At 39.6% G+C, this 144,179-nt stretch overlaps 4 protein-coding genes and 1 long non-coding RNA gene across 15 annotated transcripts in view; 3 read left to right on the top strand and 2 right to left on the bottom strand.

The window, feature by feature from the left end:
• Positions 1-4,935, bottom strand: part of LOC126062818 (uncharacterized) — a 7,821-nt gene extending 2,886 nt beyond the window's left edge. Inside the window, exon 1 of the long non-coding RNA XR_007514148.1 lies at positions 4,805-4,935. This is a non-coding gene — a long non-coding RNA (uncharacterized LOC126062818). The remainder of the gene's footprint in view (positions 1-4,804) is intronic.
• Positions 4,936-5,045: 110 nt separating this feature from the next.
• On the top strand, positions 5,046-12,703 carry LOC126062817 (nucleoside diphosphate kinase A). Its single transcript, XM_049860735.1, has 5 exons — positions 5,046-5,189; positions 6,549-6,678; positions 9,325-9,426; positions 10,458-10,570; positions 11,247-12,703. The coding sequence occupies exons 2-5, from the start codon at positions 6,553-6,555 to the stop codon at positions 11,362-11,364; spliced, it is 459 nt and encodes a 152-aa protein (XP_049716692.1). The 5' UTR covers positions 5,046-5,189; positions 6,549-6,552; the 3' UTR covers positions 11,365-12,703.
• A 3,084-nt stretch (positions 12,704-15,787) lies between these two features.
• Positions 15,788-20,887, top strand: LOC126062816 (nucleoside diphosphate kinase B). The gene is made up of 5 exons (XM_049860734.1): positions 15,788-15,896; positions 16,324-16,453; positions 17,930-18,031; positions 19,521-19,633; positions 20,626-20,887. Exons 2-5 carry the CDS (start codon positions 16,328-16,330, stop codon positions 20,741-20,743), a joined length of 459 nt encoding a protein of 152 aa, XP_049716691.1. The 5' UTR covers positions 15,788-15,896; positions 16,324-16,327; the 3' UTR covers positions 20,744-20,887.
• Positions 20,888-24,284: 3,397 nt separating this feature from the next.
• On the bottom strand, positions 24,285-100,447 carry MBTD1 (mbt domain containing 1). Of its 11 annotated transcripts, none has more exons than XM_049860723.1 (18): positions 100,017-100,447; positions 99,074-99,137; positions 74,878-75,079; positions 71,575-71,714; positions 70,153-70,267; positions 69,025-69,110; positions 58,886-59,003; positions 44,901-45,035; positions 44,399-44,487; positions 43,932-44,166; positions 43,261-43,316; positions 42,827-42,931; positions 38,519-38,666; positions 37,658-37,740; positions 37,021-37,255; positions 36,275-36,352; positions 32,514-32,705; positions 24,286-27,491 (listed from the first exon to the last, which is right to left on the bottom strand). In XM_049860723.1, the coding sequence occupies exons 3-18, from the start codon at positions 75,029-75,031 to the stop codon at positions 27,373-27,375; spliced, it is 2,088 nt and encodes a 695-aa protein (XP_049716680.1). In that variant the 5' UTR covers positions 75,032-75,079; positions 99,074-99,137; positions 100,017-100,447; the 3' UTR covers positions 24,286-27,372. The 11 variants fall into 11 exon arrangements, with proteins under 11 accessions (XP_049716684.1, XP_049716680.1, XP_049716678.1 ...); XM_049860721.1 differs by lacking the exon at positions 100,017-100,447 and adding an exon at positions 99,733-100,001; XM_049860722.1 differs by lacking the exon at positions 99,074-99,137.
• Positions 100,448-100,484: 37 nt separating this feature from the next.
• Positions 100,485-142,108, top strand: UTP18 (UTP18 small subunit processome component). The gene is made up of 14 exons (XM_049860731.1): positions 100,485-100,823; positions 102,462-102,574; positions 104,640-104,738; positions 105,937-106,004; positions 109,800-109,888; positions 111,574-111,699; positions 111,798-111,972; positions 119,367-119,467; positions 119,689-119,779; positions 122,931-123,054; positions 132,784-132,958; positions 139,039-139,181; positions 140,516-140,554; positions 141,958-142,108. Exons 1-13 carry the CDS (start codon positions 100,485-100,487, stop codon positions 140,538-140,540), a joined length of 1,668 nt encoding a protein of 555 aa, XP_049716688.1. The 3' UTR covers positions 140,541-140,554; positions 141,958-142,108.
• Positions 142,109-144,179: the final 2,071 nt, after the last annotated feature.

Genomic DNA, 144,179 nt, shown 5'->3' with positions numbered 1-144,179 from the left:
CCTTGTGTGTAGTAAAGCAGAATACACATGGTTAAAAGCCCAGCCCAGGCTCAGGAGCCCAACAGTTTGGCTTTAAATCCTCAATGATCTTCCAAGTTCTAGAATTCTAAAATGTTGCTGATAAGTCACTACCCTATCCCCAAAGCGTCAATGGTTTACCAGTTAACTACAGCCTAAGGTTTTTGGGAAGGTCTAAATGTGGCATCAGGATTGAAGGAAGACTAACAACCTTCGATATGCAGATGACACAACCTTGCTTGCTGAAAGTGAACAGGACTTAAAGCAGTACTGATGAAGATCAAAGACTTCAGTATGGATTGCACCTCAATATAAAACAAAAATTTTCACAACTGGACCAATAAACAACATCTGATAAATGGAGAAAATACTGAAGGTGTCAAGGATTTCATTTTACTTGGATCCACAGTCAATTCCCATGGAAGCAGCGGTCAAGAAAGTAAATGAAGCACTGGAGAAATCCCAAGTGTATGCCCCTAGACACCCTTTTAACTTAGTACTGAAGTCACTCCTGAGGTTCACCCTTTAGCCAAAGATTAGACAGGCCCATAATACAAACAATAATATGTGTAGCTCAACCATGTATACGAGGCTAAATGGGCACACCAGCCAAGGGTCAAGGATGAGAAGGCAGGAAGGAGCAGGAAAGCTGGACACATGGAAATGGGGAACTCAAGGTCAAGAAGGAGTGTTGACACACTGTGGAGTTGGCAACCAATGTCACAAAACAATGTATTTATTAATTGTTTAATGAGAAACTAATTTGCTCTGTAAACCTTTACCTAAAGCACACACAAACACACAAAATAATTAAAAAAAAAAAAAGAAATCAAATGACATACATATTGCATTGGGCAAATCTCCTGCAAATGATCTCTTTAAAGTGTTAAAAAGCAAAGATTTCACTTTGAGGACTAAGGCATACCTAACTCAAGCCAGGGTATTTTCAATCGCCTCAAATGCATGCAAAAGCTCTACAATAAATTAGGAAAACCAAGGAAGAACTGATGCCTTTGAATCACGGTGTTGGCAAAGAATACTGAATATACATACCATGGACAGCCAGAAAAATGAACAAATCTGTCTTGGAAGGACAGTCAGAATATTCCTTAGAAGTGAGGATGGAGAGGCTACGTCTCATGTGCTTTGGACATGTTATCAGGAGGGACAAGTCCCTGGAGAAGGACATCATGCTTGGTAAAGTAGGGGGTCAGCAAAAAAAAGGAAAACCCTTAACGAGATAAATTGACACAGCAGCTGCAACAACGGGCTCAAACATAGCAATGATTGTGAGGGTGGTGCTTTACCAGGCACCTTTCCTTCTGTTACACATAGGGTTGATAAGAGTCGAAACCAACTTGACAGCACCTAAAACAACAAAGTCTAAACTTCCCAGGCCGGCATTCAAGGCTTGTCAGTAATCTGATGACCTTATCCCCTCTGTTCCATAAGATTCTGTTGGGAGTGTCTAATTAGTTTCTCAGAAATTTACTACTTTTTCCTGGTTGCATCCTTTGTTTTTGACTAGTTCCCTGATCCCCCAATACCTACAGCCTTATCTACTAACTACCCTCTTTCTGTGTATCCAAATCCTACCTCTATAAAATCTTTCCCTACCCCATCAAGACAGCCCAGTGGTTGCTCTTTCTCTTGCCACAATGTTTGATACTGTTAATGCAGTTCACTAAACATTACTCCTATTATTATTTTGAGCTGTGAATACACTGAATTAGCAGGTATATTTAGCAGGGAATGGATGGGGGGCCAGAGGAAAGGAATGATCTGATGATGCCTGAGGTAGTGAATTCCCATTCCTGAGGGTTTCAAGGCTGGATGATCACTTGCCAGGGTTTTGGAGACAGGATTAGTTCCTATGCCTATTAAGATTTCTTCTAGCTTTGAACTCCACAAAGACAGTTTCATAATTTGCTTTGCAGAAACATTTACCTTGGGAAGCCTGGGGGGTTATTCGTTGAGAAAGAAGGGTGAGAGTGGATTCATGTAATTACCATGGTTCCTAGAAGAGATGTGACCTGTTTTCTACTCCCCAACTCCCTTCCCTAGTGTCTGCCTGGGCAAGATCATCCCCACTTAGTAACGCTTAAATCATCAGTTTAAAAGCACCTAGTTTTAGGATAAGGAGCCTTGGTGATTAAGTGCTTGGCTGCCAACTGAAAAGTTGCCAGTTCTAACCTACCAGCCGCTCTGCGGGAGAAAGATGCTGCAGTCTGCTTCCATTAAGATTACAGCCTTGGAAACCCTATAGGACAGTTCTACTCTGTTCTGTAGGGTCACTATGAGTTGGAATCAACTGGAAGGCAACGGGTTTGGTTTTGGTTTTAGGATATAGCTTTACAGAGTTTACCAATCAGCCACATGAGAATCATGAGGGAACTTATTAGAAATGCAAATTCTTAGGCTCCATCTCAGACTTACTAAATCAGAATACGCATTTTAACAAATTCCCAAGTGATTTGTTTGTATACAGAAGTTTGAGAAGCACTAGTATAGTGGACTCCAACCACTGGGAAAATGCTTTGTCAATAACTCTATTGAACTGACATTTAATGCACCCTCTCAAGAAAAAAAGAAAACTAGGAGTCATCATCTATTTTTCCTTCTCTCACACCCCATATCCTCTCCATCAGCAAGCCTGTTGATTCTGCCGTAAATATATATCCTGTAACTAACCACTTGTCTTCATCTCCTTTGTCACCACCTATTGCAAACCACCATCATCTCTCCCTTGGACTACTACTGTACTCTTAACGTGTTTCAATTCCACTTAAAAAATTTTATTTTTAATTTAAAAATAACTATAAATTTACAAGAAGTTACAAGAAAAACAAATAAAAACCTAGGGAAATCCATGTATACTTTCCCTAGTTTTCCCCATAGCAACATCTTCCCTCACTACAGTACAATATCAAAACCAGGAACCTGATATCGCTACAATCCATAGAACTTAACTCAGATCTCTCATTTCACATGCACTCATTCATGTGCATGTGTGTATAGTTCTATGCAACTTCATCACACGTGTAGATTTATGTAGCTGCCACCACAATCAAGAAAAAGAACTGTTCCATTACCACAAGACTTCCTCCTGTTACCCCTTTACAGCCACAATTATCCCCTTCCTCCTACCCCTGACTCCTGCCAATCATCAATCTGTTCTCCATCTCTATAATTTTGTTATTTCAAGAATGTTATATAAATGGAATGATATCATATATAATATTTTGATACTGGCTTTTTTCACTCAGCATAATTCCCTTGAGATCCAACCAAGTTCATGTATCAATAGTTTGTTCTTTTTTTACTGTGGAGTAGTATTCCATGGTACGGATGTACTACAGTTTGTTCAGTCATTTACTGAAGGACATTTGGGTTATTTCTAGTTTTTGGCCATTACAAATAAAGCTTCTGTGAACATTTTGTACAGGCTTTTGTGTGACTAGAACCTAAACTTGGATTTCGCTAGGATAAATGCCCAAGAGTTCAATTGCTGGATTGTATGGTAAGTGCATGTTTAGTTCTACAAGAAACTGCCAAACTGTTTCCCAGAGTGGCTGTGCCATTTTGCATTCCCACCAGAAATGTATGAGTGATCTAGTTTCTCTGCATCCTTAACAGTATTTGGTATTGTCACTATATTTTTAGCTATTATGGAAGGTATTTAATTGTGGTTTAATTTGTACTTCTCTAATAGTTAATGAAAGGAGCCCAGGTGGTGCAACACTTCAGCGCTTGACTGCTAACCAAAAGGAAAGGTTGGCTGGAACCCACTAGCTGCTTCATAGGAAAAAAGACATGGCAATCTGCTCCTGTAAAGATTACAGCCTAGGAAACTCTAGGGCGCGGTCATACTCTATTACATATGGCACTGACTCCAGGGCACAACAATAGTTAATTACATTGAATATCTTTTCTTTTGATTATTTGCCATCTGTACATACTCTTCAGTGAAAAGTCTGTCCTTGTCTTTTGCCCATTTTCTACTTGGATTTTTAAAACATTGTTGAGTTTTGAAAATTCTTTGTATTTTCTAGATACAGGGCCTTTATCAGCTATGTGGTTTGCAGATGTTTTCTCCTCCATCAGTGCTTGTCTTTTCATCCTCTTCATAGGTGTTTACAGAGCAAAAGTTTTTAATTTTCATGAGCTGCAAATTTTCCCTTTTATGCACTGTGAGTTTGGTGCCAAATCTAACAACTCTTTGCCTTGCCCTAGATCCTTTAAGATTTTTTTTTACTGTTTTTAAAAAATGTTTTATAGTTTACATTTTCCATTTAAATCTATGATCCACTTTGAGTGAATTTTTGTGTATGGTGTGAGGTTTAGGTCGTGGTTTTTTTTTTCGCCTATAGTTCGCCAATTGTTTCAGCACCCTTTGCCAAGAAGACTCCTGATTTCAATTTTGTTCCCAGTTCCGTTCTTTCCCCATACAGCAGTCAGAATGAATTTTTAAAAAGTATGTCAGATGACATCAGCCCCATAGGGTTTCCAAGGAGAGCCTAGTGGATTCGAACTGTTGACCTTTCCGTTAGCAGCCTTAGCTCTTAACCACGCCACGAAGATTTCCTTTGTCTTCACAGCACTTATATAATACCACATTTATTACATATTAATTAATTTGCCTATTGTTTTTCCCTGCTCTCAATCCCACCAGAAGCTCCAAGAGAGTTTACTGCTACATCCACAGTGCCCAGAATAGCGCCTGGTACATAGCACACGGTCCACTAAAACCCACTGTCGTCAAAAAATAACTTATTGCATGACTGACCTAAAGAAGGAACGACTACATGTTAACATGTCTGTCAGGTGCCCCTTCAGTCTTCATGCAAGGTCTCGGCGCCCCCTCTCGGGGAAACCAATTTGCTTGCGAACGAAGGAAGCGAGTCACAGAACCGGAAAAAAAAAACGGACTCACGCTACCGGAAGAGCAGGAAACTAATGCCGGAAGTTAAACACCGGAAGGCTGCTCCCTAGAATGCCATCCTACCCCCAAAAGGAAGCGTGGCCGAGTGGTGTTCTGCAAAACGGGCTCTTCGGCATCCCATTTGGACAGAAACGTTCCGCGCGCGTCCGTGCAGGGAACCACGTGGGGCAGGGGCGCGTTTCCGGTGCCGGCGGCAGCTGCCAGAATTGAAGTCCAAGCAGCTGGAGGGGTAAGAAGGGCATGGAGTCCTGGAAGGAAAGGAAGAGGAGTGGGGTCGGGGGTGAAGAGTTCCACTTTGAGAGGCAGGGAAGGGGCTCGGATGGGAGGAAAGGGCCATGGAGCGTCTGTCGACAGCTGCAAACCTGCCGGCGCACGTCCCACGGCACGTGGACTCGCCTTTGTCCGTGGCTGCTCTTCCTACCCCGTCTCGAGGGCAGGGATTATGAACTGTTTATTTCTGCCGAATACAGTGGCTGGTACATTGTTGGTGCTTAGCAAGTCTTTGTGGAATGAATGATAGGTATATGTGCTGCGGGTGGGAGGGAAGGAACACTTATAGGGGCTATTTTTGGTTCTTTAGCCCCATTTTCTCGTGGAGAGTCCATGCTTGTCCCGAGCTTCAATCTGGATTTTCCACCCAGTCCCTAGCACATTATCTCTTGGAGGGAGGAGACATTTTCTTTGCTCATATTGAGTGCTAGCCTTTGTGGTTAGGTGCTGGGGACAGATACGGAGTAATTCAGTTCTGTATGCAGGTCACAGACCATTGGTGAGACAGACACAAGCGGAAAATTTAGACACCGTGTTAAGGTGCTATAATAGGTTAAATAAATTATAAGAAGATAGAGCTAAGAGCTAGGAATTGGTGCTACTATCCACACCAGGAATTGTCTTCCAAGATGAGGGGCTTCCTCCTCCTTTCTCACTGTGTTGAGACAGGGCAGGTCATGGGTCCAATTTCTTCTGTGAAGGGAAGGTCTGTAATAGATCGTTTTTAAGCTTCCTTCCAGCATGATGATCTGTGGATTTACAGTCCCATATCAGATACTACTATTAGCTGTAGTTCTGTAGTCAGAATATTCACTCCATCTTAGAGTGTAGCATAATTGCATAAAGTTGAGGCTGGGAATTCTGGATTCTGGCCCCAGCTTGTACTCTGCACTTGTTTGCCCACCTATAAAATGAAGGGTTTTAATGAAGCAGTCTCTAAAACCTCTTCCAGTTCTAATACCATGACTGTGGCCTTAAGTCAAGCTTTATTTCATATTGCCCTGTACCAGATGGCATTTTCATATTATCATTGTTCCCCATCTGGATTACTGAGAAAGATAGTGTCTAATTTTTACATCCCTTACCTTAGTTTGCCACACTATTAAATGGCATAGAAATAGCCACCCTTGTTTTTGGACTTGTCTCCATTCTGGGATATTAATTCATAGATGAGGGGTGGGGGGAATTGAAATTTTACTGGAGACTTGGAGCTGACATGACGGGCTTAAACCAGCTTTATGGGTAATCAGCTTGAGAAGGATAATGATGTAGGTAGGATATTCAGTGCCGATGCACTCATCCACCTGCCAATCTCCAGGGCCATGGCCAACAGTGAGCGCACCTTCATCGCCATCAAGCCTGATGGGGTCCAGCGGGGCCTCGTGGGAGACATCATCAAACGTTTTGAACAGAAAGGATTCCGCCTTGTTGCTTTGAAATTCATGCAGGTAAGTTGACTCCACTCTTCCTATCTCAATTCCTTGGTAGTACAGGGGAACATTGTAGGTTAAGTTCTCTGTTTCTCTCCTCCTCTCCTTTTTAGGCTTCTCTGTGGTAATGTGGGCACAAATGTCCAGAAACCTGGAAACTCCTCAGTGGCCCAGCATTGTGACCCAGTCTGGGAATGAACCATGTTATTTGGGGCTTTAGAAAATAGTCTCTCCTTTCCTTTAGCAATGCAGACTTCCACCTATTACTGCAGCACTGTAATTTCTGAGTCATTGCTGGGCACGTCTGAGCTACTGGCCTCAAGCGTCCTCAGCAGATAATTTTAGAGAACATTTTTTTTTTCATCCTCCGAGGCAGGTTGTTTTTCAGCAAGGAAATATGTCCACTAAGGAAATATTTCCACCATCAATTACCACCCACTTAGTGTCTAGCATATATTAGGCACCACTGAAGTGTGTGGGGGGGAACTGGTTTTGCCCCTGGGGAGGCTCTCCTGAAACAGCATGACGCCTACAGAGCAACATTTTAATACATGCAAAGGATTAATCGATCAAGAACCCTTCTTCAGACAAATCTAAGAGGTGAGAATTCAAATTCCCAATGCAAATAAATTAGAGGACAGTCGTTTTTCCATTAAAGGTGTCAACTTTGGCATCTCCTAGTGCATTTTAAATTTAGTTTAATTTGCAATTTAGTTCCTGTGTAATGTTTTAGAAAAACTGCTTTCATATAAAGAGATTGAGATGGAAGTTAGTGCTGAGCGGGGAGCATGACAGGATTATTAGAGCCAGGTGTTGGACAAAGAATGCTTTCCAAAGGCTTTGCATATTAGGTTTTAAAGGTAAAATGAAACGAAAGTATTGTTGACCAGGCATTTTACTCTGTAGGGGGCACTGCCAGAGGCATTCTCACAAATGCCTTCACACCTATCTCTCTTGACAACCCCGAGAGGTGGGTTTTCCTATTCTTCTCATTTTTAGGGAAACCCTGGTGGCGTAGTGGTTAGGAGCTATGGCTGCTAACCAGAGGTCGGCAGTTTGAATCCACCAGGCACTCCTTGGAAACCCTATGGGGCATTTCTACTCTGTCCTTTAGACTCGATGGCATTGGGTTTGGTTTTTGATTTTCTGGTTGTCAATGATGAGGAATCTGAGGCTTGGTGAAGTTAAGTCATGTGCCTGATAGCATATTGTCAGGAATGCAGCTGGGGTTTTAGCCTAGGTCCTTCTGACCTCTAAGTGCATACATCTTTTCCTTTATACTGAGTTTCCTATTAAGGACATGGATTTGGTGAAAAATGACAGGAGGGAGAGGAGGGATAGCTGCCATGAATCAAAGGAGTTATTTAAACCTGATGTGGAGGAGGGAGGCAAGGGAGAACTTGAGCCCCCCCCCGATTTTGTCCTCCCCTCCTTCAAAAAAAAAAAAAAAGCAACCCCCCCCCCCACCAATCCTATGACTACTTTGCAGACTAAAAATAGTTGGAACCAACTAATAGAACTAAAAGGTTATTCTGGAAAGGGAAGGTGAAGTCTGTGGTGTTAGGAGACTGCCACTATAAGAGGTGAAGGGACAGGGTAAAGGGTAGATTGCTACCATGGAGTGGTCACATGGCCGTATAAGTTTACTTTGGCAAGGGATGGTCAACCAGGGCCTGAGCTGTAGGATGTCCTGGATAGACTTTTTAGCAGCAAAGCTCCACGTTTTTGTGTATCACTGAAGTGTGCGGTATGCCTCATACAATGCAGTTCCACAAAACTGGAAAAACTAAGGGGCCTGCCAGGCCCTTAACAAGAGCGTGTGTAGTGGCAAAGAGAGAATGCAGCCAAGTTGAGCTGGAATTGCTAAGCAGATGGTCTCTTCTCTAGCTAACTTGAATCGTTCCCATGTACCTGCCTTGCAGTAAGAGAGACTCTGATTCACTCTTCAGCAAAATTATTTATTGCTAGATGTTCTGCACTTTTGGGTGGCTTGCAGGTACCTGTGGGAATCACTTAGTCACTACACTGGTCTTTATTCTCTAAATAAATGTGAAACATTCCTGCCAAGTGGCCTGGTTTAGTTTACTACCTATCGAATGCCAGGACTACCTTCCTCTAACATTTTAATCAGGGTTTGTTCTGGGAATGCAAATTTATTGTATTAGTTTCCCTATATGTAAAATGAGGAGCCCTGGTGGCACAGTGGTTAAAGCACTCAGCTTCTAACCAAAAGATCGGTGGTTCAAATCCACCAACACTCTAGGGGAGAAGGATGTGGCAGTCTGCTTCCATAAAGATTTACAGCCTTGGAAACCCTATGGGGCAGTCCTGCTTTGTCCTATAGCGTCGCTCAGAGTGGGAAGGGATTCAACAACAGCGGTTTTTATATGTAAAAGAAGATGGCCAAGTTCAGTCCTAAGATTCTATGGCTTTATTTTGATCAGTCAAGGCCAGATGGGGGAAAATTGGTACAAAACTAAAGAAGCACTTTTAGTCTCTGCCACTGCTTCCCATGGTCACGTGGTGGATGAATTGGGTTCTAACAGAATCAGTGAGGTGTGCACTCCCGTTTTTAAGAGCAGGGTGAGTGAGTGAGCATTATCTAGAGTGCTGGTTCTATAGTAGTTTTGGGACCCAATTCTTATTCTCTACCCTGTGGAATAGGCTTCTGAAGACCTTCTCAAGGAACACTACATTGACCTGAAGGACCGTCCATTCTATGCCGGTCTGGTGAAATACATGCATTCAGGGCCAGTGGTTGCCATGGTGAGTGTGCATGTGGGATGCAGATGGGAATGACTGAGTTGGGAGTGGAGAACGTGATTTCTGCTTCTGATGCAAGATCCTCATTGATGCATAGGAATCAGGGGCTGGGAGCATTAGATAGGATATGAGGTGGGCTCTCTGACCCACCAAAGACAAGGTCCATTTGCTTCCTGAACTAAAGACCCAGGGCTGAGAGAAATCAGGAGAGGCCTGCTTGACTGTAAGCTCCTGGAGGGCAGGAAGATTGCCTCCTGTTTATTGTAGTAATTCTTCCCCAAGTATGTACTGGTTGTCGACTTTGAGCCAGGCTCTCTTCTTGACACTTGCGATACAGTCACAAATGAGACAAAATAGCTATCTGCTTTCATTGCCTACACTTCTTGGTTGGGGGAGGGCGACGGGTAGTGATGAGCAGTCAGTAAATAAATTAAAAAGGTTTTATATCAGCTAATGATTAGTAATATACACAGATTTGAAATGGGATGATGTGATAGCAAGTGACCACTTTAGATTGGGCTGTTAAGGAAGGCTCTCTAAGGAGGAGATTTTGAAGCCAAGATCTGAATGACAGGGAGGAACCAGTCACAGTGAGGAGCATTCCTGACCAACAGAACAGCTTGTGCAAAGACCCTGAGGTAGGGATGAGCTTTGCTTTTTAAAATACAGAAGGTCAGAACGGCTGAGGCCTGGTGAATGAGAGAAGGTAGGAAGAGATGAGTTCAGAGGTGTGGGTAGGGGCCGGAGCAGAGTCATGTATCCTAGGTGTGCTGAGAAGCTATGGGAGGTTTTACGCTTGACATTTTAAAACAGCTACTCTGGCTGCCATGTCAAGAATGGGCTGTAGAAGGGCAAGAGTGAAGGCACGGAGATCAGTATTCCCAGTGCTGGAACAAGTAAGTCCTCCATCAAATATTCGTTCAGTGAATGAATGCCATCTTAAGCAGGCTTTTTCTTTTTCTGAATTAGTAGTTGCCAGGTTTTCTGCTGAGACTGATTTTCTTCCTTGACCATATCTTCTTTTGTCCTTGGAGGTCTGGGAGGGTCTGAATGTGGTAAAGACAGGCCGAGTGATGCTTGGGGAGACCAACCCTGCTGATTCCAAGCCTGGGACCATCCGTGGGGACTTTTGCATTCAAGTTGGCAGGTGAGATTTGGTGCTTATTACCCTTTTTGAAGATCCAGGTTAGCTGCCAGAACAATTTGGGTTTCTGAGGCTGGGGATGGACATGAGATAATATGCAGGAGGATTTTTTTATGAGAGTTCATTGTTCTCCTCGCAGTAAGTCAGTGTTTGGCTTTGAGGGCTCCCTGCCCTTGGTCATCAACATCACTGTGGCTGTGCCTCTGTTGAGAGTGGAGAACCTGGTACAGTGCACTTTGCTGGCCAGAGTCCTTCCTGAAGGCTCTTACTACCTGTATCAGTGATGCTGGGTTGGGAAGGGCCTTCTTCATCCTTACATTAACGGCAGCCCTGGGCTTTTTTGCCATTGTCTAATGTACATGGGGAGTCTCTGGGTAGTACAAATGGTTAAGCACTTGGCTGCGGACTGAAAGGTTGGAGGTTCTTGCCCACTCAGAGGTGCCTCGGAAGAAAGGCTTGGCGATCTCCTGAAAAATCAGCCATTGAAAACCGTACGGAGCACAGTTCTACTCTGACACACATGGGGTCACCATGAGTCAGTTGACTTCGACTCGATGGCAACTGTTTTGTTTCTTAAATGTACATGGAGCTTTGACTTTTTCTGCTGGCAACTGGAGGGAAGTTTCTGTGCAGTTTTATCTTTGTGCGTTTGATAATGTGGCCATCTTTCCCCATCCAGGAACATTATCCATGGCAGTGATTCTGTGGAGAGTGCAGAGAAGGAGATTGGCTTGTGGTTTCAGCCTGAAGAACTGGTAGATTACAAGAGCTGTGCCCAGGACTGGATCTATGAGTGACGTAAAGGCAGACCGCGGCGCTTTTCCCACTCCACTTCCCCTCTCTTCCACAGGCAGGGGACCAGGCTGTGGAATAAGATAGCTATTTCCGGGGACTTAGTATCTGGAGGAAAACTCTTGAAGCTGTGAGTGCTCCTTGTACAGTGTTATGTGCTGCTATCAAATTAAAATGTATCATCCCAATTTGTTGATTCACCGAGTTGGTGGTTTTATATTGCTGTATTGCTTTGTATTATTATCATTTTTTCATTTTCATGTACTCTGTATAACCTGAAGTAATAGTGCAAATAATACATAAATTATTTATAACAGCCTGAGGGATACATACAGTGTTGCATGTTTTGTACCCCCTTCCTCCCCCCACCCCAGTCCCATCCACTCTTGGCACTGAGCCAGTCAACAGGCATCTATCCATGATGTGCTAGGTTGCCAAGACTGTACTCGGTGCAGAGAATTCTTTAGAAATAAAAAAATTTCTGTTCTCAAGAAGCTCTCAGGGACTTAAGTGGATGGGGAAGTGTGAGAAGTTGTAACTACTCTAAAAATCAGAAAAGCTATGTGGACTGTAGGCCTGGGTCCTTGGGATGTCCTCAAAAGAAGCAGAAGAAATCCTGTAAGTAGCTTTGATTTCTTAAAGTATTGATTTGGCTGCTTTAACAGACATAAGATGGGAATTTACTTCTCTTTTATTTAAAAGTCCAAGCTGGTAGGTGGGGACGGGGGTGGGAGTGGTAAGGCTCTGATTCTTGAGGTTGTCCAGGGACCCAGGTTCCTTCTTACCAGTCCAAGATGGATTACCACTCAATGGCCACCATCCAGCAAGTTGGGAAGGGAAATGGAAGGGGCATTTTCCTTTTAAGGGTACAACCCGGAATTTACTACCTTTATTTCCCCTCACATCCTACTGGTCAGAATGTGGTCACATGGTTGTACCCAGCTACAAAAAAAAAAAAAAGAGAAACTGGAAAATTTAGCTGGCAGCCATGTGCTCAGAAGGGAGAATGACTAGATATTGGGGCATAGCTATGTATCTTTGCCACAAGCTTTGGCAGGTTTTCCTTCTTGGTATTTTCCGTTTACCTGGCTTTGGAGCTGGGTAGAGGCAATAGGGGAACCGTGGTGGAGCAGTAGTTAAGCCCTTGGCTACTAATCGAAAGGTCAGTGGTTCAAACCCACCAGCCACTCTACACGAGAAAGATGTGGCAGTCTGCTTCCATAGAGATTACAGCCTTGGAAGCCCTGTGGGGCAGTTCTACTCTGTCTTATAGGGGTGCTATGAGTCAGAATCTAGAAGGCAATGGGTTCGGGTTTATTTTTGGTTTGGAGGCAATAGAGGGGTAGGGACTTTTCAGGAGGGGAGAGTTGGGATGGGGCTACCTTTTCTTTAGGGGCAGCTAAAGACTAGATACATTTTCTGTTTTCATACAAAGTTTGGCTTGTTTGTTTTGTAGGGTAAGATGAGAGTACCAGGATTCGCAAGGAGTGAATATGTGTGTAATGAAATAGGAGGGTTATATCTACCCTAGTTAATTTAAGGTCAGCCTTTCTAGGAAGGTGTGTTGTGATGGATCACTTTTGTATGATCTTTCTTGCCATGGTCTTGTGACTCCTGCTGGATGACTGGGTGGAACTATGCAGGTTAGGTGCTTGTGGCCCACCAAGGGCATTGGACCGCTTGCTAATAATGCAAGTAAAGTGCATGGTACCCTTGTGGGGGTGGGACCATGCAAATAAGGTGTATGGAACCCTAAGGAGGGGATTGGTCAGCTTTGACATTCTGCTAGGCTTCAAATGAGCCATCCCAGAGGCAGAAGGGGGGGAACCTCACTACCACCCACCAAGAAGAGACAAGAATGGAGTGCCTCCTTTGTACCCAGGGTCCCTGTGCTGAGACTATCTTAAACCCAGGAGACAGCTCTAACATTGGAGATGGCACGAGATGGCAGGAAGCAGTGTTACAGAAGTGGAAGCAGCAGAACCAGGAGACCAGTATGAGATAGTGCAGTGCGCTTCCTGGCCCACAGAGTAGGGCAGTTACAGTGTGTGTGCTGACCCACGAAGTGAGAGAGCTGAGTGCCTTTGGGCAGGAGGCTTTCTGGTAGAGTGGAATGCCTCTAGGCACTTGTTGGCAGAGCTAGGCTTGTCAACCTATAGAGCTAGACAGTTGAGCACCTTCTGGCCAAGGTTTACTCGTTGAGTGGGATGCCTGTAGGCACTTATTGGTGGAGCTAAAGAGCTTTGGAATACATGCCTGAGCAGAGCAGAGGCAAGGCTGAGGGGCCAAGGGGCTGAAGGGCCAATGGCCAGAGAGAGGCCTGCCTGTGGGCACAGCTGAGAAGAGGCTGTCCTGATCGATGAACTGTATTCTGTGTCATCCCTAATACTGAATTGTAACCTGTTACTTCCCTAATAAACCCCATAATTGTGAGTATCATCTGTGAGTTCTGTGTGGCCATTGCAACGAATTTCTGAACCTAGCAGAGAAGTAGAGAGTGCTGTGGGAGGGATAGCTGGTGTCAGAACTGGTAAAAAGGTTGGAGAGAGGAGTTATGTCTGCCCTATACCTTGAGCTGTTGATTCTCCTTCCCCCTTGTGAAGTTAGAAGAGGTCAGATACCTCCACCACGCCATGTTTACAGAAGGAACGGAGAGGTGAAAGGCAGGAGCTGGTACTGACTGTACCAGTGAGTAGGTATAAGTGACCTGACCAAGGAGCGTGCGCAGCCCCCTAGAGAAATCTCGTGAAGTTCCCAGCCCCTTTCCCACAGCCGACATTTGATAACTCAGAAAAGGAACCCAGATGAGAGTCTGCTTCAGATGGAGGCCAAAGGAAACACTGGGTGTCCATGCCCCAGAATGAGGGTGAATGATAGTCATTTTCAATGCACTGTTGCTAAATACCCCCGCAGCTAGAATTCTGGAAAGCCAATAGGTGTCATAGAGGCCTGGGTTCTCACCTCATGAGTTACTGGTTACCAGGGCAGTGCTAGGAACGCAAGGATGATTACATGTGGTGATTCCCGTGGCTAGCTCACACTGCTGAGGGGAAGACAGACACGGTGCCTCTCAGAGCAGGAAATAAGGCTGTACAGGTGTTAGAGCTGGGTAAGCTGAGGGAAGAATTTGTTGACTCCGCCAGGGAAGCCAGGCAAGTCTTTACAGAGGATGCCACACCTGAACCGCTGTTGTTGTGTGCTACTGAGTTGATTCCAACTCATAGTGACCCTGTATGACACAGTAGAACTTTCCCATAGAGTTTCCTAGGCTGTAATCTTTACAGGAGCAGATTGCCAGGTCTTTTTGTCCACTCAGCCTCTGAAGGAAACCCTGGTTAAGTGCTATGGCTGCTAACAAAAAGGTCAGCAGTTCAAATCCACCAGGCGCTCCTTGGAAATCATAAGGGGCAGTTCTACTCTGTCCTATAGTGTCACTATAAGTTGGAATCAACTTGACAGCAACGGGTTTTTGGGTTTGAGCCCCTGGGTGGGTTCAAACTGCCAACCCTTTGGTTAGTAGCTTAGCTCACTTAACCATTGAGCCACTAGGGCTCCTTACACTAGAACTACTTGGCCCTAAAGTTGGCTAGGGGGTTGCCAAGCAGAAAGGAGGTGGGAATTGTCTGCAAAAATATAGCAGACCTGATTCCTAGGAGAGACTCTAGGTGCACTTGACAAGGGTAAGTGTGTCTTAGGTTGACCTGGATAACCTGACCACGTAATCATGCTGGGTGGGCCAGTCGTTGTCATCTCAGGGCGGGAATGGAGTGGCTAAGTTGGGGCTGGAAAAGTAGGTGGGGAGACAGGCAGGGAGGGTACAGAGCTTACCGTGAAGACCACGAGGAATGGGATCTGGTAGGCCACGGAAGTCATCAAAGCAGGGGAGAGCCAGGATCAGGTGGGCCTTGGAAGGACAGGTCAGGCCGTTGGGAAACTGCCCATTAATTTGGATGAGTTAAGTTGAGGGCTTGAATCCGGGCTCAAGCAGAGGGGATGGAAAAGGAAGGCTGGAATTCAGACGTAGGTAGGTTAACGTTTTTGTGGGTGGGAGGAGGGGGACCGAGAGTCAAGCTTTACTCTGGGTGCCCGAGTGGATGGGGGAAAGAGATGGTATTGACTGAGTTAAAGAAGTCAAGACCAGGAGCAGGTTTTCCTGTGTGTGTGTGTGTGTGTGTGTGTGTGTGTGTGTGTGTGTGTGTGTGTCTTGGGGACATGTGGGGATGACGGAGGTGCTGAAAAGATGAGAAGTTGGACTTGGGATGTGGGACACCCAGGTGGAAAACAAATCACTTCCTGCCTCTGGATCCCTCACCAGCGAACCGAAGGAACGGGACTGGAAAGTCGCAGAACGTGGGCAATGTCCTCCGACAGCATCCGGCCCCCGCGGGCTGGGTGGCGGGGCCCTCGGGGTGTGGCCGCCCTCCGCCCCGCCCCGCGCCCCTCCTCCGAGGACTGTTCCCGGGTCCGGTGGTCTCTCCAGGTCTCCGCTCCGCACCGCAAGCAGCGCACCCGCCGCCTGCTCCCCTCCAGCTTCCCGGTAAGGCGGGTGGGGGCGCTTTCTCCTTGCGTCCTCCTCCCGGCGCCCTGGCCCTCTTGTGCCGCGACGGGTGGACCCCGTCTGCTGGTGCCCTCCGTTGCCGGCCCCTGCGCCGTGTCGGAGCCGGGTTTCCCCGCCCGGCTCTGCGCTCCGCCGGGACCCCTGCCACGTCCCCTCCGCGCCTCTCGGGATCTGCGCAGGGGCGGCGGCCTCCAGGCCGGGCCGGGCGGAAGCGGCCGGGAGCCACGTGTCCCCCGGCGGCTGGCGGAGGGGCCCGCGCTCCCGGCCGGCGCGAGGTGGGCTAAGCGAGCCGGGCGGGTGGGCGTCCACTTGGGTTCCCCGGCGCGGAACCCGGAACTCGGACCGGGACCGGGCGCGGTCTGTGCCTCGCCGCCTTCGGGCCCTGACCCGACCTCTGCGCTCGCAGGACCATGGCCAACAGTGAGCGCACCTTCATCGCCATTAAGCCGGACGGAGTGCAGCGTGGCCTCGTGGGCGACATCATCAAGCGCTTTGAGCAGAAGGGATTCCGTCTCGTGGCCATGAAGTTCGTTCAGGTAACGAGTCCCCTCCCCCACTCAGTAGCTGTGTCCCGGGTGTCTTATCCTCTCGGCGGCGTTTGTGCGCGAGTCCTTATCGAGCCGGGGTTCCCTTTGCTAATTTGGCCCCTGCGGGAATTCCTTCACCCCGGGGCCCTCTGGGGCGGGGCTGCCTTTTCCAAGGCCCAGTCTCTGGCCAGATGGCAGACGCCCTTGGGAAGGTTAAGAAGTAACGTGACTCCTGCTTCTGGAGCCTGGCTTCCTTGCGGGTGCGTGCAAGCGTGGGCCCGCCACCCTGCCTGTCCCTCGCAGGTGGAAGCAGGGAGTGAAGAAAGCCTGAGCCCCAGACTCCCTTCCCCTGGCCCGTGGGTCACACATGCACGGGGTTGTGTCTTGGAATCCTTTTGTGCTTTAGGCTGAAACTTCCAGATAACTGAAGTTTTAGGTAGGACCTCCTCTGCCCTTTGGCATAGGGTACTAAAGTATATTTTCCAGATTAAATTTGGGGCACAGATATGTACCCTACACTCAAGGGTTATGGATCTAAGTACTGATATTTTAACCAGGCTTATCAGCACAGGACAAAGTACTCAGTTAACATCTGAAAATGTTTGTTTAAAAGGGCATTGCAAGTAGACCAGAGAAGTTTGATATGAGTTAAGACAGAGGTCCCAGGCTGGGGAAAATTGCACTGCCTCAAGCAGCTTGCTTGGCACGCCCGGTAGCTTTACATTAAAATCCTGGTTCCCCTCTCCTTAACAGTTGCCCCCAAACTAGAGGAAATTGGTGGAAACCAGTTTAGGTGCAATGTTGACATCCAGGATAACCTTTCAGATCTCATACATAGTAACTTCCCCTCCTCTGGGTGGAATTTAACTAGCATTTTCTGAACACTTCATGCATGAAGTTATATGCAAATCCCATTGTGCCTTCATAGTATGACTGAGTGTTCCTGATATAACTTGTATGAGCTTCTACTTGTAAACCCTTTAAAAGTAACCTTCCCCCTCACCCCTTTTGAGCAGCCTTGGTGGCAGCAGCCCTGCTTCTTGTGCGGTGAATTAAAGGCACCTGTCCACTCTCCCACCTTGATCTCTCCTTTATCGGGTGACTGGGATGAGTCACACCGACCGAGCAGAACCTGGGGTTTCCGCCTGGCAACATTGACCTCTCTGGTGTATTTCCTTTCTGTACTTCAATGACAGCCAATGTTTAACTTCTGAATCCATCTAGATCCTCAAAGCACCTATTTTTTAGGATTATAAAATCCGTAAGGTCACTCACTTTATGAGGATGTCTTTATGGTCTGCTAAAATAGCACCCGTTTAATGTTTGGGTGGGATTTTTTAATATGAATATGAACTAAAAATACATCACTAGACTTTTAGAGCACCTTTTTTAACATGTTAGTGGGGGGTTCTGAGGATGGGAGGAGGAGCAATATTTGAGCCTTTTTGGCTTATTTCCTAATTGGTACTTCCTCTTCAATGCCAGGCCTCCGAGGAACACTTGAAGCAGCATTACATTGATCTGAAAGACCGCCCATTCTTCCCTGGGTTGGTGAAGTACATGAACTCAGGACCAGTTGTGGCCATGGTGAGTGCCTGTGGGGTATGAGCAGGAACCAAGGTATATAAGGACTGATAATGTAACTGGCTTGACTCAATGCCTGCTTGTTCTGTTCTCTTTTTAGACTTCTTTCCTACTTACTCCAAATTCCTTATTTTATAATTGGAGCTTCTTAGGGTTAGTTACGAGTTGGAATTGACTCAATGGCAACAGGTTTGGCTTTAGTTAAGGATCCCTGGTGCCACAGTGGTTAAAGTGCTTGGCTGCTAACCAAAAGGTCTTGATTTGAACCCACTAGCCACTCCACAGGAGAAGGATGTGGCAGTCTGCTTCCTTAAAGATTTACAGCCTTGGTTGGAAACCCAACAGGGCAGTTCTCTATCCTATAGGGTTGACTTGATAGCCGCGGGTTTGGTTTGGGTTTGAAGTTAGTTAACAGAGCAACTAGGAGCTTGGGAGAAGAAGGGAAACCAGACTTTAGCAAAATAAGCTAAGGATACTTGAAGTTGGAATTGACTCAACAGCAACTAACAACAAGGTCCTTAGTATCTCTCTTGGGTTGAAGAATATTGTATATACCATGGACTACCAAAAGAACAAATAAATCTTCTTGGAAGAAGTACAACCAGAATGCTCCTTAGAAGCAAGGATGGTGAGACTGTGTCTCACATACTTTGGACATGTTATCAGGAAGGATCAGTCCTTGGAGAAGGACATCATGCATGGTAAAGTAGAGGGTCCGCGAAAAAAAGGAAGACCCTCAACAAGACGGACTGACACAGGGGCTGCAACAGTGGGCTCAGGCATATCAACGACTGTGAGGACTGCACTGGATCAGGCAGTGTTTTGTTCTCTTGTGCATGGGGTTGCTATGAGTAGCAGCCGGCTTGATGGCACCTAATAACAACAACAAAAAAAGTGCTAACTTGCTTCAGTTTTTTGCCTACCCAAAAACAAATTGCCTCAGCTGTTTGACAGGCAGTTTAGACTAACATTTTCTGGATTAAATAAGTATTTTTAAAAGTATTTTCTCATGAAAAATTCATACTATATATAACACAGGAAGCAAAAGTTGTCTGTAGTCCTGTTTTTTTCTTCTTGTGGCCCTCGTGTCCAATTGGAAGCAAAAGTACTGGAATGTACTTTCCCCTTTCTCTGACCAGACCAGTCTGACAAGTCTTCTGGGAAGCCCTTCCCACTGATGCTATTCCAGTCAGATCACTTTTCTACTCCATCACTATTTGTTCTCAGTGTTTGTGGCTGCATAAGGATTCTTTAGTCTTACTTATGTCCATCTCTGCTATACTGGGAAATCTCTAAGTTGGGTAGACTTTTTTCCCTGTATCCTAGCAATACACTCTCAATAGAGCTTATTATATAAGCCTCTACTGTCTACTGTGGTCGATAATCATGTCACTGATTGATCTAATTGATGTGATGTTGGTTAGGAGTAAATGTTCGTCCCTAGTGGTCCTGGATGGCAGATCTGATGGAATTCCTTTTCTCTACTGTCAAGGTCTGGGAGGGGCTGAATGTGGTGAAGACAGGTCGAGTGATGCTTGGGGAGACCAATCCAGCTGATTCTAAGCCAGGCACCATTCGTGGGGACTTCTGTATTCAAGTTGGCAGGTGAGTCCTGGTTGGGGGAGTTGGATCACTTTTTCTCCAAGGCATTTAAATGTAGGTATAAAAGCAAACATTTTTGGCACATCCCAATTTTAGAAAAATTTGTAATTAGGCCTTAATTATCATTGGATAAAGGCTTTCTCAAATAGCTACTTCCCTAGGCTACTTAAAATTTTAACCAAGACACTGCACGAGATTGCTGCATGTGGTGGATCCTATGTGGCACAGTACAAAGTGTTGGGTGCGGGGGAAAGGAAGGTTTCTAGCCTGGGCTCTGCCCTTGTTGGCTCTGTGGATGTGTCACTTAACCTCTTGGTTCCTCCATCTATACAAAAAGGATAATGGCCTGGCTAACTGGCACAGCAGTTAGGCATTCGGGTGCTGACAAAATGGTCAGGCAGCTGTAGTCCACCAGGCGCTCTTTGGAAGCTCTATGGGGCAGTTCTGCTCTGTTCTGTAGGAACGCTATGAGTTGGAATCGACTCGATGGCATTGGGTTTGGTGTTTGGTTAACTTTACAGTTACGAGACTCAGATGGAATAAAGTGTGAAAAGCACTTAAAGAGATTGTCATTAATAGGGATCTACTTCCTGGTTGGGCTGTGTCAGTGTTGTATGGAAATCCAGTAGAAATGACCATTGATAATGAATATATCACATCTGGTTAGGACTTTAGGCTGGGGTTAGGTTTAGCTATTCCTGCATTCTCCAAAACTTGAGAAGGAATGTTCTGTGGCACCAGCAGTCCTGGGGTACAACTGCTGTTTTGAGGGGAAAACTGGAAGCACAATTAAGTTGAACCAGGGTGTTTTTAAATCAAGCACTTAGTTTTATAGTTGCTTTGCTTTTAAGGAGAAATATTTTGGGGGTAATTGGTCTGCTGCTTCAAGTGGCAGTTTGGGTGAAAAGGTCTGCAATGTCTGTCCTTTGTTTTATCCATGAAACATATGTTTATACTTTAAAACATGGCTAACCAGTAATTGTTTTCTTTCTTAGGAACATCGTTCATGGCAGTGATTCAGTAAAAAGTGCTGAGAAAGAAATCAATTTGTGGTTTAAGCCTGATGAATTGATTGACTACAAATCTTGTGCCCACGACTGGGTCTATGAATAAGAGGTGGACAAAGCAGCAGTCTCCTCCCCTTTGGCACTGCTTTATGTGCCCCTACACATAGCTCTGCATTCCACAGACTTGGAAGCAATAGCATTGAGGATTTTTTTCTAAAGTACATTTCCCAATAAAGACTTTGGAAATTGGGCACCATCTCCTGTGCTTACTTGATACTAAGCTTAAAGAGGAGGCTTGGCTCTCTGGCTATTAAGTAGTACTATCTATAGCTAATTAATCCTGTTTATCATGGAAGAATGGAGCCCTGGTGGTGCAGTGGTTAAGCACTTGGCTGCTAACCAAAAGGTCCACAGTTCAAACCTGCTAGCCTCTCTGTGGGAAAAAGATGTGGCATTTCTGCTCTGTCTGGGTAGCTATGAGTTGGAATCGACTTGCCGTCACTGGGTTTGGTTTTTTTGGTATTGTGGGAGACTGATCTGATGGTATTGTCAGTGCCTTCGTACACTTCAAGGCTCTGAGGGAAAGCAAGCAGAGACGGCTGGAGAGGACCAGGGGGGTGCTGGTTGTTTATGGAAACTAGTAAGGAAGTAACTGCTTCAGCTGATGCAGAAACATTTATTTCTATAGGAAGGATCTGCTGACACTTAGTAGTATGAAAGACATAATCAAGTGGTCCAGATTTACATCTATTTTGACTGCAAATCGGGCAATTATGAGGAAATGGAAGGCTAAAGACATCTGTAAAATGGGGATAACACCTACCATTATAATGTAGGATGAAATGAAATAATATACATAGTTAACCTAGTGCCTGGCCCACACCTGGTGGTCTAATATTCCTGTATTCCCACCCCTTTCTTACTCTTCACTTGGATGAGACATTATGCCTGTTTCCTGGGTTAACAAGCTGTGAGTTTTTATTCCCTGCTTTTATGGTTAATTTTGTTGGGTTGGCAGTTATAAAATGCCAAATAGCACCTATCCATACGAATAGATAATATATACCAGTCATCTGCAGTCTGGCTTAAAAATTACGGAAGTACGTTAATGTACAAGTAGTTTTGTTAGACTGCTGAAGGCTAAATTTCACTCCCAGATGAAAGACTCGGAACTGAATTTTTCATGTATATTCCAATACTAAATACAGTGACACAAGAAGTAATTCACAGCTTACTACAAAAAACATGTCAGGATTTTAGTTTCAGGTCAACAATTGCCCAAAAATTTAACATTTCTAAATTATTTTTCAATTTCAAATTTATGTATGTCTTTGAGCACTGCGTGCTTTTCACACAGGTAAGCAGAAATGAAGTTTGAATGGTAGGTTCTCACGATCTGTGGTTTTAACGTGCTGCCCCAATATCTTATCCACACTGATTGAGGTCCTTGGTTTAGAAGCAGCACAGTGAAGTCAGGTTTAGTCTGTCAGGGCTGTTCAAAGAATTCAGGAGGTTGGCCTAATATCCCCACTTTACAAACTGAGCCAAGTGACATAGTAACTAGCAAGTGAAGAAACCTGGTTCCGGCCTGAGCAGCTGTGCTCTTTTCCTTTATATACGGTTTTCCAAGTGACACAAGAAAGTCCTGAGCTTGGAGGGTAAGCAAAGTCAAAGCTGAAACTGACAGCTGAGAGGAAGGCCTTAGATATTAGAATTTGGTGGGGCGGAATAAGAAGGGAGACTACAGTGAGATTAAAAGTACTTGCTCCTGGAGTAAGGTTGGGTTTAGGACCTAATCCTACAGAGCTAGGTGTGTAGAAGGGGGCAATTCATTCAGAACCCTTTATATGCTTTTCAATAAAATTTAATGCATTTACATAATTGTCTGTTCACAACGTGGGCAAGCCCTATTTTGGCCTGCTCTTTGAGCTTGGAATTCCTAACAGGCCAAAAAGGGTACCCAAACTTCAGTAAAAGACTAAAAAGTAACTGTTGTCTCACAAGGCTTGAAAAACAATACAGTGCTAAGAGTTGTTTTGGGGAAAATCTGTTAATCTCAAAACATATTCTGGGCGTAAAGCATAGCAGGAAACCAGTTTCCCAAGAGGCATGTAGTAGTTTAAAGAAATAAACATGTATCAAAGCTCATGGGATATTAAATGAGAGCCAATCTGGGAATTACTACTAGAGCAATTATGGAGTCCTGGTGGTGTAATGGTTAAGGTGTTTGGCTGCTAACTGAAAGGTCTGCAGTTCAAACCCACCAGCTGCTCCGTGGGAGAAAGATGTGGCAGCCTGCTTTCGTAAAGATTTATAGCCTTGGAAACCCTATGGGACGGTTCTACTCTCTCAGCCAGAACTGACTCAAATGCAGTGGGTTTGGGTTCTTTGGAGTTGAAATTGACTTGACCACAATGAATTTTTTTTGGGGGGGGGGTTTTAGCAATTGTTCAGCCATTTAAGGCAGAAAGCAGAGTAGAAACTAGTTTCTACCTTTGTTTTACTTGAAATTTGTTATATTTTTCTAAAGTGTGAAATTTATAACCCCTGGAGAGACCCAGGAAACCCTGGTGGCCTAGTGGTTAAGTGCTACAGCTGCTAACCAAAAGGCTGGCAGTTCAAATCCATCAGGCGCTCCTTGGAAACTACAGGGCAGTTCTACTCCGTCTTGTAGTGTCGCTATGAGTCGGAATCGACTTGATGGCAATGGGTTTGGTTTTTTTTTTGGTTTCGAGAGACCCAATCCACCTATTATTTAACATGCCTAAAATTCTCTACAAACCGCTTTTGTAGTAAAAGGTTAATAATTTTACAAATAATCAGTTGTTGGTAAAGGAAGGGTTCTTTACATTCACTTTTAATGTAGATTAAGAGCTAGCTGGGATAATTTACTCCTGTGAACCTTGTCTGCTGTTGAGGTTAATGGAGTCAAAAAGTCTCTTTAAAAATAAACACGCTAACCCTGAAATCGACTTGATGGCACTGGTAACTCTGAAACATGCTGTAGCTAAGGGGATTTAATTCCCCTATAAATGGTCCACATTCACCTCTGCTGCTGTTGTCACCTTTTCCCTCTGGCCCCACCTTTCTGTGAAATCCCAGTTCAAATGCAACCTCGTCACCATACCTGACTCATGGCGACCCCCTACATCAGAGTAAAACTGTATTCCCTAGGGTTTTCAATGGCTGTTTTTCACTAGTAGATCACCAAGGAGCCCTGTTGGTGTAATGGTTAAAAGCTGAGGCTGCTAACGAAAAGCTTGGTAGTTTGAATCCACCAGCTGCTTCTTGGAAACCCTATGGGGCAGTTCTACCAACCTTTCTTCCAAGGTGTCTGGGGTTGGACTTGAACCTCCAAGTCTTTGGTTAGAAGCTGAGTTAACTGTTTGCACTGCCCTGGGACTCCATTTGTCTACACGTCTACCCATATTCTTTTCCTCCGTTGCCAGTCAGAAGTGAATTCTTCAACTGCTAGACTATAGCACTTGTGTGCTTGCTTCACCTGATCAGAGCACACTGACGGAGTTGTGATTTCACTTGCACAGGGGCCTCTGACTGCTTATAGGAGGCACTCAGGATTTTGAATACCACTCCCCCCCGCAAAAAAAATTAAAGAATCGCTCAAATAAGTTACAACTTAACTTTGACATTTTATTTTGTGTAAAAAAGGGCAAATTTAGTGAATTATTTTCATCTTGTACACAAAGTTATAATATTAATGCTTTTCACATCCATGCTGAAAATTTGCAATTTGGTAAAAATGAAAGGAACATAAACTTCTCTGAAGGAATTTTTCACGCCATTATATACACTTCATGAGAAAGTTTCAAACGCTTTCTCAATGATCACAAGTTACCAAGAAAATAAAAGATTAATTTTGTACAGATATTGATCTATATATCAAATACATACAGAAATGATGTAAAAACCTTACGCAGTTTTACTTTGACCTCTGTCCTCAAGAGATTTGCTCAGGGACAGATGCTTTTCTTTTGTATAAATGACTGTGGCTTTATTTAAAATATGAAAATTAAAGGAAGAAACCCAGTTTAATCACAGTATTTTTAAAATCCCTCCCCAATATTAAAGAATCATTACCAAATATATAGCACCATAATACAAATATTGACGGAAGAGGGTATTCACATCACGCAAAATTAATAATAATAAAAACAAACAAACACTGAAAACCCGTGTTAGTATCCGTAGAATAAGAAGTTGATAACAGCTTTAGCTTTCCTCATACACAGCAAGGAAAAGGTTAAAGAGTTTAAACTACCAAAAGTCCCCAAATAATTCTAACAAGAAAAAAATAAAAACAAACCCAAGGTCAGCAGTACAGTTTGAACTGTAAAAGAGAATGGGGGCTAATGAGTTATACGATTTGAGTTATGGCTAAGACATAAACCTCCTCTACATTAACTTATTTTCTGCTTGTCAGCAGAAGGAGTTAGAGTCTGAACAATGACGAGGGCTTCAGACTGTGTTTAGACTGTAGAAAGTCCTTACCAACTTTTAACTGTTGGTCATGGGATCAAGACAAGAAATACTTCATGAGTAGGAAATTCTAAAACACTCAGAGCCTGGTTTTGCTGTAGAAGTGGAAGCTTATATAACCTGGCTACAAATGAGCATTTCACAGAACTAAATCACCAGGACTGACTGGCTCCAAATCATATCCCTCTTGATTTATTCAGTTCCCCCTAGAGCCCCTAGCCCCAAGGTGTTGGTAGGGTTCACCACACAACTGGCCTCTTGTGCCCGTATCATGGAACCACAGTCCTAGGTTTAATTTGCTAAGCCTGAGAATAAAGATTGTTGTAACCCTTGCTTTGGAAGTCTTATCTAGGCTTTAAATTTATGGGAAGAGTCCTAAAAGTTAAAGATTTGGGAAGCGTGACGATGTCACATTTACAGTAGGTCCCTCTCAGCAATGTTTAATATCCAGTAATTTAATGCTGAATTCACATATATTTGACACGCGAATCAACTTGCGTTGATATGATCTGCATTTATGCCCCCAAAGAGTCAGTATTAAGAAATGTTGACATGCAATTCCATACATTCTTACACTATAAAGTAACAAATTTTACTTCCAGTAGCAACTACAAAACCTTATGTTATTAACCCCTCTTGCATAGAATGAGGTAAACCTGTGTGTATTACCAATGCTATTATACCCAAAAGTAGAGCAATATTTTAGAAAATAAATTGCTGGTTTTTAATTTCTATGCATTTTAAAATTCAAACAAAAATCTTACCTAAAATCGTCTCCTGGGGCTTTCCATTAACTTTTTTTTTTTTTTTTAAAGCATTCCAAAGACTGAAGGACTGTAGAGGTTAATCATTTTGATTAATTTCTAATTAGCCCTACCTATATTCCAGAGGAGATGGTCAGTATTACCACTCTGAAGAGGCCAGGCTAAGACCCAGAAGCACTTCTAGAACAGATGCAATTAATTCCTGAGAGTTTAGTTTTATGAACCTCACTGGTAAACGCTAGAGCTCTCTTATTCAGTCACAGCTCAGTAGAAAGTCAGCAGATGCAGAGAGCAAACCTTTTCCTCAATTTACCCTTTCTGTATCCTTTTTTTTAAGGAAGCGATATGAATTTTAAAATAGGGAATGTTTAAAATGGTCCAAATCAGTTATTTTTTTAAAATTAATTCTGAGTACAGTTAAGACACAGTTTCTACTATATATATGGACTTTTAAGAAAATTAAGAAATTCTTTTTCAAATTAGTTTTTTTAATAAGTCCAGGATAGTTAAAGCAGAGCTGGAATGATTTTGCAATTTAAATTTATTTTGGCCTTAACTTTTGATTCTCCTGGTAATATAGAACATCTGTTTTGGGGTGTGGTTTTACCAAGTATTGTCTCACAGATTGAGAGAAATGGTGGAGAACTGAACAGAATCCCTTTTGGGGAATATATTTCAGTAAGAAAAATAAAATAAACTTAGGACAATATTGCATTTTCTCCAACCACTCAACATGTAGACTGAGATCCTGTATATCTTATCAACCATTCCAGTTTAACACTTTAGTGTTAGGATAATTTTAATCATTTTTTTTTTTAAATTAAGAGAGAACATATAAAAGTATCCAGAGTTCTTCCAGTTCCATATAGAACTCCAAATAATCTTTCACAGAATGAAAAACATTTCTGTACAAACATTTAAAATGGGCTGCAATAAAATGCTAACAAGCAGAATTAATTTCCCCTTCCATGATCTATGTGGTGGTGAACCCGCCATGTGGGGTTCAGTTGCATATTTCTGCAGCAAAGGGAGCTGGAGATGTGACTGGCCTAACTTCTAATATCCCAAAATCTCCCAACAGGTACCAAAAAGGTTCATTTGTAATGACAGCTCGTTTGCATTTACAACTATATCCTTCTTAAATCACTTCCTTCAATCCTGCTACCTAAACTTTAATCTTACCAAAAAGTTAGAATTTCAGTTCTTGTTAACAATGCACATAAATCCAAACTTGGAAAATATTACAAAATTCTTTCAAAAGCTTCAAATACAACACAAAAATTGTCCATCTTTATAAATTGAAAAATTTTCCCCCAGACTAAAATAGTTTGCCCACCCACCTGAAAAATCTGGAACTGAAAATCTTCTGTTTAGCAAAATGTCCCAGTAGAATAGCTCCGCTGTACAGCTGGGTTGACTAGAAATCAGTCCTGTGTAAAATGCTTCCCCTCCCGCCCTCCGTTTCTGAGCTGCCTCATGGCTCTTGTTTGATGTAGAAGTTGGCAGAGCCATTGCTTTCCTGATCAGATGCTCCTTGGAGGAAATTATAATCCTCTCCATCTAGCAACTCCTCCTTCAGCTGCAGTGTGGTCACTGTATGGAAGAGAGAGAAAGACACAGAATGTCATTAAGCCTTTCTGGAATATTCAGAGTGCCTTTTATCTTCAGGTTCCACCAGCTTTATAATTAGTAAGACTTCTTTAAGTCTTAATGAGCCTTAAGAATAACAATATTAAGTCTTAATAAGACTTCATTAACTCTTAAAATTAGACCTCTGAAATATAAGCAATCAATTGATTTTAGTCTTCAAAGGGTACCAGCAGTTAATTAAGGAATATTCTAAAAAAGAAACAATGCTGCCTATTATTCACTGGACATTTTCAAAATAACAGAGCTTACTAATGTGACTATATTAATTAGAATTTTTCTGATTATGTATTCACTTTTCTGTCAATGTCTGGTATAAACAATGACACATTTCTTATGTGGTCCTGAACAATATTTAATAAGCAGCAATAAATATGACTTTAATATAATCTATTATTCCCAAGAAGTACCTTTATTAAAAAGATTCCTTGCATAAAAAAATATGATGTGAGTACTCCTATACTTAAAACTAAAAAAGAAAAAAAAGCTGAGTAATCATTTTCATTAAAAAGAATTTGCTGATACCAGCAATATCAGATTGGTGCAGAACTCTAACATTACCAATGGTATCCACTTAGTAGTAATACTGCCTGAGTTCTTATTCGATGACTTTTTTTTTAATTGTACTTTAGATGAAGGTTTACAGAACTAGCTTCTCATTAAACAGTACACATTTTGTTCTATGACACTGGTTAACAACCCCACGACATGTCAACACTCTCCCTTCTTGACCTTGGGTTCCCTATTAACAGCTTTCCCGTATCCTGCCTTCTAGTCCTTGCGCTTTGGCTGGTGTGCCCCTTTAAGTCTTGTTTTATGGGCCTGTCTAATCTTTGGTTGAAGGGTGAACCTCAGGAGTGACTTCATCACTGAGCTCAAAGGGTGGCCTGGGGCTGTATTCTTGGGGTTTCTCCAGTCTCTGTCAGGCCAGTAAGCCTGGTCTTTTTTTGTGAGTTAGTATTTTGTTCTATATTTTTCTCCAGCTCTACTGGGGACCCTCTATTGTGATCCCTGTCAGAGGTGGTAGCTGGGCACCATCTAGTTGTTTTGGACTCAGATTGGTGGAGGGCATGCTAGTTGTGGTCCATTATGATGACTTGCTTTTTAATGAAAACAAACAGCACAGGCAATCCTCAATTTACGAACAGGTCAGGTCTTATATTTATTTATTTCTATGGAAAACTATTTTCAGGTTCCAATTTTAAGTGGGTTTAGGCTTCTGGATAGCCACAGAAGTCTACTCAATCTACAATGTAGCTGTACGCTAGTCAGAATTTTCAGTGAGAGCAGGGCTCTTATGGTACATGGGCAAGGATGAAGAGAAGAGAAAGAGGAATTTCATCTGCCTTTTCATGGTACCAAGGCTGGTCCTAGGCAAAAATTTCAGGCCAAGGTTAACTATGAAGTTTTCCTATTGCCTTTTATAAACCCGTCTTTACTTGTTACTGTTCCTCAACACGATTACCCAGTAGTTTAAGATTGTCCTAACTCATTTTCCTGAAGCCTACTTTCTCTCACACAGCTCCTCCCTCAGAAAATTACTTCTCCACTTTTCTAATTAAAGTGCTCATTCCCTCTTCTGTGCAGCAGAGCTCAGCTGGGTGTTAAGGACCAGCCTCAATAACTACTGATCACTCAGATTAAAAAAAAAAAAAATTACTGTTCAATCAAAATTTAACGGTAAAATTTTAGATAATTTAAAAAACAGGTGAGCTAATCTTGTGTGCTAACAGTTACTGCAATCTATTCCCACGGCAAGCAATGTGAACGAACTTTCTATTCCAGTTTCTTCAGCACGCACAGGTCACTAACTGTGCTCCCCTACGCCTTTGCCTGTACCCCATGGTTCTTTTTATATTTGAGTAAAACATTTTGAAATGAGACATTTCATATAAAAATCTGAAAACTAGGGAGGAGCTAGGAACATGAGACTAGAAATCTTGAGTGGCTAGGATTAGCCTGAGATCTCCACCTACTCCAGTGGCTCACCACACCTACAATGTGTGAGTCACACTCATGCTGGTGGCCTGACTCACGGAGGGAACTGTCTGGTCCCTGCAGGTAATCTGGCTCCAAATAAAAGTTCTAAGTTTTTTTTTCTTCCATTATGGATCCTTTTAGTACAACTAGGGTGAGCGAAAGCATAAAGATGGAATGTAAATTGGGACCTGCTCATACTCGGAAAAAAAAAAAATCAATTTATGAGAATTAGAACTCAAAGAGTATTTAGATGAGTCGTAAGCCAATCAAGTTTTTCATGAAGCAGTAACTCAGCTGTGTCATCATGTGGAACAATATCAAAACGGCTGTATTTTTAACATCTAACAGTACAGTCACAGAAAAATACTTCATGTCTTTGTTTTATTTATAAAAAATTAGTTTTAAAAATAATGGTCCTTGGCATCTTATTTACTAATTTAAAATATAATCTTTAGAGAGGTACCAATGTTTTATTTTACTTTGGTTAGTTGTGAAAAATTTAATACCAAAGACTGAAAAGTGAATACATTTCCCTACAGTAAAAATAGCAAAATAACCCCCAAATCAGACTGCTCAAACTAAAGCCAACAAAGCTGTGCAGTTCTTCCTTTCTTTACAAACCTATTTAATATAAAACTTCTTTTATGGAGAACAATAAAATGTATGACACTTATCCTTCAAATCTAATGAACATGCATTAATAAAGTGTTCAGGACATTGTAAAGATGCCATGAAAATAAACACAAGAAAAAGAAAACAAAACACAAGTTTCATTAAAGGTGCAGTACCCACAATAAAAGGTTGATTAAAACAATATCTTGTTATATGATGATCAGATGGCTAAATGAATGAGAAAAGAATTACCGTGCTTCAAGATCTGAACATGTTCCATTCAAATTTTTTTTTTTTTTTTAATTCAAATATAAGCTGAGATTCTAAAGCACACTCTGAAGCTACATCCATTTACTACTAACAACAAATCTCTGGATTATGCTTCTACTCATATTGAAATATGGAAGTGATGTGCTTAAAATAAAGTCACTCAAGATACAGGTGAAACATTCACTCAGATGAGGAATGTGTTCAATGTGAATTTTCATGGAACCTACAACAAGACCTGTTTGGTATCTGCACACTAACAATCTCTCTTTTCCAAGCCTAATTCTCAACGAATGATAGATGAGGTAGAGTAGGTTCTGTGGCTGAATGTCACCTATACAAATATATTTTTTTAGCTCTCCTTTTGAAAGGGAGTCACTTTGTTGACTCTAATCACTAGCATTTCAGGAAATAAATCAACCAAAATCATTTCCCCAGCTAGAATGCCCATAAATAATAAACTCTCTCAACGACTAAGCAAACTGTAGCTTCCGGATAGCTAAGGTAGCAATGTAGTCTCTATGTAGTTTCCCCAAAATAAGATCACACCCAAGTCCTACAAATGCACCCCTAGCTCCAAAGACACCACAGGCACTGAAGGAAGAAGGAAATCACTTAGGAGATCACATGGTTTCCATTCAGTACATTTACTCTAAGTTCTTGGGTTCTGTTAATCCCAGAAGCCAACTTTTGTTTCCCACCAATCTGTAACCTCTCACAAAATGTAACACACATCTCCAAAATCAGTTTAATGCTTAAAGAAAACACACCCAAAATCCAATAAAAATTCAAATACATTCAGGGCTCACAATACCCACAGTTAATTACTTAGGTAAAAGACGACTATTTCATAAACAACAAGTGCAAAAAGACAAAAAGTTAAAGCAAATATACTAATAAGAAATGAAACTTGAATGCTCTTTAGACAGACTTTGAAGGTTTCTCTGTTAAAGAGCAGATAACATTGGATTTTCAGTCCTAATATGTTCTTCATACGAAGCAGGTATCATAATTTTCTCTAGATGAAAGGATGTTAAGAGTGATCTTCAGAAAAACAGGATGGAAGGATGAAGACGACCTAATACACCATTAGGGAGGTAGAAGCTAAATAACATACCCTAAAATGGCAAAAAGAAAAAAAAAAAAAGGCTAATGATAACTTCAGGTGCAAAAATATTAGCAAACAGAGGGATGAGAAGAAAAGACAACTAGGTACTAAGTCCCATGTAGGCTTTCAACACACAAAAGACATTTTAAATAATGCTGATTATACAAACCATTTAGTTTAAAAGTAGTATTTACGATATGGCAGAACATATGCCAAGGCAGATACAACTTTGGCTTTAACGCTATCAGCTCTCAAGTCTCAATTTCATTACACTCAAGTGAAACCTTTCTGACGGAGCCTACGATAACACCACATTCGTTCTTAGCAATTACAAAGGACGATCACAAGTGTCTTTAAATCTACTATCTTGGCCTAACCAATTAAGCTTAAATTAAATGTTATTTACCTGATTAGCCTCTGTACATATATAAACATGTAATTATGAAATTACCAAAATTATAAAGGTATCCATATTTCCAAGTCCATGTTATTCAACTAAGATATCAGTAAATGTTACTACCAGAACCAAACCTACAGTGGAACTCAAAACACATCCTTTCCAAGGGGACATGATGGGATGCTGTGAACCTTTGTCAAACAAAGCCTCATCTTTGGATCTCATCCATCAGATCAGTCCCTAGTGACACACTTCTCTCCTAGGTCAAGTAACACAGTGGAATTCTATGATGCAGAATGTTCAATCATTTTAATGAAACCAAGGAATATTCCCTTCAAGTGGTTGCACAATTCCATAAACTGAAACTGTAGCTCTATCTTAACTTGAAGCTCAGATGTGGTTTTATATAAAACCAAAAGTCCTTCCCTGATGATTCATCTAGTGAAGTGACTATCAAGGACTAGTGAAAATGAATTTTTTAGTCGAAAGAAAAGAAAAATTTAATGAGTCAGCATCTGTCATGCCAGACCATGCTTCGTCTCCCACCACCCTGCCCAGCACTTACACCCTCTGAAGTACCTGAGGTGCTGATGTGACTAGTTACCTGTTTTGAGGCTGGGAATGAACTCCCGGCTAGTGCTGGGAGGTGGGAAGGCCTCCGGGGCCGTCTGTGCTGGAAGGGTTCGATATGGAGGAGGAGTCAACTCTTCGTCACCAGAGAAGCTCCTCCGCACCCCACCTGTCATGGGCAGGCTCGACAAACTGACAGGCTTCTTCCCAACTGGCATCTTCCTTTCTAAATATCAAGTCAGACTAAAGTAAGCTTTTACTTACATGTGTGGTAAGAAAAGTGCATTATATAACTAGGAAAGGCTGTGTTGCACAGGACACTATGAAAAGAGAACCAACTATGCAGGGTTTGTATTTCTGAAAACAAAAAAGTGTGTGTGCGAGGGGTGTGTGTGGTGATGGGGGAGATTATCTTCACTCTCTGAGAGTCTGGTAATCCTGGTCCTGGCTCTCAAACAATTTAAAACAAAACAAAGCAAAATGAACTACAGAGAACATTTAGTGTAGAAAACAGCTGGCTAATTTCCTTCAAGAAAAACCTGCAGACTCAGCTTGAGGGGTGAAGAACCCAATGGAAGGGAGAGTCTCAAAACCCTACTTTTAGGGTAGCATCTCACTGCCCACATAAGCCCAAACAATCAGCCTTCAAGGAAAAATCAAAGCTCGATAGTTTAAGTGTATTATCTGGGTAGCAGGGTTTTACTGATACTAACGTGCTCCCCTAACTTTTGGTTTATAATCTACTGTTTCAGAAAACGCTGTACTTTTATGCAAATAATATGCACGTTATGCTTTTTGCCAACCATTCTATGCCAAGAACTGTTTTATTATACGTGTGGGTGCGTTATGTACATGGGTGTGCTATTTGAGAAAAAAGGTACAATTCTTAGTCTGAAAAGCACTTCCAAAACTTAAAGCGTGTTGCCTACAAATTCTTAAAAAGCAATCTGATTTCTTTTGAAACAGAAGTCTCACACTCTTGGTTACAGGATCATAAGCAAACATAAGGAAGCCTTCAACGCTTTCACCACCAACAAAAAAATATTCCGCACTTTGCCACAATCATATCCAAATATTCGACAACCTAGCATGTCGCATTTATCGGGTTGAAAGCTGAAGGATACTTACATATCTTTGTGAGTATAAACTGTCTGTTCCTTCCAGAGGACACAATGACCCAAGCAAGACCAATCACAAATTAATGCTTCGTATAATCAGGACTAAAGATCAATCTAATCAGACAGCATCCCTCTGTAAAATGATCTGGAAACTACTCTTTTTAAGTAAACCTCAACTCTCAACCACCAAACCCAAGCCCAAACCACGTGCAGCAACCGCGCAGGCCTTCCTACCGTGCTTTGCAAAGAGATCTCTAATGTTCTACTACTCACAGTAGCCTCCGAAAACAATACGGAAAAGTATGTCACTAATCAGTGCTGATTTTCCTGCTCTAAAATTATTACACCTTGAGAAAGAGAGGCTTTCGAGATTGGATAGATGCTGTGTAGGCAACAGTCTGTGTGATCCTTTTGGCAGAACATTACTCTTGTTCTCAAAGTCACTACTTAACAGCCACCCCTTGATAGCATGAACGCAGCTTGTTAGGAACACAATGAAATCAACCAAGAGTCTATTTCTGTAAAAAATGAACTCCACCAAAGGACATAACGATGGATGATTTTAAGTACAAAAAGACCAAAGAGCTACGAGATGAAACAAAGAGCCAGAATATAGTAATATGCAGGCAAACTTAAAAGCAAAATGTTTTGTGACCCATCTTCTATTGATATAAATCTGCTTGCACTGGATGACTTAGGTTTCTGGACCCCACGTTCTTTCTCATTTTGATAATTAAAGTTTTGTGGGAAATATTTCTAATAAGCTCTGTGCTGAGTAATATAAAAATTAAAAGGAGCAGAGAACACCCTTACAATGAAGACTGCATTTTCTTAATACAGCACAATTCCTTATCCTCAATTCCAAAATTCAACATGTTTTTTCACAGAACGTTTGTAATAAAACCTGACCTTATTTGGTGATACTATTTATAATCTTTATTTGACCTATTTAACCTAAGTTTTTATACACATTTTGCTTCAGAAAATGCCCCAGAGTCTGCAAGGGGTGTTACATAACATATGCTATACGCACTGTATCATTTTTCTAAAATTCAAAAACTTCTGAATTCTAAAACACATCTGGCCCTAGGGGTTTTAAATGAGGGATTGTGGATCTGTAGTTCTTTTCCTTTCTGCGTTCAAAACACAATTTAAAGGCATTAGAGATGATGTCATAGTTAAAGAATATGCTCAAGTCATTTTTCCAGCTAATCCAGAGATCTGGTGATGATAAATATCACTAAAAACTGGAGTACTTGATATTGCCACTTCATTAGTTATATTCTTCTTCATATATCCCTAGCCCGTTAGTTCAAAACCATTAAACCCATAAACCAAAGACAAACCCTGAGAGAGTCCAACTGAAGGAGGCATGCGAACTGTGTACACAACACCAAAAATTAGTTCTAAAAAGTATACCTCATACAACCACTGAGGAGTATTAAAAAAAAAAAAAAAGAAGCATTCTTAATTCTATGTCTTAGAAAGATAATTCTGAAATCTCAAGTCTTGTCCAACACAAAGCAAAAGGGTAAGTTGAAGCAGCCTGTGTTATTCAACCTTATAGGAAGCTTTGAGATCATATTTGCTATGTCAGTCCATTGACATAGCCATTTGAATTCTTCCTCAAAATTCCAGGTAAATGAGGTAAGCATTCTGAATCTGCCTGGTCTGGCAAAGCTCTCTAAAGTTCTTTTAGGTCAATGTCAGACCTGGCAAGCACCTAGTGGGCAAAGTAATTGTGGGACTCTGGGAGGCTTACGCCTGTAACATAAAAGATAAGGCAAGAGAGAGGCCTCTAGGTTATCACTGCTGTGAGGTTGACTTGGATTTTATGTTTGTGAGGAAATTTGTTTTTCGATGCATCATACCATAATCAGAAAGATGTGAATAAGATACAATTGTTTCTCTTGCTGCTTTAGTCTCTTGGTTGTTAACGGGACAGATCAGCACTTAATTGGACACATGGCAAGTCAGGTGGAAATAACTATTTCAGTTTTAATCCTCAAATGTGCTTTTTACTTTTAAAAATATCGTTTAAAATAAATAACCTTATCTCAGAATGAAATATTCCATGACAAGTTTCATGAAGAGAAAAACCTGTGGCTTTCTAAGGTGGAGAAAAAAAGTTTTAAAAGAATGAAATACAGCTATAAATGTATTTAATATTACTTTGGCTATTAATGCCGACAATCATTTATTATAAAGTAAAATATAGAAAGGAGATTCAGAAAATTTTGCCTAAGTCTGTTAGCCATCAACCTGGGTTTCTTACAAGTACCATTCTAGCAAGATTTGGTTTATAGAAAGGGTAGGTTTATCAGGCTCCAAGTCTTTTGTAAACATTAAACATCTGTTTTCAATAAAAAGGAAAACAAAAACAAAAAACAGATTAACCTTTGGTAGGTTTATGTATCTTTTTAAGAATCATTTATAGGCTCTATCCTTTACCATGTAGGTTCTAAAAACCATGGTAATCATTTTTCCTGTCAATGAAAATATAGGTGTTTCTCATCATTGAAAAGGTTTGCCTTTTATGGCATACTGCACCTTTAAGCGTAATACATAATGCACAGTCATCACGTCTAACAAGGGCTATCATTTTCTGTGCAAGGATACCACGGCCCCAATTAATTAACAACTAGGAAATGTATATGAACATCAAGTGGTGACCCACTTTTCTTATGTCCTTTGTATTGCTGGGACTTAGCCTTTTTCTTCTGTTTTGATGAACCTGATTGGCTTTCTCTTGATGCTGCAAAATAAAAGGAAAAATTGGCACCAGATCATTGTTTACAACTCTAGATACAACTTAGATGAACTGTCTTTACCAAGACCGTTATGCTTATAAAGGTTATGTGACGCTTTGAAAATAAGGGTGCTCTTTCCTGTAAAACTACGAACCTCAACATCAGACAAATTCCATTATTTGCACAAGCATTATATACCAATAAAATTTTTGCCTGTAATTTTAAGTTCACGAAATAGTAAGACTAGTTAAATCTGGTGAGTGCTCTTAATATTGTGTTTCTATAGTCATTATGGAAACCCTGGTGGCGTAGTGGTTAGGAGCTACAGCTACTAACCAAAAGGTCAGCAGTTCAAATCCACCAGGCGCTCATTGGGAACTCTATGGGGCAGTTCTACTCTGTCCTATAGGGTTGCTATGAGTCGGAATTGACTCGATGGCAGTGGGTTTTTGGTTTTGGGATAGTCATTACGTAACTGACTATTGAGTTCAGTCTGCCATGGTACACACGGTCTAATACTTTGATGTTGTTGTTGAGTCTTAATCTTACCTGGCAACCAATTGGACATAGGTATATTCTTGTCCTGTGAGCTCACAAGATGACTTATGTGGGATAGTCCTCTGCAGAATTGCTGATTTTTACAAAAGGATACCTTTTCTGTATACCAACTTACACTGTGATGCTGGAGGTTGTAGTTGATATCCAGTTAACTGACACCACCCTACAGGATACAGGTCAGGGGACTCACAGTCCACCCACTGATCATACTCTTCTTCCCATCCATCAAAATGTATCCTCAAGAGACGGTGAATAATTCGAGTTACTGTGGCTACACATATTAAACGTGGCTCCATGAGATCTACTGCTTCTAATTTCATTCCTACACGAAATCCGTGATTTGGAACATCCTGACATGGAGAAGCAAAAACATTAACACTAGTGAAAAGAAGAATGCACAACTCCACTTATCGTTACAGAAAGCAAAAATCGAAGCAACGTAGCCAAATATTTTAAACCAAAAATCTCAAATAATTCTTTAACTACTGAAATATATTATGAGGGCTGAAGCATTTAAGAACTAAGTAGGAATGTATTATTTCTATTTACTCAGGCTGAAAATGAAACCTAGTTGGGAAACAAGCTTCAATTCTTAAGGAAACATTTATATTATTTTATTGGTATATGTTTTGTTTGTATTCAGTTCTGCTAAAAAATTCTAATATAAAACAGGGACCTTTTGCTCAACGATAATTTGCATTTATGAGTTATGAAAAAATACACCTAATTATTATGCTGCCATTTAAATTTACCTTATTAAATAGTTTTACTGGTGCTGCAATGGAGCCAGTTTCCCTGAGGTAGTCAAACCATTTGAAAGGAAGTTTTGTGTAACCTGAAAAATACAACTGTTTTAAGTAGCAGTTCGCTCAAAATTAGCATAATATGAAAAAGATAAAAGGTGACTCGATGCACACTGCAATCTCAGATTTTAGGTTACATCATAAATTTCTAACTCATGTTCTAATACCGCTGAGTGCAATCATCTTCGCATGTAATAAGGATTTCTTTCCCTTTCTAGGCAGACGCTGTAATGCCAAGGTGACTCTCTTTTTGGGGTGATATTTTTCTTGCCTTGCAAGAAAGAAAACAAGATGAGCCAATGCTCTTTTTATAGGCTTCTTTTAACTTTTCTCCCTCTTTTCTTTAGAGAAAAAACCCAAGTCTCAGATACTAAAATTTGAAAACAGTCACTGGTTAAGCCATGAAGCCAGTGACTGTTTTCAAATTTTAGTATCTGAGACTTGGGTTTTTTCTCTAAAGAAAGTAAGCTAAATAAGCTATACCTTTCCTTTAAAAAGCCACATGGTAATCTAAGGACAGAAACTTTCTTACCCTCGAAGGCTAAAGTATCTTATTTAAAAAAGGAGTTTATGTATGCAATAATCCGCTGAGCCTATATCACTGTCTCAATAGGGTTTAGAGTAATACCAATTCATACTATATTATATTCATATTATAAAATATACAGACGGTGAGGAAAAATTCTACACTAATGCAATTTACTATCACTAGCTAGAATACAGTGCTTTATGCTTTTAGAGCACCCCACAGCTCCTGTATGTGTGTGTTAAATGTTGTAAACAGATACAATACTAGAAAAAATGAAGTACCTCTGGGTGGAGTAAGTTCAATCATGTTAATTTCACAGAACCCGACAGGGAAAATAGAAGGAGAGGTTGCATGGTAACAGAACCAGTCAGATCCGTCTGCTGCTTCTGAGCCATCAATCCCAATCATTAGGAATCCGTCAGCCAGCACCTTTTAAATTAAGAGAATCCCAAGTATTTGAAATTAGATACCACTAATTATAAAAATGATCCTTTAAACTAAATGGCATTCTAGAAAAGAAAATCTATTACATAAAGGTCTCTTACAGGTTTTTTTAAAAAAAAAAAGCTCTATCAACTGTATTGGATTAAGTTAAACTAACTGAAAGTACAATGAAGAATCTCTGCAAATGCTAGTATGTACCAGGAATAAAAGCAGGATTTCAGAGGTCTGGGAAAAACAGCTCCTTAGCTAATGGCTAAAGCTGTCTGCTGCTGTGAACTCATGAAAATGAGCTGGTTGCTTTTCCACAATTTAGTCTCAGCTAGATTATAAATCCTACTCACTAATGCCTTTACTCTTCTGTTGCTAATTTCTCATAGTCAACAGGAACTTTTCCAAGCTTCTCCAATGTCTTCAAGCTTCCACCTTTACCTCTCTTAGCTGCAGATAACTATGCTCCTCTATGACGCAGACTAAGGCTGGCCCATGTAAGCGTCCTCAGAAAACATTCTCAGAAGCAACCATCTTCTTTTCCAAGAGAAGCCCTCCATCCTGTCCTGTTACCACTGGGACCTTTTCCACAAACACCATCTCTTATGTCTCCCAAGTTTCCACCATGTCAAAAATACTTATAGAATATTTTACTTTGAAACATTTTCAAGCTTAGAGAAAAGATAGAAGAATAGACTCCTGTATATGCTTGACCCACAGACTCAACTGTTCTGCTAACTGTTCTAGTAATACCTTTTATAGCTAAGGATCCAATCCGGGCCACACACTGTACCCATTTGTTTCTCTGGCCTGATTTACCAGTTCAGTTCCTCAGTCCTTCACTTATATGACCTTGGTATCTTTGAAGATTTTAAGTCAGTCATTTTGTAGAACGTCCCTCAATCTGGGCTGATCCAATGTTTGCTCACGATTAGACCCAGGTTATAAATTTATAAATTTTGGCTGGAATATCACAAATGTTGAGTTCTTTTCATCGCATCCTGTTTACAGAGGAGAAACCTGGTAGACTACCATTCTAACCAAGTTACCATCACTAGTCATGGGAAAAGTTATCCTGTACCTCCAAAAGGATGCAACTTTGTAATTAATACACATTTTGTGAGGAGATCTATTCCCCACCCTACTTTCACACACCAGTTATAGCACTGACTGACGTTTCTGGCTTCAACAAATTATTACTATCACGGTTGCCAAATGATTTTTGAATGCTGTCATTCTACTGCAGGGAAGAGCTTTCTCTTCTTTTCGTTTATTTACATCACTATAGACTTATGAGTTCCTGTTTTGTTCAAAAAGTTACAATCATATTTAGCCAGGGGGAGCCCCTTTCAACCTGGCTCCTATTCCCTTTTGACTTGGCCTCATAACTGTTCAGGCACTTCCTTACTTTTTGGTAAAACAAGTCATGGGGGAAGCTGGAACTGAAAGACTGTGATACACAACAGGGCCACCCTATGCCAATGAGCGACCAGGAGACCAGTCAAGAAAGTAACAGGGAGAACTGGCCCAGACACAGAAAGGAGTAGAGATGCATCCTGAGAGATGGAGAGAACAACACTGTTTTGGTGCTTTTCTAGTTCTCCTCCCTTTGTCCCTGGATGCCTGTGAGGTTGCCCATTGTAGCCCTACAGTAACTTCTCAAGTGAATTTCTGTTCTTTTAAGCAAAAAGGCCTTGATTAGCACACCCAGTGCAACTGTTTGATGTGTACTGTATGTCAGCTACTCATTATTTCCTAGTGGCACAGCTTCCCCCTGCATGTCTGTGGGGTCCAGTTTTTCCTGTCCTGCACAATACAGTTTTCAAGTGCCTTCTATAAAGAAAATGCTTCTATAAAGCTTTCCCTGATTCCTCTGAAGATCTGATCTCTGTTTTCCTTTAAATTCCAACAGTACTTTGTTTGGACCTCCTCTTAGGTCACAGTTTATCTTGTATTAAACTTATTTTGTACATTTTACTTTGTTCTAAACACTGTGAACTCTTTAGAGTCTGTTGTGAGCTAAACTGTGTTCTCCAAAAGATATGTTCAAATTCTAACCCCTGGAACCTGTGAAATGTGACCTAATTGGCAACAGTTATCTTTGCAGGTGTAATCAAGTTAAGACAAGGTCATACTGGATTAGAGTGGGCCCTAATCCAGTAACTCGTACCTTTATAAAGGACAAGGAGATTTGAAAACAGAGACACTGACACAAACACAGAGGGAAGAAGGCCAGGTGACAACGAAGGCACAGACTGGAGTGGTGCAGCTACAAGCCAAGGAACACCAAGGATTGCTGGCAACTATCAGACGGTAGGAAAAGGCAAGGAAGAATTCCTCCCTAGAGTCTTTAGAGGGAGTGCAGCCCTGCTGATACTTTGATTTTGGACTTCTAGCTTCTAGAACTATGAGGTAATAAATTTGTTGTTTTAAGCCATTTTTGGCTGTTTATTACAGCAGCCCTAGGAAACGAATACAGAGTTCAAACCAAATCTAGCATAAAAAGCTCAGAAACTTGAAAATTCTACTCACTGGGCACTTCACTTTCATTGCCTGGAACAACGCATGGTATAACGGAATGGATTTCTAAACCTGCCTGATTGTCGAAATCACCTAGAGTACTTGAAAATTTTTTTGTTTAAATACAAATATCTGGAGGCAATATATTTCTTGTGATTCTGATTGAACTGGTAGGTCTGGAGTGGATCATGGGAATCTGGGCTGACCAGGTAGTTCTAAGGTAAAGACGGGAAGAACAATGGTTTGGGGCTAGCCTTACCTAGCTGCGTGACCTTGAACACAGGTGCTTGCTAAGTGGTAGCCATTAGAACTGTTTTTAATTCTTTGGCTTATGGTTTTACACTGTGTTGAAATATAAATTGCACTTTAAAGTCACACTTTTATGTAAGCAGATTCTTCATTAGTGATTCTTAACCACGGCTGCACATAACAATTACCCGAAGGACCTTAAAAAATGCCAGTACTAAGACCCAAACCCAGGCTGATTAAATCAGAATTGAGGGGAGAAGGATCTTGGGCACCTGAATGTTTTTTAAAGTTCCCCAGGGGATTCTGATGCCTGCTGAAAACTGAGGACCACTGCTCTAGATATTTTTTTAATTGTGGTTTAGGTGAAAGTTTACAGGTCAAGTTAGTATCTCAAAAATTTATACACATGCTGTTTTGTGACATTCCTTGCAATCCCCACAATGTGACAGTACACTCCCCCTTCCCACCCTGGGTTCCCTGTGTCCATTAGACCAGTTCCTGTCCCTTTCTGCCTTCTCATCCTGCTTTCAGACAGGAGCTGCCCATTTGGTTTCGTATACATGATTGAACTAAGAAGCACATTCCTTATGTGTATTATTTGTTTTACAGTCCAGTTTAATCCTTGCATAAGAGTGGGCTTTGGGAACGGACTCAGTTCTGAGTTAATACAGCACCCAGGGGCCACAGTCTCTGTCAGACCGTTAAGTCTGGTCTATTTACATGAATTTGAATTCTGTTCTACATTTCTCCTGCTTTGTCTGGGACTCTCTGTTATGTTCCCTGTCAGGGTGGTCAATGGTGGTAGCTGGGCACAGTCTAGTTCTTCTGGTCTCAGGCTGGTAGAGTCTCTGGTTCATTTGGTCTTTTAGTCCTCTGGGCTAGTATTTTCCTTGTATCTGTGGTTTTCTTCATTCTCCTCTGCTCTGAGTGGGATGAGACCAACAAATGTATCTCATATGGCCACTCGCAAGCTTTTAAGACCCCAGACGCTACTCACCAAAGTGGGATGTAGAACATTTCCTTTATAAACTATGTTATGCCAATTGACCTAGATGTCCCTCAAAACTATGGTCTTTCAGACTGTTCCAAGTATTTTCAGAAGAACAGTCAGACAAGAGAGAAAAGAAAAAAAAAAAAAAAAAGAAATGGATGCTTACAAGAGGAAGAAAATTGCATAAAAGGCAACAACAGGAAACTCAAAAGATAAATCTGACTTGCTGCAATTCTGTGTTGGACTAGCTTTGGCCAGGAAGTACCTTCTCCGCAGTGAGGATTCAGATACACAGGCACTTTATGTCACGCTGAATTTGTTAGGGGTCCCCTTCTTCCATGGTCTTAAACCCAGTTCCTACGACTACACTTTTACATTTAAAAATGTATTCTCTTACCTTTCTAATGGTCGCAACACATATTGTAGAAAGATTTAATGGGTCTATAGCTTCCAATTTCATTCCTTCCTTGAACCATTCCCCACTCTGGTCTACTTCTTTTACCTAAAGAATTATATGAAAGCAAATCTGTTATGCTGCCTCTTTAATAACATTATTATTACCAATTTGAAAACGTTTACCATGTGAAAATGCCAAATGCCTTCTCCTACCTAGCGTTATAACTCAAACTTCCCTTAAGAACAGGCAGAATATAGGCAAATAAGCAGAATTTAAGGAAAATTATAATCAGTAGTTGTGACACCTATGGATTACAAGATCTTAATCCTTTTAAGTGAACATGTAACTGTGATTTCCATAATTCAGAAAGAGAGAGTCCACAACACTCTTTCAAACCTAATTTACAAATGAGGGTTCTTACAAAAACTTCTTACCTTAGCAAATAAATGTGGCGGTGTATCAGAATGTCCATCCTGTTTCTTTGTAATATCTACAAGGAAAAGTTACATACTGATCTGTCAGCATTTCTGAGAGGACCAAAAACCACGTTTTTTTGAAGGTTTCAAACCCACAAGGTATTTAATGCCCTAAAAAACATGGCAAAAACACATGGCTTCTACATTTATGGTGATAATATTCTTTCATAGTCTTTCTCTCTTCAGAGCACATGTGCATATGCTATTAAATACATTCAGCCAATTAGAATGCTGGTGATTCCGTAGTCAGGGAATTACCTTAGAAGCATGTTCTAATGTGTTTAGTATCAAGTCTAAACACACTTAATCTTGCTATTTGAATTAAAATTGAATGGAAAGGAAAAGGTTATCTTTAGATCTTTTGCACTGGCCACACAAGGAAAGAGTAAGGAAACAATTGTAGTTGTGACCAAAAGTGCACTACTTTTTAATCACAAGCAAGTGAAAGGAATAAATAGATTTAGTTAGGACACTAACATTCTGGCGTGAACCTTCACTAATTAAGGTAGAAGTAGCCCAGAAAACTAGGATGCCATTTATGATCTATGCCATTCTTAGATAAAAATAACCAAGTAGCATAATTCAAGTTCATGATATTTTCAATAGGGATTTTTGTGTAAGGTGCTTACCAGATCTTTTGAATCGATGGCCTATACTTCGAGACCAACCAATATGATGGATTAATGGGCTGTGCATGTGGCACCAGAAATCATCTGTCCTATCTTCACTCTCTTCATACACTAGTCTTAATCTTCCTCCAATTACACTTTCCACCACTGCTACTCGTGTTCGACATAAATGCCTCTTGTCAACCACTTCTACTCTCATGCAAGGTTTGAAAGGATACTGCATACTCTCAGAAACCTTGAAACAAAAGCAGACAAAAACTGTTTGCAATTCATGACAAAGTCTACAAATAATTTTAATACTGCACTATTAAAAATATTGAGTGCCCTTAATATTTAACACAGATTGACTAGTTCACTGAATTAAAAAAATTCCTTAAAAACTCTTTTAAGTTACTCCTATTTTTGGATCTCTCACTGGACAGTTCTTGTATTTCTCGCAGAAGTCCTTTCTAAGATCCCATCTTTACCTTCTGTGAGAAATCAGGCGGAAGGGTTTTGGCACCAGTAAGTCGTTTCACTAGAAAAGCTTTCCAGTTCGTATACTTGTGTTGAATAGCTAAAACAAAAGAAATACCCAGTTACACTTTAGCAAAAAGTAAAATTGCTTCAAAAATTATTTATTAAAAAACTGTGCCAAATTTCCCTGCAATTCACAGTATTAAGGTTCTGAACAAGAGTAACAAAAATACAGAAAACAAGTATAACTTACTTGAAATAAAAAATTACTATTTTAACTTCTGTATTACTTTTAACGTTGTTACGTGTGAATTAACAGGAGTCCTGGTGGCACAGTGGTTAAGTATTTGGCTGTTCACCAAAAGGTAGGCAGTAAGAATCTACTGGCTGCTCCTTGGAAACCCTATGGAGCAGTTCTACTTTGTCCTATAGGGTTGCTATAAGTCGCAATCAACTCAGTGGCAACGGGTTTATGCGTGAATTAAAGAACAACAACAGTACTAAGTTACGTACTTCTAGGAGGGACGAGAGGTTTTCCACTGGCTGCACACCAACCAACTGGATGGATATCAGAACCACATATATTGCACCAGAAGTCCAGACCAGAGTCATTTTCAAATCCTTCATATCTTAAAAGGGCATTGTAACCTGAAACCAACAAACAACACTTACAAATTGATCAATACAGAAAAAGAAAACTTAAAATAATTAAAACAGGATAACTTCTGGCAGCAGCTATCAAACTTCAGTTTGCATCTGCACTGAGAATTAGCCACCAAATTTGTTAAAAGATTGCTGGGCCCCACCTCCAGAGTTTCCGATTTAGCAGATCTGGGGTGGGGCCTAAGAGCTAGCATTTCTAACAAGTCCCCAGGTGATCTGATGCTGCTGGTCCATGGACCAAACTTTGAGAACCACTAGTTTATTGTACGATGCCATTAGTTTAACTGTTTCCAGAGCATTGCTTCTTCCTTTGAATATACTGCAATTTTTCCCACAATTTCCTAAATTCTAGAAAAAAATTCTTAGTGAAAACATTGGTGAGTAAGTTCTACTAGAATGTGCAGTTTTGAAAATAAAGGTTGTGGCAACTCTGTAAAACCTTGCCAAGTTGCAGAAATCCAGTTACAGTATATTTCAAAAAAACTGCTTTATCAACAGATTAGATTTTTAGATGAAGTATCTGTCAGTTTGTCATACTGTGGTAGCTTTGTCCAACTGACTAGATGACCAAGTATCTGTCAGTCTGTCATAATGTGGTGGCTTTCATGTTGCTGTGATGCTGAAAGCTATGCCACCGGCATTTCGAATACCAGCAGGGTCACCCATGGTGGACAGGTTTCAGTGCAGCTTCCAGACTAAGACAGACTGGGAAGAAGGACCTGCTGATCAACTTATAAAAAAACTGGCCAGTGAAAACCTTATGGATAGTGGTAGAACACTGTCTGACACAGTGCTGGAAGATGAGCCCCTCAGGGTGGGAAAAAAAAAAAAGGTGGAAGGCACTCAAAATATGACTAAAACTTGCCTCGTGTAGAGCTGACCTAAATGATACGGATAGACTATAGCTTTCGGGACCTTCATTTGCTGGTGTAGCACAACTCAAAATGGGAAGAAACAGCTGCAAATATCTATAATAATTGGAACGTGGACTGTATGAGGTATAAATCTGGAAAAACTGGAAGCTGTGAAAAATGAAATGGAACACTTGAGGATTGAAATCCTAGGTACCAGTGAGCTGAAATGGACTGGTACTGACCATTTTGAATGGGACAATTATATGGTCTAATATGCCGGAATTGACAAATTCTAGAGGAACAGTGTCATATTCATCATCAAAAAGAACATTTCAAGATCTATCCTCAAATACAACGCTGTCAGTGATAGGATAATATCCATATGTCTACAAGGAAGACCAGTTAATACAAGTATTATTCAAATTTACACATCAACCACTGAGGCCAAAAGATGAAGAAACTGAAGATTTTTTAAATCAATTTCTGCAGTCTGAAATTCATCAAACATCCAATCAAAATGCACTGATAATTAGTGGTGACTGGAACGCAGAGGTTGGAAACGAAGAGGGATTGGCAGTTAGAAAATACGGCCTTGGTGACAGAAATGATGCAAGAGATTGTATCACAGAATTTTGCAAGACCAACAACTTATTCACTGGGAGTATCTTTTCTCAACAAAATGAATGGTGACTATACATGTGGACCTCACTGCATGGAATACACAGGAGTTAAAGTGACTGTATCTGTGCAAAGAGATGATGCAGCTCAAAATCATCAGGAAGAACAAAGCCAGGGCAGACTGTGGAACAGACCATCAACTGCTCACGTGCAAGTTCAAGTTGAAGCTGAAGAAAATTAGAACAAGTCCAGGAGAGCCAAGAATGACCCAGAGTATATTCTACCTGAATTTAGAGACAATCTCAAGAAAAGATTTGACGCACTTAATGCTCAAGACCAAAGACTAGATGAGTTGTGGATGGTATCGAGGAAATCATACATAAAGAAAGCAAAAAGTCATTAAAAAGACAGAAAAGAAAAAAAAGACCAAAATGGATGTCAGAACAGATTCAAACTTGCTGTTGAATGGACAGTAGCTAACGTGAATGGAAGAAACGATGAGATAAAAAGCTGAGCAGAAGATTTTATAAGGCGGCTCAAGAAGACAAAGTATTATAATGAAATGTGCAAAGACTTCGAGTTAGAAAACCAAATGGGAAGAACAAGCGCCCATCATTTCTCGAGCTGAAAGAACTGAAGAAAAAATTCAAGCCTCAAGTTACAACACTGAAGGAGTCTAGGGGCAAAAAATTGAATGAACCAGGAAGCATCAAGATAAGATGGAAGGAATACACAGTCACTGTACCAAAAAGAACTGGATGACGTTTAACCGTTTCAGGAGGTAGCATATGATCAAGAATTGATGGTATTGAAGGAAGAAGTTCAAGCTGCACTAAAGACACCAGTGAGAACTCCAGGAACTGAGGGAATACCAATTGAGATGTTTCAAAATGAACAGATGCAACGCTGGAAGTGTCTATTCATCTGTGCCAAGACATATGGAAGAGAGCTGCCTGGCCAACTGACTGGAAGCGATCCATATACGTGCCAATTCAAAGAAAAGTGATTCAACAGAATGCAGAAATTATTGAGTAGTATCGTTAATATCATATGCAAGTAAAATTTTGTTGAAGATAATTTAAAAATGGTTGCAGCAGTATATCAACAAGGAACTGCCCAAAGATTCCACCCAGAAATTTGTAAAAACAAAACTTACAAGAAATATGAAAGGAAGTCCTTTGATTAGAGAACCAACAATAACAGACAACAACTGGAGTCTAGGACACAGGAGAGCACCACCCAGATACCAACCTAGGTAAAGAACTCTCAATAATAAAACAAAGTTAAAGACTTGCAACAGGGAAAAAGAGAAGTCAGTCTGTAAATGATGACAACCTCAAAACAATGAAAGGGGGAATAAGCAGTGTAGGTATAGAACTTTAAAATGAAGAGGACGTCAAGGCAGTATCAAGTAATAAAAGACTGGTTCAAACTTAGGAAGATAAGGGTAAATTTCAAGGTAACCACAAAGAAAGCTAACAAACCTACGTGTCACAATAAAAAGAAAAAAAAAAGTCTCAGTAAACACAAAATCTGTAAATAACGAAAGAAAAGAAAATCTACAAACAAAAGGAACTCAGCGCAGGAAAGCAAGAGGAACAAAGAAAATGTCAGCACCACATACACATGAAACACAACAATATGACAGCAATAAAGTCATACCTATCGATAATCACACGGAATGTAAATGGCTTAAATGCACGTTTAAGGAGAGAGTGGCAAAATGGATAAAAAAGTACCACCCATCAATATGCTATCTACAAGAGACACATCTTAGACACAAAGACATAAATACATTAAAAATCAAAGGACAGAAAAAAAAAATACTATCAAGCAGAAAATATCCAAAAAAAGGGCAGGAGTGGCAATACCAATCTCAGATAAAATAGACTTTAAGACAAAATCAACCATGAAAGATAAGGAATGACATCACATAATGGTTAATGGGGATAACCCACCAAGAAGACATAACCTTAACAAATATCTACACACCAAATGCTGCAAAATACGTAAAACAAACTCTAGCAGCCATGAAAAAAGAAACAGCTCCACCACACAGGTATACATGGTACACACTGTGGGTTTGGGTCCAGACCACTGTAAAAAAGCAAATACTGCAATAAATAGTGTCAGGCAATTTTTTTTTGGTTTCCCAGTGCATATAAAAGTTGTGTTTATACTATACTGTCGTCTATTAAGAAACCCTGGTGGTGGAGTGTTTAATAGCTATGACTGCTAACCAAAACGCTGGCAGTTTGAATCCACCAGGTACTCCTTGGAAACCCTATGGGGGCAGTTCTACTCTCTTATAGGGCTGCTATGAGTTGGAATCGGCTGGAAGGTAATGAGTTTGGTTTTTTTGTTTGGTAGTCTATTAAGTGTGCAATACCACTATGTCTTAAAAAAAAAAGTTTACACCTTAATTTAATTTAAAAATACTTTATTGCTAAAAAATGCCAACCATCATCTGAGCCTTCAGCAAGTAGTCATCTTTTTTCTGGTGAAGAGTCTTGCTTTGATGTTGATGGCTGATGACTGACTGGGAGGTAGGTGCTGAAGGTTGCAGTAGCTGCAGCAATTTCTTAAGATAATGACGAAGTTTGCTGCATCGACTGACTCTCCTTTCACGAAAGATTTCTCTGTAGCATGTGATGTTGTTTGATAGCATTTTACCCACAGAACTTTTAAAACTGGAGTCAATTCTCTCAAACCCTGCTGCTACTTTATCAACCAAGTTTATGTAAATTCTAAATCCACTGTTGTCATTTCAACAATGTTCACAGCATTTTCAACAGGAGTAGATTTCAACAGCAGATTCCATCTCAAGAAACCACTCTTTGCTCATCCCTAAGAAGCAACTCCTCATCCATGAAAGTTTTATCGTAAGACCGCAGCAATTCAGTCCCATCTTCAGGTTCCACGTTTAATTCTAGCTACCTTCCTATTTCCACCACATCCGCAGTTACTTTCTCCACTGAAGTCCTGAATTCCTCGAAGTCATCCATGAGGGTTGGAATCAACTTCTTCCAAACTTCTGCTAATGTTGATATTTTGACCTCCCCCATGTTCTTAACGGCATCTAGAATGGTGAATCCTTTCCAGAAGGTTTTCAGTTGAGCACTGGCTTCAACTTCAAGTCACCAGATGCATGAGCCCCCAACAAGAGAGTCAGCCCGTCCTTTGAAGCCCGGCACTGACATCCCCTCTCTAGCTATGAAAGTCTTCTTTCGATACGAGGCTGTTCCGTTGCCATTGAACATCTGCTGTTTAGTGCAGCCACCCTCATCAGTTACCGTAGCCGGGTCTTCTGGTTAACCTGCTGCGACTCGACATCAGCACCTGCTGCTTCACCAAGTTTTATGTTACGGAGACAGCCTCTTTCCTTAAACTTCACGAACCAACTTCTGCTAGCTTCAAACTTTTGCAGGTTCCTCAACTCTTTCAGTCTTCAAAGAATTGAAGAGAGTCAGGGCCTCGCTCTTGATTTAGGCTTTGGCTTAAGGAAACGTTGTGGCTGGTCTGACCTTCCATCCAGACCACTAAAACTTTCTCCATACCAGCAATAAGGCTGTTTTGCTTTCTTATCATTCATGTGTTCACTGGAGTAGCACTTTTAATTTCCTTCAAGAACTTTTCCTTTGAATTTACAACTTGGCTAACTATTTGGCACAAGAAGCCTAGCTTTTGTCCTGTCTTGGCTTTTGATGTGTCTTCCTCACTAAGCTTAATCATTTCCAGCTTTTGATTTAAAGTGAGAGGTATGCAACTCTTCCTTTCACTTGAAAACTTTGAGGCCACTGTAGGGTTATTAATTGGCCTAATTTCAATATCGTCATGTCTCAGGAAAAAGCGATGCCTGAGAAGAGGGAGAAAGAAAGAGGAATGGCTGATTGGTGGAGCAGTCAGAACACACACATTTATTAAGTTTGCCTCTTACACAGGTGCTGTTCATGGAGCCCCAAAACAATTACAACAGTAAAACCAAAGATTACTGATCATAGGTCATCATAACAGATATGATAATAATGAAAAAGTTTGAGATATTGTGAGAATTACCAAAATGTAACACAGAGGCATGAAGTGAGCACATGCTGTTGGGAAAATGTTGCTGACAGACTTGCTTGCTACAGGCTTGCTACAATTTGTGAAGAACGCAATTATCTGCAAAGCACAATAAAACGAGGTATGGCTGTTATACTAGGAGACTTCAACACACCACTCTTGGGAACAGAACACCTAGAAAGAACTCAAGATACAGAAGATCTAAAGGCCAAAATCAACCAACTTGGCCTCAAAGGAATATACAGAACACTCCACCCAACAGCATCAAAGTATACATTCTTTTTCAATGACATGGAATATTCTTTATTCTTCAGAATAGACCATGAAGCAACCCTCAATAAAATCCAAAACATCGAAATAATACAGAACATTCTGACCACAGCGCCATAAAAGTAGAAATCAGTAACAGGAAAAAAATCAAATTCATAGAAACTGAGTAATACCTTGCATAAAAACAAACAGGTAATAGAAGAAATCAAAGAGGGAATAAAAAAATTCCTAGGATCAAATGAGAATGAAAACACATCATACCAAAACCTCTGGGACATAGCAAAGGCAGTGCTCAGAGGTCAATTTATAGCAATGATGGCTCCCATCAAAAAAGAAAAATGGGCCAAAATTAAAACATTAGCTCTCCAACTTGAACAAATAGAAAGAGAACAGCAAAAGATACCCACAGCCACTAGAAGATGGAAATAATAAAAATCAGAACAGAAATAAAGAAATAGAAACAAACAAACAAAAAAAAACCCTATAAATCTGCTGCTGTCTTGTCGATTCTGACTCATAGTGACCCTACAGGACACAGCAGAACTGCCCCATAGGGTTTCCAAAGAGTACCTGGTGCATTTGAACTATCTTTTGGTTAGTAGCCGCAGCTCTTAACCACTACGCCACCGGGGTTTCCAAATGAAATAGAGAATACAAAAACAATACAAAGATTCAACAAGACCAAAAGTTGGTTTTTGAAAGGATTAACAAAATCGACAAACCACTGGCCAAACTGACAAAAGAAAAACAGGAGAGGAAGCAAATAATACAAATAAGAAATGAGATGGGGGACATTACAACAGACCAAGCAAAATAAAAGGATCATAACGGAATACTATGAAAAACTATGCTCCAACAAATTTGCGAACCTAGAGGAAATGGACAAATTTCTAGACATATACTACCTACCCTAAACTAACACAAGCTGAGATAGAAAAATCTGAACAGGCCAATAACAAGAGAAGAAATGGAACAGGTAATAAAAAAAACTCCCAACAAAAAAGCCCTGGCCTGATGACTTCACTGGAGAATTCCACCAAATATTCAAAGAGCTCATACAAGTACTATGCAAACTATTGTGGAGCACAGAGAAGGAAGGAATACTTCCGAATTCATTCTATGAAATCTGCATAACCCTGATACCAAAGCCAGGTAAAAGACACAACGATAAAAGAAAGCTACATACCAACATCCCTCATGAATATAGGTGCAAAAATTCTCAGCAAAATTCTAGCCAGTAGAATTCAGCATCATTTCAAAAAAAGAAAACACTATGGCCCAACCAAGTGGGATTCATACCAGGCAAGCAAGAACAGTTCAACATTAGAAAATCAATCAACATAATCCACCATATAAATAGAACAAAAGAATCACATGATCATCTTAATTGATGCAGAAAAGTCATCTGATAAAGTCCAACACCGGTTCCTGATAAAAATTCTTGACAAAATAGGAATAGAAGAGAAATTCCTCAATATAATAAAGGACATATAAAAAACCAATAGCTAACATCATTCTCGAGAGAAGCTGAAAGCATTCCTCCTGAGAATGGAAATAAGGCAATTATGCCCTTTATTAGCACTCCTATTTAACATGTGTAGAAAGTACTAGTTTTTTTTTTAGAGCAACAAGGCAAGAAAAAGAAAGAAAGGGAATCCAAATTGAGAAGGGAGAAGTAAAACTATCTCTGTTTGTAGAAGATATGATTCTATACACAGAGGACGCCAAAGATTCCACAAGGCAACTACTGGAACTGATAGAAAGATTCAGCAGACTAGCAAGATACAAGATCAACACAGAAAAATCAGTTGGATTCCTTTACACCAACAAAGAGAACTTTGAAATGGAAATCAGGAAAACAATACCATTTATAATAGCTCATAAAAAGATAAGAATAAATTTAACCAGGAATGTAAAAGACCTATACAGAGAAAACTACAAAACAATATTGCAAGAAATCAAGAGACCTACATAAATGGAAAAACATACCATGTTTATGGATAGGAAGACTCAACACTGAAAATGTAAATCCTACTGAAAGCAATCCACAGATATAACACGATCCGGATCCAAACACCAACAACATTCTTTAACAATATCGAAAAACTAATTACCAACTTTATATGGAAAGGAAAGAGGCCCCAGATAAGCAAAGCATTATTCAAGAAAGAGAACAATGTAGGAAGCCTCACACAACCTGATCTCAGGACCTAGTATACATCCATGGTAGTCAAAACAGCTTGGTACTGGTACAATGATAGACACACAGACCAACGGAATAGAATCCAGAATCCAGATACAAATCTATCTACCTATGATCAGCTGATCTTTGTTTACAAAGGACTAAAGTCCATTAAATGAGGAAAAGACAGTCTTTTTTAATAAATGGTGCTGACAAAATTGGATGTTATCTGTAAAAAAAATGAAACAGGACCCATACCTCAAACCATATACAAAAACTAACTCAAAATGGATCAAAGACCTAAATATAAAATCTAGAAGGATAGAGATTATGGAAGAAAAACAGGAGTAACACTAGAGGCCCTAATGCATGACATAAAGAGAATTCAAACCATAACTAACAATGCACAAACACCAGAAAATAAACTAGATAAGCAGGAGCTCCTAAAAAAGTAAACACTTATGCTCATTAAAAGACTTCACTAAGAGTAAAAAGAGAACCTACAGACTGGGAAAAAATTTCTGGCTATGACATATCTGGCAAGGATCTAATCTCTAAAATCTATAGAATACTTTGACACCTCAACAACAAAAAGGCAAATAACCCAATCATAAAACGGGCAAAGGATATGAATAGACACTTCACCAAAGAAGACACTCAGGCGGCTAACAGGCACATGAGGAAATGCTCATGATCATTAGCCATTAGAGAAATGCAAATTAAAACTATAATGAGACACCATCTCACTCTGACATTGCTGGCATGAATCAAAACAAAAAAAACCCCCAGAAATTAACAGATGTCAGAGAGGTTGTGGACAGGCTGGAACTCTTATGCACTGCTGGTAAGAATGTAAAATGGTCTAAGTACTATGGAAAATGATATTGTGCTTCCTAAAAAAGCTAGAAATAGAAATACCATATGATCCAGCAATCCACTCGTAGGAATATCTCCTAGAGAAATGAGCCATTACAAGAACAGACATATGCACACCCATGTTCACTGCAGCATCGTTCACAATAGAAAAAAGACAGAAACAACCTAAGTGCCCAGCAACAGATGAATGGATAAATGAATTATGGCACCTACACACAATGGAATACTACGCCATGATAAAAAACACGATGAACTACAAAAACATCTCATAATATGGATCAATCTCGAACGCTTTATGCTCAGTGAAATAGGTCAATTACCAAAGGACAAATATTGCATGAGACTACTATTATAAAAACCCAAGGAAAGGTTTACACACAGAAAAAAAATTTTGATTGTTATGAGGGAGGGGAAGCGAGGGGTAGGAAGGGGAAATCACTAACTAGATAGCAGACAAGTGTTAACTCTGGTGAAGGGAAAGACAACACAAAATATAGGGGAAGTCAGCACATCTTGACCAAGGCAAAGTCACAGAAGCTTCCTAGACACATGCAAACACCTTGAGGAATCAACTTATTGGGGCTGAGGGCTGGGGACCATGTTCTCAGGGAACACGTATGTCAACTGGCATAATATAGTCCATAAAAAGTGTTCCACATTCTACTTTAGTGAGTAGTGTCTGGGGTCTTAAAAGCTTATGAGCGGCCATCTAAGACACATCAATTAGTCCTATCACATTTAGAGCAAAGGAGAATGAAGAAAACCAAAGATACAAGGGAAACATTAGTCCAAAGGACTAATAATGGACCACACGAGCCACAGCCTGCAGCGGACTGAGCCCAGAAGAACTGATGGTGCCTACCTACCACCAGTGACTGCTCTGACAGGGAACACGATAGAGGATCCTGGACTGAGCAGGAGAAAAATGTAGAACAAAATACAAGTTCACGAAGACCAGAGTTACCGAAGGAATTCCCAAGGCTATGGCCCCCAGACACCCTGCTAACTTAGAATTGAAGCCGCTCCTGAAGTCCACCTTTCAGCCAAAGACTAGACAGGCCTATGAAACAAATACTTCTTAGTTCAATCAAGCATACGAGACCAAACGTGCAACCACCCGCCTAAAAGCAAAGACGAGACAGCAGGAAGGGACAGGAAAACTGGATGAATGGACATGGAGAACCCATGGTGGAAAGGGAAAGGGAGAGGGAGAGAAAGCTAACACATTGCAGGTACTGCGACCAATGTCACAAAACTATTTGTGTATAAAATTTTTTAATGAAAAACTAATTTCTGCTGTTTAAAAAAAAAAAAAATCAAGCCAGATTCAAAAGTGGATGTGGAATGAGGGATATTATTGCTGATCCATGGCAGATGGCTCTTCGCTGAAAGCAGAGAATACCAGAAAGATGTTTACCTGTTTTATTGACTATGTGAAGGCATTTGGCTGTGTGGGTCACAACAAAGTATGGACAATATTGAGAAAAATGGGAATTCCAGGACACTTAATTGTGCTCATGCACAACCTGTACACAGACCAAGATGGTATTTTAAACTATGCAATAGCCCCTTCAAACTAACAATGGGATACTGCATGGTTTAAAACCAGGAAAGGTGTCTGTCAGGGTTGTATCCTTTCACCACAATTACTTTATCTGTATGCAGAGCCAATAATTCGAGAAGCTGTATTATATGAAGAAGAGTGTGGCATCACGGTTAGAGAAAGAAACATTACAACCTGTGATATGTAGATGACACAACCTTGCTTGCTGAAAGTGAAGAGGACACGAAGCACTTACTGATGAAGATCAAAGACCACAGCCTTCAGTATGGATTGCATTTCAAAACATAAAGAAAACAAAAATCCTCAAAACTGGACCAATAAGCAACATCATGATAAACAGAACATACTGAGGTTGTCAAGGATTTCATTTTCCTTGGATCCACGAACAATGCCCACAGAAGCATAAATCAAGAAATCAAAGATGTATTCACTGGGCAAATCTGCTGCAAAAGGCATCTTTAACGTGTTAAAAGGCAAAGATGGCACCTTGAGGACTAAGGTGCACCTGACCCAAGCCATGGTATTTTCAGTCACCTCATATGCATACGAAAGATGGACAATGAATAAGGAAGGCCAAAGAAGAACTGATGCATTCGAATTATGGTGTTGGCAAAGAATACTGAATACACCAGGGCCGGCCAGAAGAACGAATAAATCTGTCTTGAAAAAAGTATAGTTAAAATGCTCCTTAGAATCAACGATGTTAAGACTTTGTCTCACATACTTTGGACATGATATCAAAAGGGAGCAGTCCCGTATCAGCCTGAGACCAGAAGAACCAGATGGTGCCCAGCTACAACCGATGACTGCCCTGAAAGGGAACACAACAGAGAACCCCTGAGGGAGCAGGAGAGCAGTGGGATGCAGACCTCAAATTCTCATATAAAGACCAGACTCAATGGTCTGAGACTAGAAGGACCCCAGAGGTCATGGTCGCCAGACCTTCTGTTAGCCCAAGACAGGAACCATTCCCAAAGCCAACTCTTCAGACAGGGATTGAACTGGACTATAGGATAGGAAATGATACTGGTGAGGAGTGAGCTTCTTGGATCAAGTAGACACATGAGACTATGTGGGCAGCTTCTGTCTGGAGGGGAGATGGGAAGGCAGAGGGGGTGAGAAGTTGGCTGAATGGATATGAAAATAGAGGGTGGAGAGGAGTGCGCTGTCTCATTGGGGGACAGCAATTAGGAGTATATAGCAACGTGTATATAAATTTTTTAATGAGAGACTGACTTCACTTGTAAACCTTGGATTAAAGCACAATTAGAAAAAAGGGGGGGGGGCAGTCCCTGGAGAAGGACGTTATGCTTAGTAAAAGCAGAGGGTCAGTGAAAACGAAGACTCTTGATGAGATTGACTGACACAGTGGCTGTTAACAACGGGCTAAAACAGAAACGAAAGTGAGGATGGTGCAGGACCGAACAGTTTCGTTCTGCTGTACAGAGTCGTTATGAGCTGGAACTAGCTAGATGGCACCTAACAACGTAACAAGATATGAAAATGCTAGGTTAAAAAGTTCAATAAACACAAAAGTACGTGAAATCACTTAAAAAACTATTATGCAGTAGGCGAATAGGAAGCCTTAAAGAACAAAAGTACATAACATATATTGTTTATAATTTAATAAACCTACGTTAATTAAGGTTTAATTTCAGGCCTTTTTAGTGGAATAAGAAAGGACCACCAGCCGTTCCTTGAAAACCCTATGGGGCAGTTCTACTCTGTATAGGGTCACTATGAGTCTGAATCAACTCCAAGGCAATGGGTATTTTTTTTGTTGTTGTTGTTTAAGAAGCTTGTATTTCAGGCCAGGAGCCAGGTTTAGTCAGCATTTTCATGTGTTAGTATACATTAGGATTTACAGCATTAAACCTTCAGTTTTAAAATTCAATAATTAAAAAAGTGTAATTGACGAGTTTCCTAACTGTTGCTGAGTCCACTTCATGACTAACATCAGGCTTCCTTCTAAAATAGCATTAAGGTGTTTTAAAATAAGAGATATAACGCAATTAGGTAACATAGAAATGGAAAATCAGAGACAGAAGGTAGAAACAATTCTTAGATATTAAGTGCACTGATCTTTAGAGCTATTTAAATGTAACTGACTTAAATATCTAGGACAGAAACAACAGTTGCTGTTTTCAAAATTATGGTGTAGAAAATAATATAAGAGTTTAGATAATGCTAAATGTTTCACGGAAAAGGTAGGGATTAAACTGGGTAACACAGGTAGGTATCCAGTGTGGGGCACTTTTAGAAGAGTGAGCAAAGGCACAAGCGTGGCAAAGAACATGTTGTATGCAGGAAAGAGGGAGTCCAGCCTCTTTAGAACAGACCATTCATGTAGAGGAGTATCAAAAAGTTTGGCCAGTGGCACATGGTACAATTCAATATCCTTAAACGCAAACTACTCTGAACCTATTAGGACAAAGAAGCTACTAAAGATGGAATTAAGATAATTTTTAGGTAAATGAAGTCTATCAGCCGCATTTAGAAGAGAGTAGGGTATTCTGGGGGAGAACAGCTGGGAGACGAGACAAGAAAGAACAGGATGAGTTACACAGCTCTTGCAGTAATATAATGACAAATTTTCTCATCTGAGTGGCTGCTCCTTCTCTAAACTTACTACACTGCCCTCCTATGCTACTCACGGAGCCCCTTGTCACATGATACCTGGTACTATTCAACTTCTGGTAGATAAGCCCAGGTTTGCAAAAAAATAAGTCTTATAGTTCTGCATGTCACTCATACAGTGTCTAACATAGTAGATACCTAACACGTTTATTTCACCAGTAATAAGGTAACAAGGGCTAGGCATGAGGAGGCCGTGGAAATAAAGACAAAGGGGGAACCCAAGATATATGAAATTATCAACACTTGTTTACTTTTGGTATCATGGACATTATCACTGTTTTTAGTAGCTCAACTTTTTATTGCTTTTCAAAGCATTTTCTTACTACAGGGTGTGGCAAACTATAGCCCATGGGCCAAATCTAGCCAACTGACTCTCTCCAATCTGTGAACTAAGAATAGTTTTTCCATTTTTAAATGGTTGAAAAAAAAAATATCAATGGAAGAGAAGTATTTCATGAAAATTATGTTAAATTCAAATTTCATGTCCATAACTAAAGTTTTATAGGAACACAGCCATGCTCATTCACTGACATACTGCTATAGCTGCCTTTGCGATCCAGTGGTAGACCTGAGTAGTTGTGACAGAGATCACATACAGCTCTTAATGCTGAAAATATTTACTATGTGGCCCTTTAAGAAAAATTATGCCAACCCCTGTGCCATGTCATAATATGTTCATTATTTCTTTGGCAATGTTTTAAGAAATGTTTTCTTACAAAAGGTTACAAATGTCATTAGCATTTTCTAGTAAATTATCATGCATTCTTTTCACCTGCTAGTTTTACAATTCCAGCAATCCAGAAGACTTTGGTAGGTAGGCTGCAGTCTGTATTAGGAACTTCTATTCTCACATTTTCTGAGATATCACCCCAGCAGGTCCCCATAGGTGCCTGTATATAAAAATTATTAAATTAACACCTTGTTGTTAACATAAAGTCTGAACATACAACTCAAAATCAAGCATTACCATCGGTAATGGAAATCATATAACATGCAATTTTAATTCATTCATTTTTCCCTAAATATAAATTTTTTTTTCACAGAATTCTATTTTGAAAAAGCCAGTGTCAAGATAAAAGCCCAAGATGAAGAGAACTCACATAAACTACATCCACGTTGACTTCAATATTCAATACTGTCTGAACAACAGACTTAAGCAGCAGTTTTTGTAAAGCTGAGTTACAAACCTGATAACATTTTATAGGATAAAGTCGGTTTAAGAAACATTGTTTTTAGTATGTGCTGAACGAATACACTTTATGCTAATCTTTAATTTTTAAAAGACCCAGTCAAAGAACAGAAAGAAAAATAATTCCAGTCAGCAAGATGGTTTCCAATAACAGGAGAAACAAAACTTATTTATCTATATTTTCAACTTATGTTAAATTCATAGACTATAAATAGTCTGTTAAAATGGACATGAGGGAAAAACACTAAACAAAATTATTATTTCAATATTTTCCATACAGGAATTACCATAAACAAGGAGAAAACTTTTAATGTTAGAAGTGGTAATCGTTAGTCTTCGCACCAAGTGTTAAGGTAGGGACTCAGAAAATCAATTAAATGAGTACCATCAACGAAGTCTTCTAACATCTAACATATGTTCCCAAGTTACAATTTCCATTACATTTTACTCCTTAAAGCTCAAGGCAATTCACGATTATTTGGAATTTGTGCAATAGTTAACTAATTCAAGTAAGTGCATTTAGGAATACAAATGCTGATAATGTTAGACAGTCTCTGTAGCTCGATAATCAGTTCGTTAGCTATAATTTAGAATCTTTATCATAAAGAAAAGGATTAGGAAAGGTTAAAAAGAGCTGATAATTCGAACAAATGAGGAAAAGACAAAATAGCCTCAAAACTCAAAGATGAGCAAAGACATCAAGGAGTTACATGAACTACTAGCCAATTAGAATACTGGGCAAACGTCCTCCACGCAAGGCCCCTCATACTTGGTGGATGCTAACCCAACAGGAGGATTAGCCTAAAAGATACTCAACCCTTATCTTCTCTGTAGTTTATGTAATTTCTGAAGGGGAAGGAGAGAATGTCAAACAATTCTGAACTAGGATAAGTCTGGAAACCAAAAACAGAATCAATTAATGACTATTCCTTTAAGTAGTGAGCAGTGAATATACCTCAATAGCTCGGATACAGTGACTTATCTCAGCTATCTGTGATTCTGGATGGGTACACAGAACTATCTCCCCCAGCTGCACAAAAAAAAAAAAAAAAAAAAATCTATCAAAACTATTTTTAAAATGAAAGATTGGACCCTTCAGGTTCTGCTATCTCCCCCTATATCATTCTAGACTGTAGGGCCATCCCTATTGCCAGCAGGTATGATCAGAAAAGGAGAGGCTGGAAGGAAGATAGATAACATAGGTTAAGCTAACACGTATTATCAGAAAAACCACGTAACGGTTTCTGTAAAGATGAACCAATTAGGCAGATAGATGCAGTTAAATGTATGCTTTAAATTAAGGCAGGGGACCCATCCCCCCATTTGGCTGCCACATTTTGTGAATTGAGTTTCTTTTTGTTGAGAAGAGTCATGGTTACGTTGTACTGCAGGACAAGTTGGGGGTTAGAGGTTGGCATGTTGCTAAATAAATCTGGACAGGACTTCCTTTTGAGCTAGCTATGACAATCGGGCATACTGACTTTTTTTTAAGCCTTAACATTGGTTTGAGACAGTTACTTTTAATCATATTTTACTAAAGAAAACAAAGCGTCAATATGCTCATTTAAAAAATAATGTTCACTTTATTGAGGATATTATGTTTTGTTCCCTACAGTCTGGATTGGTATAGGAGAAAGTAGCAGAAAGTGACATTTGTTCTTGCCTGTAAAGATATGGTTCTGCTAGGCCCTCTTAAACCAATCCATATGGTTCACACTAAGATAAAAAAGTGAAGAAACAAAAACAAAAACAAAAAGAGCACCACAGTTACAGCATAGTACGTGCTCAATGTGTTGAAATAAGTTCACTTAATAGATATATCTGTCCTTTTGTTTAAAATAAGTATATTGGTAAATGTGGAAGACTAAATGACCCAGGGCTTGACAGCCATCTTCATCCAAGTCATCTGTCTTCTCTTGCTGGCAGGAGGGATACCTCTGAAAGTCTGGATTGGCATAGTATGAACTAGCAGAACCATAATTTACAGGTAACAACAAATTTACCTTCCAGACTCAGGACGGAAGTCCACCTCAGGCTCCTCCCAAACAAGGAAGATCTGCTTCACCACTTCCTGCTCCAGGGCCACTCGTGAGGGCTATGTGGGAGCGACTCTCCTTCCCTGCAAGGTAAGCTGTCATCAGGAAGGTCCTGCAGCACACGGCCAAATCCAAATGCTGAGGGCTCCCCACACAAATGTATGACATACCTCCACCTAACTGACTTTATGAAACTGGGTGGGAAGTCTTACTTTCTGCACTTCAGGACTATTCCCAGGCAGTCTAACAGCAAGGATGGCTAGTATTCACTACTGGACAGCTGATACACTGCACACACTATGTTTTGCTGCAGAAATACAGATCTCTCTGCAAAGAAATGCCAACCTGCAATTTTTAATAACCACACATGATCTCAGTATTAGGAAAAAGTATGAGTGGGAAGAGGTTAGCCCTGAAAGTTGCATGTAAGTAACCAATAAAGCATCTATTCTGACAATAAATATGGCAAATGTATGAAAAGCCACCATTAAAGTAATTAAGACTAACAGGCATGATTAATAAAGTGTATCTAGGAGAGAAAGATGAAGCATTATTTGGCCAAGAGAGGGAGGAAACATTTAACTAGAGAGAAATCAGAATTCCTAAAGACTATTTACTGGAATCAGTAGAAGTAGAAACAGGAAGAAAAAATTGCTCTCTCCTTCTCCAGAAAGTCTACTCACCTTTGATTTGATACCAGAATTTACTTTTTTGGGGTGGTGGCAGCAGGGAGATGGGAAGTGCAAAGAGAGTAAAAGAGGAAAATGGAATGCTTGGGGTGGAAATATGATTAAGGATGAGATAACGCTATGTACACGTAGAAAGAAAGAGAAAGCGGTGGCTACTTATTTAAAAGGCATAAATATAAAACAGTTCAAAAATTTTTTTAACCAGAAAAATTCCAGTGTTGTTGAAGAATTGGGATGTTTTTAGTACAAAGATAAAAACTACTTCAGAAAGTAAACCAAACTTAAGAAAATAAACTTCTATATTTATTTAGGCTTTCTTTAAAACAAAAAACAGGTGATTTTTATTGTATTAAAGTCCACTGCTTTCCTGCAGAGATTCTATTTCTTGGCATCAGTTCTAACAGTGAACCCTGATGGGGCACTAAAAAGTGCCAGAAACTGATCTCAGTTTAATATCCATTAGGAAGAAATTCTGCAATCTAGGATGACATAGTGAAGAGTCTAACCTTAGTTCAAATGGACATGAAATCACATTATTTATTTTCAACTTTCAACAGAGTTGAAGAGGTGTGTGTGTGTGTGTGTACTCAAGGTTTGGGAAAAATCAACAACAAAAAATGTACTTGAAAAAGATTATTTTACTAATAACCACATACATGAGAAATACAGATCGCAAGTTTTACTATAACTATCACTATTGCACATACACAAACAAAATGCTTTTTCTTTTTCTACCCTTAAAACCCGAATCTACATTTGTAATACATGTTGCAAAGAAATACAAATACTCTCAAAAAGTTGCCATACAGGTCAGGCACAAAAGGGACTATATAATGTACGTAGCACTAGGCATATCTGTGGAGGCATAATGAAAAAGTGTAGTAAATTCAGCTTTAAATTCACCAGGATATATGCGTACAAAATACTTTGTACCAAATTATGATTATTTTCAAGGGAGAAAAAAAATAGAATGATTACCACATTTTTGGTCTTAGCAATGGCAGAGTATACAGATCAGTGTATACAGAGTACACAGTGCAGGTACCAAAAAGAAGAAATCGGAAGTCCTTAAATATATAAATGAAGGAGTATTTTAGCTTTTGCATGGTTTTGTGTACATTTAACAGCACATTTTAGCCTGTGCCTAGGAAAGAATGTTTTACTTGATTTTATAAGGCAAATGACGAGAAGTAACAGTGCTTGCATTTAAAAGATTAGTCTTGGAGAAAACAAAAAACAAAACATTAAGTGTTTTAAAGCCAAATATCCTGAATACACACAGATCAACTGGAGGCTTCTCTGGGATTACACATGTATTATGATTTGAGAAACCTCATCAGATCACCTAATTCAGCAGTTTCCCAACCTTAGGGACTGTTAAGAAGAGGGGAGTCAAGGGGCAAGGGCTAAGGCTCTGGCTGATCTACCCTCACCCCTGCCAGACCAATCATGCAGCTTCTTCTTCTCTTAGTTATCTAGTGCTGCTAATAACAGTTTAGGAGGCTAGACATCCAAATTCAGGGTGCTGGCTCTAAGGGAAGCCTTTCTGTGTCAGCTCTGGGGGAAGGTCCTTGTCTCTTTGGCTTCTGTTCCCTGGAGACCTCCACATGTTTGGCATCAATCCTCCCCCACCCACTTGTTTCCTTTGTTTGTTTAATCTCTCTTATATCTCAAGAGAGATTGACTAAAGATACACCCTACACTAATTCTGTCTTATTAACAACATAACAAAGACAACGCATTCCCAAATCAGATTATAACCACAGGCATAGAGATCAGGATTTATACCACATATTTTTGGGAGACATGACTCATAACATTCCACGCTTCAGTCCCCCCAAAACTGATGTCCTTGCCACAGGCAAAACACATGCACCCCATCACATTATCCTGAAAGTCTTAAATCAGCTCCAAGTCCAAATTCCATCCTGGGGCAAAATTCCTCTTCATCTGTGAACCTGTGAAATCTAGAATACAAATTATCTGCTTCCAAACTACAATGGTGGAATAGGCACGAAGTAGCTATTTCTATCACAAATGGGAGAAGTTGGAGGGAAAGAAGGGATTACAGGCACCAACCAAGTCCAAAACCCAGCAAAACAAATTACATTAGCTCCTAAGGTTTGAAAATAATGTTTTTCTTAGACTGTCTGGGCAACGGTCCTGTCCTCCAGACTCTGTGCGCTGGCCAAGCTCTCTGGATTCTAGATGGAGACCCCTTGGCCCTGGGCTTCAGCTTTGCCTTCCAGGCCTACTGGGATGGCAACTCTGTTCCCTTAGCTTTGGACAGCCCTATTCTCCTAGTCCATCTGAGTGGTGACCCTACCCCCTCCGCTCCAGCATGCCCTGTTCTTCTGTTCCTTTGGTATGACAGCCCCACCCCCTTAGCTTTAGGTCGCAGCCCCATTCCCCGGGCACACTTTAATGGTGGTGCCACACTCTGGAATCAAGTTGACTCTCTAAAACAGGGCTTTGAACCTGTTCTTCCGTTTAATCACAGCTGAGGAAGCGTCACTGTAAAAGGAAAAATTATTGGTCGAATCCCTGCTAGAACTAAATCTCCTTCTTAGAAAGTAAGAGCAGTGTACATGTTGCACAGCAACCAAATTTCTTACCCATTGGATTTTGAGAAGAGCCAGAAACAGTGGTGCCCCACTCAAAGATGGTGGCCAACTGCTCCGCTTTAAATGTGTGTCACTCTCCACAGTCTTGCCAATAATCCAATTTCACGCATTAGGCTCCTGACAGGACTCATGACGCCTCTTCCAAGTCGCCTATTCTATGGCTCTGACCTGTAATTTTTCCCATTCTGGCTACTATGCAGAATCATCTAAATTGAAAAAATTTGGGTCTTTTCCTTTTTTGGTTCATTGGCATGACAGAACCAGTTTCAATTGGTTTGAAACTGTGCTTTGAAATCTAGGAGGCTATGACCCTACCCTTTGAGATTCAGGAGACTGTGGCCCCACCCTTTGAAACCAAGAGGGCCTTGCTTCCTGTGCTTTTTCCAATAGTTCTGCTGATCTCCGAGCTGCTTCAGGGATGGTCCTTTTCTTTTCTTCGAAGACAACAGATGTAGCTCCTTTGTCCTGTTTCCTGCCTGTACAATTCCAAGAGGCAGATAGCATTCTTTCCTTTCATTCTTTCTCTGTCCTCTTCAGTCTAAGCTGATGGGTTTTCTGCTCTGGTAGTTAGTTAGATTCAACAGTCACAGGCTTAATATCTAACCAGATTGTGTAGCAGCCATGTCCTTGGTGAACATTCTAGGACACATGTCCTTAGTCTGTACAACAGAATTTTCCAAATCTTTAAGTTCTGTTTTCATTTTGCAGTTAATTTTTAAGTCCATTTCTTTCACATTTTACCATAAGCGACAAGGAGAAACCATGTGGTCCCTTTAAGATCTTGCTCAGAAGTCTCCTCAGCCAGATATCCACGTTCATCACTTACAAGTTCTACCCTTCCACCATTCATTTGAATCTAATTCTGACAAGTTCTTTGCCAGTGCATAAAAAGTATCACCCTTCCTCCATTGTCCAATTGCAGGTACATCATTTTCTTTAAAAGCCTCACCAGTTAACATTTAATGTCGACATTTCTAGCAACATTCTGTTGCTGACACTGTATGTATTCTCTAAGACAACAGAGACTTTCTCCATAGCTCTCCTCACTTCCTTCTCAGTCCTCACAGAATTGTCTTTGATGTCCACAATTTTATCAACAGTCTCTTCAAAGCAATCTAGGCTTTTATTATTATTAAAAAAAAAAAAAAAAAAAAAATTTTTTTTTTTTATTAGGCACCTTAAAACCCTTCCAGCCTTCACGCATTACCCAGTTCCAAAACTACTTCCACAACATAGCTATCTGTTAAAATAGCACTCCCATGTCTCGGTACCAAATTCTGTCTTAGTTATCTAGTGCTGCTGTAACAGAAATAACACAAGTGGATGGCTTTAACAAACAAACATTTATTTTCTCACAGTTTAGGAGCTCAGAAGTCTGAATTCAGGGCACCAGCTCTAGAGGACGGCTTTCTCTGTCAGCTCTGGCTGAAGGTCCCTGTCTCTTCAGCTTGTTTCCTGGTTCCTTGGAGATCTCCCTGTGGCTTGGCCTCAATCTCTCCCTCCTCTCCAGTTTCTCTCTCTTGCTTTTTAATTTCTTTTATATCTCAAAAGAGATTGATTCAAGACACACTCTATGCTAATCCTGTCTTATTAACATAATAGACAACCCATTTCCAAATGGGATTATGACCACAGGCAAAGAGATCAGGATTTATATAACATATTTTTGGGGAATATGATTCATAACATTATCCTAGCTATGTTCTGATGGGTTAGAGTTTGTTGGGGGGGGTGGTGGTGGGGTTTCCAATGCTATAAAAAAGAATAAAAACTGAAAACTACCACCTAGATAAAATGAAAGATACACCAAATATATGTTCATCACAATATACAGATTACTAAGAAGCAAAAATATTAAATGGCACTGTTGGCTTGATTTCCACTGCTGATTAAATTATGAACAAATAAACCATCATCAGACACTGTTGTACACGAGTAAAAGCCACTACATGTTATCATAGCAATTATAAAGAGGATATATTCCTATGATATAATCTGCAGAATCTTTATTCCCAGAAGTTTAAAGATAGATCACAGAAGAAGGAAATTTGTGCTCTTCAAATTCTATAATTTTAAAACTAATTGTAGTAAAATCCAAGTACTGGAAGATATAAAGTGTTTATCTGGGATCCTTATTCTAGGAAAAGAGGCTGGGTTAAATTAAAGAAGCAAGGCAGTCAAGGCTCTGTCATTCTTCCTCTCCCTAGTTCTTGATTCAATCAGAGAACAGCTCTGCTTCCATTTTTTGCATTGGATTTTTTTTTGTGAATTATGTTTGAAAAATCCCCTAGGAGCAGAGAAAAGGCTCTCAGTCTGTGCTCAAGTGGGAGAGAAGGAAGATGAAGAAAAGGGGCCCTCTAGATGAACCAGTGTTAGAGGAGGCGTCAAGTCTTGGAAGACTAAGATGATACAAGGCAGGATTCTTCACTCTCAGTAGTACAAGAAGCTTTCTTAAGTCACAGCTACTAACTTTTAGGCACTCAGAAAACTACCTCAGGGGGGAGAACCATGAGGACTCAACTCTAAAGGGACAAAATCTAGTATGAGGTTTAATCCCCTAAGCCAAAGAGCTTCAAATGACAATGTTGGTTAAAGTAACAAAACATTAAGGAATTACCAATATAAAATATTCCTATTTGATAAGGAAGAGGTAGTAAAGTGAGTGGAGCAAGAACACACTGCGTCCGCATACTTGAGAGACAGATGCCTCACTTTTAAGTGAGAAATAGGAAGAGCTATGCTATCATCTCAGTAACATGACTAAGCTAGCTGCCCTATACTGTATGACAGAGTGTATTAATCTTATACGTGCAAAGCTGAAAACAAAATCGTTCGGTTTAATTATTGTTATAGAGATTTTCTTGTAAAAACCTTTAATAGAGTACTACTATTCATAGAACATGAACATAAAATATTATGTTTTGGGGGCTTTGAAATACTACTTATATTCTGACTGCTTATATAAAATGCACTGACACGGCTTATGATGATAAAACAAAAAAGCCCCAGAATGTTAAAGATATGAAGAGAGATAAAGGCCATTCCGAAGTAGGCAACAGACAGATGTTCCAAGATTCCAGGATAAAAGTTACTGTAACCGGGCAATAAATCTAATTCTGAACTTCTTAGCAGAAGGTACTATGCCAAGAGAACAGAGTGAAAGATTTGCTTGGTATTTCTCTTTAAAGCTGCTGTTGCACGTATTTAATACACCTCACAGAAATAACACTATCATCATTACAGCAAAATAAATCACACGTTACACTGACATCCAGTATTTAAGATTCCACTTAGGTTGGTTCAGACAGTCAGCATGCCACTAAGGGCTTAGCAGCTGTACCTTCCAGGAACAAAACTGGTAAATTAATAAGTGGTATTTCTGTCACTGAATTAAAACGCTTGACTTTGATCAAGTTCCCTTGCTGGCCATGAATGAATGAAAATACAGTTGGATTTCCACAGCAGGAACCCAAGCTCACTTTTGTTCACATGCTGATGTTTAAAAGTTCTAAGTTAACAGAACATTAGATATAAACAAAAATTTCATTCGCTAATTTTATAAGTTTTCCTTTCTTCTTATACATGGACAGCAGAAGACAAAACCTTTAAATATAAATTGAACTTGTAGTTTAATTACTTAGAAAAGGATTGAACAGAACTAATCGCAGATAATGAAACTACCAACCCTGCAATGTGTCAACGTTCTCCCCTTCTGGACCTTGGGTTCCCCATTTCCATTTGTCCAGTTTGCCTGTTCCTTCCTACCTTGTTTTTGCTTTTGGGCTGGTGTACTCATTTAGTCTCGTGTACATGGTTGAAATATGTGTGTTATTGTTTTGTTGGCCTGTCTGATCTTTGGCTGAAGGGTGAACTTCAGGATTGACTTCAGTACTGAGTTATGAGGGTGTCCGAGTGCCATACTCTTGGGATTTTTCCAGTCCGTCAGGCCAGGTGCTTCCTTTTTTGAATTATCAGGTGGAATCACAAAGATTTAGGTAATATACAAGAAGAATGGTTTCTAATATTAGGTTGGACAATATGAAATTGTCAATATGCAACTGTTTTGACATGGAAAACCGGCATTTTCATATGGTTCAACATAATATGAAAAGTGGTTGAGACTAGTACTCTTCCTTGTTTGAAGGAATTTCAAATAGCAATTTCTTCGTGGCAAGTTTTTACTTGTAAAGCTTACAGAAATTTTTAGCTATTAATAATTTGTAATTTATTGTAATAATTAATAAAAAAAAGTATTTCCATTACAATACATAAAACAAAGACCTTCTCAGAGTAAGATGTTTAGATGTTACTGTACCTTCAGATTTAAATAATGAATAAGCATTTTAAAATAAGGTGAGAAATTCTATACTCACATGTTTAAAACAGGTAACTGGAGCTGCTATAAAGCTATTGCTATTGATGTAGTTACCCCAGCTGAAACCTTCCATGGAGACTGCTGCTGAAACAAAATGAATTTAGGTGTATTACAACTCTCAAATCTTTAGCTTAAAAGAAGGCTACTGTTTAAGAGTTCTCGGGTAGTGCAAACATTAAGGTGCCTGACTGCTAACTGAAAGACTGGCAGTTCAACTCAACCCAGAGGTGCCTTGGAAAAAAGGCCTGGTGATCTACTTCCAAAAAATCAGTCACTGAAAATTAGTCACAGTTCTACTCTGACACACATGGGGTCACTATGAGTTGGGATCAACTTGATGGCAACTGATTTTATTATTTAAAAATATGAAAGGACACAAAATTAATTTGTTCCTTTTAAAGGAAGTTTACTTTCTGTTTTTAAAGACTGAAGAACTCTAAATAAACATGAGCTTTAGCGTATGTCATGTTTACAAACCAACTGCAGTTTAAGTCTTCTATACACACACATTCTCCGGAAGTACAAGCTCTTCAGGTATGGGAAGAAGACGGCTTAGAGCAGGTGTGTCCGTGAGGATAAACACCGCTATCGCTGTTTTTGCTTTAATTCCCACCCAGCTCTAACTGTGTACTTCTGTGAAGTATCTACCCGCTATCAACTACCTACTGCCTCCACTAGGGTTTTTAACACCACCTCATTCCCTCTTACTTCCTTGCCTTTGTACTTCCCTTAAGAATCTTCTATTAGAAATGGTCCTTTCTTCAATCTCTTCCTCTTCTACTCTCCCCAATTCCTTTGGAGCCTGCTAAATGTCCTACGTCTTTGCCCATTATCTCCACGGTGTTCCCCACCACAGCATATTCAGTACATAAAAAATAAATAAACCAAATAAAAAACATTTATATTAAGGAGACTGCCACCTGAGGACGGGAACTTGTGAATTCAACTATTTTCTTCCAGTGTAATTTATTGAAACCAACCCACCACCAGGAAGCGTAGTGTTGTAATGCAATAACAGGGCATTAATAATAACTTAAATAGAATGGAAAATTAAAATGTGACTAATTAAAACTAGATACTAAATCCGTATCGAATAGCTCGCATTTATTACATTCACCCATATTACCTGCTTTAGTCTTTGCTTGATTTTGCAAGGTAGCTTGGTACTGAGCGTATGCTGCTAGCTTAGCAACTAAAGGTTGTTTCTGAAGAACTTTTGCTTTCTTTGTTGGAGGCTTACCCTAAAACAAGAAGAGTTAAGTAAATAGGCTTCTTTTCCATTCCCCCAACCACTTGAAAGTTAACTTGATTGCGTACTATTCATTCTGTTTAAGTAAACACTGAGGGTTTAGAAAATTATTAAAGCAGAGGAAACATACAAGGAATTTTAACATGGAAAATTTTTTTCTGAGTTCTGCTACAATGTAGATATCTAACATGAGTAGCAGAGCTGGCGTAGACTAAAATAGCAATATGCAAATTAATATGTTAATAAAAAATTACATCCCATAAGATGTTAAAATATAGGCTGTGGTGGGAACTTGATTCTTTTTTACAGTAGATAAAACCAGTGGTTATTCACTCATGCAGGTTGCCAAGCATTGCTATTTATATGGTAAGAGAAGATAATTTAATGTTCAAAGAGCAAGTGACTGAGGTTTATACCTTTAGTGCTAACGTAAAAGATCAATGACAAAATGATCATGGGCCAAATTCACAGTGACAAACAGCCATCCATTTGGGTACAGACCACTGCTCAGGATCTTTAGGTACTGTCTGTCTGAAATATAGAAATACATCTAAGTGATGTATTTCCTTAAGTTGAGGGAGTTAAATAGCCCTCTCAGTGCTATGTAATGATCACAACAAGAAGTTCAAGGAGAGTAAGAAAAATGTGATCACTCAAATAAAACAGATTACAAAAATCAACTAATGTTACACCTTTAAAAAGTTGTTTATATGCTACAACAGTAACCGCTTAGTCCAATAATCAGATCTTCAGTTGTTTTGTAGGTACTAATTTACGTTTAAACAAAAGGTGATATTTTTTCCACATCATGAAAGTTTAAAGAAAAAACTGATTAATCAATTTACATTTAGCCAAGGTAGCAAATGAGCTGTAATCAAAAGTTCAAATCAAGGATGACAGGAAAGCAAAACCAAAGGGTAAATTGTTTCTCCTCAAATGTTCAAAGGTTCTACCTTGATGTTAACTCAAAAGAAACTGTGAGAAAAAAAGAAAATGACTTCAATTTTTGTATATAAAAAGGAATGTATTGTTTTTATACTTATTTGGAAAATGGGTAAGCATTTTTATTTCACTTACCCAAAGAGTTAAAAAAAATCATTTTGGATTGTCTGCCTTGCCTATTTATAATAATTTTTTAATTTTTACACCGAACAAACTTTGGGGTTCACACATTCCGTAAAAATGCAGGTATAAAATCGTTAAGTGGCCAAATAGGGGTGGAATGCAGTGAATCACAATCAAACGACAGGTAGAAAGCCATAGAAATAACATATATAAAGAATAAGAAGGTTTCTGTACCGTTACCTGAAGTCTGGCCAAAATGCTTGCCTTCTTGGAGTTTGATGAATAACTTCTTGAACATGAAACGCTGCAGAAACGCTTTGTTTTAGAGTAAAAAGCATCTCGCACACCAACCATCCCACACATCTCACAGGTAGCTAATTCATAAAATAAAAACATTGGTGTTATGATTATACCATCAATTTTTCTGATCACTTCAATAATTTCTTTAAATATTTACATAAATAAATATGTTTTAATAATCTTTTATTGGGTTTTCAGTGAAGGTTTACACAGCAGGTTAGATTCCCATTCAACAATTTCTGCACAAGTTGTTCACTTTTGTTTAGGGACACTGGTTACATTCTTTACAATGTGTGAACATTCTCAGTATTTTTGCTCTGGTTGTTCCATTTCAATTAATCTAGTTTCCCTGCCCTCTTACGTTCTCATCTTTGTTTTAAAGTAATTGTTGACCACTTGGTCTCACATGCAATGGAACATGTCCGAGCCGGAACTTGATGTGACTGCCTTAACACTTCTCTATAGCTTGTTTTATTTATTTTTGCACTCAATCTTTTACTTTGCATCTACGCAAAATACAGTTAGCTTCCTTTGGATCGGTGTGTAGCATTCATTATTAAATATTATTGTGTTTTAGGTGAATGTTTTCTATATATTTTAATTTTAAAATCTGACTTGAAAATTTCTTCTATCTGCTATGCATATAATGGAAAAGTCTACACAAAAGTTGGAGTAAAGAGCTGTACGATTCCAGGGCTGGCGGGGGGCGGGGGGGGGGGGCTCCTTAAGCTCCGGCTCAAGGTCTGAAAGGCTTTAAAAGGGGTCTTAAAAGGGGTCCAAAGACACACAAACACATGTGAGTCAGAGTCCACACTAACATTTCTTTAGCGCTTACCACATGCCTGACATCCTCATATACTTCTGAAAGTATGATGAGTTCCAGCTTTAAAGGATGATACACAAAAGATGAAAAGAAGTGCAATATAACCAAAGATTAATACAAAGAGTTGGGACTGTACAAGTCTAAAAATAGTGCAAAGGTTGAAATCTCGAAAGAGCAACAATTGGAAAAATGCTAAGGGCAATAACAAGAGGATCTTTTTAGGTTATGTTCAAGGGCCAACAAGAAAAGGATAGTTTCAAACTGTGAAGTAGGTGCTATAATTATTAACCAATAATAGAAAGAAGCAGTGAACTCTGACTGCTGTTGTGCTTATTCTAAAAAGCAGAATCAGGAGAACAACGTTTAGAAGAACTGAAGTTCAAAAAAGATAAACAGAGAGTAACACTGCAAACAACTGCCCGAGTGTGTTCAAGTCTCCCTCTAAACAATTAAACCGGAGGCACTTGCAGTGTAACCATATTTATTATCAATAAGGAATCACAGAAAAAACATAAGATGTCAGAAGAAAACGAGAGATGAACAAAGGTTGTCTAATAAGAGGAAAAAAGTGAATGAATTTCTTTTGTAAAAATTCTACAACAGATTATTAAAAAGGTATGTAACCACCTACATACAAAGTTGTGATCCCAACAGGATGGGTGAATCCTTGCCAAGAACTACACACGCCAAGGTAGAATTCTCATGACTCGGATGTACACTCCATCAGGGCAGGGGGCCTTTTTCTGTGTTGTTCATTCCTAAATCTCAGTGCTCAGCTGGCACATATAAAGCTTCAATAAGCCTTATTTCCTTTTGTGATAAAATTATCAGACTGAAATGTTATAACTAAACCATGGCAGGAGTATATATTAAGGAGTTAACACATTTGATAAAATCTCTCATGTAGCCTTGTCAATAAGAATTGGGAAATATAAACCGGGGTAGAAGACACTTAAATAGATTTTAGCCTATTAAAATCTATTTAACCCACTAACGGTTCCTGAAAAATGGAGTGAAGTCTATAGACACGGTCTGAAGAGTTCTGTGCCAGGCCCTGTGCTGTTCAACTTTTTAATCAAAAGACTAGAACGGTACTTACAGGGCATGATTATCAAATCTGCAGGTGATGGAAAACTGGAAGATGAGATGACACAGCATTTAACATTAGACGACAGAACCAGCAATCAAAAATTTCTAAGAAGGCTGACACTTGCTAAGAAAAAGGTTACATGGAAAGATTCAAAGTTCTATTACCTTGGGTCTAAAAAAAAAATCAACTGCAAAAGTATAAACCAGAAAACTGCTTTACATCAAAAGGTTTCAGCTATATGTAAGTTCGGTTTTAGTTTTAAAAAAGTTAAAGTAATTTGGGTGGTATGAATGAAAACAGTGTCCTGAAAAAGGGAGATAAAGACCAAACTACATTTTATCAAACAGGGTGACCAACCATTCTGGTTTGCCCAGTACTGAGGGGTTTTCCAGAACACAGGATTTTCAATGTGAAACCAGGACCAGTCCCAGGAAGATCAGGATGAGTTATCCTACCACCACATCTAAATTACCATATTTTTCCCAAGTAATGCACCCACATATGTAACACGAGGTATAGCGAGCTCAGGAAAATAGCACGGGGGTGGGGAGGTGGTGTTGCGCGGTTGGCAAAAAAACATCTAACGCATGTGTTATTTGAGTAAAAACACAGTTGTGCTTTCAGTTCTGGGAACCATGTTAAAAGGATGGTTAATAATTTGAAGTATGCCTAGACTTTGATGAATGAAATCTCTGTGATACTACGAGCAACGGCTGGAGCAACTAGGGCCGCTTAGTGTGCTCTTGTGGGGAGATGTTATTACAACAAGGAATTTATTCTGTGCAGCTTTAATACACAAAATCAAATAGCAAAATTAAGACCAAAGGACAAAACTTAGAGCAAGGATAATTCTGGTTCAATTACCTTCTAACAACTAGAGATAACTAAAGAAGGAAATTGTCTTCTGAGTCAGAGAGTGCCCTATCACTGGAAGTGTTAAAACAGAAAACTTCTTATAGGAAATTGTTATAAAGCAGAGAGCCCTATCTCAAAAATCTCTTTCAACTCTAGAAGTCTATGATCCTCAACACTTCCCGTTACGAAGGGATTTAATATCTAATTAGTGAAATTATGTCCAGGTCAAGTTTCTAAATGGCCCATTGCTTTTGGTTTTTTCTACTTGCCTTCCATCAGAAGGTAGGGAGGCAAAATAAAGAGATCAAACTCAAACCCAGGGATCTTATCTGGAACTCTAAACTTCAGGCTCTATCTCTGTGAGCTGCTCTTTAAAAGTACAATGACAGAAGAAATTGAATCAAAACATGAACAAAACCCAGCCCTTCTAGATGAGGGTATATAAAAGGTGAAGACTGTAAATACTCACCCATACCAGATTTACCATCTGGGTATGTGTAGACCTGTCCATTGTTTTTGATAATTGGGAGATTAGAAGGTAAAGGAGCAACTTCTTCTTCACTCTCCTCAGAGCTGGAGCTGCTACTTGTATCCTCACTGCAGCTATCATAACCGTCAAACATCCCGAAAGAGTCTCTTCTTTTCCTTTCAGATCGTGAAGAATGTTCAGTCTTAAAAGTAGAAGAAACCAGTGATACATGACACAGCACTCACATATACCCCCAAAAGACCTTAGCTCAAATTTTGGTAAATGAGATTGGACAAATGAAAACCTAGCCTTGATAGATGATGATTTTATTTTATAATGAAAAGCTAAACATCTGTCTCAGAATGGAGCCTTCCACTTCTCTGAAGCACAAATCTACCAGCTACCATATAAGCAAATAACAGTGAATAACAACAACAACGGCAGGAGCACTAAATGGGAGCCAGGAGATCATCATGCAATTTATGCTTTGCCTTAAACTGTGTCATTTCTATAAAAACTTACTGCTCTGTAAAAATGAGATTAGATCAGATGGTTTCTTAATTTGTCTTTCATCTCTAAAATTATAAATTTCTATACTAATTTATTCAGAAAATAGAAATGCTTTTAAAAATAACAGTGATTTTGAGTGTTACTGCTTAAGAGTTCTGGAGGGATTGAGAATTTTAAATCTGAGAGACAGTTTTTAGATATTAACTGTTTCAAAAATTATAGGAGATAGTATTTCCACATTTATAACCCCAACTCATTTTTTTCTTTAACATAATGATAGCTATCTCTTTTTTCATCATCAGTTATCACTATCCCCTTTCGGAAGGAAAGTACAAAGATACGGTATCATCTTCAGTGAATGCTAATTTTCTGTGTCTCTTACAATGATTGTTCCCTCACTTAATCCATAAACAACAAAAACTAGTATCACTACCCCAACCCTCCCAAAAATAAGTTCCAAAAGATCAAGTTTAGTGAGAAGACAAAAGAAGGTAAGAAATAATGAAGAGAAAAAAAATTGAACGAAGGGTCTCTGAAATGGAAAAACTCGAATCATCATCAGGCACGCTGTGAGTTAACTGCAGAGATGAAACCACTAAGTAAAGGCCTTTAGGATCTGGCATCTATCCTTATTGATTCACTATACACACAATTCTTTTCTTGCTAGTTTATCTTCTTTACGGTCATCTATGACCAATAAAAAAGTTGAAATATGTTCCCCAAAGCTTGGTAAGACAAAACTATCCACCTACATCTCTCAGTTTTATGGAATAAAATGAGATTGTGTCATTTTCAGTATGCTAATATTTAATGTTTGCATTGGATAGGAAACTGATTTTTCCATTGTGTCAGGTACGACTGTAAAAGCTTTGAAAAATGTTCCTTAACCCACACGCTGGAAATATTAAATGTCCCAATGAATACCATTTTTTAGGAAATCTCCTTGGGAGGCTCTACACATGCTCTAATAACACTGCCACAACCCCAGACCTTTCTTTAGTACTCTTTTCTTCTAGAACTCTCTTTTACATCCAGTTTTAAAAAGAAAAACCTATTGTTGTGGTTGCTGTAGACTTACAGTCCCTGCTCCTCCAATAGTTTTCCCTAGTTTGATCATCAATCTCATTCACTAGAATTGGTTCTGAATAATTTTCACCTATTTCTAGAAATCAAATGTATCTTCAAGGAATCAAAATTTGCTATGACCCATTTCTCCAAAGTTCACTGGGGGGACAGGGTAATGCTTATATAATCAAACAAATGGGCAAGAACTTCAGTGAGAGATAAAAATGATGAGGAAAAGCAAACAGGGCCATGTGATAGAAGAATAACTAAGGCAGGGGTAGTCAACTGAGATTCAGTGGTGAGGAGAGGCCTCAGTGAAGGACAGTAAAAAACAATTTGAATATTTGGTGCTGAAAGTTCTAGACAAGTGAAGAGCAAGACAAAGGCTTTCTGGCTGGAATAAACTTGGCACCTCACAGGAACAGGAAGACCAGTATGGCTGGTGCTCAGTGTGAAAAGTGCAGGTGCTCAGAGGAGAAAGTAGTGGCTAGATCACAAGTGCCTCGTAGGACAGAGTAAAGAACTGAGCTCTGTTTTTTCCCTGAGGGCAACGGGAAAACATTACGGAAATACTACGGTGCCTGGTATACACACTTAGTACATGCTGGCTAGAGCTGTAAGTTCTAATAAATTCACACAGTCTACCTCCACACAGAGGTGACCTTTTATACTCATAGGTTTCAAAAAAGCTTGTCCATTTTACAGCCAGCTCAGTTAGCAGCTAATGCATATTTTACTGGCCTTTAAATGGCAACCCAGAATATCTAATTCTGATCCTATTTGTCAGAGAGTATAACCTTGAAATTTCAGGGGATTAATGATTACATAAAAGCCTTGGTTTCAGTAATTATAGGCTATTAACATTAAAAAAAAGAAGAAAAAAAAGTGCCGGCCTGGGGACCATAGTTTCAGGGGACATCTAGGTCAGCTGGCCTAACAAAGTTTGTTAAGAAAATGTTCCACATATCCCACTTTGGTGAGTGGCATCTGGAGTCTTAAAAGCTTGCCAGCAGCCATCTAAGATACATCAACTGGTTGCATCCCACCTGGAGCAAAGGAGAATGAAGAAAACCAAAGACACAAGGAAAATTTTAGCTCAAAGGACTAAAGGACCACATGAACCAGAAACTACCAACCTGAGACCAGAAGAACTAGATGGTGCCCAGCTACCACCAATGACCACCCTGATAAAGAACGCAGCAGAGTCCTGGACAGAGGAGGAGAAAAATGTAGAACAGAACTCAAATTCCTGTAAAAAGTCCAGACTTAATGGTCTGACAGAGACTGGAGGAATCCTTGAAACCATGGCCCCTGGATGCACTGTTAACCCAGAACCCAAACATTCTCGAAGTTCACGTTTCAGACAAAGATTAGATAGGAGTATAAAATGAAAAGTAATACAAAGAGGAATGTGCGTCTTAGTTCGAATACATGAGACCGAATGGGCAGCTGCTGTCCAAAAGCAGGATAAGAAGGCAGGAAGGGACAGGAACTGGTCAAATGGACAAAGGGAACTCAGGGTGGAAAGGAGGAGTGTGCTGTCACATTGTGGAGATTGCAACTAACATCACAAAACAATTTGTGTATAAATTTTTGTATAACTTAAGCTGTAAACTTTCACCTCAAGTATAATTAAAAATAAAATTAAAGAAACCTGAAAAAAAAAAAAGTGCCACAGTCACGTAAGTTTGGGCAACTGTTTTTACTTCAAGGCCTCTCCAAGAAAGTCTTCAATATGCTTCAGAACATTATGGTGAGAAATTAAAGATCTAAGTAGATGATGTGATGTGCCATGTTCATCGATCAGATCAATCAGTATTGTTAAAATGCTAATTCTTCCCAAATTGATTTACATATTCAATGAAATCCAATCAAAGCCACCAGACTTTTTGGTAGAAAATGACGAGCTGATTCTATAATTCATATGGAACTGCCGAAGATGTAAAATAGCCAAAACAAACTTTGGAAAAACAAAAACAAAACAGAACACTTATGCTTCTAGACTCTAATACTTAAGACAAACATATCAATGGAACAGAATAGAGGGTCCAGAATTAGACCCATACACCTACGGTCAACTGATTTTCGACAAGGGTGCAAAGGCAATTCAGCAGAGAAAAGATAGTCTTTTCAACAAATGGTGTTGGAACAATTAGATATTCATATGCAAAATAAAACCTAACAACTTTGATCACCTTCACACCACTTACAAAAATTAACTCAAAATGATCATAGACCTAAATGTAAGAGCAAAAACTTTAGAAAACCTAAGAGAAAATCTTCATGCCCTTGGATTAGGCAAAAATTTTAGACGTAACACCAAAAAGCGTGACACATGAAAGAAAAAAATTTTGATAAATTGGGCTTCATGAAAATAAATCACTTCTGCTCTTTGAAAGGCATGGTTAAGAAAATGGTAAGACAAACCACAGACATATTTACAAATAATATACCTGATAATGGATTTGTATTCAGAATATGTTTAACTTTTAAAATTCAGCTTTAAGAAAACAGACAACTCAACCCCAAAATAAAAACCGGCAAAATATCTAAATGGACACTTCTCAAAGATATTGCGATGGCAAAAAAGCACACAAAAAATACTCAACATCACCCGTCACTGGAAAAATGCAAATCAGAACCACAACCAGGTATTGTTAATCAACTATTAGAATGAACTTAAACAAAATGATGATAGTGGAGCAAATGCAACTCTCATACACCACTGGTGGAAATATGAAATGGTACAAGCATTTTGGAAAACAGGCAGTTTCTTAAAAAGCGAAACATAAACCACCTACCACTCCCATTTCACTCCTAGGTATTTATCTAAGAGAACTGAAAGTGTATGTCCATTCAATGACCTGTACGTGAATTGGCCATAATAGCCCGAAACTGGAAACAATCTAAATGTCCATTAATAGATGAGGGAATAGACAAATCATGGTATACCCATAAAATAATTTCATTTTGCTACTCAGCAATAAAAAAGAATGTATTATTGATACACATGACACGGACAGATATCGAAATAATTATGCTCAGTGAAAGCCAGACCCCCTCCTTACAAAAATAAAGACTACACACTACATACCATTTATAAAAAATTCTAGAAAATGCAAACTAATATATAATGACAGAAAACAGATCAGTAGTTACCTGGGGATGGGGGCACCGGAAAGGGGTGGGTATTTTAAAGGAGCATGAGGAAACGTGAGGTGATGGGTATGCTCATTATCTCGATCACAGTGATGGCTTCACGAGTCTTTTCTTGTCAAAACTTATCAAACTACACTTTAAAGATGTGTAGCTTATTTTGTATTACTTTAATAAAGCTGTAAAAAAAAAAAATCTACATCCAGTGCAACTATCAACCAAGCCTAAGGATAGAATAAAGATAATTTCAGATACGTCAAGTCTCAAAAAGCTTAGTTCCCATGTTTTGTTTTCTCAGGAAATTACTGGAAGATGTGCTTTCTCCCAACATCAGAGTAACCAAGAAAGAGGACAACGATGATTTACAAACTAAGAGACAGGTAAAGTGAATTCCCAAGATAATGATGAAGGGATGTCCCAGGATAACAGCTATACAGGGCCTAGAAAGCAACCAGAGTATAATAGAGCAGGAGGATGGATGATGGCTCTGGAAGGGCTCCAGGAAAAAAACAAATCTTTGTGTTTGACAGTTTGCTACACCATTTGAAAAAAAGGCAACAGACACATACAATACTGAATGGAAAAAAAAAAAAAAATCAATTATTAACTCCAGGAAAAAATGCAGTACCAGAAGGGAAACAATATACTGAATGGCTGAGCAGCAATAAATACTATTTATACAGCTATGTAAATGCTAATGATTAATAATATGACATAATTAAGGCAATGAACTGGATAAGTGTGAAAGCATGATTCCCTCCTTCCTGATGAGATAATAAAAACAAAAACCAGTTTTTTTTTTTTTTTAAATCAACTTGACTAAAAATTTTGCGGGACAGAGATAAAAACACAGATGTCTACTTACACTTATTAGCTAAGTTATACATTTTTGTTTTTTACAGGCTTAATTTATTGACTGTCCTTTAGTATGAGATTATATCCTCCTCTAGTTTAAGGATGGTAATAGTAGATAATTGATATTTTTAATATACATTTTTAACTTTATTTCCAAATTATAACTTACATAAGTTCTCATAGTACAAAGACTACCCAAATACCCTTTAGTCTGACCAAGTGTTAAAATTTTGTCCCATTTATTACTCTCTGCATATACACAGGAATGCCTGAGTGTTGCAAATGGTTAAAGCACTGGACTACTAACCAAAAGGCTGGTGGTTCAAAGTCACCAAGGGGCTCCTTAAAAGTAAGGCCTGGCCACCTGCTTCCGAAAGGTCACAGCCTTGAAAACCCAATGGAGCAGTTCTACTCCACACACATGGGGGCAATTGATATCAAATACATTATGTTTATATTATAAAAAACTCCCTGAGACTACTGCCCTGAGACATTCTTTAAACCTTGAACCTAAAGGCTTCTTGGGTATGCTGATATTGACTATCCTGTTGAGGGCTTGTCCTGTTTTCCACCATACGTTGCTCTTGTTAGCAGCAGTCAATTTCAACGCACACAACCCTAAGTACAACAGACTCTATAACAGAACGAAACGCTGCCCCGTTCTGCGCCACCCTCACAATCGTTGCTATGTCTGAGCCTACTGTTGCAGCCACTCTGTCAATCCTTCTCATTGAAGGTCTTCCTCTTTTTCACTGACCCTCTACCAGGCATGATGTCCTTTCTCCAGGGACTGTCCCCTCCTGATAACAAGTCCAAAGTATGTGACACGAAGTCTTACTTCTAAGGAGCACGCTGGCTGTACTTCTTCTAAGACAGACTTGTTCCTTCTTCTTGTAGTCCATGGTATATTTGATATTCTTTGCCAACACCATAATCCAAAGGTATCAATTCTTCTTTGAGCATCCTTATTCATGGTCCAGCCTTCCCATGCATATGGGGTAAATGAAAACACCATGGGTTGGGTCAGGGGCACCTTAGTCCTCAAAGTGATTTTTTGCTTTGACCACTTTAACGAGGTCTTTTGCTACAGATTTGCCCAATGTGATATACATCATTTAATTTCCTGACTGCTGCTTCCATGGCTGTTGACTGTGGATCCAAGTAAAATGAAATCCTTGACAACTTCAATCTTTTCTCCGTTTATTACTATGTTCCTTATCGGTCCATTTGCAAGTATTTTTGTTTTTTGCTTAGGTGTAATCCATATTGAAGGCTGTAGTCTCTGATCTTCATCAGTAAGCGCTTCAAGTCCTCTTCACTTTCAGCAAGCAAGGTTGTGTCATTTACATACCGCAGATTGTGATATGCACCTTATTTCCCCCTCCAACCAATACGCAATCTGGGGCCACAGTTTAAAACATACCACACAGCTATATGTACGTGTGTGTGTGTATTTCCCCCTCTGAACCATTTGAGAGTAAGAGAATAATTTGAATACTTCAAGCCCCTTTATCTCTAAAGCAGGGAACAACACAGCTCACTGTTTCTCAGCCTCAGCACTACTGACATTTTCAGCCAGAGAATTCTGTGTTGTGGGGGTCTGTCTTTGGCATCACAGGATGTTCAGCATCATCCCTCACATCTAACACCAGATACCAGTAGCATCTCCTCTTCCCCCCAGCTGTGACAATCAAAAATGTCCCCTAGGGAGCAAAATCACCCTTGGTTGAGAACTAATGCCTTAAATACTTCAGTGTGACTTTCCCAGTAATAATGACTTTCTCTTACATTATCACAGCTCAGCTACCATCTTTAAGAAACTTTACCTTTAACGTAATATTTTCATCTCATCTACCATTCATATTTCTACTTTTGTCAATTGACTGAATAATATCTTTTGTGGTATTTTTTTCTCCAGTCCAGGGATCACATATTTCACTTGTCATGTCTCTCACCCTTCTTTAATCTGGAAGGAGAGTTTTTTCCATATTTGATATTTTTAAAGAATGCAGTCCCCTCCTTATTTTTAATACTTAGTTTTTTAGAACAGTTTTAGATTTAAAGAAAAACTGATAGGATAATAGAGTTCCCATATATTCCCCACCTAGCTTCCTGGAGATGGAAAACCAAAATGGAAGAGCACACTCGGCGTTTCTCAAGCTGAAAGAACTGAAGAAAAAATTCAAGCCTCGAGTTGCAATAGTGAAGGATTCCATGGGGAAAATATTAAGCGACGCAGGAAGCATCAAAAGAAGATGGAAGGAAGACAGAGTCGTCATACCAAAAAGAATTCGGAGATGTTCAACCATTTCAAGAGGTGGCATATGATCAGGAACCAATGTACTGAAGGAAGAAGTCCAAGCTGCTCTGAAGGCAATGGCAAAAAACAAGGCTTCAGGAGTTGATGGAGTATCAATTGAGATGTTTCAACAAAAAGATGCAGCGCTGGAGGTGCTCACTCATCTATGGCAAGAAATATGGAAGACAGCTTCCTGGCCAGCTGACTAGAAGAGATCCATATTTATGCCTATTCCCGAGAAAGGTGATCCAATCGAATGTGGAAATTATAGAACAATATCATTACTATCACACGCAAGGAAAATTTTGCTGAAGATCATTCAAAAACGGCTGCAGCAGTATATCGACAGGGAACTGTCAGAAATTCAGGCTGGTTTCAGAAGAGGACGTGGAACCAGGGATATCACTGCTGATGTCAGATGGATCCTGGCTGAAAGCAGAGAATACCAGAAGGATGTTTACCTGTGTTTTATTGACTATGCAAAGGCATTCGACTGTGTAGATCGTAACAAACTATGGATAACGTTGCGAAGAATGGAAATTCCAGAACACTTAATTGTGCTCATGAGGAACCTTTCCATATATCAAGAGGCAGTTGTTCGGACAGAACAAGGGGATAGTGATTGGTTTAAAGTCAGGAAAGGTGTGGGTCAGGGTTGTATTCGTTCAACATACCTATTCAATCTGTATGCTGAACAAATAATACGAGAAACCGGACTAAATGAAGAAGAACCGGGCATCAGGATTGGAGGAAGACTCATTAACAACCTGCGTTATGCAGATGACACAATCTTGCTTGCTGAAAGTGAAGAGGACTTGAAGCACTTACTAATGAAGATCAAAGACCACAGCCTTCAGTATGCATTACACCTCAACATAAAGAAAACAAAAATCCTCACAACTGGACCAATGAGCAACATCATGATAAACGGAAAAAAGATCGAAGTTGTCAAGGATTTCATTTTACTTGGATCCACAATCAACAGCCATAGAAGCAGCAGTCCAGAAATCAAAAGATGCATTGCATTGGGCAAATCTGCTGCAAAAGACCTCTTCGAAGTGTTGAAGAGCAGAGATGTCACCCTGAAGACTAAGATGCGCCTGACCCAAGCCATGGTATTTTCAATGAAGACCGATGAAAAGTTGACGCCTTTGAATTGTGGTGTTGGCGAAGAATATTGAATATACCATGGACTGCCAAAAAAACGAGCAAATTCATCTTGGAAGAAGTGCAGCCAAAATGCTCCTTAGAGGCAAGGATGGCGAGATTGTGTCTTACATACTTTGGACATGCTGTCAGGAGGGATCAATCCCTGGAGAAGGACATCATGCTTGGCAGAGTACAGGGTCAGCGGAAAAGGGGAAGACCCTCAACGAGGTGGACTGACACAGTGGCTGCAACGATGAGCTCAAGCGTAACAACGATTGCAAGGATGGCGCAGGACTGGGCAGTGTTTCGTTCTGCTGTGTGTAGGGTCGCTATGAGTTGGAACCAACTCGACAGCACCTAACACCAAGTTTCCTCTATTATTAATGCCTTATAAAAGTATAGTACATGTTACAATTAATGAACTAATATTGGTATGTTATCATTATCTAACTTTCATATTTTATTCAGATTCCCTTGATTTTTAACTAAGGTGCTTTTTCTGTACCAGGGTCCTATCCAAGACACATTACACTTAGCTGCATGCCTCCTTGGGCTCCTCTGAGCTGTGACAGCCTCTTAGGCTTTCCTTGTTTCTATTGACCCTGGCAGTTCTGAGCATTACTGTTTTGTAGAATGTTTCTCTACTGGGAATGTGTGCTGACTTTCTCATGGTTAGACTGCGGTTATACGTTTTTGAGAGGAGGATCTCACAAGTACCATTTCCATTATATCATACTGATAATATATGTCATCAATAATGACTTATCACTGCCGATGCTGACTTTGATCACCTGGTTGAGACAGTGCTGTCAGGATTCTCCACTGCAAAGTTACTCTTATTCTCCCCCTTTCCATACTGTACTCTCTGGAAGGAAGTGACTATGTGCAGCCCACACTGAAGCAGTGGAAAGTCAGGCTTGAATATTCAATATTTAGGCCGGAGTATCTACACAGATTACATGGAATGCTTCTGCATAGGAGAGTTCCTTTTTAAAAAAAATAAAAATCCCTTATTTTGGCTCCGATGTTTTCTCATGATTAGATTTAGGTTATACACCTCCAGGCAAAATGCTACATAACTGATTGTGTGTCCTTCACAGTGCATGAAATTTAGAGGCATGACATTCATCTGCCTCTTACTGGTGATGTTAATTTTGATGACCTAGTCTGACTGGTTTCTCCACTGTATTTTTACTATTTTCTCCCTTGAAATAAACTGTGGAAAGACAAAGATCACACAAATACTCTGCTACTCATCAAAATGTCACCCCAGATTTAACATTCATTGATGATTCTTACTCAAGCCAATCCTTAACTACGATAATTTTCGACCCTAGCACTCCCGCCATATTTATCAGTGGGCACTCTTCTGTAAAGAAAAGCCCCTTTCTTCCTCCTATTTATCCATTTATTATGAGTATTAACTCATGGACTCCTATTTTTTCTTATGGTTTATAATTCCTTACTTTCCTCAATTATTTGGGGGCTAAAATTATTCCAGATTTGTCCAATAGGAGTCCCTTGAAGCCGACTCCTGTGTAACTGTTAATGCCCCTATCATTTTTTGAGCAATTCCTTACTTTCTACCATAACAAGATATTCCAGGCGTTATCTTATACTCATTTCTCTGACACAGCCCTGGAATCAACGCTCTCTTAAAAGCCTTGGCTTCTTCTAGTGGGGGAATAACATTAGAAATAAAGATCCAGATACTAGGTATGCTAATTGCTACTGAGGTTTCTCTTTGTTTCTAGGTGTTTTTGGTAGACAGAGCTAGAATATTAAGACACACGTATGTGATGACATATATTACACACACATACATATTAAGTATTTTAGAAATCATTGAGTTCAAACTTGTATCCACAATTTCAATCCATTCCCACGGAGCTTTTCCTTACCTTCCCACATATCTTATTTGTATCTCTCTTCCTCAACAGGGACAACGCTGGCTCCCAACAAAATCAACACATTTACTTGTTTACTCAATCCTATTATTCTATTCATTTAAGTAGTTTCAGAAGTGCTACACCCATACCACTAAGAAGTCAGAAAACCAAAAGAAAAAAATCTTATTACAATTTAGGATTTCTTTGTAGTTCCTTATCTTAAGGACCAAAGGAAAGAGTACTAAGTTGAAGAGTTGCCTGGACTTAAAAAATCCAGACTTACTGGGCCGGTTGAGACTGGAGGACTCCATGAGACTATTGCCCTGAGTACTCTTTAAACCTTCAACCTAAAGGTTTCTTGGCTAATGCTAATTTATCACCCTGTCATGGGATTGTCCTACTTTCCACTGTATACTCAACCTTACCTGCCATCGCAACTAATGTGCAATCTTGGGGACATAGCAAGAACACGTGAATACCCTGTTTCTCACTGAAATTCTCCCCTCAACTCAGCATTCAATGATAATTCCTGCCAATACAAACATGATGCTGCGAAATGTGAATTTTCCACCTCTAGCACTCCCTCCACATTTGTCAGCATGAAATTATCTCATTGCCCTCTTCTTTCCTTCCTTCCATCTATCTATCCATCCTCACCCACTTCATTTAGCTAGAGAGGCTTATCTATTTTTCGATTTCTTTTCCCCAAAGTTCCAGGATTATTAATATCATGCCTAGTTTTTCAGTTTACTTCATTAATTTCTATTTTTATTATTTCTTTTGGCTTTGTTGTTCTTTTCCTAAGTCGGGAATTTATTTTCATTCTTTTATTTTTATTGATATAGGTGTTTAGGGCTATGAATTTTACTCTGCTCGCCGCTTTAAATGTATTTCACAGATTCTGACAGTTTCACTACTATTATTTTCCAGAAATTCTGTAATTTGTTTGTACTTTTGTTCACCTGAGATGTTAAAAAAAATAAAAGGTATAATTTTTAACACATATCAAGGCAGAACTTTTCTGTCACTCTCAAAAACTCCCTTCTTTCCCTTCCCAGTCACTCTTGCCCTTCCCTCCCCAGGAACCCATGAGTTCTGTCACCACAGGCTAGTTTTGTTTCTCCATTTCCAGATTTGGTTGCTATGAATAAAGCTGCTATGAACATTCCTGTACAAAGCTTTCCGTGAACATACAACAGGCTCTTAAACTTTGAGGTAGAAGTGTCCTTTTGCTTTTCTTATATGTAACGTACTGATGTTTACTTGTGCCCTAAAATACATTCTGTAGGTTTGAAAGAAAGTGTATTATGTATTACAGGGTATGCTGTTGCTAGGTGCCATCTAGTTGGTTCCAACTGATAGCAGTCCTAGGTATAACAGAAAAAAAAGTTGCTCAGTCCTGTGCCACCCTCACAAAAGCAGGTATGTTTGAGCCCATTGTTGTAGCCACTATGTCAGTTCATCTCACTGAAGGTCTTCCTCTTTTTTGCTGACCCTCTACTCTACGAAGCATGATATCCTTATCCAGGGATCGGTCCCTTCTTATAATATGTGCAAAGTATGTGAGGCAAAATCTGGCCATCCTCGTTTCTAAGGAGCATTCTCGTGTACTTCTTCCAAGACGGATCTGTTCATTCTTCTGGTAGTCCATGGTATATTCAATATTCTTTGCCAACACCATAATTCAAATGTGTCAATTCTTCTTCGGTCTTCATTGTCCAGCTTTCATATGCATATGAGGTGACTGAAAATATCATGGCTTGGGCCAGGTGCACCTCAGTCCTCAAAGTGTTATCTTTGCTTTTTAACACTCTAAAGAGATCTTTTGCAGCAGATTTGCCCAATGCAATAGGTTCTTTGATTTCCTAACTGCTCCTTCCATGGCTGTTGACTGTTGATCCAAGTAAAATGAAATCTTTGATGACTTCGATATTTTCTCCACTTATCGTATTGCCAACCTTTCTAGTTGTGAGAATTTTCGTTTTGTTGAGATGTCCTTCAATCCAGATGCTACGTTCTTCTTCACGTAGTCCAGCTTCTCAGATTATTTCTTGAAGATTTGCTCTTTTTAATGTTGTTTAGTTCTTTATCTTTCTTGATATAGTCTTTACACCTTTCTTGAAAGTAACTTGGGTGGTACAAATGGTTAAGCACTTTACTACTAATCAAGAGGTTGGTGGTTCAAACCCACCCAGAGGCACCTCGGAAGACAGGCCTGGCAAACTGCTTCTTAAAGGTCACAGCTTTGAAAATCCTATGGAGCTTTTCTATCCTGCACACATGCGGTTACCATGAGACATAACTGACTGATGGCAACTAACAATAACACCTTTCTTGTGCTGAGAGCATTAAAATCTCCTAATTTTCAGTGTTTCTTTTTACTTCTCCTTGCATTTCCTATAGTTGTTGCTTTATACAGACAATTACTGTGTTATTTGGGGTGTATATATATTTAAACCTGTTATATCTTCATTGTGAATTATAGCTTTTAGCATTATAAACTGTCCTCCTTTATCTTATTGAATGTGTCTTACTGGTTTGACTTGCACTTTGGTACCAGCATTGCCGTTCCTTATTGTTTCCATTTGCCTGGTTTATCTTTGTTCACCCCCTTTTCAGTCACTGTTAGGAGGCTCTTTTATCTATGTTATAAAGCCGAGTTTTTATGTCTGAGCCAACTGAAAATCTTTTTCTCGTAAATGGCGAGGGAATCCTCATTTCTTGATATGACTGATATGTTCAATCTCAATTATGTCACATTGTTTTTAACTACTGGTATGTTATTAAATATTTACCATGGGCTTCCTCTCCCCATTCATGTAGGTTTTCTTGCTGTTTTTAAAATTTTAGTATTTTGGAAGGTTTGTAATTTTTTCCTTCTAGTGCTTAGCTTTCTATATTTTACAGTACCTGGTTCGTTTCTGAAAACCCTAGTGGTATAGCGGTTAAGTGCTATGGCTGCTAACCAAAGGGCTGGCAGTTCGAATCTGCCAGGCGCTCCTTGGAAACTCTATAGGGCAGTTCTACTCTGTCCTATAGGGTCGCTATGAGTCGGAATTGACTCGACAGCACTGGGTTTGGTTTGGTTTTGGTTGGTTCCTTTTTTCTTGTGTAATGTTCTTTACCTGCTCTTTCAGTTTTAGATGGCATCCTTCAACTCGCTCCTAATATCTACGCCTGTTGCCGTCGAGTTGATTCAGACTCACAGTGACCCTACACGACAGGGTAGAACTGCCCCATAGGGTTTCCAAGACTGTAATCTTTATGGAAGCAGACTGACACATCTTTCTCCCACAGAGTAGTTAGGGAATCTGAACTGCTGGCCTTTGGTTAGTAGATGAGCACTTAACCACTGCACAACCAGGGCTCCTTTCCTAATACCTACAGTACAGCCAGTAATCATAATTTAGTTTTTTTTTCCTCTCCCATATTTTTTAGTTGCATTCTACTTTGTCAAAACAATGTTTGTATACTATTCTTCTACCTGTTTCGTGACCCTTGGTTTTAATCCTAGCTAAAAAACAAAACAAAACAAAACAAAAGCAAGCAAACATGAAATACGGTCACAGTCCTTTTGCAGCTTTACTATTTTTTTTTTTTTTTTTGGATGAAGCTCATCACTTAGTAGTTTCCCCAGGAAGGGCTCATGAGTATAGTATTCCTGAGTTCCTGCATTGTCAAAAATGTTTTTCTATAGTATTGATACTTGAAGGACAGTTGGCTGGATATAAAATCCTTTGTTAGCAGTTTCTTTCCTTATGTTGCTCCAGTACTACCTTATTTTATATATTGCTTTTGAGAAATCTGAGACCAGTCTAATTCTCTTGCCCTTATAAGCGACTTCATCTTTTTGCCTGGAGATCCTCACAGTTTTTCTAGCATTTTTAAAGTCGTATAGCTTTACTAGCATAACTTGTGGAGTTTATCTTTCTGGTAGGAACTTTCAACGTACAGATTCAAGTCTTCTTTTTACCTCCAGAAAATTTTCCTCAATTAGTTTTAAATATTAAGTTGTTCTTTTTTCTTCAGGGATTCCAATAACATGTCTTAGCCTTTTTGCTGTGTTTTCCATTTCAATAACAGTGAAGTAAAAAAAGAAAAACTCATTTTCATTCTCTTGCTGTTTTTCAATGCCCTTTATTAGATCTGAATTTGAATCTATTGTTTCTTGGGCATCTTAAAATTTGTCTTCATTTATGGTATGACGATTTTTTTCCCCCTTCTATTTCTTTTGAGTTCAACCAACTCTCAGTTCGTTTCTTTGCTCTTTTCTGTTCTTAGTTTTGTATTTCAAGCGTTTCTTTTAATATCTCAAAATACTAGTTTGAGAATATTTAATTTCACTTAAGAGTGCGCTATCAGTTTTTTTCTGCTTCAAGTTTTTCGTTTGTTGGGCGGTGGATTTCACTAGCTGAAATGGTTTGATTCACATTCCCCCCCTCCCTTAAGGTAGTTCTGTATGGATATACCCTGGTTTTCCTGATGTCTATTCATTTTATGGGCAGAGTTCCAAGTTCAAGAACACTCTCTGCTTGAAGTTTAGTTTCTCTTCTTTTCTGTAGGATTCTTAGTTTCTTCCTTTTACTTCCTCCTTTCTCTACATTGTCATGTCTCCAAGAAGGACCACCCCTTCCCTGTGAAGCAATGCTTATTTAAGGCTGCCAATTCTGGTTCTACGTACTTTTAAGTCCCTCTTTGCAGCCAGTGCTGTGAACTATCAAATCCCAGACCTGTGTTCAGTATTCTGAAATTTAAATATTGGATTTCTTCTTTCTGGGGGTGATTATTATTATTTTTGAGTATATGTGCTTCATCTTAGTCCTCTAGGTCCTTATGTTCTTTCAGTGAGTCAGGTAAGCTGTCCCTTTCCCATTCTTTACTGCCACAGAAATGGGCAGTATGAGCTCTTAAAACTTGGTTTATTTCTCCACTTGCAGGCAATCTGAAAGTTGTGGTAATCTGTCTTCCTAATAATGCTGAAGACATTGGTGGGTGTGGCCTATATGTGCTCCTTGTTAAGTTGACAGGTTTTTTTTGTGTGTGTGGGGGGATGGGTAGGAAAAATCATGATCGGGCTGCTGCTAACTAAACTTCAGACTAAGAAGTCTATACACACATCTTAGCTGCAGTCAATTCTGACTCATGGTGATGCCGGTGTGTAGAGGAGAACCGCTCCATAATGTTTTCAAGAGTGTGATCTTTCAGAAGCAGAGTTCCAGGCCTGTCTTCTGAGGTACCTCTGAGTGAGTCTAAACTTCCAACCTTTTGGCTAGTAGTTGAGCACTTAACTGTGTGTACCACCCAGGTCTCCCAAATAGTGTATTTTAATGTACATATTTTTATTTAAGCAGTGTATTATAATATCTTAGAAATATTGCCTTTTCTGTTTTCTCAAACACTCCATCTGTCAACATCAGATTCACTTTTGTGTTACCTAACAGTCTTCCAGAAAGAGTCTTCATTTTCATGTAATTTGCTTCAGACCTCCATTTTGTCCTGCAGTAATCTACCTGTAATTTTAATAATAACTTCCTATTGGACTCTTTTTGTAACTGATCTGTAAAAGGTCTGTTATAATTATTACTACAACTAACCTTTAAAGAATAATTAGTATGTACCAGTTACATTCTAAGCATTTAATATATAGTAATTCATTTAATCCTTATGGCTATTATTACTCCCATTTTATAGATGAGGAATCAGAGGCCCAAAAAGGCTAAGCAACTTGTCAAGGACACACAGCTATAATGAACACTAAAAACATGAATTCAGAGAATGATTTTAAATCTGTATTAAATATTTACCTACTTTTAGTTTTTTCCTTAATACTGACTGTGTCTGCTAATCTCTGTAAGCACAGAAAACAAGCATCAAATACGACTGTTTCAGGTAACAAGCCTTTTTGAGCACGTTGTTTTTCAAAATACAGCAACTGAAAAATCATCACACGACTATTTAAGGTCTTGACCATAAGATGATGGAATGACTGCAGGTGGGGAAATCTTGCCTCATTTTGGGGCATATATGGTAACTCCTCATCCATGACAAAGTCAACAGAATACATTTTAAAATTCATAAACTAAATGAGTAATATAAGTCTAATATTTAGAACTACGATGACATACATTGGATGAAAAGCTAAAATAATTGAAAGTAGTTGTCTCATGGGGTCTGAACCCTTTTCGGAACACTTTCCGTGCTGCTTAACATTGTAAAATGAAGTACATGCATTACTCCCACAAAAATAAAAATTAATTTTTATAAGGTATATGCCTTACGCTTTTTTAATCATTCATAGAATTAGTAAAAACAGAACAGACTGTGATCGCTTTTACTGGCAAGTGCATGTGTGGGAGAAATCGCACTCACATACTCTAGGTAGGAATGAAAATTGACGCCACCTTTGTGGATGGCAATTTGGCATTACAGGCAGTCCCTGAGTTAGCAAGGTCCTACTTATCCCTGTAAAACCTATCACATAATAAAAATTCGAGGTACGTACAATGGTTTGAAAAAACAAATGGTTGCTACTTTGTGACACACGCCAAAACGTTATTACTGTATTACTATGCTACGGATGTTTTAGTGTATCTGGAAGTGTTTAATGTTTTTCATGCATAGAAAGATATACTACATACTAAGATAAACATTCGACCAACTGATGTTTGATATGAACCGTACCTAACTGTTCTGACTTGAGTACAAATTTGACTTAAAGACAGACTTCAGAGCAGAACTCATTTATAATCTGGGGACTGCCTGTAGGTATGAAAACTTAAAATGTCTTTCAGCCAGATAATTCCACTTCTAGGAATTGGTCCTCCAAAAGTGTTCATACAAGTACAGAAGAATGTTTTCTGTAGCGATAATGCAATAGTGAAAAACCAGAGATGATCTAACCATCAGGAGGGGAATGATTAGCAACAGGTAAGCTGCTGGGTGACTGATACACCTATGTTTATATATGCATTCTGAAAGGTCCCAGAAGGAACAGCTAAACTTACAGTTTGAAAGCTGGATGGGAGGGTGATTTTAACTTTCCTATATTTTTAGTTTTTTTCTTAACAGCAAATATACTTCTATAATAAAAAACAAAAAATAATGCTTTTATAGTAACAAAATGGAAGAAGGACTTAAAAAACTACAGTGGAATTTCATTTTCTTACTGCAATTGTCAACTAGATGAACGTGCCTCCCTACAAAATCTACAAGATTATTAACAGGTGTAATCATTAATTCACTGATAAAATCAAACAAAAGTTCCAGTAAAACTGTAAACTTCTCTAGGAGAAATTCTACAGAGAATATCTGAGATTCTACATGTACGATGTATACATAAGCAACCAAATAATAACAGCATAGTTTCAATTTGAAACAAACTCATCCAAGTTAGCTAACTCTTCATTCCCCAAGCCAACAGAAAGTAGTGGTCCACATCATTTTGGAAGTTTTATATTTAGCTCTGGAACATTTATTTTTTAAAAACAGGTTTAAAGGTTATATGAGAGAGTTCATAAAGTTAAAAATGTTAATAGATACTCTATAACGGCTGGATTCAGTAGGAGCTACAAAGCTATTTGGCTTTTGCTGCTCTCTTCCTCATTCCACCATCAAGATGGAAACAGTCTAGCATAGTGACATAACTCACTGCCTTATACAGCAATGCTATCATTCTTTCTAAGCTTACTATTATAAGGAAAACAAATGCTAAGGATTTGGGATTATTGGTTTTGGTTTTCCCTGAGTTGACTGTGAAAGGAGAATAAATTCATGCCAATAATACAATCATGAGGAAACTGAAAAGTACCCAGGAGAATGAAAGGAGAGATACAATATTCTAAGATTCAAAGCAATAGTGAGGAGAATAAAGCAAATTCTTTGATAGTTAGAAGAAATACAAATTTCTGCCTTAAGTTCTGATTCAATGACTGAAATAACTTTAGACATAATAATTAATTCATGTCTTAGAGTTCGCCTCTCTTCCAAATAAGAAAAATACGGCTTACCTATAGGAGTGATGTATGACAAAATAATTCACGTGAAAGGGTTTTCAGCTCTTCAGAAGAAAACTACAAATCTTTAAGTATGAGCCCGAAAAGCTAATTAAAAATAAGATGACTACGTCAAAATTAAGTCCAAAACAGTATCCAACAGGGCCTTTAAGACTTACATTAAAAGCTATCAATTTTACACCAAATAACAGAACTCTAAGGTTCAGTTTGTGGTACAAAGCCAACGAATTAACTGGAGCCATCAAGTAAGGCCGCTTATTAATACATTAACATAGTGAAAATAAGTTAAAACTGGTTATTCAGCACACCGATTTGATACAACCCAGAAACACTGATGTAAAATGACGACAGTCTCTTGTTTATCTTTTAAAATATGTATTTGGAGCTGGCTGCTCAGAAGTTATGTAATCACTGAATAACTATATGATATTAAAAATGAAACAAAATTGGATTAAACACATACATAAGGGGACTATTCTCTGGGGTATAATCTGTAACTAGCAAACCAAAGCTTTGAAATCTAACAGATCGTATCAACCAATATTTATTGAGCAATATATACGTATTAAGCACCACAAATACAAAGAAGTGTTACACTCAATATGCCTGGTCTACAACTAGAGTGTAAACTGGCCAAATAGTTGAGGGAACAAGAAGTACTAAATTAACTAAACCTATATGAAAAATGACAAATGAATATATACTGTTCATAGTAAGTTCTGTAAGTGCAGGAACTAGATAACAGTGAAAAGGGAGAAAGAGGAGATTTGGGGAAGCTATCTCAGCATTTTTATTATGGCAGTTTACATTATAGTAGCTTACATTGTTTTAATACAGCAGTTATCACACATCTGATTGGAGATTTATATAAATCTCACGAAGGAGGCAGGGCCGATGCTCACCCCATTTTCTAAACGACGAAACTGAGGTTTCAAGAAATAAGGCAATTTGCCCAAGATCACACGTGGGCCAGGAGGTGGCAGAGCCAGAGTGAGAGCCCAGTCAGTTTGGAGACTTCGTCCAGAGCTCATTTCTACTAAATCCTAAATTATCAATACAGTGAGAACTCAGAGAAGAGAGCTCAGAAATCTCCTAATGCAGCATTTCCCTGACCAATCTGATAAAAAAAACTTTTCTGGGGCATGCATTAAAAACAGACTCTCAGGCTCCACTGCAGACCTACTGAATCATAAACTCCAGAAGAGAAACTGTATTCTTAACCAGAGCCCCAAGAGGTGATGCTCATCAGCAGTTAAGTTTGGGAAATACTGTTCTTTACCTGCAATATCCAATATGGCAGCTACCAGCCACACGTGGCTACTTAAGTTGATTAAAACAATAAAATAAAAAATTCAGTTCCTCAGTTGCACTGAAAACAAAAACAAACAAACAAAAACAAACCCACTGCCATTGAGCTGAGTCAATTCCAACTCATGGCAACCCTACAGGACAGAGTGGAACTGGCCCACAGGGTTTCCAAGGAGCCGCTGGTAGATCTGAACCGAACCACTGCGTGCCACCAGGGCTCCTCAGCAGCACTAGCTACATTTTTTTCTGTTTTGTTTTTTTAAAATACTTTTTATTGTGCTTTAAGGGAAAATTTACAAATCAAGTCAGTCTCTCACACAAAAACCCATATACACCTTGCTACACACTCCCAATTACTCTCCCTCCCCTCTCTTTTCGTGTCCTTTTCGCCAGCTTCTAACCCTCTACCCTCTCATCTCCCCTCCAAGTAGGAGATGCCAACACAGTCTCAAGTGTCCACCTGACCCAAGAAGCTCACTCCTCACCAGCATCCCTCTCCAACCCATTGTCCAGTCCAATCCACGTCTGAAGAGTTGGCTTCGGGAATGGTTCCTGTCCTGAGGCAACAGAAGGTCTGGGGGCCATGACCTCTGGGGTCCTTCCAGTCTCAGTCAGACCATTAAGTCTGGTCTTAGGAGAATTTGGGGTCTGCATCCCACTGCTCTCCTGCTCCCTCAGGGGTTCTCTGTTGTGTTCCCTGTCAGGGCAGTCATCAGTTGTAGCCGGGCACCATCTAGTTCTTCTGGTCTCAAGATGATGTAGTCTCTGGTTCATGTGGCTCTTTCTGTCTCTTGGGCTCGTAATCACCTTGTGTCCTTGGTGTTCTTCATCCTCCTTTGATTCAGGTGGGTTGAGACCAACTGATGCATCTTAGATGGCTGCTTGCTAGCGTTTAGGACCCCAGACGCCACTCTTCAAAGTGGGATGCAGAATGTTTTCTTAACAGATTTTATTATGTCAACTGATTTAGATATCCCCTGAAACCATGGTCCCCCAACCCCTGCCCCTGCTACATTGGCCTTCGAAGCATTCAGTTTATTCAGGAAACTTCTTTGCTTTTCATTTAGTCCAATTGTGCTGACCTTCCCTGTACTGTGTGCCGTCTTTCCCTTAACCTAAAGTAGTTCTTATGTACTATCTAATTAGTGAATACCCCTCTCCCACCCTCCCTTCCTCCCCTCTCTCGTAACCACAAAAGAATGTTTTCTTCTTATTTCTCGAGTTTTTAAAATAGTGGTCTTATACAATATTTATCTTTTTGCAACTGACTAATTTCACTCAGCATAATACCTTCCAGGTTCCTCCATGTTATGAAATGTTTCAGATTCCTTACTGTTCTTTATTGATGTGTAGTATTCCATTGTATGAATATACCATAATTTATCCATTCATCCGTTGATGGGCACCTTGGTTGCTTCCACGTTTTTGCTATTCTAAACAGTACTAGCTACGTTTTAATTGTCCAACAACCACAGGTGGCTAGTACCATGCTGGACAGCACCATCGGTACAGAAAGTTCTATTGGGCAATGCCGATTCTAGACCAACCCTTCGACTGTGAACATAAGGAAACTGAGGTACAGGATCTTGTCTAACAAGTGCCATGGAGCTAGTCTGCAGCAGAACTGCAACTCTCCCCCAGTCTGCCAGTGTCCCTCTTACTTGTCATGTCCCACCTCAAATTCAGGGTTTATTTAAATAAGTTTCCTTCTCTCCCTTTCCCTTCCCACAAAGTAAGAGAAAGTCCAAATTTGTGAAGAAAAAAATTCTCGCAAACAGCTTATTCAAGAATTATGATTAGATTTTTAAAGCCAATCTGCACTCTTTATATAAAATCACAGTAGTCTTAGACAGCTAAGAATGCCCTGGTGTTAGACATAGCTTGTTGTATTTATTTTACGTCCTTCCTCTTCTACTGGGCTGATGTTTCATCTCCCTTTTAGATGTGAAACCCTGAAACCAATGATATATACTGACTGGCCTGACTTGAAATTATAAGTGAAAAGATTAAGTTTTATAGTACTAGCAAACATTTTAAATTGAGAAACAAAGAGCAACCCCAAGAATAGTAACTTGCCTACAAATGTGGTCATTCAGGCCATTGAACACTCTTGGCTTTTAGTGTTTCAGTGGTTCAGTATTATAACATTAACAACATTTTTATTTCTGAAAGTTTTTCTTTTCTTGATCCTTACAATGTTTTTAAACAATATAAAATAGTTTTGTTTTAATTTCCAATGTATCTAAGGAACTAAAAGCACCTAAACCTCTAGGAAGGTTCAAAAACTAATCAGGCCAATATATACTCAGTCATGACAGAATTTTACCAGCGTCGTCTTTAAAAATAAAACCAGTTGTTCCTGTCTAGTATGTTCAGAATGCAAATATCTCCAAAGTCAGACAACTTAAGTCATGACAGTTCATGTCTAAAGGAAAACAATGTGCAACTCCATAGTAATTAAAACTTTAAAGACCCAACCATACAGTCCCCCCCCCACTATCCAGTATTCAATTCCATGTTAAATCCTAATAATTATATTTAGAGAAAAAATTGTATTTCAAAGTGTCCATAAAATAAAACACTGGGCAGTTAAAGGAAACAGTCTAACATAATACTTAAGAACACTTACTCAAAAATTTTCCTCATATTTTGGGAGGTGCCCAAAAGCCTTGAGTATGGGGTTCTGTACAAATACAAGTGACTTGTTATTCAGAGAAAGGAGGTTGTGCAAAAAAAAAAAGCTATTTTCTTTCTAAACACTCTTTGGTATTGAGGTAAGCAAGAACAAAAACACAGTCTAAGCACACAAGAGAGAAGCAACAGTCTCTTTTAAGTCACGAAAGGGGGGTGGGAAAATATCTGTGCTCTCACATTTTAAACAGGGACAGGAGAGCTTAAACTGAAGCAAAAATTTATTCTCTAGGTTTTAGACTTGCTACGTTACTTCTATACTACATCTGTTATGCCCTAACTCCCACTTTACCATATTAGGAAGAGAAAACATTTGCCCCAAGATCCTTTTGCCAATAAAACTACTTTTGGAGGCAGCATAGCTCATCAAGTGAAAGTAAACATTAGAAAATTGCAAGTGACAACAGCTTAAATCAAACTACCGGGAAACCGAATTACCGCAACTATCAAGTGATAAATACCAGTCATACTACCGTATGGTCATACTACTGTATGGAATGTTTAAAATATTGCAAACGCTAAACAAATATTAAAGTGCTGCATCAATTCCAGATCTCATGAAAAACAGGGCAGTCTAAGAAAAAAAAAAAAAAAGAATGAACTACAGAGGAAGGGGCCTTGGAAGGAAGGCCAGCTTGCAAGAAACACATAGGTTAAGGGTCGGGGTAGAGAAGGCGCACTTCTTAACATCCCTCTACCAAGAGATGCTTGTAACAACTTCAGCACTACCCACTACCCCCCATAGGCGATTTTAGGCTTCCTTAGGGAAAAGGATTTAGGCAACACACAAATGTGCTTTGAGACAGGAGAACTACGGAGATAATGCTGAAATTTCTAACTTTAAAAAGATGCACTAGCCAGAGAAAACAGCTGTGAAATCCCCAAAAGGCCCAATTCTCTAGCTTTTTGTAGAAAAACAGCAATCATCTTCAGACATGTAAGCCAGGACACCTGAAAGTGACCCAGCGAAGTTTTTGGCTGGCCCTCACTTATCTCTCAAACCTTCCTTCCCCTACTTCCCTGCTGTTCTTTCCTGGCACACAAAATATATAGGCCAATGAGCGGTGGGTGGGTGAGGAGGATGTGAGAAAAAATTTGAGAAGTAAAAAAAGGAGCAACTTAACAAGGACACTGAATGAGACTGAAGGGTCTAATAAGGGCAAGCAACACAAACAAGAACTACTGGAAAACGAAACGGGCTTTCCTGGGCAGTTGCGACCGCTCGGTGTTCCCAGGGTTTAAGCAGAGGTCAGACTACCTACCACTTGTCAGAGAGGCTGCAGAGGGGACGGCTGCTTGGGGTGACCTCTAACGTCTCTTCCGACTCTGAAACGTTAGGATTCTCATTTCACAAAACAGAATTCAATGGTCACAGAAGCCCACCGACTTAAAGCCCTTCGAGCCGAGGGCCTAGGCGGCTGTTTCCCAAACACCACTCCCACCTCTCCCTCCCACACGTGCCCACCCCGCCCCCTTTCAATATTTCCACCTCCACGTGCGAAAGGCCTCGCGGCACTGACCCCAAAGCAGATAGGCGCCTCCCCCCTCAGGGGACTAAAACTGTGCCTCCTCCGAGGGGAATGAGGGCTCCACTCTCCCACCTCGGGCAGCTAAGAAAGGGAAAAGTCCCCCATCCCGCCAACCCCCCACGTCAGAACAGGGGGAAAGGGGGAAAAAGAGAAAAACTTTCTCCAAATTTCCTCCCAAAGAGTGGAGGGGGTAGAGAGAATCCCAGCGAGGCCGGGCGGAGGAGAAGGGGGGGAGGGGAGCCCTTGAATCGTTTAACGGCCAGTAGGGGGAGGGGGAACTCCGGGGGTTGAGGGGGCGTGGGATGGAGAAACAGGCCTGGGAGCTGAGGTCAGAGAGCTGCAGGCGTCCCCCCCACCTTGCACACAAAGCGGCCGCCGCGCTCGGCTCTCACCAGATCCTTTGTGTTTTCCATCAGGGCCTCATGGGTAGGGGTTGTCCGTGCTCCCCAGGCCCGCGGCGCCCCCTCCCCGCGCTGGGGGCAGGCGCCTCTACCCGGGACTGCAGTGACCACAGGGGCCCCCAGCTGGGCCCAGACCGGTGGCAGCTGCGGCAGCCCCCGGATTTCCCCCCTTTAACTCGGGTGGCCCCAGGATATCAACAACATTAGCATAGCCCTCCCTCCGCAGCGCGCCTGCGCCGTGACCCGCGCCCCGATTGGCCCACTTCCCTACATACCCTCCTTTCTCTCTTCCAGCGTGGGACCCTCTGCAGGCGCCGTACGCTAAGGGCCGTACCAAGACGAAGGGGTGGAAAAAGAAATCGGAGCTTTGGTTAAGCCAGGTGCTTCAAGTCAAGAGCAAGAGTAAAAGTTTCATTCAGTCATCCCAGTTCATACTCTGGCTTTCTAGTACTCCTTTCAAGGTGCTGCAGCTGCAACGTTGTGTTGGAAAAATTTTCCACTCCTGTCACGCCGCTTCCCCCTACACCCGGAAGATTGGCCCTCCCGGAGGAACTCCCACAGGGGGAGGGGCACACGAGGGGAGTGGGCGTTACGTAGGGAGGTAGTGTTGGGTCACGTGCTAAGAGGCTGCGCAGGCTCCTTTCGGCCTCCCCCGGGCCTCTGTGGCAAAGGAAAGCAAGGCGTCCCGGCGCATGCGTAGTGAGGTTCCACGTGAGCGCCTGCGTTTCTTCTGAAACCCAACGATGCCGCCGGAGCGAAGGAACCGAATGAAACCGGACCGGCGTACCAGAGGGAAGCCAGACCGGAAGACTCCAAGGAAGCCGAACCGGAGAACCGCAGCGAGGCCGGACGGACCGGCCCCAAAGGCTGCCCCTTCATTCCAGCGGAAACCACCGGCCCGGCCGAGCGCGGCGACCGCTACAATAGCAGTCGCTGTGGAGGAGGAGAGGCGGCTCCGGCAGCAGAACCGTCTGGCGTTGGAGGACGACAAACCGGCCGTGGAGCGGTGCCTAGAGGAGCTGGTCTTCGGCGACGTCGAGGACGACGAGGACACGCTGCTGCGGCGTCTTCGGGGCCCGCGGGTGAGGGAGGCCGCGGCGCGCGGGCTGGGCGCGCTCGGGCGGGGCGCGCGGAGGGCGGTGAGGCTCCGGGGGCGGAGCCTGGGCGACCTGCGGCGGCGGGAGCGTTCAGGTGGGAGGGCGCCGAGAAGGCGGGCGCCGAGGGGCGCCTCCGTGCGGACCTCGAGTCCTGCCTGGCTCCGAACTGAAAGTCCCGGGAGGGCGGAGACCGCGCCTTTCTCCGCCCCGGTGGAAGGCGCTGGACACGAATGTCGTGGTCGGGAGCATCTTTCGCGGCTCTGCTTAACTCTGCCAAAACTCAGTGTTTTATCCAACTGGGTGGGTCACCTCCCTGAGTCGCCTGCCGAGCTTGTTAATATGGATTGCGGAGTTCCACTGTGTTTGTGGAACTAGAATTCGTGGCCACGTTCCTGGGGATCTATTTTAGCAACCTCTCTAGGTGATTATTTCTCGCACCAACTTTTGAGAAGTACAGTGTATTCGTTTATTCAGGAAGTATTTGTGATCCTGTTGGGTCTAGGTACTCTTTAGCAGTGGCAGGCTGGGTGATTGATTTTAATTTTTTACGCTCAAAGAAGTCATTCTTTTTATTCTGTATTTGGCTTTTATGCTCAGCCATTGTTCTAGGTGCTGGAGGAGACGTAGTAATGTTTAACACTGTCAAGAATCCTTGTTTTCTTGTAGCTTATGTACTATTGGTAGAAACGAGATAAAGGAGATAAAAACATGGGTAAAATTTAAGTATGTTGGTGACCAAAGAGATTAAAAAAATAAAGCATTCAAGGAAGGGGGTAAGTGTTGTGCAGGACACTGAAATTTTCTATAGAGTGGCCAAGGAAAGCCTCCCTGAGAAACTACTCAGTAGACGTTTGTTAAATGAATGCTGATCCTGCAGGTGTTAAGTACGCTCAAAACCCCCTTTGGTGCTGTGGGAGAAGCTGCTGAAATCTACTTGGAAGGTAGAGCACTAACGCTGGAAAAATGCTCAACAGTGTGTCAGTTCTATAGTGAGGAGAAAGAACAGTCTACGTGGAGTTAAGACTTCACGTAGGAGGTGGGATTTGTTGGGCTTTGAAGGATCATAGGCCAGTCATAAATTATCGTGCGATTTGGGGAAAGCTCAAGCTTGTTTCAGGGGGTGTTCTGTGATCTAGATTTAGGTTTGGTAGTATAAAGTTTCTTAAAGAGGTAGGGCTGAAAAGGGTTAAGAGAAAGGGAAAAGAGGTATTTCTAAAAATATGAAATGGGGATTAATTGTAACATTTAATTACGTTATTTTGTCTTTACTGCTAGTCTTTCTCTAGTCCTGTAATTTTGGTACTGGAATTTTTCCTGCTCTTCATCTGCCAACATAACCTTTCATTGTTCTTGTCTTGATCTGTTCCTTTCAGTGCCTTGACTTTCTCTCCTTAACTATTCATCTTGCCTCGCTCGCCCTGTCCAGGCTGTGGTGCCATTTTCTGGCCTCCTCGTTTTCTGCTTCTGCCTCTAGCACTTGTAGTGGTAACACTCCATTCCGTTATCTTCATCAGACGGCTGCAAACACAAAACATTTTGCAAGCCATATAACTACAAGGTGTGTGTCTTTACCGTCATGGGATATGAAAAGCTCAGTGCTTCAGAGCGTTTTGTTTTCTCTAGATTCAAGTACATGAGGACTCTGGTGACTCAGAAGTGGAGAATGAAGCAAAAGATAAATTTCTCCCTCAAAAGAAGCCAGTTTGGGTGGATGAAGAAGATGAAGATGAGGAAATGTAAGTTGCATGTCTTTTCCAGAATTTGTCTGGACACTGGAAAAGTTATTTTGCAGGTTTTTAAATTCTTTTTATGAATACGTAATCATGTGAAGATCTGAAAAATATAGGCATTATAAATACAAATAAAATATAGTTATGGGAGTTAAGGTATCAATTTGAAAAATACAGGAAGAATAAGAAAAAAAGTCACGACCAAGAGAGAACCACATGTTGGCATACTTCTTTCCTTCTCTTTTCTATGCTGTACAGAGTAGTTGAGGGCACAGTGTTTGGGTCAGACCTGAGTTTGCCTCCTTCTTTGGCCAGATCCGAACTATGTGGCCTGGGGCAAGTTTGGAACTTAGCTTTCCCTGTTTGTAAAACAGGGGTAATAATAGTAACAATATCAGAAAGCTATTAGGATTAAATGAAACAGCGTACGTAGAACCCTTAGCATAGTGCCTAAACTGAGGAAAGGCTCAGAAAAATATTAGCTAGCATGCACAGTATGTGTTTTATTAGTTGAGAAACTGCAGTATATTTTTTGATTTTTTTTGTACTAGATGATACATTGCAGGCATTTCTCCCCATATCAAGCATCTCTTCCCTTGTTTTAAAAGAAACTTTTATGAGTGTTTTCAATGGTTACAGTGTAGTCAGTTATATGAATTAACTGTAATTTTTATAGCTCTTTAATGTTGACAAAAACATCTTTGCACGTAAATTTTTGCCTACTTTATTATTTCCTTAAAGATTCTTTGAGGTGGGAATCCTTAAGTACAGAATGTTTGATCAATTACTTGATGAAAAAACATTTTTAAGGCTCTTGATGAATACTGCTAGACTGTATACCATGAGGTAGTTAACCTTCTCACTGAAAAGAGTCCGTCACTGTCTTCTCAGAATCAGTGATTTATCTTTCTTCAGATTTGGTTAGTTTGATGGGTGAGAAATAATACCTTTACTTTATCTGTGTTGAGAAAATGCTTTTGTTCTTGGTATTTTTTCTCGTAAGAATTATGTTTTTCCTCATCTCTGGGAGACTGTTTATTAACGATTTTAATGTATCAACTCTTTACGTACTGAGACTTCCAAATCTTTATACGTTAGATTTATTGAAGATTTTTCTCCCAGCTTTCTGTTGGCTTTTAAGTTTTGTTTGTAATTTTTTTAAGAGTACAAAATATATATAGTTTTAAATTATAAAATCTGTGAATCTTTTTCTTCATTGTTTTTAACAGTAAAATCTGTTAGAAGAAGACAAACGTTTGCCTTTTTCCCTTTATACTATGTTGAATTTGGCTTTTATACGTTTAATTCTTTGATTTACCCAGGATTTATTTTAGTGAATGGTGTAAGCTGTGACTAGATAAGCTGTTATGAATTTGAAGTATTAGCTCTCTCAAGGGTAAACTCGATGATTTAAAATACTGGAGACTTTGTTTTGGGGAAAATGACGCACATATGTGTGTATGAAATGTTTCACATCTTACGAATCTTGACATGTATTGTTCAATTAGACGTTCTCTCAAAATACTAAAGGCAACAGGTATTTGTGTTGACTCTGTAAAAGTCATTTAAAGCTTGTTTTTTCTCCCCTTTTTTTAAAATTGTGCTCTTAGTGAAAGTTTATAATTCAAGTCAGTTTCTCATACAAAATTTTATACACACATTGTTATGTGACCCTGGTTGCTCTCTCTACAATGTGACAGCACACTCCTTCTTTCCACCCTTTATTTTCCGTGTCCATTCAACCAGCTTCTGTCCCCCTCTGCCTTCTCATCTTGCCTCTAGACAGCAGCTGTTCACATAGTCTTATGTGTCTACTTGAGCTAAGAAGCACACACCTTACCAGTGTCATTTTATGTGTTATAGACCAGTCTGATTTTTGTCTGAAGAGTTGACTTAGGGAATGATTTTAGTTTTGGCCTACCAGAGAGTCTGGGGGCCCTGACCTCTGGGGTCCCTCGAGTCTCAGACCATTAAGTCTGGTCATTTTACTAGAATTTGAGGTCTGCGTCCTGCTTTTCTCCTGCTGCATCAGGGATTTTCTGTACAAGCATGCTGTTTTGATCTCTTACAGGGTTGACATGATGAACAATCGGTTCCGGAAAGATATGATGAAGAATGCTAGTGAAAGTAAACTTTCAAAGGACAAGCTTCAAAAGAGACTTAAAGAAGAGTAAGTGTCTTTTTAATGTGATTTACCAAGAGGTATTTATAACCAAAGGTGCCCTGGTGGTACAGTGGTTAAACACTCAGCTGCTAACTGAGAGATTGGCAGTTCAAACCTTCTAGTGACTCCATGGGAGAAAAGACCTGGCAATTTGCTTCCATAAAGATTTATAGCTCAGGAATCCCCTTGAGGGACTTCTGCTCTGTCATGTATAGTCGCTATGAGTTGGAATGTCTCGATGGCACACAGAGTTTATAACCAATAGTTTATTTTGGTTTGCACAGTCTTTGGTTATAACAACTTGGGTAGTCGAATTTCTCTTTAGACACAGTAAAAGTATTGGTGTTGGAGGAAATGGCTAAATGTCAGTTTTTTTGGCGGGGGGGGGGGCGGTGGAGAATACAACAAACAGAAAGGAAATTTGGGAAAAAAACTTGTGTCAATATAACCACATGATGATATTGTTTATTTGCTTGTTCATTTTTTTATCGTGAACCATTTTTTCTACAACTGTATACTGTGAAACTTTAAAAAAAAATTTACATACCTGCCAGCTACATTAATTAATTTTTAATATTTTGCCACGTTTGCTTTATATATGTGGAGTTGGAGTGTGTGTGTTTTCCCAGTCTGTTTGAGAGTAAGATGCAGACAACGGTACATTTCCCCTCTAAATTCCTCAGTGAACATCGTCTAAGATTAAGGGTATTTTCCTTCATGTCCACAATACCATTGTCGCACCTAACAAAATTAATACCTAATTGGCAGTCCATATTTCTTCTGTTGACCTAGGGTTCATGTGTTATATTTGGAAAAGATGAAGTTTTGTATATTCTTAGCAACATGGTAATTTTTTTTCAGACCAGTTCTGTCATGTATTCCTCTATGTACTATGACATTGGTTTATAACCATGAAAAAACTTCCTAATTTGTTCCCCAAGATTTGGGATGAGTTCATAAGAACAAATAAGAGAGCCATGTAATGAGACACAAATAATTTAATAAATACATATGAAGGACTACTTTAGATGGTCAACAGTTCATGAAAGTTTCCAGTATAGGCAGGCTGGGACTGTTCTGTACGCGTAGCCTTTCTGATAGGCAATACTTTCTTTAGAAGAGATTTCTGTATATGCTTCCAAGTGTTATCTAACCTAGACTCTTTAAATGTATCACACAATTGTATTTTCCTATCTTTACTTAGATTTCAGCATGCAATGGGAGGAGTACCTGCCTGGGCAGAGACTAATAGGCGGAAAACATTTTCAGATGGTAAATATCGATATCTGTGTTTAAAGCTAGGAAATAAATTCCTATTCCTGTTCTGTCATTATTTGAGCTTTCTTATGAGGCTTTTCGAAACCTGGTGCTTTCAAATATTATCTGATTTTGACATCTGCTATTTCCCCGGGGGAAACCTTTTTCCAGTTTTGTAAGGGTTACGTAATAGCATATTCTTTACCATAGGGTGGGTGGATTTTATGTTTCTTCTTCAACATAACCATGTTACATTACAGCATGGGATTAAGGAAAGATGGGTGGTGGTGTTCCTGCTTGATTCAGAATCCCTTCTGAAGACATTGACAGCTAATCTGGATGTCTGAAATGGATAATTTTAGAATGTAGCGTCTATAGAGCCACAACATTTTAGGCCTGTGTAATTATTGGTTAAGGTTATGCTAGCTGTTGAAAGAGAAAAATCTCCAGATACCAATGGCTTAGTTCTACAAAAGTTGTTTTTTCATGCACATAAAATTGGGGTGGTGTGTATTCTACTTCAGGACCCAAGTTTATAGAGGTTCTGCCATCTTCAGGCTGGGTGTTCTAAAGTTGCCCAAGATTTTGACGTCCATTTGGCTTATGGGAGAAGAGAGAGAGGCTCACCCAAATGAGGTTTTTAGGGGTCTGTCCTAGAAGTTGTACATATTTACATTTTATTGGCCAGACCTCAATTACAAGGCCGCACTAACTACATGGGATGCCAGGAAATGTAGTTTGCCTTTGTACCCAGGAGAAAAAGCAAATTAATTCCATCAACAACTAGCCAGTCTACTATCATCTGGGATATTCTAGTATAATACCTTCATTTTACAAATGAAGAAAGTGAGGTTGAGAGAAATAAAATCTGTGCAAAATACACTTACTATTGGCAGAATAGTGACTACAAACCAGCTTCACGTTTATCTGTATTATGTTTTTCTATCTATAAATGCCTCCTTGAGTATCTTTAAAAGAGAATTAACCCCCGTTTTAGGTGCCCTGATGGTGCAGTGGCTAGGTGTTCGGCTGCTAACCAGAAAGGTCAGCAGTTCGAATCCACCAGCCGCTCCTTGGAAACCCTATGGGACAGTTCTGTTTTGTCCTATAGGGTCACCATGAGTTGGAATCAACTCAATGACAATGGTTTTGGTTTTGGTTTTTGATATCCCCCTTTTAAATATTATTGCAATACTATTATCACACATGTCCAAAAAATCAGTGGTCATTTCTTAATGTCATAGATTGGTTGTTGTTGCTCTTGCTTCGTTAATTTGTCATCCCTTTTTTAGCTTGCTTTGTTTTCTGGTCGGTTTTCATAGTGCTTTTAAATCTGGCTTGATGTCTTTTGTAAGTTTTGGAAATTCTTGGTTATTATCCTTTCAAATGTTTCTATTCTAGTGTCCTTTTCTTTCTGGGAGATCAGTTACATGTATGTTAAGTGTTTTTAACTTACTCCGTGTTCTTTTTTGTATTTTTTTATTTCTTTGTCTGAATATTTTTCTGATCCGTTTTGCATGCCACTGATTCTACAGCTAATTTTGATATGCTGTAAAAACCATTCACTGGGGTCTTAATTTTAATTATTGTGTTTTTCAGTTCTAAAATTTCCAATTAGCTCTTTTTTTTAATAACTTCTGGTTCTCTGGCGAGGAGCCCTGGTGGTGTAGTAGGTAAAGCGTTCAGCTGCCAATTGAAAGGTCGGCAGTTCAGATGCACCAGCCACTCTGGGAGAAAGATGAGGCGGTCTGCTTCCGTAAAGGTGGTTGTCGTTGGGTACTGTTGAGCTGCTTTAGACTCACAGTGACCCCGCGTGACAGAATAGAACCGCCCCGTAGAGTTTCCTAGGCTGTAATCTTTATGAGAGTAGATTGCCAGGTCTTTCTCCTGCAGAGCTGCTGGGTGAGTTTGGACTGCGAACCTTTCAGTTAGCAGCTGAGAGTTTAACCATTGTACCACTGGGGGCTCCTTTTGTAAAGATTACAGCCTTGGAAGCCCTATGGGGCAGTACTGCTGTGTCCTGTAGGATCACTATGAGTCAGAGTTGACCTGATGGTAACGGGTAGTTCTCTGGCTAAATTCCGAATTGTGTCTTTTGTTATCTTTCAACACATTAAGCATTATGTATGTGTGTAATTTTTAGTTATTTTGTATTGTGCTTTAAGTGAAAGTTAACAAATCAAGTCAGTCTCTCATGCAAAAATTTATACACATCTTACTATACGCCCTAATTGCTCTTCCCCCAATGAGACAGCATACTCCTTCCCTTCAGTCTCTCTCATGTCCATTCGGGCAGCTTCTGGGCCCCCTCCGCCCTCTCATCTCCCGTCCAGACAGGAGATGCCAATACAGGCTCATGTGTCTACTTGATCCAAGAAGCCTATTCTTCACCAGTAACATTTTCCATCCCATATTCCAGTTCAATCCTTGTCCGAAGACCTGGCCCCGGGAATGGTTCCTGTCTCGGGCTAACAGAAGGTCTGGGGACCATGACCTTCAGGGTGCATGTAGTCCCAGTCTGACCATTAAGTTTGGTCTTTTTATGAGAATTTGGTGTCTGCATCCCACTGCTCTCCTGCTCCCTCAGTGGTTCTCTGTCGTGTTTCCTCTCAGGGCAGTCATCAGTTGTGGCTGGGCACCATCTAGATCTTCTGGTCTCAGGCTGATGTAGCCTTTGGTTTATGTGGTCCTTTCTGTCTCTTAGGCTCATAGTTACCTTGTGTCTTTGGTGTTCTTCATTTTTCCTTGCTCCAGGTGAGTTGAGACCAATTGATGCATCTCAGATGGGTGCTTGCTAGCATTTAAGACCTCAGACGCCACTCTCCAAAGTGGAATAAGCATAATACTTTTCAAGTTTGTCTGGTAACTCCATTATCTGGATCTTCTGTGGGAATCATCTACTTTTCCAGTTGGTTTTCAGTCAAGTTAGCTTACCTCATTAATGATGACTTAGTTACTTTTCATTGAGTGCTGAACATAACGTGTGAGAAATACGTTGATTAATTGGAGGCCTAGGATTATGTTACCTTTCTGTAGAGAGTATTTGTTTTTTTCTTGTAGCTAACGCGGCTGGACAGGGGATACTAACAATCCCAGAGCTGCTTAATCCAGTGATGGATTGTGGTGATTCAAAGCTGAGCCTCAGTCCCTGGAAGATTTTCTTATAAATTATTTGATTTAACCCTTAATTCTAGGGTGTTGTATTTTGCCACCCCAGTACAAAGTCTGGGTGGTTTACCAGAGCCCCTCAACAAACTGAGAGGGCTCCCAGCTCTAGGTTTTGTGCTTTAGCCTCGTGAGTCTTTTAAAAACTGCTTGGCTTCTCTACTAAAACTGTTAGTTATCTCTGCAGGAGAAGCAGCCCTATTAGTTATCTTTGAAGTTATGGTATACTGTGTGCTAACATTGGTCTTTTAGTTACCCACAAGTTCTAGTTCTTTGTCATGTGTGTTGTTAAGCTTAACCTGCTGTCCACCCTGTTGCTAGTTTTGCCATAGTTACGCACTGCCCTTTTTAAATTAAATGCTGCCTTTATTTCAGCTTTATTTCGTCTATTTTAGTTGCTGTGTGTCTGTGTGTCTTTCTTTCCACAGTCAAGTTTTAATGTTAATCATTTATGTTGAGCTCTTTATCATTTTTTTTTTCTTTTGAATATATTTTGCTGTTTGGCTTTGACCAATTGCACCTTTTGAAGTGATTGGGGTTGGAAGGCTGGGAGGGAAGTTGAAGTGTGAAATACAGAAGTTTGGGGTAGGAAAAGGACAATCTCATTGATTCTAAAGATCAACCTTGTGGGTTTGTTTGACTTAGATGAAAGTGAAGAGGATGAAGATGACTTGTTGCAAAGGACTGGGAATTTCATATCCACATCAACTTCACTTCCAAAAGGAATCTTGAAGGTGAGAGCCAGTGAAGTTGGGGCCTGTCCAGCTACTTGCCTCCTAAATTCAGTCTGGTTCCCAATTGTAGGTATATGGGTTTTTATTATCAATGGGATTAAATACATTACTATCATTTTATCTTTGTAAATGTTTGCTACTTTTTTATTTCTTTTGTGAAAGTGATTAGGAGGTGTTATGTACCCAGGAGTTGTCCAGGAATCCTGTTTGATTTCTCCTTTTGCATTTCTCATTTCCATTGGCATCACCCTAGTGCATACTGCTATCACTTGTCGCTTGATGTACTGTAATAACTTTGTGACTTGGTTTCCCCACTTCCATTTTAATTCTTCCTAGCCTGATCTTTATTTAGTAGTCAGAGGGATCTTTTAAAAATGAAACATCAGGTCATATCACTTTTCATTTCTCTTGAAAAACTTCTGAATTCTTTACCATAACTACTCTTCATAGTCTGACTTGTGCCTGTATCTTCAACCTCACTTCAAACCTCTTTCCACCTTATTTTACTTCTTGAGGCTCTCAGGACTTCTTTCTGTTACTTAAACATGCCAAGTTCTTTCCTGCCTCTGAACCTTTGCTTTTGCTGTTCCTTCTGCCTGTTCTTCAAGCATTGCTCATGGGCTGGCGCGTTCTTATCTTTCAGCCCAAATGGCACCTTAAGAAACACCTTTCCTGGCCATCATATCCAAAGTGGCCTATACTAGGTACTTTTTAACTCATCACTGTGTCTAGCTTGTTCATTGTGGTAACCAAGTGCCTACTTAACACGGTGCTTCAGTTAATTGGTCAAATGAAGAAATCTTTCTATGACATAGGTATTTTTCCCCATTATAAGATGATGGTATGTGTCCTGTAGGGCTGCTGTGAGTCAGAATTGACTTGATGGCAACTGGTTTGGTTTTTTTTTTTTTTTTTTTTGGTTTGGCGTGTATCTCTCGATGGGGAGGGAACCAACTATTTTAAATTACTAGGAGACAGTAATTCCATCTCTTTCCACCTTATGAGGACAATTCATTCAGCTCCTCATAGGGTAAATTCACCTTCATTGAAAATGTAATTAAAAATTATATATAATCAGTAAGACATGTATATATATATATATATCAGCATATACATATAATATTTTATACATAGTTGGAATTTTAACGCAGAGAAGGAACTCATAAAACCAAAAGAAATACCCTAAAATAGTCCAAATGATGCATGAGATTATCATTGCTTAAACTAGCAACCATGTACCCTGAGATGAGAATGTGAGCAACCCTATCCAGCCACATAACTAGCAATGACCACACAGTAGTCCTCCTTTTGTGCTATAAATGCCAAGGTGCAAAAGTAGGAGTTTTAAGTAAAATTTCTATGGAAGTCAAGGTCTCTTAATTTAAATGAGTATATCTTGGGGAAGTGACTTTATAATAGTGTTTTAAGAATGCTTAATAAACCTAGACTTCTAGACGTGGAGAGGACCTTACTGATTCAGACCTTTTGTTTGACAGATGATAAAAGTGGAACCTAGTATAGCAAAGTGACTTGCTAGTTGGTGTCAGTGGTAGTCTTCTGGTTGCCATTCTAGTGCACTATCTTTTTTATAGTATAAATAACTTTATAGTATTTATTTTTCATTGTTTAAGGAAAACATGGTAACCCATTTGAATAGGTACAGCTCTAGCTTTGTTTTTTCATAGATGAAGAACTGCCAGCACGCTAATGCTGAACGTCCTACTACTGCTCGGATCTCATCTGTGCAGTTTCATCCTCGTGCACAAGTTGTGATGGTTGCCGGGTTAGATAACGCTGTGTCGCTGTTTCAGGTACGCATTTTTAAGTGAGGATTTATAGTGCAAGTGTTTACTACCAGGATACAGCATCCATGGCAGTAATCAAAAGAAACATTTTATTTCCTTAATAGGTTGATGGAAAAACAAATCCTAAAATCCAGAGCATCTATCTGGAAAAGTTTCCAGTATTTAAGGCTCGTTTTAGTGGTAATGGAGAAGAGGTTTTAGCCACGAGTACCCACAGCAAAGTCCTTTATGTCTATGATATGTTGGTCGGAAAGTTAATTCCTGTGCATCAAGTGAGAGGTAAGGTTTCTCTTGAACACACAGCCAGTCATTGCCCCCAGCCCAAATTTTTGTCATTATGTTGTTGAGATAATATGCTTGAATGAAACCGGTGAAATGACTTATTTATTGAGTACTTACTATCGGGAAATCTTAATATGGAAATATGTGTTCCCCAGACCAGAAAATAGTTGCACATAGTTGGCTGTAAAAGTAGCTGTTGATACAGCGGGAAGAGCATGAGCTTGGGCACTAGAAGGCCCAGGTTTCACTTTTTTGATAAGTTGTTTAACCTCTGATCTTCAGGAAATTTGGATATTATCTAGTTTTAGTGGTTATTATAGTAGAATTTTGGTTCACATTTAAAGGAAATAAAGCATTGCTTTTGGAGTTGTGTAATGTATTCTAAAGAGCTAACTACTTAGAATAAACTTTATCAGGTGAAAATTTATCTTCTACCTTGCCCGTTCTTCCCCTGTGCGCTCTTCCCCCCCATTACTACGAAATATAGTGACACTTTCATGAATCGTTTGGGAACTAAAACACTTGTACCAAGGTTGGCTGGGTTAGTGTCATAAATCTTGGGAGGCAGTGGTAGCATATGGTATAGCTTACTGGCAGCTTCCTTATTAAACTGCACGTGTGTGGGGCTGTAAAGGACAAGGGCAGCTCTGGACAGCCATTTTTCTCTTGCTGGTTGAAAGCAAATAAGGCCAACGCTAGAAACAATTGTGATATTTATCTTCAGTGTTTCCAGCCTTGTCTTTCCTGTGTTTTTTGGCACCTTTAGTGAGCCTTTCCAAGTAGGTGCTGAGTTTACCTAATCATGCTTCAAACCAGGGCATCTTAAACTTTAATGTGCAGATGCATCACCTGGGGATTTCCTTAAAATGCAGACTCTGATTCAGGAGGTCTGGGGTGGGGCCCCAGATCCTGTATTTCTAATAAGCTCCTAGGTGATGCTGATGTCACTGGTTCTTGGATCTCACTCTTTGTTGAAAAGTCTTAAACCATCTCCCCATATTGAAGCAGAAAACAATATGTAGTAGTTGTTTTTACATATTATTTCACTAAAAAGGAATGGGCTGTGGTCCCTCTTTGCCTTGCATCCCCTTGGGAAAGACAAGCCAGTGATTGGCCAAGGTACATGTGAGTGATCTTTACCCTGGGTCTGCCTCGTGCACAGGAATGTGTATCAGGTTCTTTTGAGACATGGTATTCATCTTCCTCTCGTAATGTTTTCGTTGTTCCCTCAGTGAGCATTGTTTGGGCATAATAATAATAATAGTGATGATTATGTAATGATTATGTGGGGGTATGTTACTGAGAACTTCTCTCAGTCTCCCATCAGTATAAAACACCAAGGGGAAAGCTTGTCAACTAGTTAGGATATAAAGCCTTGTACATATGTGAACTCTTGGTTATCATAAATGCTAGCTTGAAAAACGAAGAGTATAGAATTGACGCAAGTGGTGCATTCCATTAACCCATTAGGGGCTCATAATCTGGAATCCACGGACCTTTGCAGTTTTCTGACTAATCCAGGGATTCGTCAAGTTGGATTGGGAAAAACATTACATTTTTATTTTTGTGAATCTCTAACTGAAATTGAACATTTCTTTCAATTATGAGTGTATACAAACTATTCTGAGAAGGGGATCATGTGCTTCACCAGACTGTCAAAGGGTCCATGGCAGAAAAAAAGGTTAAGCACCCAGATTACTAGTTCAAAGTCCAGAACGAGTTTCTGTTGCATCATTTAAAAAGACAGTTGTTAAGAAATTTGTCTTGTTCTGGATAAACATTTAACAAAAGGAGTTTGACCATTTAGGAATCCAGTTAGTTGATCAGGCAGCCCTTTTGATTGTAAGCATTAAGGTATGGCAACCTCTGAGCCTTGGTTTTCTCTTTATAAACTCAGAGGGTCAAATATCAAAAGAGCTTCTAACCTAGTGCATGCCACGCGGTAAATGCTCAGTAAATGGTAACTGCCATCATTGTTACAAACAACATAAAATTTGTCTGATCGCAGTCAATCCACTCTACCTTCCTATCGAACTAGGCTTTATTCTAATTAAATCAGTCACTCCTGTTTTTACTAATTGTTCAGTAGTTAACCTGAAACTGATCCACAATTGAATATATCTGCTGTTTTTAAAACATTGCATTTTCTTTCCTGAGGCCGTATTACAAATTTATTCTGATCCCTATTTTGAGATCACCATACATTAAGTACCTAAAATCAAAATGGCTGCCTGATCAACTACTGTGATTTGATTCCTAAATGGTCAAATTCCTTTGTTAAATGTTTTTTCAAATCAAGACAAATTTCTTAAGAATTGTCATATTAACTGATGCATTTGTAAAGAGCAATTATAATGCTGATATTAGAGTTTACTATCACTATTTTTTGTGCTGTCTAAAGCAAAATGTTAGTAGTATTATGCACTGTAGGCTTTGGGTGAAAATACAGTCATCTTATTTTTCTAATGAACTGCTAAAGCAACCGTTGTCTTCATTTGTGGGAATTGAAGTGTTTCTTTCTTGAGGAGAACCTCCCCTTCTGAATTGCCCAAAGACAATAGGTTTATCAGGCCAAAAGAGTAAGGTCATCCAGCTAACTGCAGGCAGAGAGAACAGTGAAATGTGTAGTGAGTCCTCTGGCACTTTGCCCATGTTGTTGTCACTTTGGGTTTATGTTCACACGGGCCCTACACAACGTGATGGAACTTTGTTCCCTGGTGCTCTGAGGATACCTGTGCAGTCTGTATCCCTGCCAGGGCCGCACTGGGGCAGAGCTCTAGGCTCCAAGGTTAATACTTCTCAGTTCACTCTCATGTTCTCACTGCCCAGTACTTGCTATCAAGGTTAGGTGTAGAGGGCTTCTAGCTTTAGCCTCACACTGTGCTACAATTAGCCTCCCTCTTTTGTTCCACTATCATGTAGTGATATTTTTCTTACACTTAGAACTACGTGTCTGTCAGTTTGTCACACTGTGGGGCCTTGCATGTTGCTGCGATGCTGGAAGCTATGCCACCAGTATTCAGCTACCAGTACGGTCACCCATGGAGGACAGGTTTCAGCTGAGCTTCCAGACTAAGACTAGGAAGAAGGACCCGGCAGTCTACTTCTGAAAAGCATTAGCCAGTGAAAACCTTATGAATAGCAGCGGAACACTGTCCGATATAGTGCTGGAAGATGAGCCCCCCTCCGGTTGGAAGTCACTCAAAAGACGAGTGGGGAAGAGCTGCCTCCTCAAAGTGGAGTCGACCTTAATGATGTGGCTGGACTAAAGCTTTCGGGACCTTTATTTGCTGATGTGGCATGACTCAAAATGAGAAGAAACAGCTGCAAACATCCGTTAATAATTGGAACCTGGAATGTACAAAGTATGAATCTAGGAAAATCGGAAATCATGAAAAATGAAACGGAACGCATAAACATTGATACCCTAGGCATTAGTGAGCTGAAATGGACTGGTATTGGCCATTTTGAATCAGACAATCTTACAGTCTACTATGGTGGGAACGAAAACTTGAAGAGGAACAGTGTTGCATTCATTGTCAAAAAGAATGTTTCAGGATCTTTCCTGAAGTACAAAGCTGTCAGTGATAGGATAATATCCATACGCCTACAAGTTACAAGGAAGACCAGTTAATATGACTATTATTCAAATTTATGCACCAACCACTGGGGCCAAAAATGAATAGAAGATTTTTATCAGCTGCTGCAGTCTGAAATTGATTGAACATGCAATCAAGATGCATTGATAATTACTGGCAATTGGAATGCAAAAGTTGGAAACGAAGAAGGATCAGTAGTTGGAAAATATGGCCTTGGTGATAGAAACAATGCCGGAGATCGAATGATAGAATTTTGCAAGACCAACAGCTTCTTCATTGCAAATACCTTCTTTCACCAACATAAACGGCAACAATACACATGAACCTCACCACATGGAACACACAGAAACCCAATTGACTACATCTGTGGAGAGAGACAATGGGAAAGCTCAATATCATCAGTCAGAACAAGGCCAGGGGCTGACTGTGGAACAGACCATCAATTGCTCATATGCAGGTTCAAGGTGAAACTGAAGAAAATCAGAGCAAGTCCACGAGAGCCAAAATATGACCTTGAGTATATCCCACCTGAATTTAGAGGCCATCTGAAGAATAGATTTGACGCATTGAACACTAGTGATCAAAGACCAGACGAATTGTGGAATGACATCAAGGACATCATCCATGAAGAAAGCAAGAGGTCATTGAAAAGACAGGAAAGAAAAGACCGAGATGGATGTCAGAGGAGACTCTGAAACTTGCTCTTGAGCATTGAGTAGCTAAAGCAAAAGGAAGAATTGATGAAGTAAGAGAACTGAACAGAAGATTTCAAAGGGTGGCTTGAGAAGACAAAATAAAGTATCATAATGACATATGCAAAGAGTTGGAGGTGGAAAACCAAAAGGGAAGAACACACTCAGCGTTTCTCAAGCTGAAAGAACTGAAGAAAAAATTCAAGCCTCGAGTTGCAATAGTGAAGGATTTTATGGAGAAAATATTAAACGATGTAGGAAGCATCAAAAGAAGATGGAAGGAATACACAGAGACATTATACCAAAAAGAATTAGTAGATGTTCAACCATTTCAAGATGTGGCATATGATCAGGAACTGATGGTACTAAAGGAAGAAGTCCAAGCTGCTCTGAAGGGATTGGCGAAAAACAGGGCTCCAGGGATTGATGGAATATCAATTGAGATGTTTCAACAAACAGATGGCAGCGCTGAATGGTGCTCACTCGTCTATGCCAGGAAATATGGAAGACAGCTTTCTGGCCAAATGACAGGAAGAGATCCATATTTATGCCTATTTCCAAGAAAGGTGATCCAACCGAATGTGGAAATTGTAGAACGATACGAATATCACACGGGAGGAAAATTTTGCTGAAGATCATTCAAAAACGGCTGTGGCGGTATATCGACAGGGAGCTGCCAGAAGTTCAGGCTGGTTTTGGAAGAGTACGTGGAACCAGGGATATCACTGATGATGTCAGATGGATCCTGGCTGAAAGCAGAGAATACCAGAAGGATGTTTACCTGTGTTTTATTGACTATGCAAAGGCATTTGACTGTGTGGATCATAACAAACTATGGATAACACTGCGAAGAATGGGAATTCCAGAACACTTAATTGTGCTCATGAGGAACCTTTCCATAGATTAAGAGGCAGTTGTTCGGACAGAACAAGGGGATACTGATTGGTTTAAAGTCAGGAAAGGTGTGGGTCAGGGTTGTATTCTTTTACCATACCTATTAAATCTGTATGCTGAACAAATAATCCGAGAAGTTGGACTATGTGAAGAAGAACTGGGCATCAGGATTGGAGGAAGACTTATTAACAACCTGTTATGCAGATGCCACAATCTTGCTTGCTGAAAGTGAAGAGGACTTGAAGCGAACTTACTGATGAAGATCAAAGACCACAGCCTTCAGCACGGATTGCACCTCAACATAAAAGAAAAATCCTCACAACTGGACCAATGAGCAACATTATGATAAACTGAGAAAAGATTGAAGTTGTCAAGGATTTCATTTTACTTGGATCCACAATCAACAGACATGGAAGCAGCAGTCAAGAAATCAAAAGATGCATTGCATTGGGTAAATCTGCTGCAAAGGACCTCTTCAAAGTGTTGAAGAGCAAAGACGTCACCCTGAAGACTAAGGTGCACCTGACCCAAGCCATGGTATTTTCAATCTCATCATATGCATGTGTAAGCTGGACAATGAATAAAGAAGACCAAAGAAGAATTGACGCCTTTGAATTGTGGTGTTGGTGAAGAATATTGAATGTACCATGGACTGCCAGAAGAACGAGCATATCCGTCTTGTAAGAAGAAGTACAACCAGAATGCCCCTTAGAGGCAAGGATGGTGAGACTGCGTCTTAAATACTTTGGACATGTTGTCAGGAGGGATCAGTCTCTAGAGAAGGGTATCATGCTTGGCAAAGTACAGGGTCAGTGGAAAAGAGGAAGACCCTCAACAAGGTGGATTGACACAGTGGCTGCAACAGTGGGCTCAGGCACGACAACGATTGTAAAGATGGCTCAGGACCAGGCAGTGTTTCATTCTGTTTTGCGTAAGGTCGCTATGAGTTGGAGCCGACTCGACGGCGCCTAACAACAACGATAGAACTGCACCTGTATGTTGTAGTCAGTACATAGGGTTTGCCTAGAATTTGGGTTTAAAATTACCGTTAATAGGAATAGATTCATAGAGGGAAGCTGGTCATCAAGAGAAGTAATCACAGTGATTGGAAATACATGTCTCAGTAGATTTTGAGAACACGAGTCCAGTCATAGGAACTAGGGTGTAGTCTCTTGGAGGCAGAACTAGAGTGTGATGTCCAGTTTATAGTGGTGTGAACCATCTTAACAAAGACTGTTAACAGGGTAGAGATGGTCTGTATGGAGCCTTAACCAGCATTTTCCAAGGGGAGCAATGTGTGATGTATTCTTTAGGGGAGTAAGAGTACTTCCTGATATTTTTCTAAATCCCTTTTCTCTGATGTTTTTCCTCTTCCCATCCTCCTCCTTGGCTACCTACTTCCTTTCCCTGAAAGTCACCAGTTGTACCTGTTCTTTGTGTATCTTTTCCATTAGGCAACTTTTTAATGAGTTACTTTGCTCGGTAAGCATTCTGATATCAGAAGGGTTTTCCTGCATAGCAAATATGAACCTTTTAGGCATGGAAAAGGGACATGGCCTTCTGTAAGAAAGTAAATTGATTCTCTGGTTTATATATCTAGCTCATATGGCTTGGCTACATGATTCATATCCTGAGAAGCTAATCAGCTTTTGAACATACTGATACTATGTGATTTTTTTTTTTTAGACACAAAACATGATTCATATCCTGAGAAGCTAATCAGCTTTTGAACATACTGATACTATGTGATTTTTTTTTTTTAGACACAAGATTAAGAACTAGACTCCCATTTATCATGGAATGCTTAGTAGATGGCTAGCAACTAGGTTATGTTGCCGGTGGTATTATTTTCCGCCGTCTCTAACTGTAGTACATTTCTAGTAATAAACTTCGTGATTAAGAAGTATAATTTGTCCTTTTAATTAATTAGAGGCATTACTGCTTACATTGGTAAAATAAGTTGATATGTTTACTATGTGGAGACTGGATATCTGGCCTGTAATTAAAATGATGAATGTTAATCAGGAAAAAGAAATTTGCTAAGCACTTTCTTAGTGACCTTCTATTGGGCCATGCTTAATAATGCAAAGGGTCAGAATTGCTCAATGTCTGAGCCTCGGTTTTGTTAAGAAACTCTCAATTGTCAGTAAAAGACAGGATTGTTGAAAACCATGTTAATCTATATTTGATCTATCTCCTTCCTTAGGTTTGCAAGAGAAGATAGTAAGGAGCTTCGAAGTCTCTCCAGACGGGTCCTTCTTGCTCATAAATGGTGTTGCTGGATTTTTTCATTTGCTTTCCATGAAGGTGAACCATTATTAACTGCTGGTTTTGTCTGCCTGTCAAGTAGAGGGGCACAGGTGGACTTTGGGAGAAGCTTTGGGCAGTTGGGGAAGATCTTCTGAGCATAGGGGGAAAAAAGTTGAATAGATGCTGGAAGATAGAGGTGTAGATTGTGTTTATTCTACACAGTGATTCTTTCATGTACTTCCTAACAATTTGGTAAGTAATGCTTATCATTCTTTTAGACTAAAGAGCTGATTGGTAGCATGAAAATTAATGGAAGGGTTGCAGCATCCACATTCTCTTCAGATAGTAAGAAAATATACGCCTCGTCAGGTAAGTTAACAACATGAGAGACGCTTTGGGTGTGTTTATAGTCCAAATTCAACCAAAAACGATTGGATTTTAGACTTCCTTGTTTTGGTAAACTGGAGCCCTGGTGGTGCTGCAGTTAAGAGCTTGGCTGCTAACCAAAAGGTTGGCAGTTCAAATCTACCTGCCACTCCTTGGAAACCCTATGGGGCAGTTCCACTCTGTCCTATAGGGTCTCTATGAGTCAGAATTGACTAGATGGCAATGGGTTAGGTTTTTTGTTGTGGTAAGAAAATCACTTTTATTTTTAAAGTCCATTTTTCATTGCCACTGGATTTTTCATTTATTAGTAATAGGGAGGGGCTAACAGTGTTAACGTGTACTATTAACATGTTTGGGGAAAAATGGTCAAAGATGTTTTTAAGAAGATGATTCATTTTAGCTTTCTTACTGTCTTTTTGAAAATTAAACTTAGAATTATTACCCCTTTACTTAACAGCAGTACCTTGGATAGTACCTTGAATTTTCATTATTGACTGAAAGCAATTCAGATCTCATTCTCTGTCACATTTCTATAGCACTACTGTCCAGTTCTTTATCTCCCCAGGCAGTCTATTATTCTTCTACCTTTCTGAGTGTCTCATCTTTTTTTCCAGACAATTTTTGGAGCTAACCTGCAATCTATGCAGGGCTTTTTTACATTATTTTATTTTACTTTAACCGAGAGTTTTGATACTACAATTTTTTTTTAAAAGACTAATTAAAAAAAAAGAACCATTAATTTTTGTCTTTGTTTTATTTTTGTTATAGAATCAAACTTTCACAAAGTTGAGTTGTTTACATTTGAATTTTTTTTAAATCAATTTACATAAGATCGATAGCATTTATGTTCCCTGTATTATACTAGGATTTCTGAGAGGTAATGAATGAATATTCCCTACCATCCTGATGAAATGGTCCCTCGATCCTGGGAGAGCCAGAGTCGGGGAGAAGACATAGAGGGTGAGCTGAGGTACTGAAGCATCCTGTTCCTGTCACGGGGTGACGATGAGGGAAGAATCATATTCATAGTTACAGCTGCTAATATGGGGTGTTTACTGTATGCCACATTTTCTTTACCTGGGTCAGTTTTTGAATTCTTAAAACATTTCTCTGAGTCACGGTTATATGAGTAACTTCCCTAGGCCATGTGAAGTTAGGTGGAATGGAAGCCAGGCTACTAAAGACTTTTTAAAGCCAAGTACAAGAGCTTAGATTTAATGTGATGGGAAAATAAGAGCTAGGCTTTGACATGACATGTTGAAAGCTTAACTTTTGAGAAGATTATCCCCAAAACTTTCAAAATTAGGATCATTGGTCCTTCAGTAACTTTTTGGGGATTTGATGTCTAGTGTAAAAGCATTGTGAATATAAATGAGGGGAAAATTCAGCATTAGTATAGGCAAGTGAATTGGGTGAAGATGAAAATATTTATAAATTTGGTCACTATTGTGCAGGCCTAATTTGCCATGAGAAAGGTCTTAAAAGCAGTGAAGAGAATAATCAAAAGTAAGTTAGGAATTGCTTATATTATCATTTTGATTCTTGTTCTCCTTCCACTCCCATTCCTCCGCCTCTTCATGTGACTGGCATATTTTATGCGACTGGCAACATATTGTTCATACTATTTTGTTGCACATAAAGAGTATTTTGAGGTAGTAGGGAGAGTTGAAGAATTAATTTACCATTTATCTTTTCAAAATTTTAGTGTTTTTCTCTTTTTCATTGCCTCTTTTGCTCTGTGTTTTTATCAACTCATAACTATTTATGGCCTTACTTTCTAAATGATGTTCCCATCTTTGGTCTGTTCCCGTTTTAGTCTATTGCTAGACTTAACTCTAAATACCTTCCTTTATCATAACATTACCCCACAGGCAAACATAAGGCAAGGGCTTTTTAATTTGGCCCCATTCAATTTTTCCAAATATATTTTACTACTACGTAACCTGCACCCTAGCCTAGGACATTTTACTTGTCAAGGAGATAGTTGAAATGGTGAGATTCGTTAAATTCTCACTGGGAAAATAAGAGTATAGAAGGGTCAACTTTGGAGCAATATCCACAGAAAACAAAGAGGTGGGATAGGTAAGCGAGGAGCTGTCTTTGAGATGGGTGTAGGATCATTGTAGGAATCTATGGGTGTGGGGAAGAGGGTGATTGTCAGTATTGATTGTTAAATGATAGAGAAAAAAGAACAAGGATTGATTTTGGCGATTAGATGGACATTTTCATCATGAAAATATTTGGTGTGTTTAGATTGAATATCCTATTTTATTTTGTACATACTCTTATTTAAACTATTTGTGTTTATTGCTCACATTTAGTGTTTCATGATATTTAAGTAACTTGGTAAAAGGTAATATATGTATACCTTCTTAATTAAATTGTAAGTTTCTTGTGGTCTGGATCATTTTGTTCTTCCTTTGCTCCTCCATCGTTATGATTATTGTCATTTTGGTCTTCTAAATCACCTAGCCTTACATATTAAGTAGTCTAATACCTGTTGATAGGTGTTAAGAGCTATGCTGACGGGTATTTTTTTTTCTTTTTCCTGAATTCCAGTAATTTGTCTGAAATACAGAAGCTTTATGTATAAGGTCAGCTCAAGCCAGTAGTCTTTGTCATTTTCACTCTAAACCTAAAGGTATTGTTTATTAATGAGTAATTGAGGAATACAGCCAGAATGCTCCTTAGAAGCGAGGATGGCAAGACTTTGTCTCACATACTTTGGACATGTTATCAGGAGTGACCAGTCCCTGGAGAAGGACATCATGCTTGGTAAAGTAGAGGGTCAACAAAAAAGAGGGAGACCCTCAGTGAGATGGATTGACACAGTGGTTGCAATAGTGTGCTCAGACATAGCAATGATTGTGAGGATGGTGCAGGACCTGGCAGTGTTTTGTTCTCTTGTAAATAGGGTCTCTATGAGAACCAACTCGACAGCACCTAACAACAACAATAATTAAGGGTGGAGTTTTCTGTATATGTGAATGTATATAAGAAATACTTTTAGATTAGTTTTATAGAACTAGGAGATTTTTTAGTAGGTTTTTATTTTTAGTTTTTTCTACTGTTCATTTGCCTTTCAGTTTTAAAGCAAAATTAAGTAGACCATCATCTTGTCTTTTTAATGCAGGGGATGGAGAAGTTTACGTTTGGGATGTGAACTCTAGGAAATGCCTTAACAGATTTGTTGATGAAGGCAGTTTATATGGATTAAGCATTGCCACATCTAGGAATGGCCAGTATGTGGCTTGTGGGTAAGTAAAGAGAGGTGCTTGTAATACAACCCTAATCTTATTGTGGTTATGGGAAAATATTAAAGAATAGACTATACTAGATGGTACGTGAGTAGTTCTGTTTATAAACCATTTAGTAATGTGAAATCAGTAAACCCAGTTGAGCCTTTTGCATTTTATGGTCTTAATGCAATGTTTAGTAATAATGGTAGTTTATCAGCTCTTCAGCAAAGAAAATACTGAACTACCTTATACCATTGTATTTTTTCCTATATCTGTAATATCCATTTGATCACATCAAGTTTTCCTGTTCTTCTTTTCAGCTTCTTGCCATTGATGAGGAAGTTAAACTTTGGGTTTAAGTCTTAAAGATACTTAAAAGCATTTTTCCTTTCATCTAGATAGGTGGTATAAACAAAGAATGTGTTCCTTGGAAGTGGTTTGTTAGTATTTGGAAACTTTAAAAATTATCTAAAACACGTATTACTGTGTTTTACTGGTAAAACTGGTTACTATATGGAGGAAAAGATGGCTTTATTTACCTGCTTGATTTGAAAGATGCAGAGTTGGAGGGGGAGGCATTGGACACTTACCAGTAATTCTAAACTATCTCACTAAACCACTCATCAGCCCCAGTAATTTAAGAACGTCAAGAAGTGGATATTTATTTTTCATAGACCAAACACAATTGAATCTTAAAGCGATTTCAGCCAAATCTTCCCTGCGGTGAGGGGGCAAGTGAATTTTGCTGTCTAAAGCATAGCATATCCTCCATTCTTTCTTCATTTCACTCTCTCCTTTAAGGTTAAATTGGGGAAACTGCTTGTAAATATCCCCACCACTTGGAAATTGGTCAGCTCCTCCCTTTAGGGCCTGGGAAGAAAGGAAAGTAGAACCAGCCTGTGGAGCTTGGAGACCAGACCTGCATCGTGTAGATCTGCCATAGGCAGTAGGACAGTGACAGGTAACTTGTTGTTGGAGCAATGGTTAAGTGTTCAGCTGCTAACTGAAAGGTCAGCGGTTTGAACCCACCAGCTGCTCCATGGGAGAAAGAGATGACAGCCTGCTTCCGTAAGGATTATAGCCATAGAAACCCTATGGGGCATTTCTACCCTGTTCTGTCGGGTTGCTGTAAGTCGAAATTGACTCAACGGCAGTGGGTTTGGTTTGTTTTTGTTTTTTTTTTTCAATTTTTTTTCCTGTGATACACCTGGCCCCCACACCTATTCCAAACCTTTAGGGAGGGTGAGCTCAGCATGAGCTAAGCATTTGCCAGAGTAATGTGAATTAGCAAATCTTCTGGGACCAAAGCTCCTTTAAAGTGAAGACTGAGGTTGAAGCTAATTACAAGTGATTTTAAGTAGAACTGCTTTTGTTTCTGTGGGGCAAGAATAACTGCGCAAAAATCACCTTCCCTCAGATTTGTGAAACCAATGAAGTTAGTCTTTTTCTGGTCTTTGCCCTCTCTTTTTGTGTCACTTTTTACTAATCCTCTTTGAAGGACCCAGACAAGAAAGAATCCGGCATTAGTAGCTTAAGCTCATTTGACTTTAATTGCCCTTCAGTGTAATTGAATTCTGATGTGCTTGGTTAAAGACCATTGCTAGGTTTTTATGGTTAAACCTGTAAATTAAGGCTTTATCCTTGTTAGAGGAATTTAACTCTCCAGGTGGGGAGAGTTACTGGTGGTGGAGGAGCCAGGGCAGAAGCAGGAGAAGCTGAAACCAAGTGGCTGCTTGTCTTCCCTTTCTTCCTCTCTGAGGACTGGTATGGAACGCCTCTGCTTTGGACTCTGCTGCTGGGAACTAACTCTTCTTTGATCTCAAAACTCATCTGTTAGTTTGTATCTTGAACTCTTCTCATCCACTGTTTTGACTCAAAGTGGATGTTTCTATTTACAATCTTGATCTGATAGGGAAATACGGAAACTAAGAATGTTGTAAATAAAAGAGTCCTTGAGCTCACATTATCATTATTTATGGCTTTGGTTAATCTGGAAACCCTGGTGGGCTGCTAACCAAAGGGTTGGCAGTTCGAATCCACCAGGTGCTCCTTGGAAACTCTATGGGGCAGTTCTACTCTGTCCTATAGGGTCGCTGTGAGTTGGAATCGACTCGATGGCACTGGATTTGGTTGGTTAATCTAATCACCGTATGTTTTTAGACATTTCCACATTACTTCATAGAACGTCAGTGTTGGGACACACTTGGGAAATCATTCTGGACTAACCTGATTTTATAGGTGGGGGACTGATGCGCCAAAACATTCTGTAAAACACAACTGAAATCCCTGACGAAGTAGGATCTTGAATGCTGTGGTCTTGCCTTTCCAGGTGCAGTGCCCTTCTCACTCCGCCAGGCAGTCTGTGTAGTTGAGTTGTACCTTTGCTGGATCTTCTGTAATGTTCGTTTTATGATTTCCTATCTGGCTTAGGAAGTCCCTGGGTGATGCAGACGATTAACGTGCTTGGCTGTTAACCAAAAGGTCGACAGTTCAAGGCCACCCAGAGGCTCCTTAGAAGAAAGGCCTGGTGATTTACTTCAGAAAAATCAGCCACTGAAAACCCTGTGGACCACAGTTCTACTCCGATACATGGGGTTGCCATGAGTCAGAGTTGACTCTACAGCAACCTTTTTTTTTTTAAATCTGGTCTAGAAGTCAGTCATTTTTTAAAAAAGACAAAAGCATTTGATAGCTCACTATGTACAAACTACAAAGCAGTGTATGTGAAGAACGGGAAAGAGTTGAGACATGGGCTGCCTCTCCCTTGCATGGGAAAGCCCTTTCTGTACATAGGCCCTTACTGACCTCTGAAGGTAGGTCTCCAAAATTTATGTGTCGTCCTAGATGACTTGGAGAATCCTGTTCTTTTTGTTGCTATTGATGTTTTCTGCTTACAGTGAAGAAGTTAGGAACAGCTTGTGCTGCAGTCTCAGCACAGGTCGCAAGCTTGGGCTCCTGGTTTTACTGGGGGGAGGGGGAGTGCAAGCTGTAAACCACTTTGAGGTCTTTGCATTTGAAAACTGTAGGTCACAGTATTTATTTTAAGGTTTTCTGATCAGAGCCCTATTTAGTGAGTAGAGATTGGTTAACTGTAGTCTTCAGGAGCTTCTTAAAAAATACATAAAGACTCTTTTTACTATGATTTCTATCTGAATTGTTTCAAACTACTATAAGTAATAATTAAAAAAGTATTTGATAATAGCAAATTTTTTTCAGCATTTACTGTTTGCCAAACACTGTTTTAAGTACCTTTCATATATTAAATAATTTAATACTCATTTTCTATTCCATGAGATAGGTATTATCCCCACTTCATAGGTGGGTAAACTGAAGCACTGTGAGTTAAATAACTTCATTAAGGTTGCACAAATATACAAATAGTAAGTGGTAGAGCCAGAATTATATCCCAAATAGTCTGGCTCCAAAGCTTGAGCTCTTAACCACTGTACTGCCTATTTCCTGGGTATACCTATGTGTGTTTGTGTTTTCAAATATAGGACGGGGCTTTCCAAGAAGTAAAGAAATTTAATAGTCTAGTTTGTCTTGAGTATGAATCCTTTCATGTTGCATATTTAATCCCTTTGGAAAAGCAGCTTCAACCATTCAGTGCATCAGCTTTATATAGCTTTACGTTTTACCTTTTTACGTTTTTAAGTCTCTAAGTGCGTTGGATTGCTATTTTTCCCATTTATATCTGGGTTGTAAACCCTTGGCTTAAAATCTTTGCTTTAAGATATTTGTGATTTCCATAATCTACTCGGATTTGGAGAATGTGGAAGCTAGACTTCGGTAACTTAAAGCTAACAGACAAGAAGTTTCTCTTTCATGTTTGCTCTGTATCTAGGGCATTTCCAGTATCTATTTTTTTTCATAATAATTGTTTTTTTCTGTTATCGCTCCATTTGGTTATGTACATGATTTTAATTTCTGGATGGTTTCTTAGCAGTTGTATAATCCTGCATGTTCGTTATAGTTGCCACTAGCCATAGGTAACTATTTACATTTAAAGTGCTTAAAGAATTTAGTTCCGTGGTGACACTAGCCACATTTCAAGTGCTCAGTAGCCACTTGTGTCTGCCATACTGGACAGTGCAGATGTAGAGCATTTCCATCATTGCAGAAAGTTCTATAGGATAATGCTATTCTAGTCCATTTTATTGGTAAGGAAACAGTTAAGAAGTAGGTAATTTCTGTTTATTGGTTGTTATTCATGAAGCTGGTTGTTGGTAGAACTGGGTCTGAAACTCAGGTTGTCTGGTTCCCATTTCTGTGTTCTTTTCACATTGCCATCTCCCAAATATTTTGATTTTAAAAGGATATTAGATGCTTTCAGGGCTGAGATTCATTATGATTTAGGTCTGGGATCAATAGTCCATTAATTATAGCACTCCCATTGGATATATAAAGTGGGTTTCATTTTACAAAAATTCATCTAGAGAACATTTCAGGACATGTTTGTATTATAAGAGTTTTATTGGAAATAACTGGCACTTGAGCTGGGCATTTTGAGGGCAGCTGGGATTCAGAGAAGGCATTGCAAATAGTGAAAAGTATAAAGGTATGGAGGTGAGAGAATTTAAGACTGTTGAGAGTGAAGTGTAGATGGGGCGACTCCTAGGGTTAGGCCACAAAGGTAAGTAGGCAAGGTTTTTAAACAAGACAGTCATGATCAAATCTGAATTTTAGGGTTTGAAGTAGATAATTCTGGTGACAGCATTTAGAAGGGAAAGAGAGGCAGAGAGACATGAGTCTTGAGATCATTTCAGTAATCTCAGCAACAGGTAATGAGGGCCATCACTGGGTTAGTAGGAATAGGGGAATAGGCAAAAGATGTTTGTAATGTACTTGGTGACTGCTTAGAAAATGAGGTGTGGGAGAGAAGCAGTCACACTCTGAAGCAGCAGGGCCGAACACCCAGAAGAGTTAAACAGAACCTTGAGGACAAGAGTCAGTGAAGAAAGAGGTGACTGTGAAGGTGACTGAGGGTGAGAGGAGAATCGGTAGAGTTCAGTCTTACTTCAGAAAGGGAGAGAATTTGAGTCTGTTTTCATCTTGTTTGGTCTCAGGTTCTGTAGGGTAACTATGAGGAGAGGTGGCTGTGGTTATGTTTTAGACTCTTAATTTGAGGAGCAGACTTCCTTAGGGTATCTTCACATGGCAATAAAGGAGAAGAAAACAGCTATATAGTAAGGCCACACAAAGATTGGAATAGGATTTAGGCACTGAAGGTTTCAAGCAGCCCAAGGGATTAGACTCTGTCTGAGTCCCTCAGCAGCAGTTTATGTTCTGCCATTATGGTACTACAGCTTCTGCCACCCTCAGCTTTTATGTACAGGTCCTGCCCTTAACAGTTTGCCTTACCCTTGAATATTCTCTAAGTATGGTCCTTAGATACTCCTCCAGCATCAGTGTACCTGAAGTGGTTAAAAACGAAGATTCCTGGGCTTCATCCCAGTTACATGAGTCAGATTGCTGGAGCACGGTGAGGGTGGACACGAGACTCAGGAATCTGCTTTTTCACAGACCAGGTGATTCTTACACTCTATGAAGTTCGAGAACGAGTCCCTGGCCTGCATTTTTTCTGTACTTGAGGGTTTCTCAACGTCAATACTGTTGCCATTTGGGCTGGATAATTCTTTGTTGTGGGGGCTGTCCTGTGTGTTGTAGGATGTTAAGCCACCAGATGCCAGTTGCACCACCCTCCCACCCCCTACCCTATCACCTGCCTTGTGATGACAACCAAAAATGTCTTCAGACATTGCCACATGACCGCTGGTTGATAACCACTGTTCTATCTAGTTTCTTTTTCTTCATGATACTAATTTATTTGTGGCCCCTTTGTGTAGTTTCTGTATGTCTTTTCAGCTGTGATTCCCACCATCTGCACGTTTCCTAGCCCCAGTTCATGAGAGAGATTGATTTGGCTTATTGCCATCATTCCTTTTGGGAAGAACTTTGTTTACCAGGGCACTGTATGGTTGTTGATCTGCTAATGGATTACTGCACTTGGTTCAGAGCCCACTGCTAGTTCAGCCAGCTGTGTTGGAGATGGGGGGACAGCAGTCATGTAGACATGCCTTCTTCCTTCAGTCAGGAGTATAGAGGTGGGTTAGTGAGAACGCTTATTTCTCCCTTTGTTCCTGGTCTTTCTCTTAACCTATGATACCCTGTTTTTTCATCTAATGTCTGCCTTCCCAAGCCCTGGCTTGAGTCCCGCTTCTTCTACAAAGCTTTGTCTGGAAAAACTTCATCTCATAGTGATGTTTCTCTCTTTCCTTTCTTTGAGGTTCTGGACACAGATATAGCTTAGTGCTGTATTCTTTATCCCTGGCTATTTCATGCATGTACATTTTTTTCTGGGATAAATTTCTTCTGATAGTTTATATTCCTGTGACACTTGGCATACTGCTGAACATATGGCTCTCATTCAAGAAGTATTCACTGACCACTCCTAGTAGCGTATTAGAATCAGTTATATTCTTTTTTTTAATTCTGTATCATTTATTGAGTTCTCACAACAGTTATATTCTTTTAGCCCAAATACCACTGTAAGAATAAGTTTACATATATCAAAATGCTTAATTACCTTGTATCATTTTTGGTCCACTGAGTTAAGCAGTAGTCAAATGTGTATTAATTGGCATTATTTAAGGAGCCATTGGTGTTTGTGGTGATAAGATTTGCTTTATAATTAATATTTAGAAGACAGTTACATGGATTATAACTATTTGTCCTTAATCAAGGAGGATTTAGGCATAAATCAGATTTTAGCAAGAAAAGAAATGTAATGTAAATTACAATGAACAGGTATTTTAGGTCCAAGTAAAAAATGTAAGGAAAACATGATATTTTATAAACTAAAGATATATACTGTTTCTCTTGAGTGGTTAGGATGAAGTGCATACATACAGTTAGCTCAACTTAAAATTAAATGAGAGAATGTATATGCAAGTAGTTTGAAAACTTTATAAAGTGCTAAATACTTCTAACGTACTGTTTCGTGTGTTGGCTGTGATTTCAAGCTCTAGGACCTTTCATGTGAACTCAGTTGATCTTGTTTCTGAATTGTGCCTGGCTCATTGAAGGCAATCAGTAAGCATTGTTGTGAATAAATGAGATGTTTTGAGTGGTAGGAACAAGACTGCACTTAGCTGAATACGTGTTTGACACCCATGTGAGATTGTGGTTTAATTTGCTGCATCTTTTAGGCTTATATTGTAATTACAATTAAATTTGTATTAAACATTTGGGAATTACAAGTGCCTTGTTCCTGTACCTTATAAATAATGTCCATAACAATTAGGGTAGTCTGAATTTTGGGATCAAAAAGTTTAAAGTTCTTGTGTAAATGCTTCTGCTGTACTAATATGAGGTCATTAGGATTTACGTTTTTAAGAGTATTGGATATGATTCTTTGCTGGTAAACTTGAAGTGGATGATCACTTTCATAACCTTTGACTCTAGATGTTTCCAGAAAAGCAAAAATATAATGTCTGCTATTACTGCTATTGCGCAGCACTGTTTTGGAAGCTCTCACAAACATAATAAAATAAAAAGTGGAGAAGGTATAGATAGGGGAAGTACAGTTATTATTTACATATTAGAATGAAAGGTAGGATATAAACACTGTGAGAGTGGAGGTCTTGGTCTCTTCTGTTCACCTTTGCATCCCAGGCACCTAAATAGTGCCTGGCATAGAGTTGGACAAAGAGTGGCTCTAGAAGACAGAGTATTATGATAAAATGTGCAAAGACCTGGAATTATAAAACCAAAAGGGAAGAACATGCTTGGCATTTCTGAAGCTGAAAGAACTGAGGAAAAAATTCAAGCCTCAAGTTACAGTGTTGAAAGATTTTATGGGCAAAATACTACATGATGCATGAAGCATCCAGAGAAGATGGAAGGAATGGAATACACAGTCACTGTACCAAAAAGAATTGGTTGACCTTTGACATTTTCAGGAGGTAGCATATGATCAAGAACTGATGGTATGAAGGAAGAAGCCCAAGCTGCACTGAAGATATCGATGAAAAACAAGACTTCAGGAATTGATGGAACACCAGTTGAGATGTTTCAGCAAACGGATGCAACACTGGAAGCACTCACTCGTCTATGCCAAGAAATTTGGAAGATAGCTCCCTGGCCAGTCGACTGGAAGAGGTCTGTGTTTGTGCCCATTCCAAAGAAAGATGATCCAACCTAATGTGGAAATTATCAAACAGTATCATTAGTACCACACACAAGTAAAATTTTGCTGAAGAACATTCCAAAATGGTTGCAGTAATACATCAACAGAGGATATGGAGTGAGGGATATCATTGCTGATACTCAGAAAGCAGAGAATACCAGAAGGATGTTTACCTGTGTTTTATTGACTATGCAAAGGCATTTGACTGTGTGCCTCATAACAAATTGTGGATAACATTTTGAAGAATGAGAATTCCAGAAAATTTAATTATGCTCATGTGGAACCTGTACATAGACCAAGAGGCAGTCCTTCAAACGGAACAAGGGGATACTGTGCGGTTTAAAATCAGGAAAGGTTGTGTGTCAGGGTTGTATCCTTTCACCATTACTTATTCAGTCAATGCTGAGCAAGTAATCTGAGAAGCTGGACTGTATGCAGAAGAATGTGAAAGACTCATTAACAACCTGCATTATGCAGATGACACAACCTTGCTTGCTGGAAGTGAAGAGGACTTGAAGCACTTACTTATGAAGATCAAAGACTACAGTCTTCAGTATGGATTACACCTCAACATCAAGAAAAATCCTCACAACTGGACCAGTAAGCAACATCATAATAAACAGAAAATATTGATGTGGTCAAGGATTTCATTTTACTTGGATCCACAGTCAATGCCCATGGAATCAGCAGTCAGGAAATCAAATGACGTGCTGCACTGGGTAAATCTGCTGTGAAAGGCCTCTTTAAAATGTGCAAAAATGTCACTTTGAGAGCTAAAGTGCACCTGCCCCAAGCCATGGTATTTTCAGTTGCCTCATATACATGCGAAAGCTGGGCAGTGAATAAGGAAAAGAAGAATTGTTGCCTTTGAATTATGGTGTCGGCAAAGAATATTGAATATACCATGGACTGCCAGAAGAATAAACAAGTCTGTCTTGGAAGAAGTACAGCCAGAATGCTCCTTAGAAGCGGGTATGGTGAGACTCTGTCTCACAAACTTTGGACACGTTACCAGGAGGGACCAATCCCTTGAGAATGACATCATGCTTGGCAAGGTAGAGGGTCAGCGAAAAAGAGGATGACCCTCAATGAGATGGACTGACAAAGTTGCTGCAACAATGGGCTCAAACATAGCAATGATTGTGAGGGTGGTACAGAACCAGGCAGTGTTTTTGTTCTGTCGTATATAGGGTCAGTATGAGTTGGAATCGACTTGACAACACTTGACAACAGTAGAATTGACTCAGTAAACATTTATTGAAGGAATAAGTAATGGAGATTGTATGCTTTTCTTGTATTTTCTAGCTAGACCTGCAGTTGCAAAGCTGCTACATTTAATAACAGTTTGGCAAGAGCGAAGTAGAATTGATAGAATACTGCTATAGCTTTTGTCTTGGAATAAATTCTCTAGTTGCTGGTCTCTTTGTAACACCATTATGATTCCTACAAATATCAGCTTGTAGGGTAACGTCTGTATTCCCTTAGGTTGTGAAAGCCCTTTTACTTGTTTTTAATCTGTAGTGTTCAGCAGTTTACATTTTTCCCTTTTCTCTTTGCAGTTCTAATTGTGGAGTGGTAAACATATACAATCAAGATTCATGTCTCCAGGAAACAAACCCAAAGCCGATAAAAGCTATAATGAACTTGGTTACAGGTGTTACTTCTCTGACCTTCAATCCTACTTCAGAAATCTTGGCAATTGCTTCAGAAAAAATGAAAGAAGCAGTCAGATTGGTAATGTTTCCTCACGCTTTTTATCACTGACAATTTTTTAACATGGAAGAGTAACAGGAAAGGAGAGTGTTGGATTATTTTAAAAAGAAGGACTTCTTTTGAAGTAGAAGTTATTAGTATTGTAGCTTTTGTGTGTGGCTGTAGAAATGACACACATAGCCACCAAATTTGCATTAAGTCAGTTCATGTGGGAGGACTTTGCTATCCGTTCTCAGTTACCTCTTAAGCGATCATCCTCATTTTCAGGGCTTGCTTTCAGCATGAGATCTGGTATATATATCAAGGGTTGTATTTAAGGCAAACACTTTGTTCCTCTAGTTTTCTTTCCTTTTTTACCTTTTTAAGGCCTATTATCTTATGGAGTAGAGGCAGTTCTTAGATCTTGAGAATAAATCGAGCTTGAAAATAGACTGTGTGAAAATATTGCAGTTTGAATAGCTAGATGGCACTTGTAAATATACTTCTGTGTCAGGGTCCCTAAGGCATCCCACCTCCCCCTAAGGCTTGGCGATTGTCTAGAGGGACTCACAGGACTCAGCATATAATCATACAGCTGGAATTTACTACAGCGCAAGGAGGTTTCAAAGCAAAATCAGCAAGGGGAAAAGCTGTAGGAGTGAAGGCTGGGGGAAACCTGGTACATGCTCCCAGGAGCCTCTGCCAGAGGAGTCACACAGACATGTTTAATTCCTCCAGCAAAGAGTTGTAAGAACACATGTGAAGTTTGTCTCCCAGGGAAGCTCATTAGAGACTCAGTGTCCAAGATATTTATTTTGGGCTGGTCGTGTAGGTACCCTCTGCCGAGCACATACCAAAGTTTCATACTCCCAGAAGGAATGCAGGTGTTTTGCACAAACCACATTGTTTAGGCAAAGTGAGTCACCATTATCATTCAAGGAAAGTTTCATATCAGTGTAGGGAACTGTTTACCAGCCAAGTTCTCTGATGCCCTTCAAGGGCTAACCTTGTAAGGAGGCCTTTCTAAGGATAGCAGTCTCAGGCTTGCTGTTAACTCCTTTCTGTATAGTGTTGGGGTTCAGCTCATGTGTCACCCCATCTCTGATTTTTTCCACCCCTTTGGGCAGAACCAGTTTCTTCATTCATTGGTTACATACATACATTTGCTTTGGGCACTAGGTATACAGAAGGCATACAACTTTGAATAACAGTATCGCATAGTGTTATTGTTAGGTGTATACCATCAGATTGTAGCAGTTTACAAAAAAAAAGAAAAAAACACCAAACCTGTTGCCATCGAGTTGATTCTGACTCAGCAACGGTATTGGACAGGGTAGAATTGCCCCATAGTGTTTCCAAGACTTGTGTTATTTTTACCTTGCTCACTTAGCAACGAGCCTTGCATGTAGTATATACCTCATCAGCTTTGTACAATAGTGTTTAGGTTAGAAAGACTTAGAAAGAATTCTACAACAAGATTTTTGAGCCATATAGGAGTCCTCAAAGGATTAACTTAAAGGCAACGGCTCCATAAATGACAGAATTGTGATTCTAGATTCTTTACGCTTCCTACTACTTAAGGGTTTTTTAAACTGAATTCCTTAGAGCCCTAGAACCTGCCCAGGAGCTTCATATGGCAAGAAGGGCAAGGAGGAGGCTAAGCTTCTACCTGTATCATAGAAGCTTCATGTTTATCCATGATATAAATTAGAATTCTGGATAACGTTTTCTTTGTGGGGGGAGAGGATTCTGTTGGAAAAAGTATTTGAAAAAAATGGCACTGAGTTTTATTGCCTCTCTGTTGAATGAATCATTTCGTAAATGAGAATATTTAATTCAACTCAATTTTAAAATCCCCATTCCTCTATTGGGGGTGGTGTACTAGTACGTATCAACCTTTTATCGTTTTAATGGTAGTAAATTGTTAAAGAAAACCATGGAGTCTATCTCCTGTTGACATTATATATTCTGCAAGACGTATAGTAGTTAGTTCTGCCTAGTTTGCTTCAGTGATCGTGACAGCCTTTATGTTTTTTTATTGTAGCAAAATCACACAAGCAATTCGTTAGTAACATCCAAATCACATTTTTTAAATGGTAGTCAACCATAATATCTAATGGAAAGAAGCCAGGCACAGCAGCTTCAAAATGTCTCAGTGAAGGAATGTTAGTATTATCAAATACAAGCACTTATAATGATCCAAATGGTTCTGTTATCCCTGCACAAAGCAGTCGGTATAAATCTAAACCATTGCACCAGAAGAGGACCCAGAAGTTAAATTATTACTACATCTACAGTCGTGGATGTAATAGAAAGTTGTGGAATTTCTTACTCATTAAATAAGAATGAGTGAGCTTTTTACTTGTTGAATCTTGGTATCTTGGTCCTTAAGTATCGTGACAGAAATGATGATGGAAATAAGGGAACTTTTTGAGATAAAGAAGTTGGGTCTGTATGGAACTGCTTCTTAATTAATAGTTCAATTGTAGCTTTTAATACAAGGGTCATAAAGAGAGGTCTGAACATGGCAGAGTTTCTAATCAGATGGAATCACCGCCTGAGAGATTACACTGTAGAACTTTGCAAGCAGATATTATTGAGTCTGTTAGGAGGTCATTGTAAACATCCCTCTTCCTCCCCGCCCCCACCCCGATATCCAAGTCAGTGGCAGGGATAACATTTAAAAAGACATTGTTGATAAGTTGGTGTTTATCTTCTATCAAAAGGGACAGCCGGGTGTGTTGTGTGATGCGTGGCTGTACAGGTGTACTGTTGTGTAGGTTTGTTGCATGAAGGTACCATGTCTATGGGGACAGCATTCATATTATAGACTTTGTAAATGTACGTAGTTACCATAGCATTTCTGGTGTTCTGCTTATTCAGCTACAAAACCACAGCTTCCTTCTGATAAAAATGGGCTTTAAAAAATTGCTGTGTGTCTTAGATTCAGATTTTTGCTTGTAGTGAACTCCCTATTTGTAATAAGCAATTGACTTAATTATAAAGTTACATGAATCCAAATTAGGAGACTGGGTTTTTCCAGTTTATGTTGGAAATAAGAGAGATTGGTTTGATACGATTATCTTGAAGCCAATCACGTAGAAAAATTGGTCCCAGTGTATTTTGATTTGGAAGAATCAGAAAAGCAGCTAGCTGAACTTCAGAGTCATGCTGGGAAGGTTAATGAGTGAATATCTGAGGCATAGTTGAAGAGTGTCAGTGGCATGTCTGGTGGAAACGCAAGTAAAGGCACAGGACAGCTCTGTTCTTGGCAGTCACAACAAATAGTTGTTTCCTGATGTTTTGCTCCCATGATGCTTTGGATCGCTCGTTGTTGCATGCTTACTTATATAAGGATGCAAACTTATAATAACCTAAGGGAAACATAATTAGGAATCCACATGACTTGTCAAAAATTCATATCATGTGCATTCCCAAACTGAGTATGAATACATTTTGTGATATCCATATACTGGTTTCTCTGCATAAAACACAAAGTCTGCTTATGAAGTACTTTTTAAAAAAATTTTTAACACTCAATTTCTTACAGAACCTGTATAGAGGGGAGTATTTAAGAACTTCAAAAGTTAAAATCAAATCGGGGTACTGCCACTTTCGTAGCTGAAATGGGTTAAGACCATTTCTCATTAGCACTAATGCCTTAGCATCGATGCCAGGCTGTGCAGGCACGTCTGCCTTCAGCCAGAATTGAGAATAATTGAACTTGGCTGGGAGAGTCTCTGTAAACTTAACTTTCTTGACAAAACAGTCAATAGGTGTATATCACAGGGAGTTGGGCCTAATACGTGACTGACTGAAACCTATTTAATAGATGTTTATAGCATTGAGTTTTACCTAATACTTGTCTGTGAAAACCACCTTGATTGAATGGAATAAAGTCTAATCTGAAAGTGTGGAGGATGACAGACTACCAAGATAAATAGCTGAATGCTAACTGTGTCTTTTTGAATGTGAAGACTCTGTATCTCTTGGAAGAGCTGGAGAACATATAAAAGTGAGAATTTTCATCCAGTTGTCGAGTTGATTCTGAGTCATAGCAAACCCATGTGACAGAGTAGAACTGTCCCATTACAGAATCTTTATAGGAGCAGATCGACAGGTTTTTGTCCTCCCCAGCCACTGGGTAGGCTCGAACTGCCAGCCTTTCAGCTAGCAGTGGAGTGCGTAACTGTTTGCGCCACCAGGGCTCTTTTGTAACCATCCTAGTCTGCTTAAAATAACTGCTTCCACCACTGGGTTTTATTCATTGACAAACTGAACGAGGACTTGTTTTACCTGTCTGACTTGGGCCCATTTTTTCCAGAAGGTGGGTCTCCTGGAGAGAGACAGTGCCCTTCTTTACACTTGGCCTGGCTTTGGGGAGCTTTGGCGCTCTCTAAATCAGGATACTGTTTGATGAACCAAGTGTTCATGATTTAGCCCTTCTCAAGGAGAAATTGCAAAAGGCAAAGAGCATATCACTTAGCCAAAAAACGAAAGTGTAAAGAGAAGATTTTATAATATTAGAAGACTTGGTATGATTTTGGCTAGGCTTTAGTCATATAAAATCAGTTTCTTTCTTCTTAATGTTCATAGTATCTTTTCCCTGTGATCAAAATTTTTTACTGGGTCATTAAGTTAGAGCATTAGTGGATACCACCGTTGACTTTTCACATTAGTTTCTTCATTCAGCAAACATTTGAGCCTGTCAGCCACTATGCTAGAGCCACATGAAAAGCATCAAAAAAACTTGCTTCACTTCTTCCCTTCCTTTCTTCTCAAGTAATAGCACATTGAAAATAAAAATTTAATTTTGGAATGCTTTGGCACATTAAGAGAACTGTGCTTTATATATCTCACAATCAAAATGAACTTTTTGATTTCACTTTGCAAAATGAATTCATTCAGCAAAAGGATGGAATAAAGACTAAAATTTAAGAAATACAAATTCCTAGTTCTTGCAATTTAAATTAAAAAAAAATTTATTGTGTTTTAGGTGAAAGTTTACAGTGCAAATTAGTTTCTTATTCAAAAATTTATACAAATTTTTCTGTGACATTGGTTGCAGCCCCAACAATGTGTCAGTACTCTCCCCTTTTCCCTTTCCACCTTGGATTCTCTATGTCCGTTTGTCCAGTTTTCCTGCCCCTCCTTGCCGTCTTTGTTTTTGGGCAGGTGCTGCCCATTTGGCCTTGTATATACTTGATTGAACTGAGAAGCACATGCCTCACTTGTGGTACCCCTTGCTTTATAGGCCTGTCTGATCTTTTTCTGGAGCTCTGGTGGCACCATGGGTAAGAGCTTGGCTGCTAACCAAAAGGTTTGAATCCATCAGCTGCTCCTTGGAAACCCAATAGGGCAGTCCTACTCTGTCCTATAGAGTCAGAATCGACTCAACAGCAACAGGTTTGGAACGGATTAATCTTTGGAACGTAGACTTTGGGAGTGGCTTCACTTGTGAGGTACCAGGGTGTACAGCGGCAGTAATCATGGGTGTTCCTCCAATCTTAGACCAATAAGTCTGGTCCATTTTTGTGAATTTGTATTTTGTTCTGCATTTTCTCCTGCTCTGTCCAGCACCCTCTATTGTGATCCCTATCAAAGCAGATGTGTCTAGAAAGCATCTATGACTTTGCCTTGGTCAAGTTGTACTGACTTGCCCTATAATGTGTGTTGTCTTTCAAAAGTTACCACTTATTAGTGATTTCCCTTCCCCATTGCTCTCCCAAAATCATCAAAGATTGTGGTCTCATACAGTATTTGTCCTTTGGTGAGTGACTTATTTCACTCAGCGTAATGTCCTCTGAATTCATCCATGTTATGAAATGTTTGTGGGATTCACCATTGTTCTTTATCTTTGAGTAGTATTCCATGGTATGTATGTAATATAATTTGTTTACCCATTCATCTGTTGATGGGCACTTAGGTTGTTTCCATCTTTTTGCTACTGTGAATAATGCTGCAGTGAACATGGGTGTGCATAAATCTATTCGTGTGACAATTCTTATGTCTCTAGGATGTATTCCTAGGAGTGGGATTGCTGGATGGTATGATACTTGTATTTCTAGCTTTTTAGGGAAGCACAATATAATTTTCCATATGAAGTTTATTATCTCCTGCAGGTTCACCTTCCTTCCTGTACAGTATTTTCAAACTTTCCAGTTGTTAGAAGGAAGAATATTTCTCTTGTTCATACCATGGATTTTTCTCCCAGAAGTGGATATTTTGCACTGGGCAATGAGAAGGGCAAGGCCTTGATGTATCGGTAGGTATTATTTATGTTTAAAAGTCAGAGATACTTATAAACTGCTTTTGAGAATGTGAAGAGATACTATTTGTTGTATTCCTAGCCTTTAATAAGTTGTATAGCATTCAGCTTGACTGTCATCCTCGTTATTTAACAAAATTTGCATTTTTCTATCATAAAATGTTGCTAGCAACAAAGTTCACCAGAAAATTTTTTTTTTTTTTTGGTAAGCTTTATTTTGAGAATGTCAGATTGAGGAGAAGTAGCTGCTTTAATAATATTGCCACTTTTTTAGTACTAGGGTTTAGATTAACTTTTGTTCATTTGACAATCCATTATTCACTCCACTAGGTTTAAGTAATTTTTTAAAAAGATGTTTTTTGCCTGTATCTGTAAGCTATAAATAAGGATGTTAACTACAAAACTATCCAAAAGTTATATGCTCTGTCCAGTTTCTTTTCTGTACCCAACATACTAAGCCATAAAACAGAAACAAAACAAAATCTAACTATCATTGCTAGAAGATTATAGGTGACAAGGTGTGTCTTCGGGGACAACTAAAGAGTTTTCAGCAGGAAACCTGTGCATCAAATCACAGCCTCCTTCCCTGGCTTTTTGTGTTGATAATGAATGCTGCATAGAACCCTGTGTTTATGTTTATATGCTTTAGGGAAGGCCTGCTCTCAAAGCAAACTGAAATCTGGGGTGAAGAAAAAGGAGGAATTAAATTGGTTTTGAGTAGATATTTGTGAAAAGAGAATATAGCAAACAGTAATGTGGTTTGAAGTTCTGCTTACTTTGAAAGGAAAATGGGCTATACCAGGAAATTGATAATTCCGTCAGTCTCATTTCAGTTTTCGAGCGATCCTCTATCTGAGGATTTTATGAAAGAATGCAGATTCTTATTGCACTTAGAAATTGTCTTCCGCAGCTTTGGTTTATTATAATAATTGAGTTTTCCTTTTCTCTAAGTGAACTCCAGAGGCTGTTAGATTTTTTTCACCAGAACCTTGCTCTCAGGTGTGACTGTTCCTAGCTATGCTAGCAAGTGGGTTGGACTGACAGTGTTTCTGTTGAACATGGCTGACCAGGTATTTCAGAGACTCCAGTTTGACGCTTTGGAGCAAGCTCAATGCTTTTATCTAGAATCTGAAGCGTCAGGATCCTTCAGAATGTCAGATTCAGGAGTCTGAACCTAGGTGCCTGGTGAGAAGGGTTGTGATTACAAGCTTTTTTTGCATAATATGCTCCTGTGAAAAGGATAAATCTTCGCAAATGCCATTCATTGATCTGACGGACAATACTGTCCGTAATTAAAAAGTTGTTTAGATGACTTATCTTTACTATTTCAGGTTGCATCATTACTCAGACTTCTGAAGAGATTATTTGAAGTAAGAAGATCCTTTTTAATTATTTCTACAGGTTTTAAGGTTACACCCATTGCTGTCAGTTGGGGGAAGGGACCACATTAGTTCACATTTGTTTCTCTGTCCCTGAGTTGCTGTATCTGCAGTTAGGGGAGTGGGATAGAAGTGGATCAGGAAGCGTCTAGCTGGACTTGAATATTCCTTGGGAATTTCTAATCCCAAATCACAGCAGTCTGGCTGTGCTTTTTTAAGGTCATATTGCTAATTAAGTGTTCAATAGTGGGCATCCAGATTGTAATTGCCGAATGTGTTTAATCCACTAAAGAGAATAGACTTAATAGATACCTGTCTTCAGATAGGATTATAACTTGCCTGAACTCAAACCCTCTTGTTTTTGTTTTTAAATAATGTTTACTTTTTTCTCTGCATTTTTTAATTGTGGTAAAAATAGAGAACACGACCTTTGCCAATTCAACATCTTTGACATGTACAGTTCAGTGACACTGCTTACATCAGTCATGTTGTGCAGTCATCACCAATATCCATTGCCAAATTTTCCATCACCATAAACAAACCCAGCGCTTCCTAAGCAATGATTCTCCCTATCCCCCTCCCTCCTGCATCTGGTAACCACTGTTAAACTCTCATCTCCATACATTTGCCTATTTTAGGTATTTGATATAGTTGAGATCAGACAATATTTGTCTTTTGTGATTACTTCACTCAACATAGTATTTTCAAGATTTACGCGTGTTGTAGCATGTATCAGGACTTCATTTCCCTTTTTGCCTGAGTAATTCCATTGTATGTATGTATCACATTTTATCTGTTCATCTGATGATGGACATTTGGGTTTTCACCTTTTGGCTATTGTGAATAGTGCTGCAGTGGACATTGGTGTACTTGTGTCTGCTTATGTCACTGTTTTCAAGTCTCTTGGGTATATACCTAAGAGCAGAATTACTGAGTCATGTGGTAGCTCTATATTTTAACTTTTTGAGGAACCGCCAAACTGTAAAACCCTCTTATTTTGTGTATGTCTCTTGAGTAATTATAAATGGCTTGTCCTGCATCACACAGCTAGTTAATAGCTGGCTTTTTTTCTGCCCAGTATTTAAAATAATAAGTTGTGCTTCCCTTCCCTTGGGTTGATTGACCTGAGATACGGTAGTAGTTACGGGGTTGAGCTTTGCAATTGGTCTGTTCTTCCTTGAGATGCATGAATGTCAAGGAGAGACTCTCAGTGCACAGGAAGATAAATTAGGGAAAGGATTTTTGAAGGCAGAGAAATTTTGAGCAAAGCTTTAGCCAGATAGGGAAAGCAGTCCAGCTATCCTGCCTCCCCAAATTGCATCACCACTGCATGATGTTTGTTGATAACCAGCAGCTGTTAATTAGGTAAGTAATTTCTTCTGTTCTTTCCTCAGATCCATTTGAGCCACAAGAGAAGTCCATCCTGATACATCTTTTCAGAATATCTCCTGAATGTGTATAGTGACTTATTGGGAGCCAGTTGCGCTTATTTACATTAACAGAAATGTCTTAATAAACACATGGCAACTTTTGTTTGAAAATAGGTGTATGTGGTTCTTCCCGCCTTACACACCACACACACACACACACAAACACGTACACACTAACCATTTCTTTCAAGACTAAACATGAGAGATTGGAAACACCTGTCTGTAACCAAAAATAATACAGGCAGATATACTTCATGCTTCACCCTAGTTAGTATTTCTGCCTTTCCCAGCGTACATCTCTACATGTTTCAAGGTGTCAGCTAAATAGGCTCTGATGAGCTATGGATGTCATTTGGCTTGATACGAGTGGTAGTGGTAAGGTCTCATGGAGTGAATATTGAACTTCGAAATCTTTTGGGAAAGATGATTATGGAAATGAAAGGACTTTTCTGGGCTTAGCACTTCAGGTGATTGTCAGTATTACTTGGGGGTGGGGGTGTACTAATTATTAGCCACTATTTCCTGGGGACATTCATTACACCAGCTTAAATATTTCATTTACGTTCCAGGGTTGACAATTGGTACCATAGTTCTTTAATCATAGTATTATAGCCTTGCTTTAGGTCCCCACGTTTCTTAGGAAGAACTAACACTGTATCATGTATTTAAGAAGTATTAAAGGGGCTAATAGAGTGGGTTATGAGAACTATAAGTAGGTCTAATAGCTTTTACCCTTCTTTCCTGCCAAAACATGGAAGAGTAGAGGGAGGGAGTTTTTCCAGTGACAAAAAATAGTTCTGCCCAGAGAAGTAATAGCTCCTGCTTGACTGTATTACCAAAAAAAAAAAACAAAACAAAACAGGTCAGTGGAGGGTATTTCAGTGTTTTCAAGGCCCTTCCAGGTCTACTGGAGATGACCTAGAGCAGTCCAGTAGGTGAAGGCTGTGTTAACTTCTCCCAGCATCTTTCCAAAAGGTCATTTCCTATGTCCCCCTCTTTCAGTAGTATCTTCCATTACAAGTAGAATATTAATGCAAAAAAATTCTGATTCCTGAAATCAGTTGGCTTGTAGTTGCTGTTTTGCTGTTGAGTTGCTAGAGGGCAGCATTGGATTATGTGAGTAATTGAAGGCAAGGCTTTTTGTAGCTTCTTACCAACTTGTCTAACTTCTGCTAAATCATTGTGTGTCTCACAAATGGACACGAAGCTTTATATATGCTTATTTTACATATGGTTTTCTGTCCCCAAGAGCTTGAAGATTTATAGGAATTTCTCATGGTAGAGAAAATGATGGAAGCAGAGTTTAAATTGTAACTCTTAAAATCCGTAGATCATTTCTGTACTCTACTAGAGTATAAATTCTCAATTCTGATATCCAAGACAGACGAATGTGCAATCTGTTCTATAGGCAGAATTTTACCAACCCTGTGTCTTGCTGCTGCTTTTTTTTTAAATTACTTTTTGTTTTTGAGAATATACACAGCAAAAACATACACCAGTTCAAATTGCTGCGTGTACAATTCAGTGACATGCAGTGTACATTCTTTGAGTTGTGCAGCCATTCTCACCCTTCTTTGCTGAATTGTTCTCCCCCATTAACATGAACTCAACTGCCCTGGAAGGTTCCTATGTAATCTTTTGAGTTGCTGTTGTCACTTTGGAAACCCTGGTGGTGCAGTGATTGTGGTTAAGTGATACGGCTGCTAACCAAAAGGTCAACAGTTCAAATCCACCAGGTGCTCCTTGGAAACTCCATGGGGGCAGTTCTACTCTGTCCTATAGGGTCACTATGAGTCAGAATGGATTCTAGGGCAATGGGTGTGGTTTTGTTTTGTTGTCACTTTGATCTCATATAGATAGATCTTAAAAGAGCATAATGCCCAAGGCAAACATTCTTTACTAGTTAAGCTAAACTATGATGTGGTTTTAAGAAGACCTCGGGGAGTATTTTTGGTTTAAGGTTTAAAGATTATATCAAGGGCAATAGTTTCAGGGATTCACCTAGCCATGAGAATTTTAAATTTTGTTCTACATTTTCCCTCTTTTGATCAGGATTCTATAGGACCTTTGATCAAAATGTTCAGTAATAGTAGCCGATCACCTTCCAGTTCTGATCTCCTGGCTAAAGAAGGCAGTTGTTTATGGTGGCAGTTAGCCACACATTCCATTTCATTCTCCTATTCTTG

Source organism: Elephas maximus, chromosome 19 (assembly GCF_024166365.1).
Source record: "Elephas maximus indicus isolate mEleMax1 chromosome 19, mEleMax1 primary haplotype, whole genome shotgun sequence".
In the NCBI taxonomy this organism is placed as follows: Eukaryota; Metazoa; Chordata; class Mammalia; order Proboscidea; family Elephantidae; genus Elephas; species Elephas maximus.
Note: the sequence above shows the minus strand (reverse complement) of the source record. Positions and strands in the feature narration are given on the sequence as shown.

What these genes read in the sequence shown, in the direction of transcription:
- LOC126062817 (XM_049860735.1), top strand. Translation starts at nt 6,553, where the DNA reads ATGGCCAACAGTGAGCGCACCTTCATCGCCATCAAGCCTGATGGGGTC. An exon ending in CAGGGCCAGTGGTTGCCATG is followed by an intron (nt 9,427 to 10,457) that starts GTGAGTGTGCAT and finishes TTGTCCTTGGAG; the next exon opens with GTCTGGGAGGGTCTGAATGT. An exon ending in TTTTGCATTCAAGTTGGCAG is followed by an intron (nt 10,571 to 11,246) that starts GTGAGATTTGGT and finishes TTCCCCATCCAG; the next exon opens with GAACATTATCCATGGCAGTG.
- UTP18 (XM_049860731.1), top strand. Translation starts at nt 100,485, where the DNA reads ATGCCGCCGGAGCGAAGGAACCGAATGAAACCGGACCGGCGTACCAGA. An exon ending in GCGGAAAACATTTTCAGATG is followed by an intron (nt 106,005 to 109,799) that starts GTAAATATCGAT and finishes TGTTTGACTTAG; the next exon opens with ATGAAAGTGAAGAGGATGAA. An exon ending in TGAAAGAAGCAGTCAGATTG is followed by an intron (nt 132,959 to 139,038) that starts GTAATGTTTCCT and finishes TATCTCCTGCAG; the next exon opens with GTTCACCTTCCTTCCTGTAC.
- MBTD1 (XM_049860716.1), bottom strand. Translation starts at nt 99,753, where the DNA reads ATGGAAAACACAAAGGATCTG. An exon ending in ACCTCTCGTCCCTCCTAGAA is followed by an intron (nt 44,488 to 44,900) that starts GTACGTAACTTA and finishes CTTTTGTTTTAG; the next exon opens with CTATTCAACACAAGTATACG. An exon ending in TGAACTTACTCCACCCAGAG is followed by an intron (nt 37,741 to 38,518) that starts GTACTTCATTTT and finishes TGTATTTTTCAG; the next exon opens with GTTACACAAAACTTCCTTTC.
- LOC126062816 (XM_049860734.1), top strand. Translation starts at nt 16,328, where the DNA reads ATGGCCAACAGTGAGCGCACCTTCATCGCCATTAAGCCGGACGGAGTG. An exon ending in CAGGACCAGTTGTGGCCATG is followed by an intron (nt 18,032 to 19,520) that starts GTGAGTGCCTGT and finishes TCTACTGTCAAG; the next exon opens with GTCTGGGAGGGGCTGAATGT. An exon ending in TTCTGTATTCAAGTTGGCAG is followed by an intron (nt 19,634 to 20,625) that starts GTGAGTCCTGGT and finishes TTTCTTTCTTAG; the next exon opens with GAACATCGTTCATGGCAGTG.